Genomic DNA, 144,179 nt, shown 5'->3' on the forward strand with positions numbered 1-144,179 from the left:
AATCTCTACACCCAACGTGGGGCTCGAGTTCATGACCCTGGGATCAAGAATCACATGCTCTTCCAACTGATCCAGCCAGGCACCCCTAAGCTCTGGTTTCTAACTTGTCTTCCTCTTTGTTTTTTAAAAGATTTATTTATTTACTTGAAGGAGAGAGAGGGAATGTAAGTGGTAGAGGGGCAGGGGAGGAGACCGAGAATCCTGAGCAGACTTCCTGCTGAACATGGAGTCCCACATCGGGTTCGATCTCACCATGCCAAGTTCATTACCGGAGCTTGAGAGTCAGACACTTAACCAACTGAGCCACCCAGACGCACCTTCCTCTTCTCTATTTTTATGTCTTGGAGACAAACCCAGCCCCCACCTCCATCTCTTTGGCTATTGTTTTTAAATAAAATCTCTCAATGAAAATCTTAATCCCTTTCCTTCATGCAATGAGGTCATCATCATCAAAATTACTCTATTTTTAGTATATTCTTTACATTGAACCAGGGCAGAACTTGTCATCTTTCTAGACCCATTTTACTTCTGTCTAGGGTCTCTACTAACCCCATTCACTTAAGCTATTTTCTAAAAACACTACTCACAAAAATTGTTTTTAAAAGCACATTTTCAAAACTAAATAAATCAAATACAAAAGCACATTTTTCTTCTGCTTTCTGACTCAATCCAATTTTCTCCAAAGGATGAAGGGTCAGGGTGACCTACCCAGGGCATCACTTTCTCCTATACTAGAAGAATCTACATGTGAAACTGTTGAGTCTCATTGCTGAGAATGGCAGCAACTTTATTTGCCATTGACACAGAAAAAGAGACCTCTTTCCTGAAGAACCCTGACTTTTGAGTCCCGACAACAGGTGGCTTTCAATTATCAAATGGGTTGCTAAAACTCAGCTAAAGACTACCAAGAGACAAGCCTGTAGCCTGACAAAAATCAGATTTCTTGCCTTTCACGGAGGGAGGGCACTTCAGAGAAGTGCCACTAGACAAGTAGGAGGGGCAATGTCAATTGGCCTTTCACTGAAGGATTTTGAAGATGGTCTAACTGAAGCAGGCATCAGTTTTGTATTGGTTGTTGTTTTGAGGTGGGATTAGAAAAAGAGGGAATTAATTAGGAATTAGGCGCTGTCATGAGGTGGAGTTAGCTGAGCATTTGGGTATCCTTAGTAATAAATTAAAATAGCAAGTGGTCTGAGGCACCACTGGTCAGTAATTACCCAAAGAGGGGGTCATTATAGTAATTTATATCTGCCACGTGACCATTGGCAGAAGCAATGTTTGCTATTAACTTGGCAGCTGGCTTTACCTGTGTCTCTCCTCCCAGCCTGATTAGTGGGAGGGCTTCTTTTCTCTTTTCAGTCCAAGTTGATTTTCATTCTTTCAATTCCAAATACATTTTAAATCTTTCAAGTGTCATGGATTCTAAATTCACCTGAACATTCACTAGACCATGTTTTCTCACTGGCACGTAACTAACTGTAAGAATTTAGAGTTCATCTTGATTTAGCCTAATAGAAACCTCCAAAGCAAACATCAAGCAACCCTAAAAGTTGAGAGGAAGCCAATTTAGAATATATAGAACTTCTTAAAATGTTCTACTACTCTGCATTTTGATGACGCCATGGCACTCACTTTTGAAGTTATCTTACTCTGAAAGCTTAGTGGCTCCTTGCTGGAAATAGCATTGAATTTGAAGCTCACCATAATTCAACTCTGTTCTGTTTTCATTCTCTATTTTTCCATGTATTTTATGTTTGAGCCCCACCAGATGGGCCACTGTGTACTTTCATGTCTCCATGCCTTTGCATACACTTCCCTTGTTCTGAAGGGATCCTCTGTCCCAGCCAAAGTCCAATTCTTTTTTTTTTTTTTTTAGATTTTATTTATTCATGAGAGACACACAGAGAGAGGCAGAGACATAAGCAGAGGGAGAAGCAGCCTCCCTGCAGGGAGCCCAATGTGGGACTCAATCCCAGGACCCTTGGATCATGACCTGAGCTCAACCACTGAGTCACCCAGGAGCCCCTCAAAGTCCAGTTCTTATTTGCCTGATGCAAGAACCTTTCTCTGTGAAGCCACTCTTGAACCACCCTGTTGACACTACTGGCTGCTTCTACACTACTGGCTGCTTCTTTAGTTACATACTCCCATATGTAACTCTGCTTAGCATTACTTTTGTTCTATCTCCTAAGCACACAGTGGTTTTTAGAGTTATTTTCGGTATTTGGAGAAAAAAAAAGTTTATTTTACCTGCTCTCCATATCCTAAAGCAAATTCTTCACCTGGCGTTCATGATTCCATTATGGTCCTCTGGAGGTATGGGAAGGTGGCAAAGCTTCTGGAATTTTTTTTTTATTATAAATTAATTTTTATTGGTGTTCAATTTACCAACATACAGAATAACACCCAGTGCTCATCCCGTCAAGTGTCCCCCTCCGTGCCCGTCACCCATTCACCCCCACCCCCCGCCCTCCTCCCCTTCCACCACCCCTAGTTCATTTCCCAGAGTTAGAAGTCTTTATGTTCTGTGTCCCTTTCTGATTTCTTCCACACATTTCTTCTCAGCTTCTGGAATTTTATTTGTAAATATGTATGTACATGTTTATATAATTGTGTGTATACACACACACTTTGTTGGGAAGAGGGTCCGTAACTTTCATTAGATGCTCAAAGAGATGTGTGTAACCCAAAAAAGGTTAAGAACAACTATTAGAATATTAGACTGTTCTGGAATGGGCACTCTGCCACTCAAACAGATGGGGGAGATGACTATAAGCAACCAAGAAATCATGAATGTGCATCAAATGTGGGTGCTTAGGGCATGGTACCCAGCTGGGCAGGTGGAGAACGCCATCCACCCAAAGCTGCCAAGGGCTATTAGCCAGTGTTGATTAAACTCTGGACTGCGCTTGCTCTGACTTTTGGAAAGTGTAGTCAAATCCAGTTCTCCCCAGTCACGGCACGGGAGCACAGTAGTTGGCTGAGTTTATCCACATAAATGCCCTGACTGTGCCTTTGTTGAGAAGCTAAGTTGGCAGTGGCAGCAATGCTGCCTGTTCTTGTCTACTTTTTCAATTCCCAGATAAATATTAGTTTGATTAATAACCATGTTCCAGTTAGTCACAGGAAGGATGAAGTAGACCAGAATTCTGGAGGGAGAATATAATGTAGGACTTATATCTCCTCTCCATCCTTCCAGTAAACAGAAAAACTTCTCAAAAAGATTACATGATGCCCTATCTCCCTGACCCTCTCATTATGACACAGGAGTCAAGTATATAGGTTGCACTATGATACAGTCATGTTTATGACTTGACCTCCAGTGTAAGGGATAGACAGGCCTTTGATTAGACTTAAGTACCCATGCTAAAAAGATCATGATTCTGAGAATATTTTTCCTGCCACTTTCTCCTTTCATGTCTTATTTAGATAATTCTTTGTGTAGAGACAGGTTAACTCATGACAAAACACATGAAAAATAGGTATATTTTCAATTGTCACATGCATTCACATGGCACTGAACTAATAATCATTTTGGTACTTGTTGAAATCACATTAAATTATTCCTTCTCACTATAGTATACTAAAAAAAAAAAAAGAGCAAAGTAATATGCAATTCAGGTACTTGAATTGTGAAAGTAAAACTCCACATTTCCCCTTCCCCCAAAGTGACTAGTTGTGTTTACTTCCTTCCTTCCTTTCCCTCCCTTTCTTTTAAAGGTTTATTTATTTGAGAGAGAGAATGTCCATGAGTGGGGTGAGGGAGAGGAAATCTCAAGCAGACTCCGTGCTGAGCTGGATGTGGGGCTCCATCCCACAACCCAGAGATCATGACCAGAGCAGAAATCAAGAGTCCAACAACTTAACTGAGCCACCCAGGCACCCCTGTATTCCTTCTTTCTTTCCTGCTTTCTCTCTTTAAAGAATTGATTGATTGATTGATTGATTGATTGACAGTGAATGAGGGGAGAGAGAATCTGAATCTCCACAGTGAGCACAGAGCCCCAGGTGGGACTCAATCTCACACCCACCAGCTCATGACCTAGGCTGAAACCAAGAGTCGGAAGCTCAACGGGCTGAGCCACCCAGGCGCCCCTTTATTTTTTTTCAAACAAACCAAGTTACAAAAAATCCTACTACATAAAATGCATTATGAAAACCAAAGGCAATTCTTTCAAAAGCAATCGTCACAGCCTCTCAACCTAGCTATGCATAAATGGAGGAGCTGATTTCTTACTTTTAAAGGGAATAAAACTTGTATATAATCAAATCAATCCCTATCAGTGAGTTCCTTGGGGCGGGGGGAGGGGGGATAAAAGAAATTTTCCAGATCAGTAGTTGGAAAAGTTGAGTGTGCATCAGGATCACCTGGAAGGCTTGTTGAAACACCAATTACTGGGCTTCACCCCTAACGTTTCTAATACAGTAGATCTGGAATAGAGCTAGTTCCCAGGTGGTGTTGATGCTGCTGGTGTGAGGACCGCACTTGGATAACCACTGACCTAGGCCTCTAAGGTCCAAAGGTATTTGTAATTGATTCATAAACCAGAACACAACATGTTTAAAAAACCTAGCAGTACAAGGTACCATAAGGGTTCAAAAGAAGCTTCGGTGTCTGTGTGGTGGAAGAGTACGCTGGGCTGGCAGGATCTGAGCTGACTTCCAGGTCTGGATGAAGATCATCAGAGAGGAAGACAAAGGGCATCCTAAGAAGGATAAAGGAACCAGGTTCATTTGAGCTAAGACTGGAGAGGTACATGGAGACACGTTCGTGAAGGGCTTGCAATGCTATCCCGTGAGAAGTTCAGATTTTAGGCACCAAGTAATAATCCTCCACCCACACGCTCTCCTCTCGTGGCTTGCAGGCACAGAGGTTTAGCTCTATGTTACCACCAACATGGTAGTTCTGTATCATATCAGCTTAGGTGTCTGATAAGATCCCAACTTAGACCTGGAGGTGGGGTATTTGCAATGCCAACTCAACTTACTTTTCCCTAGGTTGCAGGGATGGGAAAGCTGGCAACTCTGGGCTGCCTCCTTAAGTGCCTAGTAAAGCTTGTCCGAGTACGGAGTGAGGTTGCCGACAGCAACAGGCAACACCCTAGGTGGCTGGGGCAACTCTGGCTCTCGCTCCTCCGAGGGTCAGAAATGGGCACGACCACGCTGGGATCCAGTGCGCTGCAACCTGGGGGGTGCGCGTGTGGGAATCACCCGGAGGGCCGGTGAGAACGCAGGTCCTGATTCGGCCGGTCTGGGGGGCGCACCTGTGCCCAGCCCGCGGAGGACGCCGCTGCGGCGGGCGCGCTCTGAGGCAAGGCACCGGGGGGCATCCAGGACGCCCTGGGGGGCAGGGGCCTGCGAGCCTCACGGGGAGGCGCCTCCGCCCTCCCCAGGTGGGGGGTGGGGGATGGGGGCGGGGACGGAGAGGAGGGCAGCCGGGGCGCGGCCGGGGCACGGCCGGGGCACGACCGGGAAGGTGCGGCGCGGAGGGCGGAGGGCGGAGGCGCCGAGGGGCGTCAGGTGCGAGCGTGCCGGGGACGGCGGGGCCGCGCCGCACGCGGCTGGGCCCGGGCGCCTCTCCTCCTGCCCGCGGCGCGATTTCGGCTCTTTCGGCCCTCGGCGGCTCCCATCGCGGCCCCCGGGAGCGGAGAGGCGGCGGCGGCGGCGGCGGCGGCGGCGGCGGCGGCGTGGTGCGGGCGGGCGGGCGCACCCCCACCCCGCCGGCCCCGGCGCTCCGGCTCCCGGAAGCGGAAGGGGAGCGCGCCCGGCTCGGGCGACGGCGACAGCGACGGCCGCGGCGCCGGAGGAGGAGGAGGAGGAGGAGGAGGCGGAGGAGGAGGAGGGGGAGGAGGGGGAAGAGCGGCTGGCGGCCGCGAGAGCAACGGCGGCGAGAGGCGAGCCCGCCGGCGCCGGTGAGTGTGTGCAGGCGCGGGGCCGACGCCCCCCCCCCCCCGCTCCGCCGCTCCCCTCCGCTCCCCTCCGCTCCCCTCCGCTCCCCTCCCCTCCCCGCCGGGCCCCGCCGCCCTCACCTGGCCGCGCTCGCGCCGCGCGCCCTGCCGCTCCCCGCACCTGCCCCCCCGCCCGGGACCGGCTCGCCCGGCTCGCCCCGGCGCTCTCGGAGCAGCTGCCCCCGGAGCCGCGCCCGCCAGCGCCCCCTCCTAGAACTGGGGGTGGGGATGGGTTCCTGCTCTAGTCCCAGCGATTTGGGGGCGGGTTGGGCTTATTTATTTATTTATTTATTTAGCCTTTTAATTTATTCAGCCTGTGCCCCGAGCTCCTCGCCTGTGAGCCTCGTCCCCCCGCCCGCAGACCCGCGCTGGGCCGTCTCAGCCTTTCATTCACTTGCAGACCCCTGGCGCGCGGCTGCAGAGGACCAGCAGCGGCACAAGTAGTTGGCTCCTTTAGTGACCTTCTGGTACCCCCACCCCCACCCCCACCCCCACCCCCACCCAAGGGGGATTTTGAGAAGACAGCTTCTGGAAGGCCGCAGTTTGCACTTGTTACCATTCACTATAATAAATAGGTCGCTGGATTTTAAGTGGAGAGTCCATTTAAAGTTGTGGTTTCTCGAGATATATTTGGGTCACATTTTAAAATCCCTTGTGAGTCAGAGGAGGATGTCTGTATCTCTAGGGCTGAGGGAACCTGACCGGTTATTACTCGAAGATATTGCAGTGTAGCAGTCCATAAAAGTACACGAGGGGGAAAAAAAAATCAAGGTCATTATGGGTGGGTCATAAATCATAGTGTAAAGTTACAGCCTAAAAGACGGCTAAGGATAATTAAGCGCAAGTTAAAAAAGATGATGTGTCAAATGGGTGCTCAGCCTAGGATGCTAATGTGTATGCATCCTGAAAAAAAAATTCACTACCTTCCTCGTGGTAAAAATAATAACAGCGATACTTACCATTTGATGACTGCTTGACTTGTGCCTCCTGTGGCTTTTTTTTTTTTATTATTTTTTATTTTTATTAGTTACACAGAGAGAGAGAGAGAGGCAGAGACATAGGCAGAGGGAGAAGCAGGCTCCATGCACCGGGAGCCCAACGTGGGATTCGATCCCGGGTCTCCAGGATCGCGCCCTGGGCCAAAGGCAGGCGCCAAACTGCTGCGCCACCCAGGGATCCCTCTCCTGTGGCTTTTTGTGTAACGTCTTGTTAAATCCTTTCATTGCTTTAGATTTTACTTATTTTACAGGTAAAACCCAGAGACGTGTTTTATTTTGCTTTAGTTGCACGACCTCTTAATGGCAAAAAGACTTGAAGAAGAGGTGAGGTGAGAAATCAATTGGAAGGAAAGAACCAAGTGAGATTTAGTGTAGTGGAAAGAAAAACTAGATTCTGTACCCGTTGCTGTCACAGTCTAGCTGTAGGGTCATGATAGGTCAGTGACCCATCCTGTATTCTCATCTATACAGCTAAGGAGTTAGGCTAAATTATTTAAGGCTTATTTTAGCTTTTCCATACTTAGCATATACAACATTTGTAATTAATTTAAAACCCTTTAACATGTTAAAGGCACATTTTAAACTAATACCTGAAGAAGTATTAGGAAAATTATATCACAATATAAAAAATGTATATTTCCATATTTTTGGGAAATTGGTGTAGTACTATTATAGAGTTCCTCATTTTGGATGTAAAACAGTGGGATCATATTAGGTCCCTTCAAACACTGGTGATTTCCGTTACATGTAACATATTTTAGCAGTTGTAGTTGGAATGAATGGTATAGAGTATATTTTAAATAATATGGTAACCATGTCACACTGCCTATCTCTGGGGTGTTTTACTTAATAAGAGAAAGGTAGGCATTTTTAAAGCACACATGTAACCATCAGCTTAACAGGTAGATCCTAAAGAAGAAGTGACCAATCATAAAATTTTTACTTATTTGCCCATTGCCGGATTTTTTTTTTTTTTTAATTCACAGGGACTAATAGCCTGTGGAAAAATGCATAGATAAAATAATGCCATGTATTAGTGAAGAAACTAATTAGAAGTCTAGTATTGTCTCCATGGAGTCTTTTTCTGGGATTGTAATTGAGTGTGAGTGAATATGAACTTTTTTTAGCATAGAAGGCTACATACAGATAATATCAGTATTAACAGGGATAACAGGGAAGGCAGAGGAAAAGCTATTTTTATTACCAGAGAGTTTTTCCCTAAGCTCAGTTTTACTTTTATACTAAGGCATGAAGGAATTTTATATTGCTTTAGTAAAACATTAGGACTCAGATTCAGTTTTTTTTTTAATTTTTATTTATTTATGATAGTCACAGAGAGAGAGAGAGAGAGAGAGAGAGAGAGAGAGACAGGCAGAGACATAGGCAGAGGGAGAAGCAGGCTCCATGCACCGGGAGCCCGACATGGGATTCGATCCGGGGTCTCCAGGATCATACCCTGGGCCAAAGGCAGGCGCTAAACCGCTGCGCCACCCAGGGATCCCTCAGATTCAGTTTTTCAAGTGCACTAAATATAAACAGCATTTTAATGTTATAAGTGCACTCACTATTCTACTACCTCCTGCAGAGTTGAAAATGTTTGAACTATTTTGTATCAGTGAAAAATACAGGTGAAAGATAAGAATAAATGGGGAAAAATCCCTTTTTGATGTTGTCAGCATAGTGATTTTTTTGGTTAAGACTCATTGGTGAATTGAATAAATCTAGTTATTCACGATGTGGAATAGCACTGCTCTCATGGGTAGCTACCTCACCAAAAATATCTTAGGGTGATAGTAGTTTTTTACTTATTTCCCTCTTTTAATGTACCCTAGGGAAAAGATGTGACATGCTCAGAGTTTGTCTTCTGCCTTTCAGACCGCCTCTTGCCCATGCTTTATTTACCCGCAGCTAGATTTAACTTCATCTCGTGTAAGCGGCAGGCTGGGTATCTGCTCTCTTCACCTACCTGTTGCCATTTCCCCAAAGGGCAGGTTAGGTAAAAATTAGTATTTTGCCACTCTCTGATTAATTTTATTTTAGTTCGCACTTTAACGTGTGCAGGTATGACCTTAACTGGGCTTCTGCTTTTAAGCCTTTTATCCGTCATTATGGAATGCATAACTTGACCTACTGCAGAAGTTTCAACTTCAAGCAAGTAAGGAGTGATTATTTGTTTTAGTATTATTGTTCTTAAACTGTGCCTGCTTTGGTAAGGCCTGCTTTGAAGGATATCTGATTTAGTTTTTGTTTTGTTTTCAGTCTGTCTTGGTGCTGTGGGTACTAGAGGTAGGCAGCTAGTTTCCCTTCTCCTTGGAAGAACATGTGAGGTTCATGTCTAGGAAACACCAGGGCCTCTTTATTTCTACTTTTACTTTATCTGAAGGTTTTTCCTTGTCCTGTGTTTGCAGCAAAGGTTATCTGTTGCCTTCTGTCCCTACCCTACACTTGAGTTCTTCGCTTACCTTTCCTGACCCTTTCCCACATCTCTACCTTCCTAAGTGAAGAGTCCCATGTAGACTTTTTTTTTTTTTTTTTTTAAAGATTTTATTTATTTGAGAGAGAGCAAGCACAACCAGGGGGAAGGGGAGAAGGACAGAGGCAGAGGGAGAACCAGGCTCCCGACTGAGCAGGGAGCCCAGTGCAGGGCTGGATCCCAGGACCCCAGGATCATGACCTGAGCTGAAGGCAGACACTTTACCAATGGAGCCATCTAGGCGCCCCTGTTTTTACTTTCTGTTAGGGAATTCTGATGAAGTATGTCATTGTAGTGCAATATTTTTAACAGAGGTATTAATTTACATTTATTTTTCACTCATGAAGGTACACAGAGGAGACAATGGCTTATGTTCACTTCTGCCTAGAAGGTAGTAATTTAAGGACTATTCTAGAAGTGGGTTCTTGAAGCCATTGATACTGCAAGTATGTTTTGCTTTGACACTTTGCCCACCCACATTTTCAAAGAGTCTTCTTGGAGAACTCAGCATTGAGTCAAAATTCTTCATTAGTTTCTGAAATCAGGTCCTGATTTGCTCTCATGGTTTTTTAGTCCTTAACTTACCAGCCCTTCTGCATTTCCTTGAAAGATTTTGGTTTACAGGTTTTAGTTCAGCCACTCTATTTTAGATCAAATCTCTATTTTAAGTTTTCTGCTTGAAGAGACCCCATGCCAACACGTAGAAATAAAACTTCCCTGTATGCTCATAGTACCATACCAGCTGAAAGACTGGGCTGTGGGAGGTTTCTTATCCCTGACAAGTGTCCTCAGGCTACTGTTGGAGGAGGTAGAGTTGGGGTATGGCTAAATTGTATCAGGACTTTAAAGATAGGGACCTGGAAACATTCATTTGATTCTGGAGTTTGTAGGACTAGAAGTAAAACTTACTTACCTTCCTCTCTCTTTCTCTCCTATTCCCCAAGCCCCTTTAAAGTTACTATTTTGAGAGTTGCTTTTCATTTGTCAGTTTCTCATTTAAGCATAACAACAATTCCATGAGTTATTTTTATCACCATTTTACAGATGGCTAAACGGAAGCTTGAAAAGAAACGGCAGCTTGGAGGCTGTGCCATAATTTGAATGTGGCTCTCTTTTTCATATACCACAAGATTAATTTCCTACTCTTGAAATAAACTGAATATCTATGTGATATTTTAAAAATTAAATTACCTCCTTGATTACAGCCTGATTTTTAAAAAATTAAAAATAATTATATATATATTTAAAGATTTTATTTTAGGGAGAGGGAGAGAGTCCACAAGCGCACGAGCAAGGGGAAGGATGGAGGTGAGAGAGAGAATCCTGGGGCAGACTCCCCACCTAGCAGAGTCTGACTCTGGTCCTGTCCCAGGACCCTGAGATCATGGTCTGAGCCAAAACCAAGAGTCAGCTGCCTAACCAACTGAGTGAGGCACCAGGCACCCCAGTAGCCTGATATTTTAGGTAGAATTATTTAACTTGGCCAGTTTTCAGGGTAGATAACATCAGAAGTTAAATATTTGTATAAATATGTTTAAAATTTTATAGTTGTAATTTCATTTTAAGCTACAACTATAAATTTAAATTTTATGTATTTCTATATTAACCATTTTGGAAACTGGTTTGCCATTTGGTTTGCCCCATGAATTGTTGATTGTATTTCTTCAGACAGAACAATGTTAAAAATACTTAATGACTTTTTATAGTTAGGAAACTTTGGGATGTTCTTTGTTATCCTAAAATTTCAAGGAATTTTAAGCCTAGCATTGTATATATACTACATAGGTGAGATTTGATTCCTTGGTGTTGGTGATGCTGTTGAATTAGATGAAATGGTCATCCCATTGTAAATGCTATGGTGCAGTGAAGCTCTAATAACTGTCAATGTAAAGTAGGCGTTTTCCTTCATTCTAAGCCATTAAGTGACCTGGGTTTGACTCATAGATGTTTGACTTGTGCTATTACCTAATAATACTGACAGGAAGAACTGTTTTGCTGAAACATTAGGAAGCCACCCTACGGTCATAGCCATAGCAGTATTATTGACTTTGGCCATGTTTCAGAACATTTTGTTGTACCACATTTAATTCTGCTTGTGATTTTTTTCTAGACGAAGATGAATTTGTTCATTTGCTCTTAGAGTAGCAGCCCCTCTACTTTGTCATTCCATATTTTGTCTCTAAAAAATCAAAAGTGCAGGCAAAGAAACCACTCTAAATTAGCTTAGAAAGTAAGAGTAGAAACAAATTATATTTGACAATCTAAAAATCATGGCTATAGAAAAATTGACACTGGGAGAAAATAGAGTTAAAAAAGTCTATGAAGGGAATGGAAATGCAGTGCTAATGATTTTGATGAATTTCTCACATCCTCAGTTAGTAATAGTTTCCTTTTGTTCTGCTAAGCTTAGGAAACTCCTCTAACTTGTCCTTCATTTCCTGTCTTGGAGAATGGGAGTCCCTAAGCCAAAAACCTGGGAGCTGTCCTACCATCTGCCCTTTGCTTCCAGTTGATCACCAAGTATGACCAGTTTTACTCATTCAATTCTTAATTTGCCCTTTTCCAGCATGTCTCCTGCCCTGTGTGCTTTCTTCACCTCTGTCCCACTGCACTCCCCTTATAAGTCTTTGTTTTTGGTCTTCCCAGATACCCTCATTTCTCACCAGGTTTAACCTGTAAGCCTAGCTTATTTTGTGTAGTCAGTTTGGGAGCTTTATCCATCCACCCAAGTCCATTCTTCACAGTGTTCCCGTTCTTTGCAAAATGCGAACTTCCTCATGGCATTCTTCTGCCTAAAATCCTTTGATGGTTTCCCACTGTTTTCAGTGCAAAGTCCAAACTCATTTGCATGGTTTAACAGTGTTTTTTGCTCTTAGATCACTCTTGTGAGTCATGAAATCTCTTTAGTGGTCTGTGACCCAACATTATATATTTTTATTAAAGTGAACTAGGATAAAATAGGATAGCAGTGTCTGAGTACATCACATGTAATAAGGGCAAATATTTCATTACATTTTTTCCATTATATATTTCATATAATGAATATAAAACATGTCATAAATTTCTGTGTATACTGGTGAGGTCGTAAAATATATTTCTTGGAGATGAGTGTGCTCAAAAGGTTAAACATGTTTTACTCCGTTCTACCATATGCAGTGACTCTAGTCATTTGTCTTTTTAGGTTTTCTCTGCCTGCTTCTATACTTTTGCTTATTTCTCTTCCTTGTTCAGAAGAGCCTCCATTCTTTGTAATTATTTATTTATTTATTTATTTATTTATTTATTTATTTATTTATTTATGATAGTCACACACACACAGAGAGAGAGAGAGAGAGAGAGAGAGAGAGGCAGAGACAGAGACATAGGCAGAGGGAGAAGCAGGCTCCATGCACCGGGAGCCCGACGTAGGATTCGATCCCGGGTCTCCAGGATCGTGCCCTGGGCTAAAGGCAGGCGCCAAACCGCTGCGCCACCCAGGGATCCCCGAGCCTCCATTCTTTGACTAGCTAACTTGCACTTTCCACTCTCTCCAGACATCTTTTACTCGCTGTAAGAAATACCTTTTGTACTACAACCTAGTATACACATAAATATTCCCATAACTGAAAAAAGTTCCCTGAACCAACATCCTTCCTAGATGAGGTGCATTCTTGTTCTTGCCCTCTTGCCCTCTATCTTACCTTGTCTTACATGGTATGGATCTTGTCTGTTTATTAGTCTGTCTCCACTGAGGATGAGGCCCATCTCTTTTTTGTCTGTATCCTGTGCAAAGGCATAGTATATAGTCAATAGATGTTAATTCCATTAATAAGTACTGAATTGGTGTATGTATGTTATCTAGAATGCTACAGTATGGTTGTTTAAGCTTGAACTGTAGAAACTAACTTTTATGGTTGATTCTCTTAATGTTTCATTATAGGAGGATAACTTTTTTCCTTAAAGCATTTTAAACTAAAACTTGCTTCTATTTTAAACTCTTTATGTTTATCAATTGTGATTGGATAGTTCCAGCCTCACATCTTGAGGGACATTACATTGCATTTTGTCTCATCAGTGATCTCAGAATCTGTTGTCATTTTGTGATTTGTGGTCAGGGAGTTTGATGAAGCCCAAATGTTGGACACACAATACTAATTTGATTTTATGGGCACTGGGTGGTTTCAAAAGAGAAAACTTTCCTGTATAATGGTAATCAAATGCAGATTTTGGGGGGATGGGTAGGATATGAAAACACAAAATCAGGTGGAGTTGAACCATCTTATTTCTGAATTTAAAACTTTTGTAATTGACATTTTCATGAAATATTGAGTGACTTACAATTTTTATCTTTGTAAGAGATTATTTGTCTAAACAATTAATAGATTCTCATGGAGAACTCTCATTGAGGAGAGATCCAGTTGTTGGGATGAATGAATTCTTAAAAAAAGAATGAATCAAGATAAAACCTCTAAATGCAAGTACCAGAAAAATTACAGCACATCTTGGTGAATTTGCAAGTGGTAAGTCTACATTTAATTTTACATGGGGATATGTTTCTGTATTATGTGGCATAGTATCATCAAAATCTTATTTTTAGATGCATGAAACAATTGTTCATTTGTAGAAAAAGATAATTGTAGTTGCATTATGTTTATTTAAAATTTTTCATATTAAATTTTAGCTAGACATTTTCTTAAATAAGAAATTTCTTTTTCCATAGAGAAAAGTAATCTAAGTAATATGAATTTCAGAAACATCCTCCTGAAATACAAATCTGATATGGATTTACAGCTGATGCTTCTATACTGCATTTTAAAAGATATTAATTATATTTTTATTCTTATTTTTAAAAAATATTTTAAAAGCATTTAATCTTAGGGTGATAAATTTAGTGGCAAAGAGAGGCTTAAAGTAAACATCTTGTGTAAAAGGTTGTAGTGTCTAATCAGAACCTCCTCAGCTACCTTTATTTTTCAGTTGGTTGAAAAGAATTTAGAAGTGCATATGTTTATTAATAAACTTAAAAGAACAAATAATCTATACATAAAATGTGAAAGCTTTTCTTCTCACTCTCTTTCCTTCCTCAGCTCAGTAATAACCACTAGTGTTAACAGTTTGGTGGATGTGTTTTCTTTTATATTTTTTTCTGTACATATTGAGAAATTATTTATACATATTTTTTTTAACAAAGAAAGAATCATGTTATATAAACTTTTCTGTAATTTGTTTTCCCCTCCAATGTTGAATTATGAAAAATTTTAAGCAGAAGAGTTGAAAAAAATTTGTGGTGTAATATCTGAATACCTATCACCTCGATTCTGCAACTCATATTTTATTAAACTTCATCACATGCTCATCCATCTCTCTGTCTACCCGTCAACCCACTTTATTTTTTTTTTTTGGATCCATTTCATACTTAATTGCAGACATCAGTACATTTCTGCCTTCCGCCCCCTCCCTGATATTTCAGCCTACATATCATTAACTAGAGTTCAATGTTGGTATATGGGGGTTTTTAAAGGGTAAATTTACATACCATGAAACGCACCATTCTTAAGTGTATGTTTGCAGACTTCTGACAAATTCACAACCTGTGTGCCTCAAATTCATACCGAGATGGAGATCTTCATGAGGGAACTGGAGTGTTCCCTTATGCCTTTTCCTAGTCTCTCCATTATTCCCCTCTCCTCTAGGAAACCGCTGTTAAGCTTTTTTCTCATAACTTCTTTCTTTCATTCAACACTATGTGTGGGTAGCCATATGCAGGTCTAGATATACCTCCTTTTTTTCCTTTCTTGTTTTCTTTTAAAATTATAGTAGCTTGGAAATAGCTTGACACTTTGGATGTCTTATAATTTATTTGACCATTCCTTCCCTCTTCATGAACTTTGATGTTGTGCCCAATTTTTGTGATTACAAAAAGCACCATGTGGAACACCTTGAATGGGTACATATCTCTACACTCTAATGAGTACTTTGGTAGCTGTTACTAGAGATAAAACTGCTGGGTGAAAGAGTTTGATTTTTTTTTTCCTTTTTTTTTAAAATTTTTATTTATTTATGATAGTCACAGAGAGAGAGAGAGAGAGAGAGAGAGAGAGAGAGGCAGAGACACAGGCAGAGGGAGAAGCAGGCTCCATGCACCAGGAGCCCGACGTGGGACTTGATCCCGGGTCTCCAGGATCGTGCCCTGGGCCAAAGGCAGGCGCTAAACCGCTGCGCCACCCAGGGATCCCCAGAGTTTGATTTTTTAATAGATCCTACTAACTTGGCCTATAAAGATGATTGTATCAGTTTACACGCATACCAGTAATGAATGAGCATGTCCTTTCCTCCATGCTGTCTCATCATTGGATAATCATCTGTCTTTCAAAAATTTTGTGAATACAAAGGATAAAAAACACACCTAGTTATTTCATATTTTCCTAATCAATAATGATTACCCATTATTTTTTTTCCTTTGTGAATTGCTTCTCTGTGTATTTACTTTGTATGCCTCTTACCTGTCATGTATTGTAATGTTTTTTTGAAAGGGATACTTTGTCTTTTAATTTTGCTTGCAGTAAGTTTTAGGTTTCAGAAATTTTAATATTTATGTGGTCTTGTTGGAGATGACTTCCTCATTTCAAGATTGTAAAACTACTTGCTATTTTCTTCTACTAGTTTTACTTTGTATTTGAAATTTAGAAGAGAAAAATCACTGTGAACTGAGGTGGCAGGAAAAATTTGATCTGGAGAGTGAGATTTAAATTGACCTTGAAGTATGAATTGAATTTAAATAGAGTAAGCAAAATTGTAGGGACATTTCAGATAGGAGGGATGAGAGAAGGAATACTTTTTTAATATTTATGAAACATTCATAAGGCTGATGTGGAGAATCACATAAAACTGAGTTTAAAGAGAACATTTGGCTAGATTTCTTGTAAATCATTTTGGCTAATTTCTATCCTTTCCTAAATTTTGCCTTTTGATGTTATCGTTTTCTGTCCTTTAATAGTTTTCCATCCCTTTCTTTTCATAGTGATTCTAGTATTCTTCCTGAGGAAAATGCGTAGTAAGATTTAGTGGCCTAAAAAGGCAAGAAAGGAAAGCTAGTTTCCTCCTAGAATAGTTTGGACACTGTAAATATTTATGTAGTCCAGTTTATTAGAGTTGAATTATAATATCTTAAAAAAAAAAACAGTTTGTGCTGTAGTAATTTACATCATTAATGAACTTAGTCACAGCACTCAAGTAGAGTCACCAGATAGCAATCTTAAAAAATGTTGAAGTACCAGTATGTCCACTAGTTACATCAAAGTTTGAGTTATGAACTCACCTTTTAATGTATAAATTAGCATGTTAGAATCTCCAGCTAATGAAAGTATTTTACAAATGCCATCCTTAAGACCCAGCAGCAGCACTGTGTTCAGTTTGATTGTTGCTCAGGATGTGTAATAGTTTCTGTTCTGCCATAAGCCACGCCTAGTAGATATTAACTGAGTGGAGTGATTCTGCAACTCTACCAGTTATGTGTTTCTGGTTGTAATCTGATTTGGAGCTCTTGGAAGACTACTGTTTGCTTCTCCGCAATCTAGCTGTAAAGCTTATGTGGCATTAATTTTCACTAATCAGGTATTTAAAAAAGAATTTAACATCTTATTTATTCTTTGTTCTATTTTTCTGTTCTTTACTTCTCCTTGGGGATGCTTGTTCTTTTAGGGCTTGCTGTCTACATATGCTTACATGCAGGAAAATCAGACACATTTGACTCTACCTTTCAGTATCTAGTATTTTCAGTTGTGAGGAATCTCATAAGAAAAATTTGTTATTCTTTGGTGGAGGAGAATACATATAGAGTTCAAAAAAATTAATGAGTATTTGCTAATTCTGCTACTTATTTTGCTGGCTTGTAGGCTTCTCTGTTTCTAATACTAATAAATTTAGAAATAAATAGTGAAATTATTCTCTAATTATTGGAATTCATAGTCTGTTTTTTTCAGTCCTGACTGGAACTGAAACATTACAAGAAAGAAGGTACATGAAGTTAATAATATTGAACATGTTGAGAGACAGAGCCTTCTGTCATTTCTTTTGGCACTTGATGGTTGGCAAGGCTGTAAAAATAAACATTCTTTTTAATGTTTCTCATTTTAGCTATGTAGACAGCTTATCATTTGTATTTGAGCTCCTTTAGTTTTTAAAACAATGATACCCAGTAAATTAAATAGCACACTTTATCCTCTATGACTTTCCTCACTTTAATGATACTGATAGGTATTTTAATTTTCTAATTAAAAGGTGATGAAGTTCAACTTTTACTTTTTTAAAGGCTTAGGCACTATTTCTATTTTAAAATTCATACATAAGTACTAATTTAGACCATATCTGATTTAAACAGTTGGGTGGTGTTGCATTTGGTTTCTTGTCTTTTTTTCCTGCTGCTCCAGTATTTGCATGTTCTAAGGATGATAGGATCAGGGTATTACTTTAAAATTAGCTAATCCTAAATCATTTTTCTTTGTTCTGGTATCTTTGTAGCTTTAAAGAACATTGGCAACGCCCCTAAGGGGTGAGATCCTGAGGCTCTCCCAACTGATGATAGTGAGGGATAGAAGATGAAAATCTGGAAGTCCTTCTTGCCTCATTCCTCTGTAACCCCTAATATCCAGTCAGTTAGTAAAACATACTATTGTTTTGTTAACTATTGTTAACAATTTCCTCAGTTGATCTCTTCTCCAAACCTAATTTTGGCTTTTGTCTTTCCTTAGTCTAACTGATCTTTAATTTTACCCTTGACACCAGAGTTTCAATAATTTATTGAAGTATAAATCTTATCATGTTCCTTTTTTAGTAGCTTTCCAATGCCTAAGAATGAAGTCTCAGCATTCTAACATGACATCTTTGTGTCTTTCATGTTGTAGCCCCTTCTCACCCTTCATGCTCCACTGTACACATTATGACTTATGATGGCAATTTGTAATACCTCCTACAATTTTTGCCCTTGTATGCTTCCTGATGTTCCTTCTGTTTGCAGTGTTGTTGCCACTTTTCTTTGCTTGGGTAACTTTTACTCATCTTTTAAAGCTGAACTCAGATTTCACCATCTATAGGGAGTCCTGCCCAAATTTAACTTGTCCCCATCCTCCATGCCTCTGGGGCCATCTTGTCCACATATCTGGACCTTAACATGTTCTATTAAACCCAGTTTATGACTCTTCCACACTAGACTGTTAGTTACTTTAAAAAAAGACCACATCTCATTCCTCATTGTATCTATAATAATTGGTATGTTGTGGCTCCATGAATAAATTTGTTGAACTGAGGTCAACTCATTGCCCTAACATTGAAGTCTTAGGGAAGCTTTTGGATCGGTGGTCTTTAGATATCAGTCAGCTCTATCAGAGACACATGGGGAACATTTTAAAACATTTTATTGGTTTATGAGCTTTACTCCATAAAGAATTATAATTCAGTAGATCTGGAATAGGACCCAAGAATAAGGTATTTTTAAAAAGCTCCTCAGTTGACTCTGATTTGCCTACAGATTTGAGAAACATTGTCCTACTTTATTATTGTATTATTCTATTGTATTTAATGGGAAAAGTGCCCCCTTGACCTTACAGAGTAATTTCTATCTACTAAGGTAGGCATATATTTTAAATCACTCTTTTGGTACCATGAAAATAGAATTATCCGGGAGATTGATTTTGTTAACACTCATATGGAAAAGTCCCATTTAAACAGGGGTCTTCTTGAATTGATAGTAGTAAGATTAGTAGGGCTTAGTTCTGTGAATTTAAATATTTTTTGGCAGTTTTGTGGTTACTTTCTGGTTATCATAACTTTTCAAAATGACTTTTTAAGGCATTGTATTGTGGTTTAAAATTGCACAAATCTTAAGTGTACAGAACAGTGAACTTTTACATATGTGTATACCCAGGTCAAGATACAGAACAATTCTAGCCTCTCAACGTTTTCCTTATGTCCTTTTGTAGTTAGTAACACCCCTCCCACCACAAGAGGGACGTGTATTACCAAGTATTTTGACTTGTATGACCATCAGTTAGTCTAATGATTAAAACTGCTAAACAATTTCGCACATATCTTCTAATATGTGTCTCCTTTCTCTTGGGTTTACACGTGGAATTGCTGGGTTAAGGACAGACTTGTGTTTAGCTTCAGAAGGTATTGCCAATTTGTCCTCTATGATAGCAATTCATAGTGAAGATTGGAATTAAATTAGTTGAAGCTCATGATGAAATTTGACTATCCTGAAACTTCTTTTTGTATTCCAATGTGTTTCCTTTTGTCAAAAACATACAAAGAAAATTCGGTGTCATTTTATAGTTGCCAGTAACATAGTTTTGTCTTAGTCAAGTACTTTTTTCTACAGAAGTAATTTTTTCCTTTGTTACCTCTCCTTAGGATCGTCATTCCTTGTGGGTTGGCAGGCAGTTGTGGGACTGCAAAAATGGGTCTCCGGATTCACTTTGTTGTTGATCCACATGGTTGGTGCTGCATGGGTTTGATTGTCTTTGTCTGGTTATACAATATTGTTTTAATTCCCAAAATTGTCCTCTTTCCTCACTATGAAGAAGGACATATTCCAGGCATATTAATAATAAGTAAGTTTCTGATCTTTATTTCTTTATATAATTAGTTTTCTCATTGTGAATATTTTTGGCGTATAGTATCACTGTGATAACCTTTCTTTTAATATTAGTGCTGTTAATATTAAGTTACTTACTAAATTGTGGAAGCTTTGAAAAAGACTGGATTTTATATACTTTGCAGGGTTGGATATGTGTGGGATCTCCACATCTAACTCTGCAAAAGATTTAAAGGTTGTTTCGTTTAAAATGAAACTGACACAATAGTGCTATTTTGTGTGTGTCTGTGTGTATTTTAAGTGTTTCTATTATGTACTTATTTCAAATGTGGAAGGAGTTTTAAGGATGAAGATGGTCCACATTACTGAGAAATGAGAATTTCATGATACAAAAATTATGGATTATGATGTGGATTATGGTGACACTGAACTCTTGGATAATTTTCTCCTATAGTTCATTTGGTGATGGCTTGCTTATGATTAAAAGAATAAGATTGAAATGAAATATTTTACATGTACATGGCATTTAGTTTCCTTGTACATTATGTCATTTTGGCCTCACAAGTGCTGTAGGAAATATAATCTCTGTTATACAAGTGGTAAAACTGACCAGTACCATGCAGTCCATTCTGGTGTTAGCATTCAAACTAAGTTTCCTATTACGGGTGCACTGCCTTCCTCCCTCTTCCCACCAAATGCCTATTTTTTTTTTTTTTCAGTTAAAATGTAGAATTATAAGGAATGAATCTATTTTTCCTTACTGTTATTTTTCTAACTATTCTTTTAAAAACTCAAAATTTCTAGGTTCTTTATTTTCACATTACATCAATATCTTAAGATCTATTGAAAGGAGCAATTGGATGTAACTAACTCAAAATAATTTTGAAGATAGCCTGTTAGAGGTGATGAAAACGTATAATTGTAGGATGGGTTTTAAAATGCTGCTTTGATTCTGTCAAATATAGTACTTTTAGTAATTAAAAGGGTGCTTATTCATTTATGCCATTATTGACAAGGAATCTCTGTTAATAAAAAATATGATTTATAGCAAATTTATCAGTTATGCAAAATAATATTTAACATTAATATGTATGAGACAGTCTATTGGCTGTATTATTTGATGAATGAAATGAATTAGTATTTAATTATTTTATTTAGTCATTTAATTTTTCCATTTTATTTTTTGAAAATTATTAATCCTGATGGCATTATTTAAAACATGCTTTTAAACTTTCAATATACTTTTTGATAAAATATTTTGAAGAATAAATGACTAATTTTATTTACTTAACTTTCTTATTTATTTCAAAGTATTCTATGGCATTGCCATATTTTGTCTGGTTGCATTAGTGAGGGCCTCATTTACTGATCCAGGAAGACTCCCTGAGAACCCTAAGATTCCACATGGAGGTATGGCACTCTTCAGATTGATCACTTTTGTTCTGCTGGCATTATTACCTTTGTGAATGTATTTTATTAGCCTTTAGCATGTATTCATTATAAAGTCCTCTAACACCATTCTCAAGTCTTTTCTCAAAAAATGTTTCCTTTCTAGACTTCTTTATTTAAAATTGCAAATCCCAGCTGACCCTGGTATCCCCCAATCCCTGCCTCCTTGTAGTTTACCTGTTTATTTGGTTTTCTCTTCTCCCACCCTAGACCTACATAATAGCCTCTGTGAGGGTGTAGAGTTTTTGTTTTGTTTTCTTCATTTGTTCTGTGCTCTATCCTTAGTGCCTATCTCTGTCACAAGTAAATGCTTGTTGAATGATATATAATTACCTGATATGTTTTTATTTAAAAGGATTCTTTTTGATGGTATCCCTCTCTTTGTGATATTATAAATTGAATATTGCTTAGAGTAAATATTTGTAGTATAATGACACAATTGCCTACATTTTTCCAAGTTTTAACAATTCAGTGAAAAAATTTGAAGGCTTTTTATTCTAGTGTCTGTTGAAGGTAATTTGGGGCCCCCTTATTGCATAATAACCATTTGAGCCACAGAAATGTGGTTCAATACATTGAAAATGTATTGCTTGTTTATTATTATATGCCAGGTATAGTAAACCTCAGGTACTCTCTTTCCTCAGTTGCACTTTTTGATCATTTGCTATATAAGCTTTGAGAACTCCTTGTGCTTTCTTCTAATGAGAAATTTCTGTGACTTTGTTGGACATTAGAGAACCAGAATATTCCCTATAGTACTTCAGTACTTTCCAGCCTTGCCGACATTAGAAGCACCAAGGGAGCTTTTAAAAATGTCAGTGTCCTGATCACAATCCTGTATTAATTAAATCCTAATGTATGGAGGTTGGAGCCAGATATCAGCACTCTTTAAAGATCCCAAGTGATTCCAGTGTGTAAAAAATTGGGGAACCTATTAATTCCTTCTGAAATTAGATTAGTGGCAAGTCACTTAAAGAGCCTCCCTTAAGTTGCTGAGAGCCATTGTTTAGGGACATACTTGGCCTTGCAAGTTTAATGATTAAATGGGAATGATATGACACTGATGGTTATATGACTAGCAATTTCTGAGAACTGTGTCAAATATTTTGCTTCTATTTACTTAGAGAAGCAGTATCACTGTCAGTTTTCGTGTGTGCGCACATGCACACGTTTTGGGGTAGGGAGGGTGGCAATCTGCAATTTGTACCAAATCTCTTTCTTCAAGTAGCCTAAATCAAGGGCTCTCTAACATGTTAATAAACATATTGCCTCCTTCGACTCTGAAACCCAGTGTTTCCAGGAAATTAGAGAAGCAAGCCTTTCCTAACTTAGGACCCATTTCTGACGAAATCTTTAGGTTGCAGCAGTCAGAAACTCAAATGCCTGCATGTATCAGATGCTACAAATCAGTAAGAGAGGCCAACGAAGAACAATGTCATACTGAAAGTCTCCCATCTAAAGGCAGCAGCTACAGTGAAATTGTCATGTAGGCCCAGTGTTCTTAGATCTCACAATTTTTAAAGAGAAAACAGAGAACTGCAGTTTTTAAGAGGAATTTTATGATTTTTTAAAAAATTAGCTAAACATTTAAAAAACATTGGTTTTAATGAATGCCAAATGAATTATGTCCTCAGGACTAATTGAATTGACATGAAAGCGCTGTGTTACCTTTAGCTAATGATGGGAGGGCTCCATGGCATGTTGCTGCTGTTTGGATGTCTGCATTCTTTCTGAACTCAGTTGACATTTGGCCAGTTATTCTTCACTGAGTCCCGAAGACTTACCTTTTGTCCAAATGAAAAAAAAATACATTCATTTATTGTTTTTTAATGTTTCCAAAGTATTTTACTATCTCCTGTCATTTGATCCTCATGGTAATTGCATGAGGTAGGTAGACTGAATAACCCAGTGTAGATTGTTCTGTATAGGTCACACAGCAGGTTGTCATAGAGTGCTGTGACACCCAAATACTTGTCTCCATCCTTTTTTTTTTTTTTTTTTTTTACCACGATCTATATAGAGATGAATAATTTTAGCCCTTTATTCACCTTTGCTTTGATTCTGGGGAAAACTGAAGTTATCATGTGTCTCATGATGTAGGTTTCCTGATTATTTTGCAAATATGGTTTTAACATAGTAAAAAATACAAAATTTTGACTGTGGAAAAAATCGCATGACTTGAGTTGGGGCTATAAAAACTGATATTTATTCATCGTTTTAAAGTTGAGCAGTTTTCATATAATTGAATTCTTTAGAAAAGTAAACTTAAGCCCTAATACTTTTGATTTTAACCATTTAAAAAGAAAGATTTTATTTATTTGAGATTGTGCTAGTGAAAAAGAGAGAGAGAGAAAGAAAGATGGAGAGAGAGCATGAGTGCAGGGAGAGGCTGAGAAGAGGGAGAAGTGGGCTCTCCATTAAGGAAGAAGCCCAACACGGGGCTCGATCCCAGCACCCTGGGATTACAACCTGAGCCGAAGGCAGACACTTAACTGAGTGACCCACCCAGGTGCCCCAGTTTTAAACATGTTTTAATTGAATTAACTCTGAAATATTTTACATGACTTTCTGTTTCTTTTCTTTTTTTTTTTTTTAAATAGAATGACTCACCAAATATATGAGGTCATTTGAATATAAGAGAATGTTTCATTGTCCCACACAAAGATCCCCAGAATTTGATTTTTATAAACTTTTGGGCATGTAGGTAAAATAGTCAAATGAAATCATTAAACATGGATTTATATGATTCAAATTCATCCCATGCATGCTTGAAATATAGAAATATTACTTTGTCATTTCCAAGTGTTATAAAATGATTTCATTCAGTCTCTTAACTTTAAAGAAAAAACAGCTTTATTGAGTATAATTCACATGCCATATGACTCACCCATTTTAGTGGCTTTTGGTATGTCCACAGAGTTGTGCAACCATTACCACAATCAATTTTATTTATTTATATTTTAAAGGAAGCTCTATATCCAATGTGGAGCTTGAATTCATAACCCAGAGATCAAGAGTCGTGTGCTCTATTGACTGGGCCAGCCCAGGCAGGTGCACCACCACAGTCAATTTTAGAACATTTTCATCATCAAGTTCTTAACTTACATATTTGACTTAACTGTTTTTGTCATCATTAGAGGCATTTTGAGTAGAGCAAAATTCAAAAATCTTGAATTTCAAGACTTTTACGTATCTGTTACTGAACAAAATCTTCCAAATTTTAAAAAATGTAGCACCTTTAAAATTTGTGTGATAATGTCCCTTGAAATTTTACCCCAAAATAGCACACATGTAGGGACACATATGCTATTAATGCTCAAAGTCATGTTTTCACTTGTAGTTTTGCTTCCCTCCCCATTTCTTTTATTTTTAATTTTTATTTATTTATTTGACTGAGTGTGTGAGTGCACAAGCAGGGGGAGTGGCAAAGGGAGAGGGAGGAGCAGACTCCCAGCTGAGCAGGGAGCCCAATGTGGGACTCGATCCCAGGACTCCAGGATCATTATGTGAGCTGAAGTCAGATGCTTAACTGACTGAGCCACCAGTCCCCTCCCTCTCCATTACTTATATTGCTTTTTAAAGGAGATCTGTTAAAGACTTACTGCCATTTATTTTCTACATTGTCAAGTGATTCTGTCAGGAAACCTCTGTAAAGAGCCAAACGTATTGATTTTCATAGTTTCAAGTTATATTTTCCTCCCTAAAACATTATTTAGTGTTTTTTAAATACAGTAATTGAGAAGGTCTAATATGCAAGTTTTTTAAAAGTCTGAAATAGAACGTGATTACTTTCTTTCTGAGGGATAAGTAAAACAAAACCAAATCTTGCTTTGTATTTATTCATGCATTTACAGCATTAAGAGGATCCATGCTACACAATGTGATACTGTGATACTATTTACTTAGGTCACTTAGGTTTACCGAGTCATTTGTGGAGTTTGTCTTTTATTTGCTTTATGTTTTGATTTTTCTTTTCGTTAAAAAAGTCACTTTTCAATTGTTCTTTTCTTTAAAATTTTTCTTTCCTTTAAAAAAAGCCAGTTGTCAATTTTTCTATAGCTATCATAAATTAGCAATTGATTTCCCTCTGCCATAGGCCTTTTTTTAAATTTAAAATCTTTATTTTAAAAATATATTTATTTTTAAATAAATAAATTAATTAATTAAAATCTTTATTTTCATCAGTTACAGATGGCATTTTGCCTTCTGATTTTTTCCCTATAGGCTTTTATTTTATATTAGATGGCTAGTACAGAAGTCTTCAGACATCAGAATATGTCAGTCACCAGGGCACATTTGAAATGAATAAACCCCAAAGAAGAAAAAGGAGAAGAGCAAGAAATGGTTTATAGATATGTAGGGTAGATTAAGATGGACGGATCTTTTTTCTTGCTATACAAGGCAAAAACATAGATGCTACTTTAAATTTCTAGATATTGGGATCCCTGGGTGGCGCAGCGGTTTGGCGCCTGCCTTTGGCCCAGGGTGCGATCCTGGAGACCCGGGATCAAATCCCACATCGGGCTCCTGGTGCATGGAGCCTGCTTCTCCCTCTGCCTGTGTCTCTGCCTCTCTCTCTCTCTCTCTGTGACTATCATAAATAAATAAATAAAAATTAAAAAAAAAATTTCTAGATATTTAAAACGGTGATTTTTTTTCTCCTCTAAACACATAGGTGTGTGTGTGTGTGTGTACGTGTGAGAAAATGTGAGTTTTCAAAGCCATTTTAGATACTTGTATAGTATCCTAAATTTAGCCAGTAGAATGGCTCAGGCTCTTTCTTTAAACAAATTTATGATCTAGACCATAGATTGGCAAACTCTTCTTTACTGTATGAGTCCAGATAGTAAATATTTTCAGCTTTATAGACCATACAATCTCTGTCACAGCCCCTCAGCTCTGCCATTGTAGCCCCAAAGCAGCCAGAAATAAAATGTAAATGAATGAGTATTCATTTGAACTGTGTTCAAATAAAACTTTATGTATGGCTGGAATTTGAATTTCAAGACTTTTACATATCACACATTCTTCTTATTGTCAATCATTGAAAATTGTAAAAACTATTCTTAGCTCATGAAAACAGGTGGTGGCCTGGATTTATTTGCCTGTGGATTGTAGTTTCTCACCCCGTGGTATAGACTACACAGTTCTAGGCTTTCTTGCACTATAGCCAAATGCTGGCTTGTTTTCTGAGGAGATAACATTTTTAAGTATGAAATAAAGATTTTTACTCTTTAGACTGTTGTATGCTGAAATGACTAATAATGAATACACCATATTTATATTTTAAGGCACTGGTTTAAAACCTAATGGTTTTATATTGTCTTTTAATGAAAATTGGCTTATCAGGGGGAGTCTGCTTCCTGACTATTTCTTGCAATATATGATTCAAAGTTTTAACATTGGGATGCTTGAGAGCATCTCTAGCTAAGTGGGGAAAGAGTAATCTGCTTGTGACATTGTATTGTGCTACATATGAAATGAGTTTTCATTTCACTTGCAGTTAAACAATATTAGTTTAGCTGTCTAAATTAAATAATGTTGCTCTTTCATGTAAGTTTTTATTAAAATAAGAACTGTGAATAAGAAATAAAGCAGGATCTTAACTCTAGAAAACAAACTGAGGTTGCTGGAGGGAAGGAGGGTGGGGAGGCTATGTTGAAATGTGTGATGGGTATAAAGAAGGGCACTTGATGTAATGAGCACTGGGTGTTATATGCAACTCATTAATCACTAAATCCTACCTGTGAAACTAATAATATAGTATATGTTAACTAAATTGAATATCAGTAATTAAAAAATGAAATTTTAAATGCAAATGATAATTTCTCAACATTCAGTATTATTGGATCAATGAATTTGATATTATTATTATTGATATCTTCTGTAGTAGAGTTTTTTCCTAATACTTCACTATATAAAATTCCAGTATATTAATTTTACTCTTGGCCATTAAACTAAAATAATGGAATTAAAATAGGGTATCTTTTTAGAAAATGGAATACTATCTACCATTATCTTCTTTTACTTATATTTAAAATCTGTCATTTTTTAAATTCAAACTTCTCATACTTTAGCAAGCATTTAGTGACTGCCTATTGTGTGCTAGGTTCATAGTTTGCATATACTAATATTTACTCAATATGGTAGCTAGGCTTTACTACTATTACTATTACTATGCCCATGCTTTTAACAAGATTAGAGTATAGTTTAAATATAAGTGATGGAGGGTTTAAGAATTTTGTAAAAGTAAAATTCCATTTCAACAAATATTAAAGAGATACATTCTGAATAATAAAGCAGTTGTCTTGGTAGATGACTTTCATATAGTTCTTAAAGATCTGATTAGAAAAAATTATAATGAAAATAAATGACTTTCTGTAAACTTAATATTTTTGGCACAAAACTTAAATGTGTGATTTTTAATTACAAGGTAGAGAAAATTGCTACTCGGTGGTAAGAAAGAGTTTTGTAAAGAACTCCCTTATTTTCATTAAATAATAATTCTCTCATAATCTTCTTCTGAAATCATTCTAATACCTCTGAAACCCTTTTCTAACCCTTTCCCACAAACACTCCCAAATGAATTCTCTGTTATTAAAAATATAAAACGGTTATGGGGTGGGAATGCTCTCTCTTTTCTAATGAGTTTATAGGACTGATTTTGACTTCTTAATGAAACTAGGATTCAGCATTATTTCTTCTTTAGAGTCTTTAGTTAATAAAATTTCTAGAAATGAATTTGTTTACATAAAATTCTTTTAATATAATTTGGTTATACTTTAGGGTTTTGTCATTAAATTTTACTTATAGCAATATACCCCAAACCCAAATACATTATTTTCTGTTCCTTAGTTTGACTATTAATAGTGTTTTACTATTAGTGTTTAAAATTAGAAATGTATAGAGTAAGACATGCATCGAAAAGCAATATTTGGGTGGGGGATGGAGTAACTGGGTGACAGGCATTAAGGAGGGCACATGATAAGATGTGTACTGGGTGTTATATGTTGGCAAATTGAATTTAAATAAAAAAAAAAGCAATATTTGTGGCAAACTCTTTTACGGTGAAGATGTAGAAGAAGAAAAGTCTCTTGGACATATATATCAATGACTTCTATAAAATCTAAACTGCTGTTGCTAAATTTCAACATTAGTCATTTGCCTTTATTAAATGGATTTTAATTTCCTTCTCTAGAAAGGGAGTTCTGGGAATTATGTAACAAATGTAATTTGATGAGACCAAAGCGTTCCCATCACTGTAGCCGCTGTGGCCACTGTGTTAGGAGAATGGATCATCACTGTCCATGGTAAGAAATTTATGATTTAATTTTAGTAAAAATATAGTAAAAAATAAATCACAGTACTTAGCAGATTAAAATAAAAGTTATATTAAAGTCATGCAGTTTTTAAAATTCCTTCAGTAAGGATACCTTTATTCTGTCAGGTTCTATCAGCTGCCAAAGTCATTTTTACACACAGATCCTGTCTTTTCTAATAAGGAGATATTCAAGCAGAAAACTGACACTTAGATGCATCCACATGTACAAAAGAACTAAGATGGTTGTATAAATGAGGCAGTGTATGTAAAGCATCTAGTGTAGCATCTTACACATAGAAAGTATTTAAATAGTAGCTGTTATTATTTCTAACTGTAATAAACTGTATACATTGCAAGTTTGTATTTCCCTTTCCAATTGTTTAATTAAATAATAACACATTTCAGAAATGCTGATAACCTCATTTCTCCCCCTGTAAACTTTTTTCAATAGTATGTATTGGACACAAGTATTAAGATTACATGCAAGCTGAGTGTGTATAAGTGGTAGTTAGCCGATTCTGCTGAACTGCCAACATTTTTGGCCAATAGGGGGCTCTCTTGTAATAGTTTTAAAAACAGTTCAGTTGAGGAATAGAATTTTAAAAACAAATGCTGTGAGAATTCTGCATTGTATCTCATTTCAAAGCTGTCACAAAAATCTGTGAACAAGATATTGTATTTAATTCTGTTTTCCTAGCATGGGATCTCTGTATAAATATTTAAACTAGTATAGTGTAGCACTTTGTAAATATATCTAAATACATATATATTTATGTTTGTACACACATACATGCATATATACAAAGTTAACTGCATAATGGGCTTCTTAAATTTATAACTGCATTTATCTATAGTTGACTCAAGGTTGGAGTTTAGTTTTGCCTGATGATGCTGGTCAATTTAGAGTTTCCCATATTTTTGGTAACTTACTCTGATAGCACAAGTTAATATTTGCAAGCTTTTAGTGAAAATTGATTTTTACCATAAGGTGATTATTTAAATAGAAGGTAATTTCCCGAGATTAGGAAAAATAAAAGCATTTTAGATAAAAGCACGTTGGTACTGTATAAAAAAGTTTAAAATTGTCTAAGTCCATCAATAGGATAGTATAGTGTATAATATATAGTTGATGTTTAAAAAAATATGCCTTGAAGTTAAACAGATTAATTCTCAAGTAATTATCTAAACCTGAGTGATCTGTTTATAATAGATTTTTTTTTAAAAAAAAGGCTAGGTGAAACATATATTATTAGGCAAGTGGTAACCACACTGAAAAACTCAATTGTGTAACCTTTTTTAGAATAATGTTTAGGATTTTGACATTAATTACTGTTCTTAGTTACTATTCACTATTTTCAAGGTGGAAGTGTAGCTCTAAGGATTTGTAAGTACTTGCGGATGTATATTTATTTTGAGAAACTAAGAATAGAATTTATTTTTTTAATTTATTTATTTAGAGACAGAGAGGAAGAGAGATAGAGAGAGACACAGAGAGATAGGCGGAGGGAGAAGCACGCTCCTGTGGGGAGCCCCATGTAGGACTCGATCCCAGGACTCTAGATCATGACCTGAGCCAAAGGCAGATGCTCAACCGCTGAGCTACCCAGGTGCCCTTCAGGATAGACTTTAAAAGTAATAAAAATCGGGAGTGCTTAACAGTAATGTCAGCGTGACAGGTTTCTGTCCTCCTACCTCAAATCATTCCGATTGCTCTCCACAGCTGGGTTGTTGTCATAGAAGAGCAATATATAGAAGGTTCTTGTTCTCTTGGCCACTATCACTTCCTCTGGCGAGTGTCTTCACTGCTTTGTTCCTGTTTCCATACCAAAGAAACAAGGAGACTGCCATCTGCTCTTCCTGCCACCCCGGGTGGCTGTGAGTGGAAGGCAGATCATATCCATGGACTTCTTTGTAAAGTAGAAAGTGCTTTCCAAATGTGAGGTGGCATATTTATAGTATGTCTGTTCCTGTGCACTGTTTGCTCATAGGTTTAAGCAGTGTTCCCCTATCTCCATGATGTCCAGCATACGTGAAGATGTTCGCGTTTGTTTTCAGTTTTACCACTCCTGAGGTTATGTCTTACTAAAGTTTAAAATACTGTTTCTGTTTTCCTTTTTTCTTCAGGATTAACAATTGTGTCGGTGAAGATAATCATTGGCTTTTTCTGCAGTTGTGTTTCTACACGGAACTTCTTACTTCTTATGCACTGATGTTTTCTTTCTGCCACTATTATTACTTTCTTCCAGTAAAAAAGCGTAACTTGGTAAGAAATATTTATATCTACTAATTTAGAGTGGCTGTAGGATACAGTTATTAACGTGCGGTTCCTTTAAGTGCAGAAGATTGAAAACAAAAAAAAACAACAAAAATAAACTCCAAACTTGGTGAATTTTAAAATGTATCGGGATAAAGAAACTGCCCTAATCTGACATTCCCTTTTAAACAAATCCATTTTTGATTATTTATTAGGGCTCAATGACTTTCTTTAAAAAGCAACATATTAGATCTTTCAGTGTATATGTTTTGGTTTAAAAATACCTACAATATGAGAGAGTAACTGAAAAATGTTAACTTCTTGTTTCCTTTCAGGAAGAAAAATAGACTTTAATTTTTTTTTAAAGGTTCTTGAAGGAACGTTTTTAAGAAAAAGGACCCCCCCCCCATCCTGGACTTTTAACAATGAAAAGAATTTGCAAGCTCCTTTAAAAAGTTGTTGTTATATATATCATTGGAAACTGTGCTTTTGTCATTTTGTACAGGGGTAACAATAGACCTTAGTAAGGCTTGCCCCAGATTGATGATGGTAGGAGTGATTGTGGTGGTAATAGCAGCAACATGTGTTAAGTACTTGACTATGTAAATGTTAACACCATGCTTGTGGGCATGTTTCAGTTCTCACTTTAATGCATACAACAACCACATGAGGTGGGTACACTTTCCTCCCATTTTTATAAATGAGCAAACAGACTAATAGAGGTTAAATAGGTAGATCATGAAGGCACAAAGCTAGATAGTAATTATTCATATGATTTTAGTTGTAGAGCTGGGATTTGAATCTGATCTTGTGTTGTTGAATCTTACCTTTTGTGTTTTGTGTGAACAGTTGATATTTCAGCCTAGTTTTGTGCATAACTTGGACTTGGATTGTGTTTTTGAGATACCCTGTGCGTGTATGTGTGTATAAGACAGAGAAGGAGGCAGACAGGCAGAACAGAAAGAAAGCATGCACAAGGATGCACTTGCGCATGTGAGGAAGGAAGGTAGGATGGGATAAAGGGACTAAAGACCAGAATCCTCCATGGAGAAGGGGAATTTTTCTTTCCTAGTTATATCATTTAAATCTTAAAAATAACAATTTCAGTGGTAGTACACATAGCTAAATTTTGGAATAGGTGAGAGAAGGGTCTTTCTAAAGAATAAGGTCTTTAAGTTCTGTGTCTTTAGGTCATTTCTGTATATATGATCTTTTTTTTAAATTTTTATTTATTTATGATAGTCACACAGTGAGAGAGAGAGGCAGAGACATAGGCAGAGGGAGAAGCAGGTTCCATGCACCGGGAGCCCGATGTGGGATTCGATCCCGGGTCTCCAGGATCGTGCCCTAGGCCAAAGGCAAGCGCCAAACCGCTGCACCACCCAGGGATCCCTATATATGATCTTTTTAAAAAAGATTTATTGATTTATTTTAGAGAGAGGGAGAATGAGTGAGGGGGAGGGGCAGGGAGGAGAGAGAGAGAGTCCCAAGCAGACTCCTTGCTGAGCATAGAGCCGAATGCAGGGCTTGATCTCAGAACCCTGAAATCATTTTAACAATCTGAATTTACTGACCTGTAGCCAAGACTCAGATGCTTAACTAACTGCACCACCCGTGTGCCCTTCTATATGATCATTTTGTATAATTAAAAGAGAGTATTTGCTATTGTTTGGCTGTGTATATTAGGTGGGGCCTTGTGGTGATTATGCTTATTAAATATAGATCGAGCAATTAATATTAGATACTAATAAGTGAAAAGAGTTCAAAAAGGAGAACTTTAAATATGGATGTTTGACATTTTCACACTGAGAATTTAGTGCATGCTAGTATTGTAGTTTTAGAAATGTTTTATCTCATTTATAGATTAATTTCTGATATAATTGGCATTATAGTTAGAATATGTAAAAGGTTGAACGTATCCCAAGAGTAACCTGTTTCAAGTAATTGAGCCTAATAAGAAAAGCATTAAAATATAGTTGCCCAGTAAGATTAAGGTCATAATTTTTTAAGGTGAGAGGGAGAGAGATAAAATTTGGTCATGTTAATGAAAACTTAGTAGAGGTTCCCTAGGAGGAAATGCATTATAGTATAGTGGAGGGATTGGCAATTTGACCTTCCACCTGTTTTTATTAATAAAGTTTTGCTGAAACGCAGCTACTCTGATTTGTTCCCATATTGTCTGCAGTTGTTTTTAGGCTACAACAACAGAGTTGAGTAGTTGTGACAGGGACATATGGCCCAGAAAACCCTGAAATATTAACTCTCTATATTGAGTTTGCCAACCGTGGTAATAGAATGATCTTGGCTTTGTAAACCGACACCTCTAGGATCAAAGCCTGGCTTTTGTTGTTATACGTATAATCTTTGACACCATGTTTAAGCATTCTGGATTGCAGTGTTCTCTTTTGGAAAATGTGAATAATAAGAGATTAAATGAGATAACACATGTAAAAGTATCGGATATAGAATAGACATTCATTTGAGTTTTTTTAAACATTTTTTTGAGAGAGAGAACACGCACACACGTGTGCAAGTGGTGAGGAGGGGTAGTGGGGGAGGGAGAGAAGCAGACTTCCCACTGAATGAATGTGGAGCCTGACATTATGACCTGAGCCAAAACCAAGAGTGGGATGCCCAACTGAATGAGCCACCCAGGAGTCCCTGGCCTATTAATTTTTATGAAAATTTTACAGATTATTGGATGGTATTGCTGGGAGACTGGTGACAGACTGAAGAAATTTCAGTACTCAAGACAAACTGATTTCCATCTCCAAATGAAAGATAGAAACTTTGGGAAAATTCTGCCAATTACAGGAAGGATCACTCTTTTTTGTTTGTTTGTTTTTTGGGTTTTTAAAAAATATTTTATTTATTCATGAGAGACACACAGAAAGAGGCAGGGATAGGCAGAAGGAGAAGCAGGCTTTCCACAAGGAACCCGATGTGGGACTCGACCCTGGACCCCGGGATCACGCACTGAGCCAAAGGCAGATGCTCAACCCCTGAGCCACTCAGGTGTCCCTGTTTTTGTTTTTGTTTTTTTTTTAACAGGAAAACTGATTATAGGTGATGGTATTTGAATCCTCAGAAATATATGTATTTATAAATATATATTTTATTAAGTATATATTTCATGCATACTGAATGTTGACAAAATGCCCTCAGAATAGTAAACAAACGTTTACTATTAAGAGATTAAAGATGTGGGATACCTGGGTGACTCAGCAGTTAAGCATCTGCCTTTGGCTCAGGGCATGATCCTGGAGTTCCAGGATTGAGTCCTGCATTGGGTTTCCTTCATGGAGCCTGCTTCTCCCTCTGCCTATGTCTTTGCCTCTCTCTCTCTGTGTCTCTCATTAATAAGTAAATAAAATCTAAAAAAAAAAAAAGGTTAAAAATGTAGGAGAAAAAGTGGATATAAAGTGGTTTTGCATGGTATTAGATAAAGGTATGTTTTCATTCTCTGCATGTGGCTGTCCCATTTTCCCAACACTATTTACTGAGGAGACTATCCTTTTTCCATTTTTCTTGATTCCTTGTCAAAATTAATTGATCATATATGCATGGGTTTATTTCTGGGCTCTCTATTTTGTTCCATTGATGTATGTGTCTGTTTTTATATCACTATCATACTGTTTTGATTACTAAAGCTTTTTAATATAGTTTGAAAGCAAAAACTCTGATGCCTCCAGCTTTGTCTTTCTCAAGGTTGATTATTCAGGTTTTTTTTTTTGTTACTCTATACAAATTTTAGGATTGCTCCGTTTCTGTGAGGAAAATGCCATTGGAATTTTGGTAGGGATTGCATTGAAATCTGCAGCTTGCTTGGGTAGTATGGACATTTTAAGCATGTTTCATTCTTACAAACCATGAGCATCGAATAGCTTTCTATTTAATAGTGTTTTCTTCAATTCTTTCATCAGTGGCATAGTTGTCACTGTATAGATCTTTCCCTTCAATAGTTAAATTTATTCTAAGGTATTTTTTTATGCAATTATAAACAGGTTTTGGTGGAGTCTTTAGGTTTTCTGTATATATCATGTTATCTGCAAAGAAAGATAGTTTTACTTTTTTTCTATTTTGGATGCCTTTTATTTTTTTTCTTGCCTTATTGCTCTGACATGCAGTACTAAGTTGAATAAAAGTGGTGAAAGTGGGCATCTTTGTCTTACTCCTGATCTTACAGGAAAAGCTTTCTGCTTTTTTATTACGGAGTATGATTCCTCTGGGCTTGTCATATATGGAATTTATTTTGAGATATGTTCCTTCTATGCCTAATTTTAAGACTTTTTATTATTATTATTATTTTTTTATTTATGATAGTCACACACACACAGAGAGAGAGAGGCAGAGACACAGGCAGAGGGACAAGCAGGCTCCATGCACTGGGAGCCCAACGTGGGATTCGATCCCGGGTCTCCAGGATCGCGCCCTGGGCCAAAGGCAGGCGCCAAACCACTGCGCCACCCAGGGATCCCAAGACTTTTTTTTTTAAATTGTGAATGGATGTTGAATTTTATAGATTGCTTTTTCTGCATTTATTGAGATGATCATGATTTCTTTTTTTCCTCTCCCCCCATTCTAATGTATCAACGTGTATCACGTTGATTGTTTTGCAGATGTCAAACCATTTTATATCCCTGGAATAAATCCTACTTTATCATGGTGTATGATTTTTTAAATGTATTGTTGAATTCAGTTTGCAAATATTTTGTGGAGGATTTTTGCATTTATGTTCATTAGGGATTTTATCCTGTGATTTTCCTTTCTTCTAATGTCTGATTTTGGTATCAGATTAATGCAGATCTTGTAAAATGATTTTGAAATAAGGGTTGGTATTAATTCTTTGAGTGAAGCTCTCTTGTTCTGGACTTTCTTTGTTGGGTGGTTTTTTATTACTGATTCAATTTCCTTCTTAGTAATTGGTCTGTTCAGACTTTCTATTTCTTTATGATTCAGTTCTGATAGGTTGTATGTCTTTAGGAATTTATTCATTTTCTTCTAGGTTGTCCCATTCGTTGCTATACAATTTTCTTATAGTAGTGTCATATGATCCTTTTGTTTGTGTGGTGTCAGTTGTAATGTCTCCTCTCTCGTTTCTGATTTTCCTTGTCTTCTTTTTTTTTTAGTGAGTCTAGCTAAAGTTTTGTCTGTTTTGTTTATCTTCTCAAAGAATCCCCTTTAAGTTTCCTTGATATTTTCTATTGTCTTTTTAGTCCCTATTTCATTTATTTTTTTCTCTTATCTTTGTTATTTCTTTCCTTCTACTAACTTTTGGCTTGGTTGATTCTTTTTTTTTTTTTTTCTAGTTCCTTACCGTATAAAGATAAGTGGTTTGAGACCTTTCTTTTTTCCTAAAGTAGGCATTTGTTGCTATGAACTTCTCTCAGAACCACTTTTGCTGCATCTCCTAAGTTGTAGTGTGTTCAGTTTCCATTTGCCTCAAGATATTTTTTTATTTGTTTTGACTTCTTCTCTGAACAAGAAGTTGGTTGTTCAGTAGAGATTGTTTCAGCTCCATGTATTTGTGAATTTTCCTTTTTTTTTTTCTTATAACTGATTTCTAGTCTCATACCATTGTGGTTGGAAAAGATGCTTGATATGATTTCAGTCATCTTAAATTTATTAAGACTTGTTTTGTGGCCTAAACATATGATCTGTCCTAGAGAGTGTTCTGTGTATGCTTGAGAAGAGTGTGCATTCTGCTACTGTTGGATTGGATGATCTAATGTGTACAGTTTAAGTCCAATGTTTCCATGTTAATTTTCTTCTGGATGATCTATCCATTGTTGAAACTCAAGTATTGAAGCCCCTGCCATTATTGTATTGTTCTTTGTTTCTCCCTTCAGGTCTGTTAATATTTGTGTTATGTTGTGTTTAAGTGGCTCTATATTGGGTGCATAAATATTTACAAATATTATGTCCTTTTGTTGGATTAATCCCTTTATCATTATGTCGATCTTCCTTGTCTCTTATTTACAGTCTTTGACTTAAATCTATTTTGTCCGTAAGGCACCTGGGTTGCTCAGTGGTTGAGCATCTGCCTTTGGCTCAGGTTGTGATCCCAGGTCCCTGAGATTGAGTCCCGCATCAGGCTTCCCACAGGGAGCCTGCTTATCCCTCTGCCTCTCATGTTTCTGTCTCTCATGAATAAATACATAAAAATCTTATTTAAAAAAGTCTATGTTGTCTGATATAAAAGTATATCTGCTTTCTTTTGGTTACCATTTACATGAAATATCATTTTCCATCTCTTTATTTGCAGTTTATGTCTCCTTAAAGCCAAAGTGAATCCCTTGTAGGCACTGTATTGTTGAGGATTTTTTTCTGTAATCCATTCAGCCATTCTTGTCTTTTGATTGGAGAATTTAGTCCAGTTTACATTTAAGGTAATTATTAATTACCTCTCTTCCTTTGTGATTTAATGATTTTCTACAGTTGTGATGTATATTGTTGAGTAGGAATTGCTCATCTAGTTTCTAGATTTCTTTCAAAGAGAATCTCTCCATGAGTAGCAGTAGATTCAGTGTGTCTGTGAAAAGAGTTGAATTCAGGAGCTTTGTATATCACCACTTTGGACTGGACACCTTTATGGGGGTGATAAGGGGGCAGTCTTTGTACTTAGCAGTTGTTCTGTGATGTGCTTCATTGTTTCTTTGCATTTTTCCTGTTTGAGAGAGTTTATGTAATTTCTTGAATCTCTGGCTTGATGACATTCTTAAGTTACAAACATTTATTTCTTTGCCTATACTATACCATTACTTCAAATACTGCTTTTGCCCAACTTTTCTTTTGCATTTCTGATACTCTGATTTTATGTACATGAGAGCTCACTGCACTGCACACCTTTCAGTCTTTTCTGTGTTTTTTTTTTTTTTTCCCCTCTGCTTCAGAGCACATGTTTTCTACTGACCTTTATTCTGGTTTATTTTGATCAGCTCTTCTGATCTGTCTAATCTACCGGTCAAACCCTTCTACTGAGTTATTAATTCAGTTATATTTTTCACTTTCAAAATTTTCATTGAAACCTTTTTCATAGATCATTTCTTTAGTGAAATTCTCAATTTGTCATCTATAGTTTTGAACATTTTAAAGTTATTTTAATGTCTATGTCTGACATTTCAGTTTTGAGATCTACTTATGGGTCTGTTTCTGTTGAATTTTTTTTTCTGTCTCCCTTAGTTTCCAGATATTTGGTCCTTTCTTCTGACAGATCTGATAAGTTTTGTGGGATACCAGGCATTTGACAAACTGTAGAAGAGCTGGCTGATTTTTTTTTTCTATATGATTTTTTTTTTCTTCTATATGATTTACTCCTTTTTTTGGATTGGCAATAAAGAGAAGGCTCATCTTGATCCAACCAAAGGTTTGTATGATGAATATTTCTAAGGCTGAGTAACAGAACATTGGTCTTAATATAGCAGTTCTTTTGAAGATGACATTTATTACATTTATTGAAGTTTTGTAAAGATTTATGATTACTCGGTTTTGTCTTTGTGAAGGACTACTTTCAGTTTTCCTTCTCTCTTATGAAGTAACCCTTCATTTTCTCAGCTGAAAAATTTTGGTGTTTACTATGGATCATGCCTTTTCCTTGTTCTTTCCCCAACTCTGTAAGGTTACAGACAGCTCTGAGCCTCTGCTTCTGATTAACCTTTCATACTGCTTATGAATTGGCAAGTACCTTAAGGTAAGAAGCAGTAGGACTCACCTTAGTGCATTTCTAGACTCTCAGATCTTGGGCCTTTAAGCCTTGACTACTTTGGCTACTTCCCAGTGTCTTCAGTCAGCTGTTTATTAATTAATTGGATTTTATGTGGCTTTTAGTAGTGTTCTTATTGAGATTAGTCTCAAAAAATGGTTTCCCTCACAGGTGTTGTTGGCAGTAGCATTTCATTTAAAAATTTCTTCCCACGTGACTCGTTTTCCTTTTTAAAGATTTATTTATTTATTTATTAGAGAAAGAGAGACAGTGCATTTGTGTGTGCATGCACAAAAGCTGGGAAAGAGCAGAGGGAGAGACTGTCCAAGCAGATTCCTGCTGAGCGCAGGGCTGCATGTGGCGCTAAGTCTTAGGAGCTATGAAATCAGGACCTGAGCCAAAACCAAGAGTCAGATGCCTAACCGACTGAGCCACCCAGGTGCTCAAGTGATTCTAATCTGTGTTGCCTAACTGTGCATCTCCAAGAGACAACACTCATGTCCTAGTCTAAGTAAAAGGTGTCCTGTGGAGTTGTGCAGAACAGTGCTGCTCTGGCTATAGGGTTTAAGAACTGTTATAGGAAATGAGGCTTGGGAAGGACTTTTAATATAGGTAAGAGATTAACAAGATGAGATGAAGGAAGTCATTGTTGGCAAAAGAACAACTAAAGGTTAGAGGCAATAATTGAAATAATTGATTTTAAGGTCAAATACATTCTAAAATACTAATATACTGTATAGCAAATATTTCTTTTTTTATAGCAAATATTTCTAAGGTGAAATAATAGAACCTTGTTTTTACCATAGCAATTCTTTTAATGACACTTTATTTTTTTTCTTGTAACAAGGTAGAAAAAAACCCCAGGAATTTCAGTACAAAAGTCCCCATTATTACCATTGACATTTTAAAAAGGTAACATTTTGTAGTGGAATAGTTTCCAAACAGCTCTGCTCATCAATTTTTTTTTCTAGGTTTTTGCCTGTTTCTTTTTTATTTTTCTCTAAAACAACCAAACAAAACTATATCCATCTCTTCACTCTGTGTGGAAAGCTGGCCAGATAGTGTCAGCATGTTAATTCACATTGTTACCTTTTCAATTATTTGAGATATGGAATAAACATCCCCAGATATCCCTAATTATCTTTGGAGATTAATGTATTAATGATTACTATGCATCTTTCTTGTGGAGATATTAGCACAATTAAGGGATGCCATGGATTTGACCCTGTATTCTCCTGTAAGTCAAAGGAAGTAAAAGCTTAGTCTGTGTTCTTTTTTATACCCTTTCAAGTTGGTAGATGGCAGCATAGTATTTTTTGTAGCCAAGTTTTAAAGCCAAGTACTAGTTTTCTGGTTGGGAAAAGAAAGTGTTAACAGCTCTTCCCTAGGTTTTTGTTTCTTTTGTTTATTTGTTTGTTTTTAAGGTAAGAGTGTTTATTCATTAAACAAAAGAAGAAATGGATTGCCATTTAAACTTTGTTGTAATGGCACTCAACCTGTATTCAGTAGAAAACTGGTACATTTTGGTTAAGCTCAAGGAAGAGAGAGAGTTGGGAGAGAAAGCAAGCTGTTTTGCAAATTCTGGGAAGTGAAGGGCTTAAGACCCTGATTCTTCCATTCCTCTTCTCTTAGCTTCCTCTTGTCAGGAAATTCTTTCTGTGCTGGGTTGTTTTAACTGCTTTGCAGTTGCCCAGGTGTTTTTTTTAGAGTAACTTAATACTTTTTAAATTTCTTCTCTTCCTTTACTTTTAAAATATCCACCTATCATGAACTTTCAAGGATTTATATGTTTTTACTATGTAAAGCTTTGAGGAAATATTTCAAATATCCTTTAATGAGGGAAGGAGGTATAGGAGATAAGGAATTTATTCATCAGGAATCAATTCCCCAAATAAGGATATATTTTAAGGCTGTAATTATTGATATATATTCTAAGTTTTATACTAATGAAAGCCTACAACCCTAAAATAAGTATTACTGTCTTCTTTGTAGACAGTCACTAAAATAATCTCAAAATTCTCCGTATTAAAACAAAAATACGTAAATGGAAAAACTGCAGAAACTTAAATAATAGGTATCTTTCTATATAGATAAGGATGACTTAAGCATTTTTTGTTAGAATTACAGAATCCAAGATCAATAAAAATCATAAGCTTTGAGATATTTGGATAAGTTTTTCAAATGTTAGATGTTAAATTAGTTTGAGCATCATTTGTATTTATCATGCCAATATAATGCTAAATTTTATTTTTTAAAACCCCTCTTGAGACTAATGTCTTACTTTAAGTAGTTAATTGGGATGAAGTCATTTTAAAGATTTCAAGACATGTAGATTGGCAATGATTTGGCATTTTAAATGAATAAAATGAATGAATATTAAAGAAACTGAATTTTCTTTGACCAAGGTCCATATTTGACTATTTCCCACATAGTTATTTTAAATATTTAAAAGTAAGTGCCTAGTCATTTGGTATATTATTAAATTATAATAATGTATTTCACTTTGTTGTATGCTAGCTTACCAAAAGCAATATTAGAAAATTATAGCTTTAGGGATCCCTGGGTGGCACAGCGGTTTGGCGCCTGCCTTTGGCCCAGGGCGCGATCCTGGAGATCCGGGATCGAATCCCACGTCGGGCTCCCGGTGCATGGAGCCTGCTTCTCCCTCTGCCTGTGTCTCTGCCTCTCTCTCTCTCTCTCTGTGACTATCATAAATAAATAAATTTAAAAAATTTAAAAAAAATACATTTAGAAAATTATAGCTTTATAATTAAATATGGAGGAAGGTATCATTTTACTTAGAATGCTTTTAGAAATTTATTATTCATGGATAATGAATATATCATTAGTCATATTTTTCATAAATTTTACGTTTGGTTATTTTTTTTTTAAGATTTTATTTATTTATTCATGAGAGACACACAGAGAGAGGCAGACACACAGGCAGAGTGAGAAGCAGGCTCCATGCAGGAAGCCCGATGTGGGACTCGATCCCGGGTCTCCAGGATCACACCCCGGGCTGAAGGTGTCGCTAAACCACTGAGCCACCCGGGCTGCCCTACGTTTGGTTATTTTGGATCTGTAAGCATTTGATTAGTGGAAAATGTCAAGTCATTTAAAGTATCTCTGAGAGGATAAGTATTATGGTTCTATTGTACAGAGAAGGTGACTAAGAATTGGAGAATTCCAAAAATAGTCTAGTCCAAGAGTTATCACTTGGCAGAGGTATGATTTTGGGCCATTTCTATCCATCTCTAAATCAGTGTTCTTTCCATAGTACCAAGATACTATTGCACTTTTTGTATTTTTCCCTAATGGTTTTTTTTTTAACAATATTATGATAACATTGTTAATTTTTAAAAAGTACAGATTTAAAAAACGCTGAAGCATCACAAAAGTCTATTCTTCAAAGAAAGCTCATCAAGTATCCTGATTGGTGAATTCATACTTTGCTGTTTTCACTTTTTACTGAGGCAATGCATTTGTAGTAACTTATCTAATATAAAGACTGTCAAAATAGACCTTGTAAAGGCATTATAATGGCTTAAATATTTTTAAAAAATATGTACCTGCTGTCAATCTCATAGGCAACACTGTCTAGGTGAGAAAATCTGAGGTGGTTTTCTTTTTGAAATAAATAATTTATAGCTGTTAGTGTAGAGATTTTGTAGCTAATCATTTGTGTCATAGCACATTAGTTCTAAAGTATCATCTTTTAAACTGTTTTTAGATGAAGTAGATTCAGATAATTTGTAATTGATTCTTTCATACCTATTTTTTTGTGAAGGCCCAAAACTAATATATTCACTGCATTTAAGGCTATGGGAAGAGTGACAGGAGGGGGATATCAGGGAGAGAATCACAAAAGGTACATGCCACCAACATTCAGAAGAGGAAGATAAATCATGTGTAGCAATTTGACCAGTCCTTGGCTAGGAAGATACATTATTATTATTCCAGTGAGCCCGTATCTAATACTGTTGCTAAGGATTTGATGTCAGATACAACAGTGCCACAGATTAGATGTGTAGCTTTTTGGCTAACCAGAAGATGGGATTGCAGGTAGCTTTGAATGTTGGTAAATCTCCTTATAATTTATTTTATTCTGTCTATATAATCAATTTTAATGTATCCTGAGTACTTCTATTATTTGTTGCTATTTAAGAAGTATTTTAGACTTAGTCAATAACTTTGTTTTTTGGTATCTGTAAAGTCATTCATTGATTTATCTTGATCACTTTAGAACAGATAAAATCACTGAAATATGCATTTAACTTTTTTGGATTTGGGGGAAAATAGTTGAGACTAGACAAGAATAGTGTGGAATTAAGAAAAAATGAAATGAAAATTCTTTTTAATGCTAATATGGTCATTTGGCATTTTTGTGCCTGCATCCTGAAGTGGTAGTAGAGATATCATCCCTTGGTAATTTTTTTTTTTTTTGCTTGAAAGTAATAGTGTCAGATACATAATTAGTTTATATTAATAGGGAAAAAACAGTTTAAGAATACCCTATTATTGGGGTGCCTGAGTGGTTCAATTGGTTAAGTGTCCAGACTCTTGATTTCAGCTCAGGTCTCCATCTCAGGGTTGAGAGTTTAAAAAAAAAAAAAAAAAAATAAGAATACCGTTATTCTAACAGTTGTCAGTTGTGTGTGTCAATATATCTCTTTGCTTTTAGTGATACATAGAACATGAAAACCTTATAATAAATCTTGACCTTGCCCTGCATACCAGGTCTATTGAGTATATATTCAGCAAATTTGTTTATATAGCTATTTGTGAATATTATAGCATTTAATATAAATGATTTAGCAGTTTTTATTTCTCTCTGAGAATGGTTCAGTCACTTTGAGTTTAAATGGTTATAGCCTGGCAGCAATTTCATTGTCTCATCTTTTTTTTTTTTGAGTATTTATGTCTTTGAGAGAGAGAATGTGTGGGGTTGGGGAGAAGCAGAGGGAGAGAGAGAGAGAGAATATCAATCAGGCTTCATGCGTGGGGCTCAATCCCATGAACCCCAGATCAGGATCTGAGCTGAAATCAAGAGTCGGACACTTAACCAACTGAGCCAACCAGGCACTCATCTTGCTCATCTTTGACCAAACATCATAAGTTAAATTGTGTATATGTAGCAAGAACATATGGTGTCTTTTTTTTTTAATTGAATTGCTCCAGTTTTTCTAGATTTTTTTTACTATTAAGATATGAGAAGGCAGACAAAATGGGTTTTCTAAATATTTTACCCTCAGCCATGAAACTGGCAGTGAGGTACCAGTATAGTTTGCTCTCTGAGAAAGCTGCAGTTATATCTGTATCAAAATTTAATGTGTAATCCTGAACACTCGATGGCCATTAAATGTGAATAATGATTTTGTTTAGATTTGAGTTTCCGTTAGGATTTAACAAAACTGAAAGAGTGCATTTTACTTGGGGGCTGGATGTCAGAGAGGGTGCAGAATGCTCCTATAACTTCTTTGGAATATTATGCTAAAACTTAAGCTATGGCTTATTCTAAGAAGTGCTGATAACATTAGAGATAAAATAGGATTATATCTTATGCAGTTATATCTAATTGCCACATGAATCTAACTTCAGCATGTAAAGTTGGTTATGAAGCCATTTTGAAAATTCAAAGTTGTATGTTTTACATATCTCAGTTATGACATAAGCTATTTTCATTTTTGAAAAATAGGGAAAACCAAATCCCTTCCAGCAGTGCAGTGGTGGGGGAGAGGGCTGGGGAAGAGGGAGGTTTTGTCCCCAAGAGTACATTGGTAATGTCAGGAGACATTTTTGGTTGTCACAGATCTTGGGAGTGCTTCAGGCATCTAGTGGGTAGGGGCCAGAGTTGCTGCTAAATATCCTACAAGGCATAGGATAGTCCCCCCAACAGAGAGTAATTCAGCCCAAAGCATCAACCATGCTAAAGTTGAGAAACTTTTTAGTAAGGGGAAAGATCACATATACCTAAAATCTTGTTAATTTTTGGGTTAGTCTCCTAGAAACACAGAAAACTACTTAAAATAATAGCTTATAAATAGAAATTGCTTTCTACTGATGCTATAAAAACTTACCATTTTATAGTAATATAAAATTTTATTTGTAAAACAAGTTTATTTTTAAAACTTATGAAAAATACTCATTTAGTCATTTAACAAATATTTGTTGAGTGTCTACTGTGTGCATTGGTCGCTGATCTAGGCTCTGAGGGCGCAGCAGTGAATAAAACCAAGTTCTTGCATTAAGGAGCTTATATTCTAATTGGAGGAGACAGGCAATAAACACATATATGACAGGCAAAGGAGTATTATTAAGTATGATTATAGTTGGGTAAGGGATAGAGGTTAATGATTGATAATGTAGTTGGAGAAGGCCTTACTAAAAGTGTCAACAGTGATACTTGAGCAGAGACCTGGAACTCAAGCAAGTCACTGATATTGGGAGAAAGAGCATTCCAGGGAGAGGAAAGAACCAAAGCCCAGTCCTCCTGAGGCGGGAGCACACTTGATATTTTCAAGAAATGGTAAGAAGGCCAGCCTACCTTGAGTAGAGCAAGTTGGGGAGAAAGTAGGAGGAGCTGAATTGAGAGTAGTGGTAGATGGAATTGGAGGTTGGAGATGTCTTTTTTAGGATGTTTGGTGGTCGGGACTTTGGAAACTATTGGAGGGGTCTTGAGCAGAGTTACACAAACTCATTTACATTTTAGGAAGAAAACTGATGGGAAGGATATGAAGAGTAAATTGGAGGAGGATAAGGATGGCAGCAGTAAGACTAGTTGTGAGACTACTAAAATGTCCAAACATGAAACGATTATGGGAGTGGTGGAAGTGTTGAGAAGTGGTCCATTATAGTTTAAAGAGCTAAAAGACTTGGTGATGATTTCGATGTGGGGTATGAGATCAAATATGACAAGTCGAAAAAAAATATGACAAGTCGAAGATGATCTCATGGCCTGAACAACTGGAGGAAAAAATATATCACTAAGGTGGAGAAGCCTGGAGGAAGAGTTGATTTTAGGAAGAAGTTAAAGACTTTGGTTTGATGAATTTACTATGAGATACCTGGATATTGAATATATCTAAGAAGAGATGTTAACTAGACAGATACAGGAATGTGGATTTCAGTGGAGTGGTGTGTACTATAAATTTATGAGCTTTCAGCATAAAGATGGTATTTAGAGTCATGGAATCTGATAGATTTTCTAGGAAGTGTATAGTCTTTTTGTCTTCGAGAGAAGAAAAGAGGTTTAAAGACCAAGCCCAGGGCAGTCTTAACTTTTAGAAGGCAGAAAGAGGAGGAGGAATCAGAAAGGTGACTAAGAAGGAGCAGCTAGTGAACCAGAAGGTGAAAGTGAGGGTCAAGAAAGTTGATGTGTCCTCAGGAGAGGTTATAGCAGTGTACGGTGGAGTGTAAACAAGCAGGGAGTCAAGTGAAAGTATTGGGGGAAGGTAGTAATAGTGAAATGGTATTTGGGTCGACAGATTGGAGGTGCCACGGATGTTGAGAATTTGTTAGCCTAAGATTTGTTCTTTTTGTTACATTGATAGAGTTCGTTTTCATTGCAATGAATATTGCTATAAATATTCATGGTACATTTGACCCTTGAATAGTGCAGGGGTTAGGGGAGCTCACCCCTGTGTAGTTGGAAATTCATGTGTAACTTTGACTCTCCCAAAACTTCGCTAATAGTCTACTATTGGCTGGCAGCCTTACCAATAACTTAAACAGTTGGTTAACACATATTTAAATACCTGTTATATACTGTATTCTTACAATGAAGTAAGCTAGAGAAAAAAATGTTATTAATAAGAGCATTAGGAAAAGAAAGTACATGTTTAATACAGTAAAAAAAATCTGGATATAAGTAGACTGTGGTGGTCAAGCTGGTGGTATTCAGAGGTCAACTGTGTTTCATTTAATATAAGACAATTTATCCAATCTACTGACGGACATTTGAATTGTTTCAGTTTGGGGCTGTTATAGTTAATGTTGCCAGAAAGCATCATTGTTCATGTCTCTTGCTGTATACGTGCATGAGTTTCACTGGGACTTAAAGCTAGAAGTTATAGTGTTCAAAGTATATATCTGTGTTCCTTTACATACTGTTCACAGTTTTCCAAAGTGGTCCTACAAATTTAAATCCTCCACTAGTAGAGGATATAGGTTCAGAGGATATACTTTACAAAGTTAGCCATTTTGCTGGAGATGAGCAGTACTTGACTTTGTTCTCATTTGCATTTCTCCAATGACTAATGGTATTGAACCCCTTTTCATATGTTTACTGACCAAATGAATAGCCTATTTCATATAGTGTGCCTATGTTAAGTATTTTGCCTATTTGGTGGTTAGAGAGGGGTTGACTTTTTTTTTTTTTTTGTAATTGTAGAGTGTTTTAGATTTGAGCTCTTTTTTGAGTACGTGTGTTGTAAATATCTTTTCTCTAGCTTACCTTTTCAGTGTTGATGATATTTTTTGATGAACAGAAGTTTTTGATTTTCATGTACTCCAACTTATCAATCTTTTCCTTTTCAGTTAGTGCTTTTTAGGTTCAACATAAGAAATCTTTTTCTGTCCCCAGATCATCAATATAATTCTCCCATATTGTCTTCCAAGTATTATATTTTTTACATTTCCACCTGGAATTGATTTTTATGTTTCTCATGAGGTATGAGTCAGGGTTTCATTTTTTTCATAGGTGGATAGCCAATTGATTTAGCACCATTTATTAAAAAGATAATTCTTTCCACTTTGCCCTGCAGTGCCATCTTTGTCATAAAACAAGTAGTGTATGTGTGTATCTGTTTCTGGTTCTTTGCTAGTCCATTGGTCTGTTTGTCTATCCTTGTGGTTGTACCATGCTGTCATAACCATAGTTAGATAACAAATCTTGTTATCCGGTGGAGACTTTTTTTTTTTTTTTTTCATTATTTTTTGCTCCTTCGGGAGCCTTTTTAGACATTTTCTCCGCTTCCTTCAATGAAATTAAATACTAAGTAATAGAATTTTGTCAGGTAGGATTAATTTGTGTTTGGGCACAAAACTGTTGAAATGGGTGATTCTCCCCCCACCACCTCCCCCCGAAGAACAAATTTTCTCCCTCTTAGGAGCCATATAACCTGTATTGAGAATGCATGTAGTAAACCAACCCTCTCACTTTTTTCTTTTTATGTAGGAGTGATATGATATTCGCTGTGGTTTTTCTGTTTGTTTCAATGAAATTTAGAAACAGCTTACTTAGTAATTTGTACAAATTGAAACAAAGTAAAAGTAAAAAAAAACCAAAACCAAAAAACCCTCTGCCACCAGTATACTATGCGCTCTCCTGGTTGGGGATTTTTATTGGGATTGTATTAATTTTATAATCAGTTTGGATAGTTGATATCTTTAACAGTACTGAGTTTCCTGATCATAAGCATAGTATAGCTCCAAGAAGAAAACTGCTTCAGGAAGAAATTGGAAACAGGAGTTCTATCACCCTAAGTGAGTAGTTAAAACTTTTGCAAAGAATATTCACAGATTTACCAGTAAGGTCTAGTCTAATCAAATATGAAAGGAAACAAGAAATCTAGTCTTATAAAACTCTTTTAAAAGAAAAAGAGGGAACTCTCCCCATATATGTACATATGTGTAGTATATGTTGAATACATTTTATCAAAGATAAAAGCAAATTATAGCCTAGACTGATTATGAACATAAACAACTTCTACACAAAATAGTAGCAAACTGAATATATATATTATATATACATAACCAGCTTGATCAGATTGAGTGTATCTTAGAAATGGAAGGTAGTTTTTCTATTACAAAATCAGTATTTTTATCACATTAACAGATTAGAATTAAAATCATGTATTCAGACAACCCTTTAGACAAATTAATAGCAAAACTTTTTTTTTAAATTTTTTTTTTTTTTTTATGATAGTCACAGAGAGAGAAAGAGAGAGAGGCAGAGACATAGGCAGAGGGAGAAGCAGGCTCCATCCACCGGGAGCCCGACGTGGGATTCGATCCCGGGTCTCCAGGATCGCTCCCTGGGCCAAAGGCAGGCGCCGAACCGCTGTGCCACCCAGGGATCCCCAATAGCAAAACTTTTTAAATAGAATCAAGAAACAGGAAGTTCCTGAATTAAATATGGTCAAAAAAGTACAAGATGTCTGGGGGGAAGATATGAAGCTGAATGGAGAGAGAGAGAGAGAGAGAGTCTTGATTATGTATTATAATTTGAAAAACTAATTTTAAAATTCTGATGGAAATACAGATTATCTAGAATGAGACATTCTTGAAAAAGAACAAGAGGGGTGACATGGTTCATTAGGTATGGAGATTTAGTAGAAAGACATAGTAACTAAAGTGTAAGTCACTGGTATAAGGATAAACAAATTCAGACCCCTATGTTTCAGTGTACAAAAAGAATAAACATCAATTTCAGGTGGATTAGTGACCTAAATATGAAAGGCAAAACTATAAAGCTTTTAAAGACTTTGAATGGCCCAGGGCGCGATCCTGGAGACCCGGGATCGAATCCCACATCGGGCTCCCGGTGCATGGAGCCTGCTTCTCCCTCTGCCTGTGTCTCTGCCTCTCTCTCTCTCTCTCTGTGACTATCATAAATAAAAAAAAAATTAAAAAAAAATTAAAAAAAAAATTAAAGGCTTTGAATGATAATAGATGAATAAATCATTATTACCTCAGGCTTCTTTTTTTTTTTTAAGATTTTATTTATTTATTCATGAGAGAGAGAGAGAGAGAAAGGCGGAGACACAGGCAGAGGGAGAAGCAGGCTCCATGCAGGGAACTTGACATGGGACTCATCCTGGATCTCCAGGATCACGCCCTAGGCTGAAGGTGGCGCTAAACCGCTGAGCCACCCAGGCTGCCCCTAAAGCATTGAAGGAAAAGATTGATAAATTGGTTTACATTAAATTGAAGCACTTGGAGTTATCAAAATATGCCATAAAGAAAGTGAAAAGGTAGATTCAGAGTAGAAGAAGGTATTTGCAATATACAAGTAAAACATGGTAGTATCCAAATGGTATGAAGAATGAATTAGTAATCTTTGCCTTCAGGGTAGAGGTGAGGGAGAGAATATGATAGCAAAGGAATGTATAGATGAAAGCTCTGTGTGGTTTCAGATGTTCTCATTCTTGAGCGAGTGGTGCTATTTTTCCCTAAAATGAACTTACATCCTATGCGGTTTCTGGATATAAAGACATTTCTTTTTTTTTTTTTAAGATTATTTATTTATTTATTTATTTATTTATTTATTTATTTATTTATTTATTTATGAGAGAGAGAGAGAGAGAGAGAGAGAGAGAGAGGGGCAGAGACACAGGCAGAGGAAGAAACAGGCTCCATGCCGGGAGCCTGACGTGGGACTCGATCCTGGGACTCCAGGATTGCGCCCTGGGCCAAAGGCAGGCACTAAACCGCTGAGCCACCCAGGGATCCCCATAAAGACATTTCTTAACAAAAAAAAAAAAAATGGGAAAATGAAAACGATAAAGATATATCTTTATTATAGCAGTTTGCTAGGGCTTCCATAACAAATTATTAGAGACTGGAAGGCTTAAACAACAAATTCATTTTCTCAAAGTTTTGGAGGCTGGAAGTTGAAGAGCAGGAAGTCAGCAGGTTGGGTTTCTTTGGATGCCTCTGTCCTTGGCTTGCAGATGGACCACCTTGTCGCTGTGTCCTCACATGAGGACATCTGTGCTTGAGCATCCCTGGTGTCTGTGTTTTTTTAATTTACTCTTACAGGGCTACCAGTCAGATTGAGTTAGTGCCCACCCTAAAGGACTTGTTTTAAACCCTTCACCTCTTTAAAGGCTCTGTCTCCAAATGTGATCACATTCTAGGGTCCTAGGAATTAAGTTTTTAACATCTGGATTTTGGGGGAGACACATTCAGCCACAACACTGATTATGTAGTAAAGATCTTGAATAGTAAACGGGTTCTTGTGATTTGGATAAAGTTTCCCAGGCCAATTTTTAGATCCCAGAATTGCTTCATGAAAAAAAATTAAAGCAAGGATGTTGTGCTCTGAAGAACTGTGCTAAATGACCAAGATAATGTGCTAAAAAAGGAATTTCTCAAGGTATTTTACTGTCTTATACAAATACTCTTAAATATAAGTATGAAACCAAGTGAATAAATGTAATATTAGAATTAGATCTTTTAGTCTCATCATCCCCAAGATTTATAAATCCTAGTTGACAAAATTTTTTAAAAAGCTTTTCATTGGGAGAAGAGAAGATGCTTTTTATTTGGTCAAATATGGTATTTTTATTACACTCCACTCTACTATAACACCATATGTGCATTTCTGAAATTCACCCTTCTATGCAAAATTATGCAGTGAAAACCACAGGGCTTATGGGAAGATGGAGGCACAACACTCAGAAACTTTGTCAGTGACTCTCAAAAGGATCAGAAGACTCTCAAAAGGATCAGAACCTAATAAAATCAACAGCTTGGTTTCACACGTTAAATAGTTAAGAAATGCATACATAATACTATACTGGACTTGACATTTTACCTTAAAAGAGACCTGCCATATAGTTGTGGAAGTGGGCATCAGACAGGTTGCAGTAAGTGACTTACTCGGAGGCAATGGAAGGAGAGCCATCTGAAATCTGAGGGAAAATTGTAATAGCAGTTGTGGCAGAGTGTGATTCATAATACAGACAATGAATTATGGTAGCCAGTAGGTGTTCAGATGTGTGCACGTGTTATGTGTAATCCCATGTACCTTCGTTTAGCAGTGTGTGGTTTTCCAAAATCATGTAGGGTTTCTTGCAGTTAAAAATCACACATAAGTAAATGGAATTCTTGCTACGCTCAAGCTGTTGTTTCACATACTGACCATGTTGGAACACATTCGTGTTTTCAAGCAGCATTATAGCAGAATTTACTGCACTTAATTTCTTATACATGGCTCCATTTTTTTATTTTAGCATGTTTTGTAAGGACTCTGCATTAGGCTCTTTTCACTGAGCTTTTGAACTGACTGCCAGAATTTGACTGCTAAACAGCATCATGAGTGTCTTGGTGAATTTTAAGTTTTTCTAGACTAACGAATTGAGTGGTTTGGGTGTAGACTCAGATTTCTGCTTGAGTCTGGTGGGTGGTCACTGTGATACACAGAAAGGCATCAGTTCTTTTGTTTCAAGCAAACTCATTATGTTCAGTGACCTCCCTATTTTTGATGTTGCCAGGAAGATATCTTTAAGCCTTAACCTGAATTAGTGTTTAAAAAGCATGTGGGTGGTTATATTTTGGGGGTCCTTCCCATTCATTTGTTGCTTCTGTTCACTGTGGAAGTATTATTCCAGAGCTTAGCAGCAGTAGGTTTCCAGAACTCTCTCTCACTCTTCTGGTCTCTCTGCTTGGTAACAGAGGAAATGAAATGCTTCTTGTTTTTGTTTTTACACCACTTTCTTGGGTTCACTTTCAAGAGACTCGTTTTTATGCCTTGAGCCAGGAAATCAGCTTTCCCTCAGCATTTACATTTCTCCTCCTTGCTTGGTGTTTCTTCAGTCCTCTGCATGCATCCCCGTTAGAGAGCATATATCATGTTGTTTTGAGTTTCAAAAAATTGGGTTCTCTCTTGAAATAAACTGCAGCTTTTTCAGGGCATAGATCATATCTTTCTCATTCTTACTTTTCTGTTACATAGCACAGTGCTTGGTGGTGATGGTTGAGTAGATGGATAGTTGAATGGGTGAAGAAGGCTTAAAGAGAGCTGGTCCACACGATCCTATCATTTATGTTTCCCCCTCATTTTGACTAAGTGACGTATCTCTAGGTGTCTTGATCACTTGATCCTTAATACTCTGAGTCAGGCTTGTACATTCAAACTCTCTAGAAGTATAATAATAAAATTTCCTTTTGTGTAACCAAAGATTGTGCACTGTATGTTTTCTTTTTGTTTTTTTTTTTTGTTTTGTTTTGTTTTTCTGGAAACAGTAAATAAGCTTGGCTAATTTGGAACTTTAGGATTGAGGCTTTTTGGTACAAGAGTAGTAAAAATCCTATTTTTTGGCTTGCTACTATGAATTAAAAACACTTATTTTTGAAATTTTCTAATATTTATGTATTAAGTGGAATAAACTTAAAAGGGGGAGAGTATTTTTTTAAGATAAGGGAGCAATGTTAATGGGTTAATTCTTGACTGTTTTGAAATTTTAAGTAACTTCTCAATTTGTTTTAAGTCTTTTTTCTCTCTTCTTATAGGACCTCTTTGTTGTTAGGCATGAATTGGCCATAATGAGACTAGCTGCCTTTATGGGCATCACTATGTTAGTTGGAATAACTGGACTTTTTTATACTCAGCTAATTGGCATCATCACAGTAAGTATGTTTTTTTTAATGTAATGTATTTATGAACATATTCCCTAATTATGAACTTAATTCTAAGAAGTGACAAAAAGTTTATAAATTAAAGGAGAAAGTTATCCATAGCTATTTATATATTTTCATTTTCATATGCCTGTGTAATTTTAAAGTAGTTACAATAGGTGTATAGAGTATATATACAATTATACAATTTTGTATCCTGCTTTTAAAAATTAGCATATTTTTATATGACTACAGACTCCATGTTTATAGTTTTTAATAGTTGAATATACTCTGTTTAGTGACTCGACTGTATTTTAATTAACACTTTTCCTGTTGATCAGCATCTAATGTGTAATATTTTTTCTATATTACAAATTACACTACTTTGAACATCTCGTTTTCCTCTTTAAACTATTTAAGATAAATTCCAAAAAGTGGAGTTGCTGGTAGAAACGTTTTATTAGTAATTAGGTCTTATTTATTTTTTGCATATATTTATTAGTCAAATGGGATTTATCAAACAGAGAAGTTCAAAAAGTGAGAAAAATTATATTGAGTAATGATTTAAAAGTTTGGTAATACACTGCATTGTAGAAGATGTAGGTTAAGGTTTTCTTATACATTGTTGATAGAGGATAAATTAGCATAACCTTTTGGAAAGGTGAATTGTCAGTGTGTATCAAACATTAAAATGCACAGTCCTTTTGATCAATCTCTACACATTTACTTTGCAGAAACTATTGACATATGTATAAATATGTATGTAAGAAATGATCTCCATTGTTATGTTATGTATAGCAAATGTATATTAAACTTAAGTGTTTACCAGAATATGTTCAGTGAAAACAATGTATAGTAAGAAAAAAAATGTATCAAAACTTTCTATAAAGTAACAGTAATCAAAAAAGCATGGTACTGGCAAAAGGTACACACACATATATATAAAAGACACAGAATTGAAACTCTAGAAGTATTTGTATATAAATATGGTCAACTGATTTTCAACAGGAGCGCCCAAACTATTCAATGGGGTAAAGAAAAGTCTTTAATAAATGCTGCTGGGATAACTAAATGTACACATGCAAAAGAATAAAGTTGACCCTTACCTCAAACCATAATACATAAATTAACTCAAAATGGATTATAGACCTACATGTAGGATCTAAGATTATAGAACTCCTAGAAGAAAACATAGTAGTAAATTTTGGAATAGGAAATAGTGTTTCAGATATGACTCCCAAAGTGCAAACAACCAAGAAAAAAATATAGTTAAATAAAAGTGTAGACTTTTGTGCTTCAAAGGACACTATCCAGAACGTGAAAAGGTGGCTCATGGAATGGGAGAAAATATTTGTAAATCATGTATGTGATAAGGGGCTTTTTATATCTAGGATAGAGAACTCCTGTAACTCAATAATAAAAGGACAGCTTAATTAAATCATGGTCAAAGAATCTGAATGGACATTTGTTCAAAGTGGTTATATCCATGGACAAAAAAATACATGAAAAGATGCTCTATAACACTGGTCATAAGAGAAATGAAAATCAAAACCATGATGAGGTACCACTTCACACACACTATGATGGCTGTATGAAAAAAAGATAATAGCAAAAGTTGGTAAGGATGTAGAGGAATCAGAATCCTCACACACTGTTAGGGGGCATGTTAAACAGTGCTGACAGCAGTTTGGCAGTTCTTTAAAAAGTTAAACACAGAATCATCATTTCATTCAGCAGTTCCACTCGTAGGTGTCTACTCCAGAGAAATGAAACGTGTGTTCACATGGAAAAATTTGTACATGAACATTTATAGCAATGTTGTTCATACGTAATAGCCCCAAACTGAGAGTAATCCAGATATGTTAGCTGATGAATGGATATACAAAATGTGGACTATCCATACGATGGACATTATTCTGCCCTAAAAAGAAGTGAAGTCCTGATGCATGCTACCACATGGATGAACCTTGAAAACATTATGCTAAGTGAAAGAGACCAGTCATAAGAAGTCTTGCCTTTGTGTAATTCCATCTATATGAAATGTCGAGAATAGGCAAGTCTGTAGAGACAGAAAGGAGATTAATGGTTAACTAGGAGTGGAGAGCTAGGGGGACTGGAGGTGATGGCTAAAGGGTATTGGGTTTCTTGTATGAGGTGCTGAACATATTTGGTAATGGTTGAATGACTGTGAACATACTAAAAAAAACATCAAAATGTGCACTTTAAATGTGTGAATTGTATAGTATATCAATTATGACAATATAGCTCTTAACAAAGTGACTATTTCTCTCATAAGTTAGGTGTTAATTTTACTCATTTTATTTTCATTCATTTTGCATATAATTTGTCAGTGTCCTATTTTCTTAATGTGTTCTTTCCTCTTATTGATCAGTAAGAAATGTTAATAACAATGTTAACTTTCAGAAAAAAAGAAATATGCAGGAAATAGCTGTGTGTCTCTCTCTGTCCTTCTATCTGTATTCAGACTACCCCTGGAAAGGCACATTAGATATAGGTAGTGGTAACCAGCCTCTGAATAGAACAGAAAGAATAGTCAGAAATGGAGGGAAAACATATTTCCTGTATAACCTGTGTTTGCATACTTTATAAGGTACTCATAACCTTTGCTCCCTAGGTTTTATAGGAAAAATACTAAACACACAGGAAATTTTGAAGAATTTTGCATGTGGGTGGGTGAATATCCAGCCACAATGGACATAGTAGAATAATTATCTCATGTCAAACTATCAGTCTATATTATCTTTTGATATACATATCAAAATAAATTGCATCAAATTGTTCACCATGCAAATCATTAACTAGAGCTTGATGCTTGTTTACATTTTTTTCCTTTGAGGCAAAATTTCCTACAGTGAAGAGCATACATTTAAGTATTCCTATTGGGTGTTCCTATTGGATGAGCAGTGCACCCCAAAACTTTTCATAACAGAATATTACCATCACCTCAGAAAGTTTCCTCATGCCTCATGGCAATAAATCTGCCTCCTCCGCAGAGGCACTACTGATCTGATTTTTCCCCACCATAGATTAGTACTGGTTGTAGAATTTCATGTGTGTCATTTATGTAAGTTTTTCACTCAATATAATCTTTTTTGATCTGTGTTGTTGCATGTATTGATGATTATTTATCATTGCTGAGTAGTATTGCACTGTATGACTGTGCCACAATTATTTACTTTGTTGATAGAAGGCTGGCTCGATTCCAGCTTGGACAATTGTGAATAAACCTACTATGAACATTTTTGTTCTGGTCTTTTTGTATTAACATGTTTTCATTTTCTTGGGGCAATATCTAGGACAAGAATTGCTTTGTCACTTAAGAAAAGTTTATCTTTTATTTCATAAGCAACTGCCAGATCTTTTTCCCAAGAGACCGTACCATTTGTACTCTCACCAACAATGATTGAGAATTCTAGTTGCTCCACATTCTTGTCAACATTTGTTGTTGTCAGCCTTTAATTGCAACTCCTGAGGTTGGTTTTTTTAGCATCTTGTTTTAGTTTCTGTTTCCCTGATGACTCGTGATACTGAACACTTCTTCATGTGCTTATTCGCTGTTCATCGATTGTATAATGTCTGTTTAAATTACTTTTATTGTTAATCAGCTTGAAATATTTTTTAATATCATGATTTCTCGAATGATGATGAATAACATGGTTTTAATAACAGTAGTGAAGATGAAAGTAGGTCTTTGCCTCTTTTCTCTACTCTTATACTAATTCATAATTGTTTTTATAGTCTGTCTTTAAGTTATGTCAGAATTGTTAGATTATACTCACATTTTTTTGAATTTTCACTTTTGCAGTTGCCAAGATCATTGGTAGAGGTTTATATCCTCTGAAATGATAATTCTCAGATTTTTTTTCTGTTTCAAATGATGAATGGCTGGAAATGGACATTTGGAATGTTGCTGCTAAGAGTGCAAGTTACTTATAAGGGTCATTGGGTTTATAGCTGGGGGCAACAGTTTCCTTCTTACCCAGCAGTCCCAGAAGCTTCAGAGAAGGAAGTTGGGCAGCAAAGTCTTCAAAAATCTTTCAAGAATCTCCACTCTAAAATTTTAGTGTTCACTTTTGAATTGGCCATAAAGTTATTTTTTGAATTTGTTGCTTTTTAAAGGATGAAGAATATCAGATTACTTATTGAATTTGTTGGTTTTTAAAGGATATATGATATCAGATTTTATTCTGACTCTCTTCTGTATTACCAACATGTTAATATTTTCCAAATTGCATGATTTTTTCTTTTGCTATAATACTGAACAGCACTTCATTGTCTTAAGATGGGGAGTTTGGGTTCTGATGTTGTGCTATTTCTAAAACTAAGTAGAAACCACATTTGTTATATAATGCTTTCTCCAAAAGTTTCATTTCTTTCTGTGTACATATAGTGCCCTCTCAGAATACTCTACTAAACAGTTCTGATATCTGTAGAAACTATACATTTGTGAAACATTCAAAAAAAGAATGCAAAAAAAAAGATTGCATTGTTAAGATATATATTTGTTAGTCCAGTGTTTACCCACTCTACCTCCTATTGAATCTAAGTACTTTGGACATTTACAGTAAATTTCAATTCCATTTTCTGGGCTTTCATAGTGAGCTTCTAGCATCATTCTTTTGGGATTAAAAACAAAATTTCTTTTATGGTTTCCAGAATGTACTCCTCCTCACATTGATTTAAGGCTCTTTAGGGTTTAATTATTTAAAGTTGTTAAACCTCACTATTAATTTTAAATCTAATGAACTATTAGTATTTAAATAAAAGAATTTAATATTTTAATTAAAATTAAAAATACAGAGATTTTGCTTTTTTAAAATACAGTATGCTTGCTGTTTCATTTTATGAAAAAATTAGTACTACCCACAGGAAATTTCACACCTGGGAGTGTTTTTGTCATAATTTGAATCCAAGCATCTCTCACAATGTGAAAGAAGTGATGAATTTGTTAGGCAGCTTATGAAAGAAAAGGAGAAGGAATCACAGTAAATTTAATCCTTCCACTGACGTCTTCCTCCTTCCCTTATTCCTGCATTCCAAAGACCAGGAGGCATTTTGGGAAAACACTGGTAGGAGTATTATTTCGTTATATAAACTGTATCATTACATAACTTGAATATAGGCTTATTAGACAACAAATAGGCAAAACAAATGCTGTCCTTTTTAGATTTAGAGTGAGGTTTTGAGGAAGCAGCACATCCGTTTTCAGTAATTTTTTCCTTATTCTTACTTGGAATAAATAAATAATTTCTGTCCATGTGAGAGAGAAGATCCTGTCTTCTTATTAATAGTAGAAGGTAATTACAGTAATGATTATCTGATGTCATTTTAGATTTAGCAAGAGCAGATTATCTGTGACCCAGATAAAATAACTAGAAATTAAATTTAAAAACAGTGGATTTCTAATCTCATTTCCAAGGTTAAAAGATCTCAACACAAACAGATGTTTCTGTGCAATAGACTATCTTAAACCCAATTTTAGAGGATTTACCTTTGATTATTTTTAGATTTAATTTTAGACATATGTTTAAAGATATGTTTGTGCATATTTACTAAAATTAATATTGAAGTTAAAATGTTTTCAGAGCAATCTGCTTTGAAGCATTCTTTATTTAGGGAGCAGATTATTCTAATTATTCCTTACTTAGTCTGCTTAGCCTTTTTGTTTCTATTTCCGAAATGGATAGTGATGTTGTTATTAATGTAATTGATGTTGTCAGAATTTCTTATTGAGCAGTAGTTCACACACAGCCAAGAATAATGTCCATTCTGATGAGCACCAGTACTCATAGTGCTGGATGATTGTATTAGTCATGTTTTCAGTCACTGGGCTTGGGGAGAGTTCATCAAGAAGTGCTCTAACAGCTGGTACAGCGCCTTCTGGTGAGGTTCTGACAGTGAGCTATTGTGTACCATGACACTGCTCTGACAGTTTATCTAAATTTTGTATACAAGCATTTTTGTTTCCTGGGCACCGTGGAGTTTATATAATAGCTTAAGCTTTTGATGGCGCCTCTGGAGCAGAGTGCTTTTCTCAGTTGTGGTGAGGTTGAGGGCAGGATGGGGAAGATGTATTTAGCTGTGGTTTTGAGCTTTAAATTCTCAAAGAAAAAAATGAACTTTTGCTCAGTTAGTCTCCCAGGTACTGTTGTTGGACTCTACTTGAATTACTAAAAAGATAGCTTACAGTAAAGCTTTTCAAATTAAAAGGGGGAAAATGCTCCCCCATCCCCACATCCTGATTCATGATTACTTAAATGCAGAAAGAATCACAAATGCAGGGGTGACTTAACTTTAACTTGGTTATTTTATACAATGAAAAGTATCTTATGTTCAAAATGTTCAGTTAGTTTAAATGAGATTATCCACTGAATGGCATTCTCATTAATCAATTAGTGGACTTACCTGCCTTTTAATATATACCCAGAAATGTAGCCCCGAGATTATTAATCCTTATAATTAAATTTTGCCAAGTATGCCACTGAATCCGTGTGGTGAATAGCACCATTCAGTATAGTCTCTGTACAAATTATGTTTGGTTTACTCAACTACAGATCAGCATTGCAAATATGGAAATCATGGCTAATTATGCTGAACTCAGCTTACTTAACATTTTTATAAAGGGCATTCCGTATAACATTTTGTTTTCTATTCTGAATTATATTTTTTGTTTAATAAAAACAAAATATTTCTAATAGAATCTTCTAGTTGTAATATCTGAAATATCTTCTTGGTGGGTTTTAAAAACCTAGAAAAATCATGAGAATTAAAAATGCCATTTCTTATATGCTTTTAATATTATACACAAGTATTGGCTAATTAATATTTCTTTGAACTTTGAATATATAGAGAACTTTATACAACCTAGGTTCTCCCTTGCCAAAGAATTGGTTTAAATACATACTAAGTTACATTGCATAATAGTAATACAAAAGCATTCTTTTAAAAAATGCCTCTAGCATCAAAGTTATTATGTGTGGAATTGTATTGCTCTTTAGCATAAACACGTTCCTCTGTGAAAAGTATATTTGTGTTGTGTCATCTCTCTGGCTCAGTGTCAGTCTTCTTGTATTTCTGATAAAATTGCAAGTAATTAACAACTATCTAAAACTATTTCTAGAAGTTCTTCCATAGGAATAGTGCATTTTAATTTTCTCAAAGCATTATTAATTACTTGAGTGATTAAATTGATGCGCTTTTTGGTAAAGAAGCTAAACATTTATGAGTTTTCATTTTACTTGAATTTTTACCCATTCATTTTCTCATGTTCTGAATCTACATGAATTTTTGATCTGACTTTAAAATATTACCGTAGGATTGGAGGAAGCACTGAATCCTATATTTATAGTTAACTTGTAGATCTTTCCCACAATGATTCCTGTGCTTCTCTCTGTCACATTTTGTTAATATTTTTGTTACTCCCTAAATCTCAGGCAGAGAAGCACATTAACCAATCTTACTTACCAGTATACTGATAACCAGAAATCTTATTGAAAGTATAATGTTATATTAAAAATGTAAGAGTTGTTGACCTGGAGTGTTGATTGTGAACATAGTTTCCAGCTGTTCCAAATATTTAGCCTAAGGCTTACTTAAACAATATGTTATTTTATGTAACTATTCTCTCTGTCATTCTCTGTGTATTACAAATTATCTTGTCTACTTGACTGCTTTCACTGACTATAAGCTCCTTGATTCTAAGGACTGTGGTATAATACGTCCTTAGTATATTTTTGATAGATGGATAAATGAGTAAATGAATCATGGTTTATGTACATAGTATTTATTTTTTCAACTGGATTGTAAGCCCCTTGTGGACATTGGATTATCTGTGTAGTCTCCCATAGTCCCTGTTATTTTATCTTTCATTATACAATCCACTTTTTAAAAATTATATTCTAATGTAATTGAGATATTATTATCTCTCAGCCCTCTCAAAAAGAGTATAGTATATCAATAAATATCAATAAAAAGTGTAATAGGCAATATCTAGTAAAAAGTAGTACTACCATTTATTGAGGGGTTATTAAGGGCTCTAACATATATTAACTCATTTAATGCCTACAAAAGCTAAGAGTAAGGAATTATTTGAAAATTGAGATACAGAGTTTTAGTAACTTTCCTAAGGTTTTAACACAGCCAGAAAGTGGCTTGATGAAGAGAAGTACAGGAATTATTTTGGAAAGAGATTTTCAGTGACTATACATGTAAGATCTGCTGCCTTCTCACTTTAATTCCATGACTGATTAAATGTTTATATGAACTTCAGATCTGTAATAAAAGATACAGCTTTAATAAAAGATATAGGTCCTCTGTTGGAGATAGATGCTTAAAGAACTGATTATTTCAAATGAGGAATATAGTGAGTTCTGGCTTCAAAGGAGGAGAGAGAGCTATGATTAACAGGAAATACTCTCTCTTTGGATTGCAATGAAAAAAATTAAGGAATCATGCTATTTTTGTCCATGTTCAGTGAGTTTAGTGCTGCAGGCATATATTGAGTATCCACTTGGAAAAGTTTTGCTTCTAGGTGCCATGGAAGATATAAAGCTGCTGTCCATACATGGATAAGAGGTGCTAGGAAGTCAAGCAAAAGTCTATTTTAGAATTGATAGACATTAGTGATAGATAAAACAGATATATAATCTCTCATGAATAAAGTTCCTGAGCAGTTTTTTAAACTCCAGATTAAATCAACAGAATCATTGAATTTGGTATGTGCAATAAAGTAAGAATAAAGAGTGTAGGCAATCATTGAGGTTAGAGTGAGCTGTCTTAATGTCTTTGTGATAGAATGCTCTTAAATTGCATCAAGTTTTCAGTTTGGGGATCCCTGGGTGGCGCAGCGGTTTAGCGCCTGCCTTTGGCCCAGGGCGCGATCCTGGAGACCTGGGATCGAATCCCACGTTGGGCTCCCGGTGCATGGAGCCTGCTTCTCCCTCTGCCTGTGTCTCTGCCTCTCTCTCTCTCTCACTGTGTGCCTATCATAAGTAAATAAAAATTAAAAAAAAAAAGTTTTCAGTTTGGCAGGTCTAGAAACTCCACTTTGAACACGTTTCCAGAGTTAGGCCCAGAGGCAATGATGTTTATTACTTCAAAAGTGATAGTCATATAAACCAGATTGACTGTTTATTCCCTGATATGCAGTTGTCAGGTGTGCCAAAGTACTCTCCAGCACATTCTTTCTCCTCTACAACAACATATATGGCAGTGTTGCTTGGTGAAAATGAACTCAAAACAGGATGAGTCAGTTGGATGGATTGTATCATCAAGCTGTCTATTCCAGGAGGGCCTGATTCTTAGGACTGTTAACCAGGAAATGTCTGGTGATAAATTCTTGCTCTTTGGCCCCCAATCCTCCTAATTTTTCTAACAAACAATAAATACTTCCCTCTCACTTTCTGTTAGGAACTACTACGCTCTCCTCCATTTCCAAATATAATCTTACCAGTTAGAATGTTTTAACTTACTTTCTTAGACTGAATCTAAGATTCAAAAAGATTTTTTTTTTTTGGTAAGATTTATTTATTTATTTATTTATTTATTTATTTATTTATTTATTTATTTATTTATTTATTTATTCATGAGAGACACACAGAGAGAGGCAGTGACATAGGCAGAGAGAAGCAGGCTCCTTGCAGGGAGCCCGATGTAGGACTTGATATCTAAACCCGGGACCATGCCCCAAGTCGAAGGCAGGCACTCAACCACTGAGCCACCCAGGTGCCCTGAAAGATCATTTCTTAGGGTAAGACCAACAAGCAGGAGAAGATAAAGTAACTGTTGATAAAATAGGCAAAGCCCCTATAGATCTTGTTGTTTCCAGTTTACTTTTTTAGAAAATAAACTTTCAGTTCTTAAAATAAGAAAACAGGCACCTGGGTGAGTCAGTTGGTTAAGCATCAAGCTCTTGAGTTTGGCTCAGGTCATGATCTCAGAGCTGTGAGATCAAGCCCCATATTGGGCTCTGTAGTGGGCGTGGAGTCTGCTTCAGATTCTCTCTCTCCCTTTTCTTCTGTCCCACCCCCTTCCCTTGCACATGCTCATTTTCTCTCCCCCCCCTCTAAAAATAAAATAGGAAGGGATTTTCATAGATCTCTTAGTTATGCAGATAGATGGAAGTCCTAGATATTTTAGTCACTAGACCCATCATCATGACATATTTTTCTGGAGGTAAGCTATCCCAATTGTAGACAACATACTATAAAAACCTGTTTCTAAAAACAAACAAACAACAACAAAAAAAACCTTTTTTCTTATCATTCTTTGAAGAAAAAGTTTTCTGAGTATCTTTCCTGACGGTACTAAAGGTATTGAATCTTTCATGCTGAATGAAATAATCTGCACCAACATCTATTTTATTTATTTTTATTTTTTTTCTAAAATATCCCACATTTCCCTGCTTTGCAGCACAAAACAAACAGTATATGAAGGCTCAGTTGGCACTTTTGGCACTAAGTTGTGGTTTTCAGTGTTCTCTGCCAGTAGAACCCTTTCTCCTCCTCTGGTTTGCAGTTCCTATCGTGTTTACAAATGTGGTAGCGTGATAACTTGTGTTGCTCTGAGCAACACAAGGACATGTTTGTGCCATGTTTGGCTATTCAAATACAAATTGTATTTTTTTTTCTTACAATAGTATTCTTGATAGCTGAGTTTCAGAGAAATAATCATTTGCTATTCATAGAGGGGAAAAACACCTTTTTTTGGCTAGCCTCACAAATCCTGTTCAAAACATCATGGTAAACATCACATTCTTTGATAGAATAACCATCTGTTTATGATGACTTAACAGGTACTATTCTACTTATTTCTTGAACCAGATCCTGGAAAGATGTCAAAAGCACTTGGAAATAAAAGCTTTCCGTAATGTCTGAATCCAAAGACTTTGAAGTTGATTCTTTTACTGCCACAAATAAGTTCCTCAAAGTTTCAATCAAATTGTAAATTTATGCATAGTAAAAATTTCCAATAATACTAGGTATAGTAGTGACTTTGTAGTCACCTTTCCTATCTCAAAATGGTTTGTAAGTATTCTCTGCAAGTGTGATTTAAGGCCATTTACTTACCTATCCTAGGAGCACTTACAGACCTCTGTCCTGTTTTTCTTTTGCCTGATTGCACAAGCTGCCTTCATTGTTTTGGGGCAACCTGTCACGCATCATTGCTAAGAACCCGTTAAAATTACTTCATTCACTTTCCATACAGATGTGGAAGCAGAGGCCCCACTTTCCGCTAAGCCCATAATCAACGTTCTCATGTATTTGCAGACTGTGTTGTCACAAAGTAAAATGTTATTTTGAGGAAATTATGCAACAGAGCTGAGAAAAGTTAATTATAAATAGACTTGTCATTGGATACCATGAATTTCAAAGCACGATAGGAAAACTAATGAATATGGAATATGTGGCTAATCTACAATCTTGTCACAAATTCCCAGGAAATATGGAAATGAAACACTGCTATTGGTGACTTTGTCATCTAAAAAAATAATTTTCTCATTTGTGGGCTAACTATAGTTATTCAGCTGTTCATACATTAAGAACTTAATATTGTGAGCCATTGATGTAACTTCTATAAAGAGATTTTTAAAGTCAGAGTGTTTTTTATTAGTATCATTGGAAGAGAGTTTTACAACCAAAGAAGTTCTTGGCATTGGAGTTGTCACCCCAGATATTTGCATGAATAGTACTGCTTAATAACAGCATAGTCTACCTGCCATATGTGAGCAAGCTATTAGAGGATGAGAGGAGGAAAACTTGCCTAACTTTTTTCATATATTTAAAAGAACATATTTTCTTTGTAGTGCTTTGAAGTATGCTTAAGATATAAATATATGTCTACAATAAGATTGTGTGATTTGTGTTTTGATTATTTGGATATTACGTACTGTCACAGTTTCTCAGTGGATTGAGGATGGATTTTTCTCTTAATGTAAATGAAACCAGCATGTCTGGAAACGGTCTTGTCTTCGTTAAATTGTTTTGCTCACATATTTGTGTTAGAGCTCTATAGAAAACACATAAAAATTGTATTATTATGAAGATACTGATTTTTTGTGTTAAAAAAAGTTTACTTTTCAGAATAATAGATGCTGTAATATGTGGCAAATGCATAGATTGTCTTGTTGGATTTGTATTTGTTTATAGAAATCCAGAACCAGTAGCAGTCTTTGGCCCTTGGCAGTTCTCTGTTCATGAGTGCCTTTAATTCATCATTTTGGTATTTAATTTTTAGTGCCTATTCACTGACAGTTGAATTAAAAATAAATCCTAGACTTTTAAAAGAATTATCAAAGAAAGCAAATATAATAAAGGGTTATGTTTTAATAAAGTGAGACTCCTACAATTTTTGTGAGGTTTTGTAATTGAATAATTTTTTTTAATTTGGCACAGTGTAATGTTCATTCTGTTTTTGTCAAGGGGATTTCAGCAATGTATGCAGTTAATTTAAAATTCTTAGTACCCATATGTAAACTGTTTAAATCTTTAGAATATTCTCTGAATATGATGAAAAGGCTCATAAAGTAGATATGGAAGAAAGCCTTGATAACTTTGTTACATATGAGTATAATTTTTCTTTAATTTTTAATAGGATACAACATCTATTGAAAAGATGTCAAACTGTTGTGAAGAAATGTAAGTATAAAAGCGAAGTCTGTGGTGCTCTTACTTAAAAATGGAAACAGCTGGCCACATTTGAAAAATGTGTGCATGTAGTGGAAAGATAACATAATGATGGCTTTTTCTTGGTGCCTTGTCTAAAGCCTGAGCTAGACAAGCATAATCCAGCCTTACAGTAGGGGTCTTCAAGCCATGATAGTTTTCAAACAAAATAAGTACTGATCATTCTTGTTACTTGTCTAACTAAAGTAAGTTAAATTATTTGTCCTGAAAGTACATCAAAAGAGATTTGCTACTGTGTTGTTGACATACATCCTGTTAATCCTGAGACTCTCCTCTGCTTCAAAAGTTGCCCTAGGTTGATTGACGACACAGATACAATATCTGCTAGCCAGAGTTAAAACTCAGCTGCATGCCATAATGAAAGAAAAGCTGTATTTGTGATGCTGGGACACAATTCATCAGAGTCCAGTAATGGATCCCCAGCCAACCTGTATTGTTTTAGCTGACTGAAGTGCACCATGGGAGTGCTGTCTTTCACTAATAATGCTGTCTTCTGTAGATCGAGGCCCCGAAAGCCATGGCAGCAGACCTTCTCAGAAGTTTTTGGCACTCGTTGGAAGATCCTGTGGTTTATTCCTTTCAGGCAGAGGCAACCACTGCGAGTTCCCTACCACTTTGCCAATCACGTCTAAACAGATGGATGGTGGGCACAGATGGGTCCTCCATGCTGGAAATGCGTTACAGGTTTTCTGATAATAGAACTATGACAGTCTTCAAGTCAATTAAAATCCACCCACCAATCTTAGGCATCATAATGTGCCCCAGGCTTTATTTTAATAGTGATCTTGATCCTGTTGTGGGACTAATACAAGATCTATATTTAAGTTTTAAAGCATGTTTACTTTCAAATTAGCTTTCCACAGGGATTTCTTTAAATGCTTTTATTATTAAACCCAAAAGGCGGTGATTGAGATAAAATAATTGTACATATTTTTTTTTAGTACTGACAGTGTTATAGATTTTAATTTATGGGAAATTTCAGATGTTTATTTAAATTTTTCACTCTTAAGCAGTACTAACCAAATCTGAATTTAATTCTTCGGGTTTACAAAAGTTGATACACCTTATATTCTATGTAAATTTTCTTTTTCAAATACATAATAGCTTAAATAGTAATAAATACTGCCTTTTACATGTGCTGCAGGATTCTTTTAATACAACATAGAATTGAACAACAAAAAACCAAAAACAACCGAAAAAGGGCAGTGTTTTCTTAGAAGTAGCTCTCTAATGTTTTCTGTTTTTCTCTTCACCAAAAACAAAATAAAAACACCACTAAAATAAAACACCCAACTACCTACCTTATTTTAAAGGAAAGATTCATTTTTTTCCCATATTAGCTTTTCCCGTTTCTTTTCCCGGTACTGATGTGATTATTGGTTGTTGTTAAAATGCTCCAAGATGGAACTTTTGACCACACAGGCATGTATTCTGTTTTACCCTAAGATTTTGGTGAGCAAAAAGGGTAGAGGATTTGCAATAATTCCACAGATACCTTTTCTAGTACACTTATATTAGAATGCATATGTTTTTAAAATACTAGTGTAACTAGATAATATATAATGTACAGTATAAAGAGGAATATTGTGCTTTTGAAAAACATGTACTTTTTTCTTTACCTATTAGTACATCTAAAATTACATACTGGACGTTTATATGTATAGATATTGGCCAACTCATAATGAAACTGTATAGGAAGTTGCAAGTAAAAATAAGTAACTCTTGTGTACCTATAATCACCCAAATTGAAATGAAATTTTAATCAGCCAACTATAAATTTGGATTGACATACCTTTTGTTAGTAGCTAACGTTAAGAAATGACCTTAAAAATAAGAAAACGTAATGATCTATATTTATCATTAGCTTATACAAATTTAAATTTCTAATGGTGATGGTCTCTTGGAAAGCATAGATGATTTGTGTGAAAAGACATTTAGCATGCTTTGAAAAGAAATTCAGCTTTTATATTTTTTTCCATTAGAATACTGCAAAATCCATATATCTTTTTAGAAAGTGTATGCCCTCACAGTCTTTGCCTGGAAGAGAAGATTGAAGAGGTCTGCTGTTCTTGGAGCGTATCAATATTTTCCTTTTAGTTCTGAGAGTAGGGAGTCATACCTGAGAAATCATGAAACAGATTTCCATTGTCAGCCAGTTAACTCTACTGTAGTTCTTTCAGGAATTGTAAATACCTTCTAAAATAATTGAATAAGCTGTTCTCAGAGATATAAATACCATGTCTTTCATGTTCTGACTGCAGTACTTTATTATTTAAAAATTTAGAAGTGGCAGATGAAAATATTTATTGGTGCTGATAAGATGCATAGTAAATTTAATATGAGAAGTATATTTATAGAGCTTAATGAATCACAAAATTAGTATGTTCGTGTCAGGCAACTGAGTTGGGTTTTGTGCAAGCTAACATATTGACCAAATTTGGTCTGGTGACAGAACTGTTAATAGGGAGGTAATGTGTAGATATATAGATAGATATCAGTCAAATGCCTTATGCTGTATACATTCCTGTCAAATGAGAACCTTGAGCAAAAGCAAAGCCAACTGTAGACCCCCTAAAGAGCTTTACGGACATATTTATACTTCATATAGTAGCAGTAACTACCTTAAAGTTATGTACCTGGGAGGTCCGCAGTGCCAACCTCTGCCTTAGCAATGAGAGCCAGAGGTGGTCCCTTTCCCGAAGATTGTTTTTGGTTTTCTCAGACATACCACTTCTAGGCACATTTTCTTCCCTCCTTTCTCTTTACCTCCTTGGTCTTGATCCTGCCACCTTACTCTTCTAAGTTACTGGGATACAAACTGATACACTAAGCAAGGCATATATTTATTTTGTTTGAATGGCAGAAATGCTCTATATCGATCTATTTATATAAGAATATATATTAAAGCATATCTATATATCTGTATGCTGTAACTTTCAGTATTCCGAAGTTAGCACACCTAACTGGGTTTGTAATTCTTGTGCCACTACTTGAAAGAAACCAACCAGCCGGTTCCCAGGGAGTGCAGGAAGTCTAGTTGTGTTCCGTCTGCGCCCTCTTTTGGCTAATTGGTATAATTATCCTGGCTCTAGAGATGTACTACCTTGCAATTCGTTGTATAGCCTAATTCTGAACATGTCAGAGCTTAGGGGGAGTGTATGTACAAAAATGTAAGAGTCTATGAAAATCAGTCTGTTCCAGTTTATGATGGCAATGTCTAGCTCATATAAATGTGATAACTACCTTGCTTCATTATGTATATTCTTATATTTTTTTATTCTCAATTAGAAATTTCTGTCAGATCAGGATAAACAAATGTAAACTGTTTCATGAATTTTATTTTAAATCTTACTTGGGCAGATTAAGTCCTTAGGATTGGGAAAGCCATTACCTAAAATGACCAATTTATTACAAAACACAGAAACTTACTGTAGTTACATTGGCAAGCAAATACCTAATGTGTTTTAATCAATATCGAAAAAAGATACATTTATTTTTTTTATTTCAGTTTTGGAATGACTTTTTTTATTGATTCTACTGCATTAAAAATGAGAGATTAATAATTCTTTCTATACCTTTCTGCATTCTTTTTTAATTATCTTATTCAGAGTTATAGCTCTAGCTTTGGTAATCATTGTGTTATGTGTTTTGGATGTAAATAAGTAATGATGTTGAGCATCAGAAAATAGTTATGATCAGTGGGATTACTGATATGGTCTGTTTCCTTATAAACATTCCCTTTCATTTTTAAGCAAAATATATGTTAAAGGATGCTTTATACCAGTGAAGTTTGTAGTTGGGCTTCTGGAAATGAAATATTTTTAGCTAGAGACTCTAAGTTACACCTCTTGAACGATTATATTTATTCTTTTCCGTGAACAAACATGCTTATGGGCCCAAGATTGCAGGCAAAAATTGACTTGAGTTCAGGATCCCCTAAACAGTAGGCATGCAATTAAAGAGCTTTTAGTACTTCATAACCAAGACATGGAGTTTTAAAATATGTGAAGGTGTTCCGTTATAAGAAAAATACTATTTTGCCTAAGAGTTGTATTAAAAATATCTGTGGTTAGTGTAAGAGATAGCTATATTTAACATTTTAGTTGATGGTACTCTTAACAGAAGAAAGTATAGTTGACTTTTAATAATAATGGAAGTAGAGCACATCACAATACATAATGTTTAGTTTAACAACTAAGTTAAAACTTCTGGTAGATTGAACATCAGTGAGTTTTTGCTGATGCTTAGAGGTACTTTTCTCTAAGGATGCTGGCTAATTATAACTATTCGTCATCAGGCCTTTTCAAGTCACTTGTATAAAAGTAATTACTTGAAGGTGTGTTTCACCCAAAAGGATATATTATTTCTGAAAGCGAATCATGAAGACTTTGGTTAGGATAACACTTCCAATCAGGAAATGTGAAGTAATTTAGATTTTGGCCACACAGTTTTCTATGTATTAGATGAGAGGGCAGTTCGATTGTTCTCACATGTGTTGCTATAAAATTGCAGTGTGTCCAGCCATGGTTTACAGCGGCATTAATGTTAACAGAGCTACTGGTCTGTCCCTGAACTTTTTTCTAGTCTCTAACTACTTCCCTTGTGCTTTATGTACGAATAGATTATCTAGCTCAAGTTTACTAAACTGTTGCTGCTTCATTAAATGAATTGTTGACATCATCTCTAACAAATGTAGATATACCTAGAATTTATTTGGGAAAGTTTATACTTACAAACATTAAATAATTTACTAATAAATACAAGTATTAGATTTTTTACCCAGCCTACTCTTGCTTTTGAAATATATTGGCAAATGTAGTTAGTCTGGTACATTTAGTATATTCTACTTACTCTACTTACTATTCTACTTACTAGTGTTGTTAACCATATAATTAACAATTGAATGAGTGTATTATTTAATGTCCACATTTGTTACCTTCTACTCTAAGAATTATCCTCAATTTATCTAGAAATCAAAAATTACATTATGCTCTGAATTTAGCCCTTCTCACTTGAATTCTAGAATATTCTACACTAGAATGTGAGAAAGTGATAAAAGCAACTTGCTTAAAGTATTTTGAACTCATGTTATTTTACATATCAACTAGTATTTAGCATTTCTGCTGCCTTTGGGATAATGATGGTTTAATTTCAGGAAAGTGTTTTCTCTGATGTTTCCTTTCATTTTCATTGTGGGATTTTTAGCAACAAAATTCATTACATTTTGGTCTGTTCTTCAGATGTCGTAATGCTTCCTGCTAGTGCTGATTTGAAACAGAAATAACAGTGTAACTTACAGTTCTTAAGTTCTTGATATTGCCCGTATTTTCCATTATTATTATATATATGTTTTTACCATCGTATGTCCTTTTCCCTTTGTCTACCATGGATGGCAGGTAGAAGTGAATAGAGGGCAGCCAGAACTGGATGGAGAGAGTAGGGGAATTTACAAAGATGGAGGGAGGGCCAGTGGGACATGGATGAGCAGCATCTGGGCAGCAGGGTTGACTGGGTGCAGTCTCTGGGACACCAGGAAACCCCTCCCCCCAGCTACAATCATTTGAGCCTCATCCTCATCTCTTGTTGATATCATTTTACTGTGAGAGTTGCTAATGCATGTAAGCGTTTCGAGTTATTTTATTTATATTGCTGATTTCATCAGTTGGCCAGATGCTTTTGATAAATTATTTTAAATTTTAAATATCACAATTATGTAGCATATACTCACCTGAAGTGTTATGAGTAATGTGAAAGGTAGAGCTGTTGAACACAGGGGAGAAATGAATAGGTTGCCCAAATTTGAAAAGACAGGTCCTTTTTTACAAGCCTCCCATTGCAGTGAAAGGATACTAAGTGTGTGAGTAAATTTTGCCACTGAGGGAAAATCAGCGATTTCTATGTAAAGGATGATTTTTCACTTTGAAGTTTGGGAGTTCTTGATCCCTGGAAGGCCACCCAACCTATTGGTATTATGAATAGCTGTAACATGCAATATAGTGCTTACCACAGTCGTTCAACACTTGAGTCTTTTTGGTATTGATAGCTTTACGTGTAAACAGATGTGGACGAAACAGCAACAACAAAGGGGGTCTCTTTTTCTGGTTTTGCTTGCCTGTTTGACTAAGCACAGGGTTTAATTGCATAGGCGGTTAACTAAAAGAAAAGATTGTCTGTGTATTGCAAGCTCTGTATTCTTGCCAGTATGCATCGGGTGATATTTTAACCTACTGGTGCCTGAAGTTAGTGTTTTACAACCTCAACAACTAAAACATCCTGGTGCTACTCACTTTAGCACTGAGTGACATTTGTAATTCCTGTACCAAAGAGTGAATTTTTTTTTTTTTTAAATTTTTGGTTGATGGAGACTTGTGAACAGTGTTCCTAACAACAATTTTGATCACATCTTAGATTTTGCACACTGCTGTGCCTCAGTTTAATTGGTTTTAAATGTCTCTCATTTGGAATTTTTTTTGTAGTTAGGCATATGACTATGGTTTTTCATTTCTGTATTTTAATATAGATTGGCTACTTTAAAAGATAGTTTAATAGGCTGAGGCTAGAAAAGATAATTGAACACTTTTCACAAGATTTTTTTATGTTGTTTTTATTTCTACAGGAGTAAGTGAAAAAATAATAAGAACTCTCCTTTTATTTCTATACATGAGCTATATAGTTTATTGAGCCCTTTAAATGAATGCTGAAACAATATGCTAAAATGAAAAGTGAAGGGCCCATTCTGATTATGAGAATCCTGCATCTGTGTCTGTGTGGGGGTGGAGGTGTACCTGACCCTTAGTGGCACTAAAGAATGTTATTGCCATTTATGTATTTTGCAAATAAAGATACAATTAAAGAACACCTTAAGAAATTTATGTGTACACACATTTGCGCGTGCGCGCGCATACACACACACTTTCCTAAGAGGAAATGCAGATTGATGTACCTTGATTTAAGCAAAATAATTAATAGAAAATTGAACTTCACCAAAACACACACAAAAAAGAGGTCTGGATGTTATTTATTGTACATAAAAAGAGTAAGATTATTTTGAAAACCAGTTCTGTTTAATGGTTCATTTTACAAAAAATGTGAGAAAATACCCTTAGAAATATTGGTAATTGTCCAAATGTTGTACTGCTATGTACACTAATCTGGTTCCTTATTTTTTTTCCACAAATTTTCAGGACACTTGTTTAGTGTCTTTAAAACTGCAACTGAAATGGTAAGATTTCTGGCAAGAAGACCATTGTTGGTGTATTGGAAAAGTAGACAATCACATTTGAGAATATTTTGCATTATTTTCAATCAATTGAAAATCTCTCCTTGAATGTAGATACAATATATGGTTTTGCAGTGATTTCTGAATGGAAAAAAAGGATCAAGTCTGAAACTGAAATGAAATATAACTTAGGATCATTCTAATATACATAGAAATACATATGTACATGTCATTAGAGGTTAAAGGAAAATTTGTAAGCAAAATGGGAAGAACCAATAGTCTCTCTCTAATTGTCAACAATATATTTCCTAGATTCTGTTGCTACAATATTGGTTCTGAGCTTTTTTTGACTTGTTTATGTATTATTTCAATTAATGTGCTTGAATGCAGTTACTTGTTCAAGTTTTTGTTAGTGGATAGTTCGCCATAATTTGTTGTTCAGAGATAAATATTAAAAAGAAGTTTTACTTTAGCACAGGTAGAATGGAGCAACTAAGATGTTATGATAGGAAGAATCTCCTGTACTATCAGAGATACTCAGATAAATGAGTTGCTAGGCTAATATGATGGGGGCAGGGTGGGGTGGGCAGATGGCAGTAGGCTTTGGGAGGCTTGAGCACTGATGACCATGTTTGTATGAGCTGTGTGTCCCCAGAGTAGGTTTTTAAAAAATCTGACTGGCAAGTTTAATGAATGGGCAAAATCTGTGATATTTGGGGACTTGTATCAACCTCTAATTGTCTGTAGTGTTCTATCCCTAAAATAAAACACCTTTTAATGGTGGTGTGTTCCAAGTGCCATAGAAAGATCCTGCTTTTAAAAATGGCAGGTATTTTTTTCATTCAGTGAATATGTTTAAATCTGAGGACTGTTCTGCTGCTGCATTGTCTGTTTTACCTTGTCTGATCCCTCAAGAGCATTTAAAGAAAATCTTCACTAACATTTCTAGTGCTATTGGTAAAAAAGAAAATAACAGTTGAAAGATTCAAGACTAGGTTGAAAATAGGGAAGATTATGACAAGCAGGAGCTGTGTATCTGAGATGTACTTTTTAAATGAAAAGTCTCCACTGGTTCTTAAAATGAAAAACCATGTATCTACCTTAAGAACACTGTCTTTTTTTAAAAATAATTTTAGCGATTTAGTTTTTATTCATGTAATATTTCTGTTTTTCTTTACAGATTGTTTTTAATTTAAATTGTGGAATTTTTACTTCTCTTGAAATGTATTATGTACTGTATTTTTAGAAATCTTATTTTTAAATAAATATTTTTTAAAAACATAGAACTGTTTTCCTCACCCACCTCTTTATTAAAATCAACCCAAATTCTAGATTCCAGCACCAAGTGTGTATGATAGGCCATTTTTTTTTAGTTTTATGCAATTTGGACAATTATTGATAATTAGTTGCCTTTTTAGGATATTGTTCTACCATAATCTCAAAATTCATTACACATCAAGAAGAGCTAGGTATGCATCCTAGGTTGAAATTGACAAACACAATATTCACAGTCATTTTTTGTGTTAGAGATGACCCAGATGGCTAGATTCAGTCACCCAATTTATTTACACTTGTTGTGCCGGACACTATTATAGAAATATTTTTTTCTTTGAGGAATAATTGACATATAATGCAGAAAACTTAAGTGTACATCTAGGCATTTTAGAGCCAGGGATATTGAATTACTTAACACCTTTGTTCCCATGGGGTTATAGTCTCATGGTTTCTAGATAGTTTTTTATTGAGAAATTTCCAAAGTCTCAACTAACTACTTCCACATAAAAGTCACAAAGGAGAAGTGAAGTGTATATTAATGAATATAGATTGGTCAAAAATACCATGTGAGACGACCAATCAGTTTGTCTTAGAAACAGTGAAGGAATATACGCTGCCCTGAGATGGAAAGATATAGGCTTAACTTTTTTAAAATTCTTACGTTTTTATTATCAGAAAGGTTATATTGATAAATATTCTGGATTTACACTTAAATGACACGGTGGAATTGCAGATAAAACTACAAACTTTGAAGGCAAATATTGTTGCATTCTGACAAACCAAAGATTCTAAACTGTAATCTTGTTTCTTTTTCAGTTTCTTTTGTTCTGATTCTAAGCAACATTTACAATACTTGTGCTTCCTTGGTGATGCTAAATTACAATGATTTTATATCTTTTTGGTCAAAGGACTCCTTTAAACTCATAAGACTTACTGCAGACCTCAAAGAGTTTTTGTTTTTGCAGGTCGTTTTAATCACTATTGACTATTATTAAAAATTAAAACTAAGAAGTATTTTAAATGCTTATTTATTGGAATAGCAATAATAAACTCATTGCATGTTAACATAAGTGATTATTATTTAGAGACTTGAATTTATATATTTTTTTCAAAGCTCTAGTATCTGCCTTTCTAAAAAATTTCACATCTCCTGTTTCTGCATTTAATCTGTTGTATTGTTACTTTGTTTGAAGTATCTAGAGAAATCTGGTCTCATGCAAATAGTGTAGTTGTGAAAAAGGTGAACATTTTAATAGTCTCTTCAAATGGCTATGCATATTCTTCTTTGATACTACACAAAAACTCATTAAGTGATGGTTTCTTAAAACTTTACTTGCAATGTGGAACCGGAAATAAAATGAAGAAACTTAAGTTTTTAATTCCATTTAGTAAACATACAGTGTTTTATTAGCTTCAGGTGTACAATACAGTGATTCAGCAATTCTGTACATCACCCAGTGTTCATCACAAGTGCACTCCTTAATTCCCATCACCTATTTCACCCACCTACCTCTCCTCTGGTAACCATTTGTTTGTTCTCTATAGTTGAGTCTGAGTCTGTTTCTTGGTTTCTCTCTTTTTTCTTTTTTTTTTTTTAATTTTTATTTATTTATGATAGTCACAGAGAGAGAGAGAGGCAGAGACACAGGCAGAGGGAGAAGCAGGCTCCATGCACCAGAAGCCCGATGTGGGATTCGATCCCGGTCTCCAGGATCGCGCCCTGGGCCAAAGGCAGGCGCCAAACCGCTGCACCACCCAGGGATCCCGGTTTCTCTCTTTTTTCATTTGCTCATTGGTTACTTAAATTCCACACATGAATGAAATCATATGATACTTGTCTTTTCTGACTTATTTCACATAGCATTCATTATACTGTCTAGCTCTATCCATGTCATCACAAATGGCAAGATTTCATTCTTTTTATAGCTGAATAATCCGTTGTATATATGCCACCTCTTCTTTATCCATTCATCAGTTGGTGAACACTTAGGCTTCCGTATCTTGGCTATTGCAGATAATGCTGCTATAAACATAGGGGTGCATTTATCCCTTTGAGTTGGTGTTTTCGTATTCTTTGAGTAAATACCCAGTAGTTTGATTATTGGATCACAGTGTAGTTCTATTTTTAACTGTTCCACAGTGCCTGCACCAGTTTACATTCCCACCAACAGTGCAAGATGATTCCTTTTTCTCCATATCCTCCCAACACCTGTTGTTTCTTGTGTTGTTGATTTTAGCCATTCTGACAGATATGAAGTGATATCTTATTGTAGTTTTGATTTGCATTTCCCTGATAATTGATGGTGAACATCTTTTCTCAACTGTTGGCCATCTGTATGTCGTTTTTGGAGAAATGTCTGTTCATGTCTTCTTCTCATTTCTTTTTTTTTTTTTAATTTTTTTTTTAATTTTTATTTATTTATGATAGTCACAGAGAGGGGGGGGGGCGCAGAGACATAGGCAGAGGGAGAAGCAGGCTCCATGCACCGGGAGCCCGACGTGGGATTCGATCCCGGGTCTCCAGGATCGCGCCCTGGGCCAAAGGCAGGCGCCAAATCGCTGCGCCACCCAGGGATCCCTTCTTCTCATTTCTTAAGTGGATTATTTGTTTCTTGAGTTTTGTAAGTTCTTTATATATTTTGGATACTAACCCTTTATCAGATACGTCATTAGCTAAAATCTTCTCCCATTCCATAGGCTGCCTTTTAGTTTTGTTGATTGTTTTCATCATTGTGCAGAAGCTTTTTATTTTGATGAAGTCTCAATAGTTCATTTTTGCCTGTGATTTCCTTGCTCAAGAGACATATCTAGAAAAATGTTGCATGGCCAGTGTTAGAGAAGTTACTGTCTATGTTCTTTTCCAAAGTTTTTGTGTTATCAGGGCTCACATTTAGGTCTTTAGTCCATTTTGAATTTATTTTTGTGTATAGTGTAAGCAAGTGGTCCAGTTTCATTATTTTGCATTTTGCTGTCCACTTTTCCCAACATCATTTGTTAAAGAGACTTCTTTTTCCCCATAGGATATTCTTTTCTGCTTTGTCAAAGATTAATTGACCATATAATTGTAGGCTTATTTCTGAGTTTTCTAATCTGGTCTATTGATCTATATGTCTATTTCTGTACCATTACCATACTGTTTTGATTACTACAGCTTTGAAATATAACTTGAAGTCTGGAATGGCGATGCCTACAGTTTTGCCTTTCTTTTTCAAGATTGCTTTGGCTATTTGGGGTCTTTTTTGGTTCCATGCAAATTGTAGGGTTGTTTGGTATAGTTCTGTAAAAAAAAAAAAAAAAGATATTATTTTGGTAGGAATTGCATTGTGAATGTGTAGATAGTATAGGCATTTTAACAATTGTTCTATCAATCCGTGAGCATGAAATGTCTTTCCATTTCTTTGTGTCATCTTCAGTTTCTTTCATCGGTGTTTTATAGTCTTCAGAGTACTAGTCTTCCATCTCTTTGCCCAGATTTGTTCCAAGGCATCTTACTATTTTTGGTGCAGTTGTAGGTGGGATTGTTTTCTTAATTTCTCTTTCTGCTGCTTTATTATTGGTGCATAGAAATGCAACAGATTTCTAGATATTGATTTTATATCCTGCAACTTTACTGAATTCATTTATTAATTCTAGCAGTTTTTTGGTGGAGTCTTTTGGCTTTTCTATATATAGTATCATGTCATCCACAAATAGTGAAAATTTTACTTCTTCCTTACTGATTTGGTTGCCTTTTATTTCTTTTTGTTGTCTGATTGCTGTGATTAGGACTTCCCATACTATGTTGAATAAAAGTGGTGGCCTTGGACATCCTTGTCTTATTCCTGACCTTAGGTGAAAAGCTCTTAGTTTTTTCCCATTAAGGATGATGTTGGCAGTGGGCTTTTCATATGTAGCCTTTATCACTTTGAGGTGTGTTCCCTCTAAACCTACTTTGTTGAGGGTTTTTATCATGAATGGGTGTTGCACTTGGTCAGATACTTTTTCTGCACCTGTGGAAATAATCATATGGTTCTTATCCTTTCTTTTATTGATGTGATATTTCACATTGATTGATTTGCATATATTGAACCACCTTTGCAACCCAGGAATAAATCCCACTTGATTACAGTGATTAATTTTAAAAATGAATTGTTAAATTCAGTTTGCTAGTATTTTGTGGAGGATTTTTGCATCTATGTTCATCAGAGATATTTGCCTGTAGTTCTTTTTTTCTTTTTCTTTCTTTTTTTTTTTTTAGTGAGATCTTTGGTTTTGCAATTAGGTAATGCTGGCTTCATAGAATGAATTTGGAAGTTTCCCTTCCTTTTCTATTTTTTGGAATAATTAGAGAAAAATAGATATTAGCTCTTCTTAAATGTTTGGTGGAATTTGCCTTTGAAGCCATCTGGTATTAGACTTTTGTTTGTTGGGAGTTTTTTGATTATTGAATCAATGTATTTGCCGGTTATCAGTGTGTTTAAATGTTCTAATTCTTCCTGTTTTAGTTTTGGTAGTTTTTGTGTTTCTAGGTATTTATCCATTTCTTCTAGGTTGTCCAAGTTTTGGCATATAGTTTTTCATAATAATCTTTTATAATAGTTTGTATTTCTATAGTGTCGGTTGCTACTCCTTCACTTATTTGTGATTTAATTTATTTTACTCTTTTCTCTTTTCAGTAAGTCTGCTGGCTCCCTTTTCCCCATTATTGGCAGTGTTTGCTCCCTGGCCTGAATGTGGCGTGTTTTAAATAGATGTGCTCTGGTCTGCTTAAGAAATAAAAACTGTTGCCATTTTGATGGAACCAAGGCTTCACAAAGCTCCCAAGCTGGGGAGATGTGGTATAGACGGAGGTTTGGGCAGGTCTTCTGAGGGAAGAGGCTCATCACACTGGGACTGAGCTAAGCTTAACTGGGAAGGGTGATTCTCCCAGAGCCTGTGTGTGGCGGGGGGCGGGGGGGGGGGGCTTGGTGTAAGTAAGGTAGCTAGTGTCTACACTGCACTGATTGCCACAGGTGTCTCTGTGCTTATGCTGAGGAGCAGGGGAAGGGAGTGGCCCCTGCCAGTTCTTTTCTTCCTAGGAAGTCTCTCAGTGAAGGCTACCTCTTTGAAACATGCTCCAAGATGAGCAAATAACCTCCCCACAGTGTGCCCAAGGCACTCTTCAGATGGCTGTTTCCATGATGTATGTCTGTGGGTTCTTTGCCCTGCTTCTTGGCTCTGTTGGAGCCAAGCTGGCTGATCTTCAAAACTCCAGGTTTGGGATGCCTGGGTGGCTCAGTGGTTGAGCATCTGCCTTTGGCTCAGGTCATGATCCCGGGGTCCTGGGATCAAGTCCCACATCGGCTCCCCCCACAGGAAGCCTGCTTCTCCCTCTGCCTCTGTCTTTGCCTCTCTCTCTCTGTCTCTCATGAATAAATAAATACAATCTTTAAAAAAATTAAAAAATAAAAAAACCCCTCCAGGCTTTAAGCCCCATTGGTTATAAGAACTCAGCAAAATTCAGGCCTTCTCACTTCCTAAGTGAATTGCTGTTTGGACTTATTTTCTCTGTGCACTCCCCTGTACGTCAGTCTGTCCCTTGACGTCCTCTGCAACTGCAGCTCTCCTCCCCCAAACCACAATGGCCAGGAGCTGATTTCCAAACCGGGTCTGTGCATTTCCTACCTTCTTCCATGTGGCCTCTTCTTTACTTTTTTGTGGAGTTTGTTCAGCTAGGCTTCAGGTTGGTTATCTGGGATATTTAGGATGATTCAATAGTTATCTAGTTGTATTCATGGGATGAAGCGAGCCTAGGGTCCTTCTACACCACCGTCTTCCAGACTCTCCCCAAAAAACTTTTCATATTTTGTTATATTAAAACCCATTGGTCTCTTTTTTCCCTTTGGAAAGCTCTCTTGACCCCTCCATGATTTTGTGACACCATTCATTGGTCACTTGGAAAATACTGGAATAATGCAGATCTTCCATGTGTTGCACTGTTCATTCTATAATATTAATTAGATTAAATTTAAAAAAATATTACCACTGACCTTATCAGAGAAGTAAATACTGGAAATCTGTTAAACTCCTAGTAATATGTTATGTTTTTCAAGATCCTAATTTTTTCTTAAAAAGTTGAATTTTATCACTGGTAACCACATACTGTCTCTAGTTTTCCTTGAAGTGACAGGAGTATTTTGCTTATTTTTGAAAAAAAAAGTTCTCATTTTTTTACATTTTTACATCTGAAAAAGCATAGTTTGTCAGTTACTCTTTCAAATAAAAAATAGTGTCCCATAAAAAACATGGCTAGTTCAGCTTGCAACTCAAACAGTTGCACCAGTGCTTTTCCTCAAGAATAACAATTGTACTTTGGAATACAGGTGAAATCCTCTATGTGTACTTCCCATGTTGTCAAACAGAATATTAGCAATGTGCTCCAAGATCAAGATTTAATAAAATTAATCATTTTTACTGATTCATCAAGGGCAGTACTAAGTGAAGCTGGCTTATTATCCTTTTTAAGCTAAATTTTGTTTGGATCTACTTAATTTGGCTATGTCTAGGGAAGAAGGAAAGGAAGATAGGGCAAAACATGCATTTGAGACTCAAGTTCATTTACTCTATTTGATAAGTGGAAAGGAACAGTAGCTGCTTAAATAGAACTTGCATTTGTATTCCTACTTTTGAAACAGCTAAATATAGCATCCTTAAAGATTTACATCTATTTAGTCTTGTTATAAAAAGACAAAAACTAAAAATGCATGATAGTATAATATTGCAAAACCATTTGAGAAGCTGCCAGATACTGTAGATGAACAAATCCATACAAATGCTGCTTTAGGCTGACCAATTACCCATACGAGCAGCAATTATATTAGCGTGCAAGGGCAATTGGAGGGAAAATTGGACCCTGTGGACATCCAGCTGAGCAAACAGGACTGAGGAAGGATACAGGATATGTTTGAAAGAAAAAAAAATACATCTAAGCTAACTTAAAAAAAATTGTATCAGTTGCAGCATATTCTTTGTATGTCCTCTTCTTGTTTAGTTTTTCTTTTTTTCAAATTAGCTATCTTCTTCTTCAAAAAAAAAATGCCTCTGCTTAGATCAAACGCTCAAATAGCAATGTGTTTTGCATGTAAAAAATGCCAGAATAATTCAGGAAATAGAGAACTTGGAATATACAAATCCAAACACTCAGATGCTGCCATACATATGCACTTAAGTATGTTGTTAGTTGTTTAATTGGGCATGGTCTGGATTATATTTATCCTTTTTAATACTGAAATTTACTATTTTTAAAAGATTTTATTTATTTTAGAGTGAGAGAGAGGGCATGAACAAGTAGAGCAGCAGAGGGGAAGGGAGAGGGAGAGGGAAAGAATCTCAAGCAGAACCTGTGCTCAGCACAGAGCCCGACACAGGTGTCAGTCTCATTACCCTGAGATCTTGACCTGAGCTGAAACCAAGAGTCGGAGCTTTACTGACTGAGCCACCTGGGCACCCCTGAAATTTACTTTTTTTTAATAACTAAAAATGTTCCCTACTTCTTATGATTCATGGCAAAAACTGATTAGGGGTCTAATATGACGTGGAGCTTTTATAGTTCCACACTGAAACTATGAATGACGAATCCTTGATGAGTAAGTAATGACCATCAAGTTAATGAAATGTGTTCTATAAATTATGTAACTATAGGCCAAATAGCCTCATTCCTTTGAGTAGGTTCATATTTTAATGGCAACTAGAAGTACCTGATATCAAGTTTTTTGGAGTGGTCTGTACTTCTTATAACTTATTTCTGATTTAGAGAATTCTTAAATGTTTGAAAGCATTTCATATATTCTCAGTATGGAAAAGTGCCCACAATATGGAAAATACCAATCTATCCAAAGTACTCTAATTTTTGCCATTCATTTGCCATGTGCATTTTTTTATTTTTGAAAAATAATATCAGTTATTTGGGTGATCACTGTGGTAGATAAGCTCTAAGAGGGCATCCAGTCAGCCCCATGTTCTGGTACCCAAGTCCTTGTAGAATCTTCTTTCTCCTTACTGAAGGTAAACAGTATTATAAATTTGAAACCTATTATCCCATTCATGTTTTTATACTTTGTGTAAACATGAAAAATATTGTATTGTTTGATCAGTTTCTTAAATTTACATAAACTTCCCCACAATAGTTCCTCTCATCTCTTCTGTTTCTTTCTCCATAGCAATTCCCACCATCAGGAACAAAATGTGAAAAATCCCCACTCTCACTCTTCCACCAAGGTAGCTACTGACCATAATTTGGTGTCTGTCCTTTCACAACCCTTCCTTCACATCTATCATATATATGTATATATATATACACATAGATCTATCACATGAGTGGTTGGTTTGTTTTTCAAGGGAGATTCTACTAACTCTTGTGTGGTTTGAATTTTTAACTTAATAATATGTCTTGTGATCATCCATATCAAGATATAATAGTCTATTGGATTCTTTTAACTTTTCTATAGATTTCCCTATAGCAGTTTCCTATAATTTATTAAATTTATTTATGTCTTCTATAATGGACGTCAAATGGATTCCTTTTAAAAAATTGTTTTTGCTATTAGTAACAATGCTACAGTAAATATTTCTGTACAATATCTTTCTGCTCTTTTGCTATTATTTCTTTAGGTAGATTTCTAGAAGTAAAACTGACAAGTCAGAGGATGTGCATATTTTTAATTTTGATAGGAAATACCAAATTATCTTCCAAAATTCTTGGAATTTTATATATTTCAAAAATATATAAAATATATAGATTACATATATGTATGGATATGGATATATGTACACATACACACAATAGCACAAAGGAAGTGAGGAGTTTCTATAAACTTTCATTTTTGTAATGTGTAATGGGAGACTAAGTTTATATTTTTTAGGTGTACAAAGTGTCACCAACACAACATTTTTGGGGATAGGTTATTTTTTCATATCTGATTTATAAGGTTACTTGTGTTTTTGGAGGTATTTTGCATGCATTTAATTCTTCTAATTATTGTTAAAAATTTCAGAAGCATTCACCAATATTTTTGAATTGTAGACTTCATGTAAGAAATTGTATTTTTAAATAACCCCCACCCATTTGAAACAAGAGCTGCTCATGTTTTTTTTTTTTTCAGAACTTCACATAAATGGAATTATACAGTATGTCCCATTTCTTTTTTAACAGGCTTCTGCTCAGCATAATGTTTTTGAGATTCATTCATGTTGTATCAGTTTGTTTTTTGTTGTTGCTGCTGAGTGTTATTCTTTTGTATGAATAATCCTCAGTGTATTATCTGTCCCACTTCCTGAAGCAGTTATGAAGGATTGGTTGTATTTCTTTAAATATTTGATGAGGTGTACCTGGATGAGTCAGTGGGTTAAGTGTCTGCCTTTGGCTCAGGTCATGGTCCCAGTGTCCTGGGATCAAGTCCTGTGTCAGGCTCCCTGCTCAGCGGAGAGTCTACTTCTCTCTCTCTTTCTGTCCCTCTGCCCCAAGCTCACCACCACCACCACCACCCTGCCACCAGCTCATGCTATCTCTCTCTTGCTCTTTCTCTTTTCTCTCAAAAAGATAAAATCTTTAAAACATAAGATAAATTGATAAATTTTAGTGAAGATAAATGGACCTGGGCTTTTCTTTGCTAGAAGATTTTTAATTAACTTATTCAGTTTGTTAACTTGTTATCAAAGGTCTATTCAAGTTTTTCCATTTCTTAAGTTTGTTTTGGGGATTTATGTCTTTCTAGGAATTTGTCTTTTTCATCCAAGTTGTCTAATTTGTTGCATAAACTTGTTCATAGTATTCCCTTAGAAGCCTTTTAATTTCTGTAGTGTCAGTAGTGATGCCCCCTTTTTCATTTCTAATTTTACTAATGTCTTCCTCTTCTTGTTTTGTTATTCTACTTTAAGGTTTGGCAGTATTGTGATCATTTTAATGATATACTTTTGTTTTCATTAGTTTTCTCTATTTTTGTTTTCTATGCAAACATTTAGAAATTTCTCAAGTTTATTTCTTCTGTAGATTTCTCCTTTAATTCTGCTGTGGTTGGAAAATGGTTTCTCAATTATTTTAATTTATTGAGGTTTTTTTGTTTGTTTTTGTCCTAGCATATGATGTCTTTTGAAGAATGTTACAAATATGTTTGAATAGAATGTATATTCTGGTTTGGGGTAGTGTTCTCTTGTTAGTTATGGCAAGTTAGTTAATATGTTTTTTTCAAGTCTTGTATCTGTAGTGGTTTTCTGTCAAGGTCTTATCTTAATTATTGAGATTAGAGTATTACTCTCTAAATATTGTTGAATTGTATATTTCTTCTTTTAATTCTTCAAGTTTTTGCTTCATGTATTTTAGGACTCTGTTGTTAGATGAGTATAGATTTATAATTGCTAGAGCTTTCTGGTTATATACCATACTGTTTGGTTTATAACAGATTTTATGTATATAAAATATATAGATTACATATATGTATGGATATGGATATATATACACATACACACACAATAGCACAAAGGAAGAGAGGAGATGGACTTCTATTAGAACAAAGTTTCTTTATTTTGCTGGAATTAAGTTAGTGTTAATTCATAGTAGATGGTAGTGAGTTGCAGTGGAGATTCTAATCACTGAAATAGCCACTAAGAAAATAATCCAATAAAATATAATTTAAAATTAGTAGAGAAATTAAGACGGTACCCTAAAAATATATATTTAAGACAAAAGAAGGCAGTGGGAGAGGAATAGAAGGGAAAAAAAAGATGTAAGATATACAAAACAAGTAGTAAATTTGTATATAAATCCAATTATGTCAATAATCACTTAAGTGTAAATAGAATAAAAACTCCAATCGAAATGTACAGATGGTCAGACTGGATAAAAAAAGCAAGATCCAACTATACACTATCTACAAGAGATAAAAGACATAAGTAGCCTGAAAATAAAAGGATTACAAAAGATAGATCATGCAAGCAGTAATCATAAGAGAGCTAGAATAGCTGTAATGATATTGGATAAAAAGAGATTTTTATACCAAGAGATGTTATTAGAGACAAAGAGGGATTTTTTTTAATATAAAGAGGTGTACTGAAGGATCATGATTTAATAATATCAGTAATTTTTACTGCTTCATGAAGGTTTTCTTAAGTGGGACTGACTTTTTTTCCTGCAGATTTAATGAGGATAAACAATACAATGATTACCAATACAGTGTGATGTTTTGTCTTGATTTCTGCCAAGGGGCCATAACCCATGGATTTAGAACTCCTGATTTAGACCATTTACACTTAACATAATTACCGTTATGGTCGTTTTGAAGTCTAACATCTCACTACTTTTTAAAAAATTATTTGTCCTGTTTTCTGTTTCCTGCCTTTTTGGGATTAACTTAGTATTTCTTTAATACTTCATTTTCTCCCTACTATTGGTTTATTTACTGTACCCCTTTGAATTTTTTAATGGTTTCTCTCAGAACTATAATATACCTCTTTCACTTGCCAGTCTATTTTCAGATATTATTCTGCTTCATGTATAATGCAAAAATCATACAACATTTTGTTTCCATTTCCTTCTTTCCTTTTGAATGTTGATGTCATATATTTACTGGTACATGTGTTACAAAGCTCACAATAACATTGTTATTACTTTTCTCTTACCAGTCAATTATCTTTGAAAGAAATTTAAAAGTAGGAAAAATATTTTTAAAATTTGCCCATCTGCTTACCATTTCTAGTGCTTTTCAATCCTTTTTTTAGATCTTGGTTTTATGTATATCTTTTTCCTTCTGTCTGAGAATTTCCTTTTACATTTCTTGTGATTCAGGCCTGCTGGTAATGAATTCATTCAACTTTTGTTTGTCTGGAAAAGTTTTATTTCACCTTCATTTTTGAAGGACATTTTGTTGAATATAGAATTCTAGGTTAGAGGGGTTTCTTACCCCACTTTTAGCCCTTCCATTCCATTGTTTTCTGGCATGCATATTTATTGGCATGCGTATTTTCTGGTGAGAAGTTTGTTAAGTCCTTTATTTTTTCCCCCCTCTGCCCAAAGTACCATTTTTTCTTTTGCCCTGTCTCATTTAATAATCTCTCTATATGTGGTTTCAGCAGTTTAATTATGATATGTCTTGGTCTGGTTTTCCGTGTGGTTATCCTGTGTGGGCTTATTGAACATCTTAAATCTATGAGTTTATTCTTTTTATAACATTTTTTAAACTTGGCCGTTATATCTTCAAATATTTTGTCTACCCCATCACTTTTAAATATATGTTATAACACTTGGTTTTGTTCCATAGGCTATTGAGGCTCTGTTTTATTTGCTTGTTTTAATATTCTCTCTCTCTGTCCTGTTCAAAAAGTTTCAATTTTGATGTTGCAAGTTCATGGTCTTCTGTAGTCTCTAAGCTACTGTTAATTCTATATAGTGAATTTTTCATTTTAGATTTATTTTTTATTTCTAAAATTTACATTTAGTTCCTTGTATCATCCATTTATCTTTTTATGAGGTGCATGTTTTCCTTTAAACACTTAAACATGATTATGACAGCTGTGTTTTAAACAATCTGTGTTTAGACTTGTCTGTTAATTCCATCATTTCTGACATTTTTGCATCTGTTTTTATTGACTGACTTTTCTCCTCATTATGAGTTACATGTTCTTGCTTTGTCATGCATCTAGTAATGTTCAGTTAGATGTTGAATTTTCTGAATTTGACACTTTTGTACAGTAGGTATTATTGCGTTCCTTTACGACTGTTAGACTTTGTTGTCATGGGCAGTTAAATTACCCGCTGACCAGTTTGATCCTTTCAAGGCCCAGCTCACCATCTTTTCCTACTCACTTCCCAGAGCCCAAAGAACACATTAGATACTCAGCTAGCCCAATGCCTTGCCAGCTTTCAGTGGAAAGATTACTAATCTGTTGGTTAATAAAAAAAAAAAGGGGGGGGGTTGGAAACCCCCAAAGTTAGTTAGAATTTCTTTTAGGGTCTCCCTTCCTTAGTTTCAAGGAGAACAAATGTCAGTTACCCTCCCCTTTGGGGAAGGGAGGCTGAGTATATCCCCTTTCTCTAAAAAGATTCACCGAGAGGCCACATTTCCCTGCCAGTTCTTCCTTTATTAATTGAAGGACTAGAGATAGAAGTGGGGAAGACCGAAATGGGCACCTCTCAGTAAACCTAGGGCATTTTCTGCCATTACTTTCTTCATTTGTTATGATTCTAGGACAATGGGGAAAATTCTGTTTTACAGTGACAACAATAACAGCCATGAAATTCTGCTACTAGAAGCTAATGATTGTGGGATACTTACTTTGTGCCACACATGGTGCTGAGAGCTTTACAGAGGTTATCTTCTCTAATCCTTAGAACAAGCATATGAAATTGTCCCCATGATCTCATCTTTCCAGGCAGGAATATAAAGGCCACTCAGCTGGCCAGGGCTAAAATTCAGGTAGGGCCAAAATTCAGATCTAGAGTCTGCATTTCCTAACCACTAGTGCTGTCTTTCCCCCAGATTGTGCATTTGGCTGTTTGTCTCAGGGATGCACTTGCAAGTTTCCATCTTTGGTCGTATATTCATAGGTAACATCTAGACAAATTTCAGGGAAGCACTGGTGCTGTTAGCAGCCATTTTCAACCAAAAAGTCTCATTCTCCTTTTAGAGTCTTTTTAACTTTAGGATTCTGTGATTTAGACATAAATAATAAATATGGTTTATAGAGGGTAATAAAACACTCATTGACTTACTGCCAACTTTACTCTGGGTCCTCGTTTCTTTGATTCTCTAAGGGAATAACTACCTCTTTGGGAATTAATTTCCCCATGTGGATTTGAATTAATTCCCTCAGGCCACAGAATTGTAATCTGGAAGAGTTCATTTAGCAAATGGCACCCAGCTTTTCTCACCCTGGTTTGCCAAAGACAGTGTGAGGCTTTGTTTGAACACAGGCAACAGTTCTGGACAGCAGATGTTTGCAAATACCATTTGTTTAATTGCTTAGGCACTTGATAATATATTTTTCTCCTAAGCTGTGGGAAACACATCCTTTATCAGCTTTAAAACAGAGTGCAACTTTGGAGGGCCATTCTGTCTGTCTTTTTTCCTTGTGCATTGGTCCAGACAGATTGAGTGAACAAAAAGAAGAGAAAGGGGAAGCTGTTGGCAGTTACCCTCAACTTTGCCTCCTATTGCCAGCAGCAGCGATATAGAAATGAGTACCCTTTCCCATCCCACTCCCCACCCCCTGAGATAAACCCAACGACCAGAAAGGCACTGACAGCTAACAAGCTGAAAAGACAATCAAGGAGGAGAAGGCTCACATGGCAGCAGCCCTCCCGAGGAGCACATCTTGCCACATCTACAGTTAGTGGGTGTCTGGGGTCTGAGAATGTTCCAGGGACCTGGCTGGCATCACCCTATGGCTGGCTTAAGTTCTAATGGGACATGTACGTGGGCACAATAAGAATGCCAGGTATGGCCTTCCGTACTGTGCACAGTGGCTTCAGAACCTTACCCAGGCTGTGGAATCTTTGATACTTCCGCCTCAGAGAACATGGCCTGTGGTCAATTGGGGTGGGCTTCAGATGTATTGCTGGTCCCAGATGAGGCCCACAATAGGAAATGAGGCTCTCCAGAGCCTTCTTCCATGATTTCTTGGAACAACAGACCCTTCCCGCCCTCGAATCAGGATGTCAACCCTTAGCACTCTTCTGTTCCACCCTTAAAGAATTCCCAGTGGTGCCTCCAAAACCACATACAGCCAGATATCACTTGGAGAGTTTGATTCAGTCTGTCTTGATCTGGACTTGGGAATCTGAATCCGTGTATCAATCCATAGGTGATTCAGTTATATAGCTAGGCTTGAGAATCTCTACCTTAGTGCTTTCTAAAATGGAGCACTAAATGTATCATTTGTGTGTAATAGTTACAAGGAAGATCTCTAGAGCCAAGTTTCTTAATCCTAGCTCTGGCTCTTATTAGCTGTGTGATCTTGAACAGTTAACCCTCCTGTGCCTTATTTTCATAATCTCTGACATGAGAATGATAATTGTACTTTACCACATGTGGCGGTTTGAGGATCAGATAAATTAGCACATGTAAAACCCTTAGAATGCAGAAGCCCCTTAATAGGTTATCGTAAGTGTAAACTTATTTTGAAGAAAAAAATTGGCCATATATTTGCTTTGAGGCTTGTTTTGTTTGAATCCTGTAGGAAAACAGGGAAGATCTTTGTTCTACATGTGCCTGACCATTACAGTATCTGGGCATAGAGAGAGCTGTGGAGCTACCTTGTGCCAGATTTTCCCTATAATTCTTGCTGTAATTTTTGTCTTTATTAAAACCTTTTCATAGAATTCAGTTTTAATAAAGAATTAATTATATATTTTTAAACCTCTGAAGAGATTATTTCTGGCTTCTCCAGGAGTCAGCTGTTATAAGACACTAATGCCCTGTGGAAAGTACATATATTCTAAGTACATCCTCAGTATTTTTTTTTAATTTTTAAATATTTTTATTTGTTTATTTGAGAGACAGAGCATGAGTCCAGGGGAGGGGCAGAGGGACAAGCAGACTCCCCACTGAGTGCAGAGCCCTATGTGGGGCTTGATCCCAGGATCCTGAGATCATGACCTGAGCCAAAGGCAGAGGTTTAACTAACTGAGCCACCCAGGTGCCCCAAATGCTCAGTATTTTTAAGTTCAGTTAATTTCAAATATTTAATAAGTATATACTAGATGTGAGGCACTTTTGGGAAAAGGAGGAAATAAGAGAAAGGAATCTGACATTTATTGAGCAGCTGTTTTATGGCAAATACTGTACTAAGTTTTATAATTTACCTTATTTAATGTCTGTGGCTGATACAGTTAGCTGTATTTTACAGATAAGGAAACAGAGACTCATAGAATTCTTTGTCCTGGTATTTGAGAAAGTCCAAGGCTCTACCATTAATACTTTGTCATACCACCTCAGAAGGTTAAAAGATGAAGACAGAATAGGATCATACCTTATTTATATAGCTTGTTATTGTTTATAATTATATGCACACCAAATTATGCACAGGGACTTAGATCCCAGAGCTGCTAGCTATTCTGTATTCCACGTTACTTTTACGGAGTTGATAATAACTTGCCTTTGAGGGGGGCTTTTGTTTTACCCCACAGAATTGGTGCAACAACCCATGAAGGAATTAATTACAATCATAATAATAGACAATATTTAGCAGGAACTTATCATCCAGGTCAGCCTGCTTCTGAAGCCCAAGGTCTTAATCATCATTACACTATATCATCATCTGCATTTTATGAACGAGGATACCAAGGCTCAAAGGAGCTATGTAACAGTTAGACTGCTAACCAAGTCCCTCTCTTCTGATGACATGTTTCTGACCAGTCTAATAAAGAGAGCTAAACAAGTATACAAACAACTATACTACAAAGCAGAATAGGAAAGGAAAAAGGAAAAAGACAGGTGTGTGGTCTGGTAGGATAAGGAGAGGCTTATGAAGAATATGAACTGAGTCTACTCGATGAATAAGATTTCTAGAAACAGAAATAACCAGGAAGGATATTTGAGATGGATGCAAGAGAGTGAGTAAAAGTATAAAACATGGAATGTCCAGAAGACAACAGATACACAGGTGTAAATTCACCACAGTATGAGGTACACATAGGGGTGTGGGGAGACTAGATTAGAAAGCTGTGTGTGCTTGAATGCAAGAAGAGTTTGCTCTTACATTGTTGGAGAATAGAGAGCCATTGAATGTTCTTGAGCATGGAATATGTCATGATCAAAGCCACACTTTGGAGAAGATCATTGTGGTGGAGAACACAGAGACCAGGAAGAGGCCATTGTAATAGTTCTTTGTATAGAAGAAGGATATGAACCAGAAGTGCAGGAAAGGAGAATTCAGGAAACCATTGCTGCATGGAGAGTTGGCAACACCTCCTGACTGTCTGGATGCTGAGGGCCACAAAGAGGGAGGTAGCAAATACAGTTCTATGTTGCAGCCTAGGTCCCTCAAAGAACTGTGTTGCCATATAGGAAAATAGGGAATTAAGAAAGAGCTAATTTAGGGGGAGGAGGATAATTATCTCAGTTGGAAATAAGGCAACTTTGAAGTGCGGGCAGGTTATTAAAGTTTAAGTTCATCAACTTGGGTGGAAAGTGATGCAACCAAATACTCAGCTTAAGGAGGCATTCAAATGAGGGTGATGGTGGGTGAGGTCATGGAGCAGACACAAAAAGAGAGACAAGACATAAACTCTGGAGGCTCCTACATGTAGAAGGCAGACAGGTGCTGAGGAGCTCTTAAAGGAGGTAAAGAAGTAAGCAGAAAGGCAGATGGAGGACCAAGAATGTCCAAGGCCATAGACACCAAAGAAGGAACTGTCCAGAAAAAAGAGATGACCAACGGTAAGGAATTGGGATGGTCAAGGAAGCTGAAATCAGAGAAGAGAATCCTAAGAACAAGTTTGATTCCAAAGTGGTGGTTGGTGGCAGGGGAGCGTAGACAACAGGGTTAAGGAGTGAGTGTGCTGAGGGTGCCCAGGTGGCTCAGGCAGTTAAATGTTGGCCTTCCACTCAGGTCATGACCCAAGTCCTGGGATGGAGCCCTGTGCAGGGCTTCCTGCCCAGCAGGGAGTGTACTTCTCCTTCTCCCCTGTTGTGCTCTCTCTGTCTCTGTCAAGTGAATAAATTAAATCTTAAAAAGAAAATAGAAATGAGTGTGCAGGGTCAGGTAGAATGAATGGGCCTCTAAGTCTCCCAAGACATTCGTCAACAGAAGTCAGGAGACAAGATCCATTCACTATTTTGGAATGACACATGGCATAAGGCATGCCGGTCAATGAGGGGTGGTGGGTAGTAGCACTTTTTATATATGAATCTGCATTTTTAGGGGATTTGGAGAGAATCTTTTAAAAAGTGTTGGGAACCAACGTGAGAGAGACTTCTAAGGCAGTTATTCTAAAGAGGATGAATAAAAAAATAGTATCACAGGATGGAAATTAACTTGCAACCTAAGAAGAGATCACCACTTTGGCTTTTATACGACATTCCACTAATAATTAGGGAGAAAACTTACAGCCTCCAGGAGAAAAAAAAAAAGTATTTAAATCATTTCCAACCCAGACACCAAGTTTCTGAAAACAGCTAGTAATGCACCTGGCTACACATGGTCCTTATCTTGTAGATAAACAAGACAGCTTCCTCAGAGACACACACTATTCCATGTTCTCTGCATAAATGCTTCATTTCAAAGCATTCATCTCATATCTTCCCACAGATTACAACAAAAGACAACATTCTCTTGTTTCCTCTTATTATTTTTTGCAAGTTATTTTTTGTATGTTACAGTGATGGTCAGATTAAAATGGGCCATTTTAAAAAACAGTCAATATTGGAGTACTTGAAGAGGATGCACAAACTTCCAGTTCATGGGTGTATGGATGTAATAACTCTATCAGACGCTCTGGAATAAAACCATGTTATGCAAAGAAGAGACTATGATTCTAGATGGTTCGTACTTGCTTCTGGCCTCAATAGACAGACACACACATGAATAGTCCACTTGGTGAATCATTCCCAGTTTTCTAATTGAGGTACCAAGACCTACTCTTCTTGGGGAAAGTTGAAGTCTCGTTTTCAGGACAATTTTGGCACATGGCTGCCTTTACATGGGTTTGTCTCTCTCCCCATACGTAACTAAGAAGCAGGAAACCAATAAAATACTCATTGCTTATTTGCTCTCTATTTCAGGGCCCTTACCACCTGGAGACCCCATTTTCCCTTTCTTAAATGTTCCTTCTATTTAGAAATTGAAAACACTCACTTGATTAATCTTAATGTTATTTTTAATAAAACTGCATGATAGAAGACCCCCCCAAAATAAAAACATCACGTCTAATTGTATTCTAAAACCACAATCTTTATTTTGATGGATGTCCATCAGTCTTTTTTGCTGTGCATATTTATTACATATTTTTATCACAATTCCATTTTGTATTTTCTTCGTGTAATTTTGTCTAAAGACCCATTCAGTGTCCTTGCATCATTCCAGAGACTAACTTAGACATTCCCTACCTTGTTAAGTAAAACTACCAGGAGACTAGGATTTACCGATTCCTTTCTCTTGGGGGAAATATACTAGTTGGTTACATCTTAATCTGGCTGTATGCTCTTTACACTTCTTCTAGTTCTTACAAACGAAGAGATAACACCACTGTCCAGAAGACCTACTTGCCTGTCTTTCACCTTTGGGAGATCTGGAAAAAGTATGTTCTCACTTTCCTATACCATTGATTGCCTGCGTACCCAGACTCATTATCCTGTACTTGCTAAAAACTGCTTTTGAACTGGAATTATCACTCACTTCAACATTAGCCTAGAATCATGCCGGGGATGCATGGTTTCTATTGAGGATGACAAATAAGGTGTACATTTCCATTTCACATCAGTTGGTAGTGGCTGGACAAGAACGTGCAGTATATTTTATCTTAGTAGGAAAGTGCCGTGATTATGTAGTAATGTATGCCTCAGATGGTGGGGAGGAGGCTATAGCACCACACCTAAGTTTGCCATCCCTTCAGATAAAGATTTATTTCAAGCCTACTATATGCCATGTACTCTGCATCCACCATATGATATATTCCTCATAGCAACACTAGGAAATATATCATTCTCCCATGTGGGCAATAGAACAAAAGCAAGGTGTTCACTCGAAATAGAAAATCAGGGAAATAAAATTACCTCAGAGGGTTAGGCTGTGAAATCAACACAAAGACAAATGCAGAGAAGGAGCTTAAAACTTTCTGCATACGAAACTTGTCGGATTGGCTCCTAGGATAGCAATATGGTGTTTGCCAATAACCGTATCTAATGGTGAAGCATATTTTAAAGAAAGGTTGCCAGTTAGGAGAGGATTTGATTAATAATGGATGTTTTAGCTCAGTGGATGTCACTGAGTCAAATATAGGCTGTACATTCCCAGGCAGGACCATTCAGTTAATTACATTAAGCAAACATTTATTGAATGTTTTCTGTGTGCCATGCATTATATTGGATGCTGGACATATAAAGATAAGTAACAGTACTTGCCCTCAAGAAGCTTAGTTTATTGCATGTAAAGGAATAAACAGGTGATTAAAACAAGTGTCCAAGGTTAGAGATTTGCAGGCATATTTAAAAGCATGGAGGAAAAGTATGCATTCCATCTGGGAGGAAATGGTGAGGTTTCCTGGAGGAAGGGATATTCAAAGATGAGTCTTCAGGCAGCTTCTCAAACTATCCATAATAAAGGACTAATTTTTTTTCTCTTTTTAATTTCCAGTTTCCTAGGTAATATACAATAAAAAAAATCGGTGACTAGACCAGTAAAATGAAAAAGTGCAAGCCCAATTTTGTGGTTAGAGTACAACAATACATAATGACTCTAACATATTACTATAAAAATTCCTAAATGGTTACTTTTAACTTCCAGCCTTACCTCATTTCACTGGTTAAAACAAACAACAAAACACAACAAAACAACAAAACAGAGCCTGGCACAGATTCCTAGAGCACATTTTGAATGGCTTGGTGTCAAAGGATAAGTAGGTATCATCTACCAGTGGGGAGGGGTTTGGGTGGTGGGGAGGACAGCCTGAGCAAGGCCAGGGCCACGAGACTTCCAGAGTGTGTGTGGGGGGGAGGGCCGGGTGCCGTGGAAGCACTGGGCAAATTCTCTGAGCCACCTGAGTGGCTCTTCCTTACTCCTGGCCCGTGCAGGCTCTGCTTGCAAACTCCCTCCAGTCCCGTGTCTTCTGTCTCTTTCTTTCTCTCAGATAAATTTTCTCCTTCAGGCTCTTCATTCTCCTCATCTCCTTCCAAACTTGGAATGTTGACTTTTCTGGGAGTGGGAGCTGAAAGGAAGGAGGGGGAAGGCGTGATCCGGGAAACTGCTCCATTTTCCTGCTTCTTAGTTCTGCTCGGAGAACACTTCGAATTCTTACTGTTAACATTCCCAAGGTTGCAAAGCTCATAGGATTTTATGTTGAAATGGAATCCATGAATTTGAATCTGTTAAATTCAAAGGTTAAACGAGTCAAGGGTCAGTCTCACATTTTAATATCCTGAACCTAAAATGTGCAAAGGGAATGGAATTTTTTAAAAGGTGAAGGAACTTAAAAAGGCAATTTTGTAACATGTAATTTTTTATTGCCCCAGCATCACTCATGCTCATTATGAAATTTTGTCATAGCTTCAATTAGAGTAATTTCTAGCTCAGAACTTTAGAATTGGCTTCTGGGTGTTGTTTGGATGAACTGGCTTCCCTAGTTTCAGAAGGCTGTTTATTTGAATGATAAACTGAATATGATTGGCATTAAGCTCAGTTATAAACAAAGCAAATGATGCTTGTGTTGAATTCTCCAGGGACTCAAAGCAACAAATGGATGGGCAGAAGAAATCATGAGGGAAAATCTACAGATTCAACTCCATTTTTTTCAACTCTATTTTTAAAATGAAAATTTTCAGGATGCCTGGGTGGTTCAGTGGTTGAGTGTCTGCCTTTGGCTGAGGTCGTGATCCCAGGGTCCTGGGATCGAGTCCCACATCAGGCTCCCCACAGGGAGCCTGCTTCTCCCTCTGCATATGTCTCTGCCTCAATCTGTTTCTCATGAATAAAAATTAAAAATGAAATAAATGAAATGAAAACTTTTATTATATTAAAAACATCAAAGCCAAAATGAAATGGAAAACCAATGGGAAAAATATTTATTATTACATTGACAAAAGACTAATATCTATGTTATATAAATCACATATACGTTAAGGAGAAAGACACCAAGAATACAACAGATAAATGAGTAGAGGGTATGAGAACCTAGAACTGACATAAGATAAAAATGGAAGTTGTAAGATAAAAATGTTTTTAAATGTTAATAAATTAGAAATTCTCATCTCTAATAGTGATTCTGAACAGCACACTGTTGCACTGCTCTTAGCAGTGTAAGAATTTGAGGGAGTTTAAAGCCATTCATTCACCGGTTCCAGACCCTATAATACAGGCCTGTACAACTATCTATGGTGAATAGATAGCTTATCTACAGGAAATCTTTTTTTCAAAAGGAAAAATATATCCAATATGTACAAGATACCATTGTAACACCAATTAAAACAGCAAAATATTCAATAACAAGAGAATGAGTTATTAAATTATGGCACATTGACAGGATGAGATGTAGGTATAACCTCCTAAAAATAATTATGAAGATCATAATTCACCAGCTTACTACTCTCATCAGAGAAAATGATTTGTGGCTTAAAATATCACAGAATAAATCAATATAAATGTTTATTGTGCTATGATTAAATCATATTAAATGGGCATGCCTAAGAATAACAACTGGTAGAGAGAACAGAAGGCTGGAATAAGTAGCTGTTTCACTGCAGTGCAACGCTGTTTGAATCCTCTTCCTTTCTTCCGTTCGCCCCCCACCCCCACATGCTTTCTTTCACAGTTTAAATAATATGTTCATGTGACTTCTCAAAAGCAGGCTTCCATTTGTCCTGATTTCTACACTTATTTCTTTTATAACTGGATATGTTTTTACAGGTCAAGTTAAATTGTTTTGAGGACCAAGGCTAATTATAAACTGACAAATGAAAAAGTGAAAAGGATAGTGAGTAAAACAAGAAGAGTTTGGACCTATAATGACCACCCCCCACCTCCTGCCCACACGTAGGATCATCCTCTGAGGGTACCGCACTGCTGTACTGACCTCAGAAAACAGAAAGCCTAATAGAAAGGAGGATAGACAGCTAAACAGATACATTTCAGATGAAATATAGTTAAAGGCATGAATGTGTTCTCATCTTATATTTATTCACCAATATTTCAATAAACCAATCCTGTGTGGAAACATGTAAAGTAGAGCCATGAACTTGCTTGTGAGATGGAGAAGTTTGGAAGAAGAGAAGACATTTAAGTAGGTTTTGTATACTTAATAAATTTTTATTCTCACAACATCTAGTAGTTTTGGGGTGCCGGGGCAGGCACAGTAAGTTGAGCTTCTGACTCTTGTTTTTGGATCAGATTGTGATCTCAGGGTCATGAGATCGAGCTCCCTTTTGGGTTCCACGCTCAGCACAGCTTCTGCTTAAGACTCTTTCCCTCTGCCCCTCCTCACCATGCTCTCTCTCTAAATAAATAAATAAATGAATGATAAATCTTAAAAAAGATATCTAGTAGTTTTACAAAGTTTCTTGTGAAATCAGACAAGCTCTGCTCTCTTCTCCCTAGAGTCCCATTCCTAAGAGATAATAATTTCTAGCACTCTTCCATTTTAGTTTGGCTACCGATATATTTCTAAATGTTTGTGATGATATTTCTTAATTTTTTCCAAGTGGGTGTCATATGCTGACTTTCATCTATGAAAATGTGGATGTGGCTTTCTTATCATGCGACCTCCATGCCCACCTCCCGTCTCATTAATTGGTTGCTGGTTTTGTTGCTGTCTGTCATGGTAGAGACTTCATTCAGAGGTCTCTGGGCCTCGGCCGATGGTTCCCGTATAAAGTTGCCAGGAACAATCTGTATGGAAGATTTAGGCCCTGGCTGGAGGCTTCCTTATGGAGAAATCAAACAGATATCTTGTCATTTTCTGAGCAGCTCACAAAGGTCATTATTTTTATGATGTCTCGTTTGGGTTGATCAATTTCCCTGGAGAGTGGAGAGGATTCCTACAATCTCTTGTTTGGTATGCATAAATCTGGTTGCCAGTTTTCTCAAAGCCAAGTTGGACAAGCAGCTGGAAGCCTCACCTTCTAGCTTGAGAGTCTCATCTTCTAGTGTGTAGACTTTCCCTTAACCCTGTTTTCAGAATGGCACCCCAAACTCTGGAATCCAGGTTGGCCTTGTGGTGGCTTTGGTTAATAGAATGTGGCAGCAGTGATGATGCTGTAGTTCACACTAGGCCACAAGGGGCTTGGCATCTTCCACTCACCATCTTGGAACCTGCCCAGGTGCCAAGAGAACAGACTCAGCCTGTGAGAGGATGACAATCATGTGACCCACCTCACTTCACCCCAGCTAACAGCCAGCCAGTCCTCAGCCACCTACCTGACTTGTAGCTGACCACATGGACAAGGGAGCCCATCTGAGACCAGAAAAAGCACCCAAATGGGACATGTCTAAGTGTCCAACAACTTAGTTGTTTAGCATTCTGAGCTAAATTGTGGTGGTTTTCAGTGATGTTTTGGGGGGTTATGACTCAGAGCTAACTGATATGCCCAAATAGAAATTTGAAGAGGCATTGCGAGGCCAAGGAGATACTACCAGTTAGAATTACAGGATCAGATTCTAGTTCGTCTGTTGCTACTAACTGATTCTGTGTCCTTGGGTCAGTCACTTAACCTTAGCCCTGCCCTCTAATTAAAGACACTGGAGGGTAGACCAGATAAGTGGTTGTCAAGCTTTGCAAAGTAAGCCCCCCAAGAGCTTGTTAAAAATAGCCATTCTGTCCTCAGTCTTGTAAGATTGAAAAAAAAATGATGATTTTATTTAGTTCCCTGGTGACTCAGATGAAGCCAGGCCAGCAGGCGTCTCACACACCAGTGGTCGAGAACCACCGTACTGTGAGATGGTCAGGGTGTCTTCCAGGCTGATAATGTGGCGAGCATCCCTCCCTTCAGTGGGTTTTGCTGCGGCTTTAGATGCTTGTGCACCAGGATGCCTGCATTTCTTCCTCCCACGGGACAGCGTTTCTCGTTGCCCGCCCTCCCTCCAGTCCACTCCACTCCCACGGGCTCCGGCGGCTGTTCCCAGCAACCCGTCTCACCACCTCTGGGCCGTACAGTTCAGAGCCCTCTAAAAACTCTTCATTCTTCAAGAAAACGGTCATTCCACCACCTGGGCTGTCTTTATCCTTCAGTCTTTTTTTTTGTTTTGTTTTATTTATTCATGAGAAACACAGAGAAAGAGAGAGAGAGAGGCAGAGACACAGGCAGAGGGAGAAGCAGCCTCCATGCAGGGAGCCCCATGTGGGACTTGAGCCCAAGTCTCCAGGATCAGGCCCTGGGCTGAAGGTGGCACTAAACCGCTGAGCCACCCAGGCTGGCCCTATCCTTCAGTCTTAAAGGGGAAACCCATTCAGCTCTTTCGGGTTCTTCAAACTACCAGATCCATGGTCCTTTGGATTCTCTGATAGAAATGCAGGTGTCCCGTGTTCTTTGACTGATTTCCAGTGTTCGGTGACTGGTGGCCCAGGTCGTGTCACACCTTGTTCCATCATCTGTTGTCTGAGGCTCTGTGAACCAGTGTTTTAAAAAGACCTCGGTCTCCTGCCCCTTGACATCACTCATTTCCCATCTGGAATGCTCTTCCTGCAGGCCCACGTCTCCCAAACTAGGGTGTCTCCTGGGTAACAGTTTTACCATGGATACCAGTGGTTCTAGCTCTCAAATCGAATAACAAGCCTTAGTCTAAGCCTTCCTGTCATTTATTCTCAAATCACATTTTGCATGTGTGGCCAGGGGAGGGGGAAGGAGAAGGAAGACTTTCCATAAACTGCATCCATATTGTATACTCCCCCTCCTATCCCAGAAAAAAATAAAATAAAATAAATGATCTCAGGACAGGAGACAAAAGCTGTAAGGCAGATGGCAAAACCAAAGTCGTTCCCAGCCTTAGGACAGCAAGTGGGGTTTGCAAGAGGTGGGCGTCCTGGGATCTCAGGGAGAAGAGACACCCTTGATCATCCTGGGTGACCCTACACAGTCTGACCACATCTGGTACTAAATGTTCCCTTCTTTCTGGTTCCCCTCTGCAGTGGGAGTCAGCTCCTCTGGGGGACAGTGATTAGCAGAGCTGAACAATTTGGAGATAGATCCTACATCCTGTTTAGGATTTAAAAACTAGTAGGGGTCAGGGGCACCTGGATGGCTCAGTGGTTGAGCGTCTGTCTTCGGCTCAGGTCATAATCTTGGGGTCCCGGGATCAAGTCCCACACTGGGCTCCCCGCAGAGAGCCTGCTTATGTCTCTGCCCCTCTCTCTGTGTGTCTCTCATTAATAAATAAATAATCTTTTGTAAAAAAAAAAAATAAAAGCTAGTAGGGGTCAGTACTTTAACTCTTTTTTATTGTGAAGCTAGGGCAATTTATTAGATAACGCCCATGTGGCATGATGCAGTACTTACTGTGTATTCAGCTGGCAGGGATAAAATAAGTAACCTGTTAACTTCATGCCTTTTTTTTTTTTTTAAGATTTTATTTATTTATTCATGAGAGACACAGAGAGAGGCAGAGACACAGGCAGAGGGAGAAGCAGGCTCCTCGCAGGGAGCCTGATATGGGACTTGATCCCAGACTGGGATCACACCCTGAGCCAAAGGCAGATGCTCAACCACTGAGCCACCCAGGCGTCCCAACTTCATGTCTTTGAAATGCAATGTTCTATCGATAAAATTGGCTTTTGTTGATACTTTAAAATAAAAAACTTAGTTTCTTCATTGTTTGGCCATGAGTTAAGGTTCCATCTCACCCATGGCTGGTCCCCAGAGCTCTTACAGCACTGACGTTGTGAACACATTTGTGATGACTATTTCAGTCCTCCAGTGGCTCAAGGAGAGTAGACTCCGAGTGATGGTCCAGAGTTCCTGCTGGCCTGATGGAGTTGGGTCAGTGTCGGGTTCCCTCACCCTCCCATCCACCCTGGGTACCGTTTCTTAACTTCGGAGGGAAACATTGAGACCTTTTGTTTTTGATTCAAAAGAATCTCAGCACTAAATAGCATTCATCGTCCATACTCCAAATGCCAGCATGAGCTTTGGGGTTCATTCTTTCTCATCTGATCTTTGCCCTATGAAGAAATCAGAGCAATGGTTAGTTAGCATTTTTGTTTGACAGAAAAGGTAAATCAGGTCTTGCCGCTCTAAGTCACTCACCTAGAGTCATGTGCCTGGTGATGGTGAAATGGTCTCAAATTCAGGCTGTACACTTTTCACCAGGGCCCTCTACACCATAAGGAAAATCCTTACAAAATGGAGGGATCCCAGCCATACGCCTTTCTCAGACAGACATAGGGGCCTCTCTGTGCCAGGCTGGGTGCTGGGAACACAGTGTGACCCAGGTATGAGGGGCCTGGGGGCAAGGACGGGAGCGGGATGGATCTGTGCCATGTGAATCAGCTGCCTCGAGGTAGGGGTTCCGGCCTAAGGACCATGAGTGAGTTCTTCTCTGGGTTTTCTCCTCCATCTTAGTCTGTCCTTAATCCAATATTGAAAGAAAATTAGCTGAGAATGGCACTGCACCTCTGAGTGTGTCCTCCAGGGCAGCAAGGCCCAAAGAGAACAAACTGCGAGCCATGTGTATGATTTACAATTTTCCAGCAGACACATATTTAAAAAGTAGAAAGGGGCAGGTGGAATCAATGATGGGTTTTATTTGAGCCAACATATCCCAAATGTTATCCTTTCTGCATACAGTCAATACAAGACTTATTGAGACATTTTACATTCGTTTCTGTGACAGAGAGGGTATCTCCACAGCACACCTCAGTAGGGACCCATTCCTTTTCCAGGCCTCAGCCAGCGCCATGTTGGACGGTGTGCTGCACACGGTCTGCCCCAGAGAACTGACTCATAAGGCAGGAGGCTCTCCTCCCCTGCCTCCCTCTGCTGGGCACTCCTCTCCAAGGAGTCCTGGCCAGGGGCCTCTCGGACTCCTGCTCTGATGATGCTTTGGGGGAGAAGCTGCCCATCCCTCCCATTGCTGGTCGATGGGCCACAGGGAGCCCTCGGCCTCCCCCAGCTCCCAGCTCCCCTCAGGCCTCCTCTCCTTACGTGAAACATGACCGCCGGCCGAGCCTGGCCTGCGGGCGCCCCTCAGAGCAAGCCCCCATTTGCAGACCTCATGAATTGCTCTTTCTTTTCCACGGCACACAGAAGCCATTTCCCTGACTCCCTTTACCCCTGTGGCCGCACCACAGCACCCGGCCGAGGGAGCTACACAAGGCCCCCTTTGTCTCTCGGCTTGAGCTCGACAATGTACCTGCTTTCAATAAAAGCCTTACCCTGAAAAGCCACATTTTTGTCTCTTTTCATCCTTTCCCATTTTTACAGAACCCGCAATCAAACCTTCACTTTCAACATTTAACCTTGTAAAACAGGAGCAGGTTTCGACTTTGGAAGTGGGTTTGAGAGCTCCCCTGCTCCCTGCCCAGGGTTGGCTTTCTGGGAAGAGAGCTAGGAGGTGGGCGGCGGTTCTGAAGGCTCCAGAAATCCCCCTGTGATGCCTTGTGGTAGTATGGTGACCCTCTGTTATCCTCCATTTCTTACTAAAGTCTTTTCCTAATCACAGGGAGGGGGGTGGTGTCCTTTGAAGAAATGGATTTTGATAAAACTGTGCGGTTAGGTAGTTCAAAGAAAATCAGGAAGCCCAGGCGTGAGTAGGGAGCCATACACGGCACCCCTGAGGATGAGAGCTGCCCATGTCTATGCGCTAGAGACTGGAGCCACCCCCCTCACCTCACCTTACCTGCCCCACCTCAGTTTACCGCTCCCAAGACGATGCATATACCTCGTGGGCTCTCTAGTCATCGGTGACTTGTTTTCTTATCTTAAATCTAGAAACCTTGCATTTGCTGCACAATAGGACAGCTGGAAACCACATCAAAAGGTTGTCTGAAACAAACAAACAAACAAACAAACAAATTGTCTGACACTGTTCTAGGTACAGGTTAAACAACACTGAAGACAAAGCGGCCCTGTGGAGGCTATGGCCACGCTGGCTCTTCAGAGGCTTATTACAGGGCCTCTGCACATAGGATGCGTTTAATATAGGCGACTGGAACTTTGACTTTTGGGTAAGAGCCTTGGTGTTACTGAAACCAGTTTTCCTCTGGAGGAAATAATGTTTTTTACTCCTTTCCTTCTCCCCCACCCCATGTGATTGACTCCAGACACTACCCCCGTCTGGGACTTGGCCACAGAGAAACTGCAGTTCCGTTCAGTGACTATGTATGAATCGTCTATGCCTTGCCCCCATAAGACTAAATAGAAGAGGGGCAGAGAGGCCCAGGAGAGGCTTGACCTTTACAGCACTCACCCCCTGTGAAGGGGAAATTTTTATTTCCACTCTGTAATAATCATTCCCTCAGGCTCTCTAGATCAGGGGCCGGCAAATGATGGCCTGATGGATGAGTTTGGCCATTTATCTGTTTGCTTTTTTTAAAAGATGTTATTTGTTTATATGACAGAGATAGAGCCAGAGAGCACAACTGGGGGGAGGGGCAGAGGGAGAGGGAGAAGCAGACTCCCCACTGAGCAGGGAGCCCAATGTGGGGCTTGATCTCAGGACCTTGGGATCATGACCTGAGCCAAAGGCAGATACCTAACTGACTGAGCCACCCAGAAACTCCTCTTTGTTTGCTTTTTATAAAATTGTGGTAAAATATACCCAACACAAAATCTACCATCCTTCCTTCCTTCCTTCCTTCCTTCCTTCCTTCCTTCCTTCCTTCTTTCTTTCTTTCTTTCTTTCTTTCTTTCTTTCTTTCTTTCTTTCTTTCTTTCTTTCTTTCTTTCCTCTTTTTTCTTTTTTCTTTCTCTTTCTTTCTCCAGAGAGAGGGAGATGTGGGGCTCAATCTCACAACCCTGAGATCATGACCTAAGCCAGAATCAAGAGGTGGACCCTTAACTGACTGAGCCACCCAGGCACCCCCATCTTACCCATTTCTAAGTGTACAGTTCAGCAGTGTTAAGTACTTTCTCGGTGTTGCACAACCAGTCTCCAGAAATCCTTTTATCTTGTAGAACGGACACTCTATAACCCACTGAAACCCCCCCATCCCCCCTTCCCCAGTTCCTGGAAACCACCATGCTACTTTCTGTTTCTACAAACTTGACTACTCTGGGTACCTGATATAAGTGGAATCATACAGTATTTGTCTTTTTGTGACTAGCCGATTTCACTTAGCATAATGTCCTCAAAGTTTCATCCATGTTGTACCATGCTCTGAATATGGGTGTACAAATATTCCTTGAAGACACTGTGTTCTATTCTTTTGGCTATATACCCAGAAGTGGGATTGCTGGATCATATGTTAATTCTATGTGTAAATTTTTGAGGACCTGCTCTACTGGTTTACAACCTCACTAACAGTGCACAAGGGGTATAATTTCTTTTTTTTTTTTAAAGATTTTATTTACTTTTTAGAGAGACAGAGAGCGAGCAAAAGCATGAGTTTGGGGTGGGGAGCGGGAAGCAGAGGGAGAAGTAGATTCCCTGCTGAGTAGGGAGCCTCACGTGGGGCTGGATCCTAGGACCCCAAGATCATGACCTAAGCTGAAGGCAGACGCTTAACCAACTGAGCCACCCAGGCTCCCCTTGGGTTACAATTTCTCCACATCCTTGCCAACAACTTGTTTTCTGGATTTTTGATGGTAGCCATCCTAATGAGTGTGAGGTGGTATCTCATTGTGGTTTTGATTTTCATTTCATTTCCCTAATGATTAGTGATACTAAGCTTTCATGTGCTTATTGGCCATTTGTATGCTTTTTTTTTTTTTTTTTTAGCCTTGTCTATTTAAGTCCCTTGCCTATTTTTTAATCAGGTTGTGCCAGTAGCCTGGTTTTGGATATGAAGTTTTATTGGAACTCACCCATTCATTTGCATTTTGTCTGTGGCTGTTTTCTGAGCTACAACCACAAAGACCATATGGCCCATAAAGTCTAAAATATTTACTCTCTGGTTCTTTACAGAAAAAGTTTGCCAACCCCAGCTTTAGATAATTAATTGACTGTGTAAGTGTCCTTCATCTTGTTGAAAATGAAGAGACGGGATATACATAGCAACTCACACATAATTCCACAAATGATAACTTTCACAAACACCAATACATGGTGTCACATAAATGTTAAAGAAGAGGAAAATAAGACTTAGATTTTTGTTCCTAGACAACTCTTATTCTCATGGCCCTTGGCAGTGGCTTGAAGCTATTTTTACTTTCCTCAGAAACCCTTACCCTGAAACCTTCACTCCTTTTCAGAAATGACCTTGTCTCCCAGGACAGGAGGAAGAATAATGTAGCAGAGGGATGAGGTTCTTTAATGCTTCTGTCCTTGGTTTCTGTCTCAGAGGGATGGCTGTCTCCACCCGGGCTCACAATCCCACCTCCTCCTGCTTTCTCAGGAAGGTCCATCAGGCATGCTCTCTAGGTGTATGTTTAGCCTTTCTATTTTCTAGCTCATTCCCTTGTGCTTTCAAACAATTCTTACTTCCCTGAATCAATCAATCAATCAATCAATCAATATCTATCTATCCACCTCTCTATCATCTATCAATCATCTCTCCAATCTTTCTTTCCTTCAAGTTACCACTCTCTAGTGGAACTTTTGTTTTTGGTAGTAAATGATAGGCAAAGCAATCTGAGTTTGAGCAAACTGAAGGGTTGATTGAAGGACTTGGAATGGCTCAGAAAACTGAAGGGAAAGCCACAAGAGCTAAGCAACCAGGCTTCAGGAAGACAGACCAGGGCGGCTCAGGTGCCTTGAGGTCTAGAACTTAGGAAACTCCCAAGGCTATTCCATAGGACTCCCTATCTTACTATTGCTTATCTCAGCTTTTGTTCGTGGGGCTTCAACCACTCAGACTGTTTTTCTCTACCAAGCTGGAAACATGGCTTTGGGCATTTCTCAGGGGCATCTCTTTTCAGCATTGCCACCAGAGAGAATCAACCAACCTTTCTTAGTTCCAGTTTAATAATTCCCAGAGAAGGTCTCCACTCAGCCTTTCTTGAGCCACGTGTCACCCTATAGTGGATACCATGACTGCAACATTCTCTGCCCCATGTGGATATAGCAGATATCCAAATGAAGGTTTGGATACGCAGGTGTGCTTAACTAGAAGAAAGGAAGGGCACTGGACAGTGAAAATAGATTTTCATGATCCACTCTATTTTCCTATTTCTTTTTTCTACCAAATTTCTTGAAAGCATTGCCATGATTTCTGTATCTACTTAATCAACTGTCATTTATTCGATCCTGTCTATACTGTTCCATCACTACATATGCCTTGTTAAAGTCACTGATATCTTCATTGTGGTCCTTGACTTGTCTCTGGAAATTTTGACTTGGTGAAACCCTCCTTGCTCTTCAAAACCCTCATCTGTTGTGATTTCAGTGCTGCCACCCTCACTTAGGTCTTCTACTTTCCTTTTTAGATTTTACTATCTTTGTTGGCCTTTGCCCAGCTGATTATTTCTTCAAAATTTTTATTTTCCAGGACAGTTCTTTGCCCTGATTTATACCATACACTTTCTTTGGGGATTGGAATGGCCTCCTGACACTCTGCTTACCACACATAAACCAGGAACTCCCAAATCCCTATCTTCTGTTTCTTTCTCCATCCTGACCTCCTGATGGGCATTTACAAGTTCTTCCTCTAGATGTCCCTTTGACATTTCAGATGTGTACAGAAACAGATGGACCATTTTTTTTTTCTCCCTGGACTTCCCTCTAGAGACTTGTCTCTCCTTCTGAAGGTCCATTTTGGTTAATGGTACCACCATCTCCCAATCTGCTAAGCCAGGAACCTGGGTTCTTCACTTTGTCCTCTTCGTTTCCCATAGAGGTGAGAGAAGTCCACCTCATACATATCACTTGGATCCATGTTCTCTCAATGCCCACATTCCCTGGTTTGGTTCTGAAAGTCATCATTGCTTACTAGGAGTATTGCAAAAGTTTGCAAATTGGCTTCCCTGTTCTTAAACTTTTCCTAATCCCTGTGGGGTTATTGTTTATTGTGTGTAAATAAAAATATGTAATTCAATTATATAGTTAATATATATTTAATTATAATGTTTAATATATATAAAATATAATAGATTTAATTATACTATATAATTTGATATTTTATATACATATATTTATGACTAGTTTTTCCAGAATACAACTTGATCAAGCTACTCCTTTGCTTAAAAACTTGCACGTTTTTCTTGCTTTCTGAAGCCCTGAACAATGGACTCACCCAAAACTCATCCCTCCTTGCAGCCCTTGATTCAAACACTTCAAACTGAACCCCATTTTCATCATGCCTTTAAATATATTTTATATTTATTTAATACATGTTCATAGTTTTTATAGTGAAAAAATCCTGCTTTACAAGATTTATTGTGAAAAACAGTAACCTCTGCTTGTGCTCCTTCCCAGGGCAGCCATTTTCAGCTCTTTCAGCTGTTTCTTTTGGATTGCCTCCATATTACTAAGTAATGTGATGATCTGTTTTGACTTTTGAGATTTAATGTTCTTATCTTTATTTTTGACCTGTCCTGCTTCCACAACTCACACACACACACTTTTCCTTCTATATCCTCTTACTATGGTTATATCATACACTTGATAGATACATATTCAGACTCTACCTTAACATAACTACATGAATATTTCTCACAGCTGAGCCATATTTGCCATATTTGAATTTTTTAAATGAAAGTATGAAGACTATATTACATACAGCATCATTTTATGTAATGACAATATAAGTTACTATACTTGTCTATTCCAGTGTGTAAATCATGTTGTCATTTATCTCATCCCCTGCAATGACTTGCTTGGAGGGAAGTAGGCATTTTACTCAGCATCTAGTCTTATTCACATTTTTTGTGGACAGTCTGAAAGACCTAACACCCATCCATCATCCTACGTATTGGTTTGTGTGGAAGCATCTGTGTGAGAAGTACGCTTTCTTTATCATGATACAAAGATTTAAGGTAGAAGGTGGAATGTCATATGATGTAAATGTTATCATGTAGATAATGATGTAAATTAATAGGACCACATTTACTTTCTTGAACAACTCTCTATTTTCCCTGGAGTTAACAATTGCCATGAATTTTGAATTTTTTACTTTTCTATATACCAATCAGTGGTTCAGTCCTAAGCTCATTGTCAAAAGGTAAAATATATCCTCAGTATATTCACAGGTGCCAGTCATCCTGTTGTTTTATTTATATTTTTGGACTTGATCTTCTTGAACCCTTCTGTCTCCTCATCTGATTTTTTCAATTTGGGGTGAGTAGAAATGAGGTTAGAGGCACTGAGGCACTGAGGCACTGAGAAAGGCACTGAGAAACAAAATATATACATCGCTCTGGCATTTTGAGGGAAGAGAAAACACTTCCCCAGATGTAATCCCATTTACTTTATTTTTTAAAAAATCATCAGTTTATTTCCTATGCTACAGTAATGCATGTCCCTTTGGGCTATATGGGCTAGGGTTTGCTCTCTGACTGGTTCATGTTCACTTACACACATTCTCCATCAATATATGATGGGATGATAACAATGCTAGTGATAGTGACAGTGGTTCTACAGAGGATGGTGACCAAACATCTCCAAATGATATCCGTTTCATCTTGCAAAGGAAGGAGACCAGTCACAGAACAGAAGCAATCTGCAGTGGTGGCTTCTTCCCTAGGGAGCTGCAGATGATGCTCTGAGAAGCCACACAGTTCTTCACTGGAACACAGATGCCCATATAACAGGTCTGTAGGAACAGCCTACATATCTACAGTGTTCACAGCTTGCCAGGTGCTGTGCCTGCATTTTCTCACTTGATCCACGTGGCATCCCTATGAATTTGGACAGTTAGACTCCCTTTTGATGGAGGAGGAGATGCTGCCCATTGTCAAGCAACTAGTGTTTGTGGGACTTGGGAGTCGAGCCTGACTCTAGAAGGAAATCTGACACTAGAGCCCCACTCCTTCCTCTATGGCTTACTACTCTTGATCTTAGAAGTGATGTATGCGGGGGATGGTACCAACAAATGGAGTAACAAATGATTGAAGTGAATACTAAAGGTGTGTGGAAGAACAGTATACTAACTACACTGTGAGCATTGGACCATTGGGATCTTTTTATTTTCTTCTCAATGTCCTCAGGATTTCCCTGGGTACTTCTGCTGAATTTCAATGAGTAGAATACATCATTCCCACAAATGTGCCAGTATATGTTCTATGAAAAAGGAAGAAAGGGCACATGTTTTTAGCAATACCTACAAGGTTCTGCAAAATCAGAGCTAGCTTTTTGCTTGGTCTCACCTTTAGACTTAGCATTATGTGTTCCAGGTTATTAAACCTTGTCATTCCCTCACCTCCCATGTATTTCACACTTCTATGTTTTGTTAATGCTGTTCCACTGCGGTGAAATCTCTTTCTCTCCATCTCCACCTAGCAAGCACCTAATCACCCGTAGGATAGTATAGATATCATCTCCTCGAGAGACACTTTCTATGACTTTGCCAGAGATTTCCTTCTCCATGTTCTACAAAGATGCATTTATCTTGCCTCCAGTATAGCATGGCCCCATGCTGTCTATACCAGTATTTAACACAGTGGTTGGCTTTCTGATGGCATTTATGAACGTTTATTGAATTAATAAACAAATGTTGAACAGGTAAATATATTCTGATATAAACTTTCTTTCAAATTCTTCAGAACCACATTTCCTGGATAAGAAATTTTTCCATAACTGTTCCCTCCATGGTTTACTTTATCCTATCTTTCATTTTTTTTTATTTATTAAAAATATTGTATAATGGAAAGTGGCTGACACTTAATTTCTGACTATTTTTATTATACCCAACTGAGTGCAAATATTCCATTCCACTACTTTGTTATTTTTTTCAATGTTCAACATACATATTATTACTCATAAAAAATGTGACTTCCTGCTTTATTTCCAGCATAACACATGAGGGTTCCATAAAATTTACTGGAGAAAATGAAATGTAGTGCAGACAGGAGATTTTATCTATTCATGTGGCTCCCCACTGTCGACTCATATCATGTAATTCCACTTAGCACTTCTGGGCCCATTTCTTTCAAAGTACTTTCCAAGCATTACCTAAGTGATGTTGTATAGGCGAGCGGATGGGACGCCAGGAACTCAAGCCGTAAATGCAGAACTGTTAAACACAGTTCTGAGGAAATTAGATTTTAGACTTGGAAAGAAATATGGTCCTGATGCTAATACCCTGTCTCAATTCAAATGACCAAACCTCCACCTCCCCTCTGACATCTCCTGTATGAGGACAAGGGGGATATTATATTAAATGGAAGGGCGACTGAACAGTGGTGTTTTGAAGATGTGAAAAGCTGTTATCTTCCAAGATCAGCCACATTAAAAAACGTGGTTTTTTTCCCCCCAAGATTGTCGAGAAAAGAACTGCCATCACTTCATAATCAAGACATAGTATACCACACCTGGAAAAGCCAGTAACAATTCAAGAACAACCATTATTTTAATGTAAGAATCGATATTTTGTAAGTGCCTACTATGTGCTGGGTGTTTTGTATATGGCATCATTAATCCTTTTTTTAAAGATTTTATTTATTTATTTATTTATGAGAGACACATGGAGAGAGGCAGAGACACACAGGCAGAAGGAGAAGCAGAATCCTCACAGGGAGCCTAACGCGGGACTTGATCCCAGGACCCCGGGATCACGCCCTGAGCCAAAAATTCAGATGCTCATCCACTGAGCCACACAGGTGCCCCTTGTTAATCTTTTTCATAAAACTTAAAACAAGGTTGCGATTCTCCAAAATTGAAGTCTTGCCCAGTGCAGTCTCTATGAGACTTCCACCTCGGAGGATTCTCCTCTGTAAAAAGGACACCTTTTTAGAAAATGCCACCATGTAGAGAAAAAAGGGGCTAAAAACTGTGCTCGCAGGGTGAAGTTTTCCAGAACTGGTTTTTCAAACTCATGGAAATAACTGGAAAGTTCAAACTAATACAGTTATGACTCCTGGCGAGTGAGACCATGGGGTTTGAGAGAGGGGTAGCTTTCAGTTATTAGTTTATAGACTTCTGTATCACTTGCAATTTTTTTTTACAATAAGCACGTAGTGATTTAGGAATTGCAACATACCATAATAGGGAAAATGTATACACTTTTTAAAAATAATCCAGGTCCTGTTTTCGCATATTGCTTCTCCTTCCAGTCCGGTGTCATCTGTAAATCTGAGGAGTACTTAATTCTTCAGTTCTTCCTGCAGGCAGGAATGTGCTCTGTCTAGTTTTGACCTGTGTCTGTAGCATCTAGCAGCCGCCCGGTGCCTAGGGAGAGCTCAGTCATTGGTTGAATGAATGAGCTCTGTAAAGGAATCAGAAATTTCCTGTTTTCCTTTCAATGATCATATAATCCGTAAAAAATTCCAGTTGTCTTGAGACTGCCATGGTGTTTGGGTACATGTATTCGCATTAGCGGTTAAGATGGTACTTGCAACAAATGATCTAGGCTACCGAGAAAAGGAAACTAGGCAACTGGATGAGTAAATGACATGCATGTGCTGAGCTAAGACCAACAACACTGTGTCAGGCTGTGGGGTAATGGCTACGCAGATATCACGAGACCCTTCCTGGTATTGCCCGGCTGTGCACAAAGCACCTCCCCATTGCCATGAGGACCGTGCAAGGTAGACCAGTGATCTCATGTCACAGTGATGTTGTTAATTTGATTTTCACGGGGTTTGCATTTTAGTTCTAACTTTTAGCTTCATAGTGATATAAAAGCCATGAGCAATATTTAATCTTCCTTGTGCCTATATTTAAGTAACGTTATGATAAAAATAATTTAAGGCCAACACTGAGGGTCTATCTTTTTTTTAAAGAAAAGGAATTACATTGAAGAAATACAAGTTGAAACTGTTATTAAAACTATTAAACCAGACAAAATCAAGGACAGAGTCCTATAATTCATATCTTGAACTATCAATCCACAGTTTGGGTATATTTGGTCCATCAAGCAAAAATACACATAATAACTATTACCCACACTGGGAAATGGCCTTATCCTTAGGATATAATCACAGATTTCATTTCATCAAAATCAAGACACACCATGTCTTGGGGCACCTCTTCACCTATCAGTCCAGTGATCCTGTTAGTTGTTCATGTAACAGGTATTTGCCAAGAGCCCACTGGACACCAGATCCTGTTCTGGTGACTCAGGCTCTCAGCCATTGGGGCTGACAAATGACACAGCCATTCTGGACTCCTCCTCAGATCTCCACCTGGTGTGGTTCTACTATTTACTCAAGTGCATGCAGCTTTTGTCATTATATATCAATTATCACAACTAGGAAACCAGAAGCAAGGCATGTGCAGTTTCTGCCTGTTTTAAGGCTTGAATTTCACTACCCTAAGCTCCCGCTGTGTTCTTTTGACTTCACTCCTGAGGCCAAGTGAGATGCCAAGCATTACTCTCCTCACTGGGCTTCCTCCCCCTGCTCCGCTCAGCTTTTTTCTCCCCTGGGCCCAGGGGACTGGTGATTTTGCTTGAATTCACCTATGTAATTAATATTACTTCTATTACCAACCTCTTCTGCCCGTTCAATAGATCAGCCTTCTGAATAGCCCTGACCCTGGGACACAGGGCAGTTGAGCACCTGCTTTTGGCTCAGGGTGTGATCCTGGAGACCCGGGATCCAGCCCTGCATTGGGCTCCCTGCAGGGAACCTGCTTCTCCCTCTGCCTGTGTCTCTGCCTCTCTCTCCCTCTATCTCTCATGAATAAATAAATAAAATCTTTAAAAAGAAATGAATAGCCCTCACCCCAGCAAAAGTTATCTGATGTTTGTAGATAAGGGAAAATATGCTGTAAAAATGATACCAAGTTGAAAGAGTAGGAAATAAAATTGTATATGAATGCTGATTACTGCCACGAGACATAATGGATATATTCTTAAAATATTTCAGAAGAAAATTATGTTATTGGTATATTATTATTAATAAACTATATTGAGGGGGATCCCTGGGTGGCTCAGCGGTTTAGCGCCTTTGGCCCAGGGCATGATCCTGGAGTCCCGGGATCGAGTCCCATGTCAGGCTCCGGGCATGGAGTCTGCTTCTCCCTCCTCCTGTGTCTCTGCCTCTTTCTCTCTCTGCGTGTCTATCATGAATAAATAAATCTTAAAAAAATAAACAATATTGAGTTCAATGTTTATTTTTTTCTGTTGAACTTGAGAAAAATTAAAATTAACAAATAAAAATAACTGCATTTGGGGGCTCCTGAGTGCTTCACCAAGGTTAAGCGTCTGACTCTTGATTTCATCTTAGGTCATGATTTCAGGGTCGGGAGACAGAGCCCCATGTCAGGCACTGAGCCTGGAGCAGGCTTAAGATTCTTTCTCCCTCTGCCCCTCCGCTCCTAAAAAAATACCAAACTAGTAACTGGATTTAGTCAACATGACGTTTTTGGTGAACATATGATGGCTCTAAGTTTTCACAACTTTTTTTAAAAAGGTTTTATTTATTTATTCATGAGACAGAGAGAGGCGGAGGCACACAGGCAGAGGGAGAAGCAGCCTCCCTGCAGGGAGCCCAATGCAGGACTCGATCCCAGGACCCCGGAACCACACCCTAAGCTGAAGGCAGACGCTCAACCACTGAGCCATCCAGGTGCCCAACCAGTTTTTCTAAGTCCTCACAAGAAAATGAGCGTGATCAGCCTCAAACTTACAACAGAGTCACCCTTAAAGTTATCATTTTCCTCCCTTTTTAAAAAAATGGTGAGGGGGGCGCATATGCTTCACCCAGGATTCTGTGAATTCTAGCATTCTCTACTCTTTTCCATGACTTCTCAAAAAAAAAAAAAGTCTGATGGGAATTTCATATTCTCTACCTCTTTCAGTACTTTGAAATATTTGTTAGAATAATTCCTTGGGCTTCACCTTCTTTTTTAGAATGTTTGCCCTACCTTCTTTGGGAAATGGTATTTGCATCTAGAAAAGAAAAAGAGGGTTGGACAAGATTATCACTAATTTACCTTCCAGGTCTAAAATATTACATTAGGAGCAACCATGTATTATTTTTTTTGCAACTATGATTATATACAAATACGAAAAGGTCTATCAGATACAAATAAAGTATAAAATAATTGAAGTTGGAATGACATATAAATTTAGCTGAGTGGTATAATAGTTATTTTTGTTGTGTATAACCAAGTTGACTTTAATGTTTAACATATCAAAATAATTTGACTTCTGAAACAATAAACACTGGAAAATATACTTTAAAAAAAGAAAATATACTTAAAAAAACTAAGAAATAATGAGTATTAATTTTATTGGCAGCATTTATTTCCAGTGTTTCTGTGTTCCACTAAAAGACTATGGACTAGCCAGTCACAAAAGAACAAATATTGAATGATTCCACTTACATGAGTCCTGGAGTCTTTGCCTCATTGACAGCAAGTAGAGGGGGCAGAGGGAGTTACTGTTTAATGGGTACAGAGTTTTAGTTTTGCAACATTAAAGATGATTGTGGATGATGGTGACAGTTGCATAAAAATGAGAATACACTTAACATCACTGAACTGTACCCTTGAAAATTACTAAGACAGTGAATTTTGTGTTATGTGTATTTTACCCCAAATAAGAGACAATATACTTATTATTCAAAGGCAGAGAAGTCTGTTTCACTCCTATATATTGACAACATTTTTAAAAAATAAAATGCTTAGAAAAGTACTAAGAACTTATGGAATCTAAATGAAAGAAAACTTAAAATTTTACACAAGATATAAAATTGGTTTGAATAATTGGAGAGATGTGTGTAGTTCTAGGTAGGAAGATACTGCTGACTGTATCAAAAATCTAGAAATCTAACATACTCTTTTCGTGAAAGACAAATTGAAACCAAAGTGCATATCAAAGATACATATTTAAGAATGCTCGAAAAGATCTTTAAAAAGAGGAAAGGGAAAAAAAAAGTAGTAAAAGTGAATCAGGACCTCTAGATAGTAAGATGTATTCTAAAAACTAAAGTAAGTTTAAAAGTTTGGCAAGATTGGAATAGAAAGCTGAATGGAACAAAATAAAATTCAATAATAGAGCCAAATGCCTGCATACATTTACTATTTGATAAACATACAGTCCCAACCATTGGAAGGAATGGATACATTTATTATATTATTAGTAGTATATGAGAAAGGGCATTGGTTAGTCCTTTGGAAAAAAGTACTGTTTGCTTCTCATGCAAAATAAGTTCCTGAGAGCCCAACAATTTAAACAAGCTAGTAAGGGGGCACCTGGATGGCTCAGTGGGTTAAGCATCCGCCTTTGGCTCAGGTCATGATCCCAAGGTATTGAGATCGAGCCCCAGATTGGGCTCCTTACGCAGTCTATTTCTCCCCCTCTTTTTTCCCTCCCTCCCCCTACTCATGGTCTCTCTCTCTCAAACAAGTTAGTAAGAAAAAAATACTAAAAGAAAATTTGGGAAACATTTTTTTGTAAGAGAGGAGTGAAAGGATTTTAGAATAAATACTTGAGATCCAGGCACAACAAATACATACTTAATAAATAGGACCATATAAAAATTACACACTTTTGTGGAGAAGAACCAGGAATAAAGCAAATACAAAATGTTAAGTCTATTTTCCTTATGATACAAGGAGCTCTTAGAATTAAGGAAAGAGCAACAACAAAATCAATCCTTGTCCAAAAAATCTGAATCTGTTCAGACACACACAAAAATGTGAACAGCTTATAAACTTTAAAAAAGAAATGTTCATTATCATTCAAATAGGAATATAATTTTTAAAAAGTGACATATGTCATTCTTCACATAGATTGGCAAAAACTAATATGTTGTGTAAGTGAGCGTTTGGGGAAACTGCAAATTTACCCACTGATTGGAAAAGTGGGAATCACTACAACTTCTTTGGAAAGCATTTATGCAATAAATATCAATATTTTAAATGAACATGCTATTTTATCCAGTAATTCTCATTCCAAAGCTATACTCTCACTTGAGAGCAAAAACATAAGTGTAGAGGATACTTGTTTAAACCCTGTCCTTAGGGGCACCTGGGTGGCCCAGTGGTTGAGAATCTGCCTTTAGCTCAGGTCGTGATCCCGGCATTCTGGGATCGAGTACCTCATCGAGCTCCTCATGGGAGTCAGCTTCTCCCTCTGCCTATGTCTCTACCTCTATCTCTGTGTCCCTCACGAATAAATAAATATTTTTTAAAAAACGAACCCTGTCTTTACTATCAAAAGACTAGGAACACATCTATCTATAAGGAAATGAACACTTAAGGAAATTGTGGTACTTCCAGGCAATGGAGTATTATGCAGGCATGAATTAGATATGACAGTATTAAGTGCCAGAGCTTAGGAATAGACAAATTGACAGTGGAATAAAATAGAGAGCCCAGAAATAGACCTGTCCATATGGGCTCAAGTAGCATATGGTTATTAGTAATTTTTAAAGTATAAATTAAATAATAGGGTTCTATTAATGCTTACTCCACTGGCAAATATTTAAAGAATGGTAACTTCAGTATTGTTAGGCTATTGATCTACTCATCTTTTTGTTGATTTATTTATTTAGTTTTATTTGTCCATTCATTCATTCCATTATTTAATTGATATTTATTGCACGATGTACATATACTGCCAGGCGCTGAGCTCTTATTGCTACAAGTCTAGTTGATTAGAGACACTGCAATTGTGGCAGGATGAATCTACAGCCTAAAATGTTCCTTGACTGAACAAGTTACTTTCTAGAAGTTTATCCCACATCAATAACCAGGTACACGTGCACAGAAGTAGTTAAAAGTATATTTAGTATAGCACTTCTGGAGGATTGTGAAATGGCAAGAACCCCTCCATCCTTATACATGCATCACCTGAAATGTGACATTGCAGATTCTCCCACCAAGCCAGGGGGGTCATTTATACATCCCTTGACTCTGGGTTGGATGTGTGACTTGGGATAGCCAGCAAGATTTTAGCAAATGTGTCAGAAGCAGAGGCTTGAAAAGCACTTGCACTTCGGGACTTACCATCTGAGACCATGAGGCCACCGTGTGGAGAAGCCAAGGCTAGCCCACTGGAAGATGAGAGACCGTGTAGAGAGAGGCCCTGCCATTTCAGCTGTACCAGATCTCCCAGTTTCCTCAAAGAATTGTGAACTTAAGAAAAAGGGTTGTTGGGGTGCCTGCATGGCTTAGTTGGTTAAGCATCAGACTCTTGATTTTGGCTCAGGTCCTGACCTCAGGGACATGAGATGGAGCCCCATGTCAATCTTTGCACTGGGCATGGGGCCTGCTTAAAATTCTCTCTTTCCGTCTGCCTCCCCTCCGCCACAATCTCTCTCTCTTCTCTTGTACCCTCCCACCCTTAAATAAAAAGGAAAAGGGTTGTTATTTTAGGCTCTGAAATTTTGAGGTGGCTCATTATACAATGGAAACCAGTTGATAAGGCATTCTTTGTAATCGCTAAAAAACAGTCTACTTATATGTCCAACAGAAGACTGGTTAAGTGAAATTTCATTCATTCAGACAATGCAATATGAGACTGCCGTTAAGAATGATGTGGTTTATGTTAACTGACATGGGAAGCTATTCTTGATGTGTTGTTAAGTGAAAAAAGAAAATCACAAAATAGTATATGGAATATGATCATTTATGTATAAAAAAAGCCTAAACATATGAGTGCATCTGGCACATTATACTCTAATGTTAACAGTGGTTATTTCTGATTTTTGAAATTAATTCTTTGCGTAGCTGTACTGTTTCGTTTGTCTACTTAGATTAAAAGAAATACTAATGAGAGGCTGGGGGCGCGTTATAGAAGAGATACTGAATGCAGTCTGATTTCTATACGTAAAATTTGAATTAACTAACTTTTTAAAAAGTCATGTCTATGTATACGCCTTGGTCCCAATGCTGGGCTCTCGCTTTTCTCTCCTCACCTCAGCTTCGGGAACAGTCCCGTGGGCCTCCGCTCCTGGGCTCCCCTTCCTGTCTTTCCCCTTTTCTGCTTTCCTGCTAGGGCTGGTTGGCCCCCATGAAACATTCATTACAATTTTATTCTTCGCTTCTATTACAGCGCCTTTCTCTCTCTGCTCGGGTTCCCATGCAGGATCTGTGTTTGTGGATGAAACCCGAGAGCACTTGGCTACAGACACACTTTTGTCTTCTTGGTAAGCAAAGTAACGTGAGAGGCCCAGGAACCTAATGAGTGCTACCAAGTGCACCAGGAGGGCGCCTGTTCAGAAGGTGGGAGATGCTGCATTAGCAGTGGGGAAAAGGATGCACTGAGAATCCGCTGGCCCACTCTTCCAGATACCCACTTAGTATTTACATTTTGGCTTCTATTGTAGAGCTGAATATTCCTTCCAGAGTGCTTTAAAAAAAAAGATTTTATTTATTTATTTGAGAGTGAGAACAAATGAGAGAGATCATGAGCAGGGAGAGGGAGAGAGTGAAACAGACTCCCCTGCTCAGCAGGGAGCCGAATGTGGGGCTGGATCCCAGGAGCCCAGGATCATGACCTGAGCCAAAGGCAGGCACTTAACTGACTGAGCCACCCAGGTACCCCTCCAGAGTGCTTTTTAAATTCTGACTAATCTTGTGGTAGGTGACAACCTCTTTTCACCCATGGAAATATTGAGTACCCAAATGAGTAAGTGATCTCTCCCAGCGTAGAGGAAAATCTAGTATCAAACTCCATCATCTGATCACTACCAGTGGTCCATAAACAGTCACTCAGAAAGGAGTGATATGGCAATGCTGCTGGCCTTTCTATAAGTAAAATGATAATTTGCTATTAAAAATTATAAAATGATGAATAAAAATCATAAAACAATGAATAAAAAAGTAACAATTAATGGACTTGGATCAAGGAAATTAATGATAGTATTTGTCTACATTTTTATCCATCTGCCTCTCTCTCCATCCATCTTTCCCTGTGTCTATACATCTTGGGAACACATTTTTTAAATTTAAAAACATATATTTTTTTAAAGATTCATTTTGGAGAGAGAGAGCATGGGGACAAGTTGGGGGAGGAGCAAAGGGAGAGAGAATCTCAAGCAGACTCCCCCTGGGGACTGGATCCCAGGACCCTGAGATCATGACCTGAGCTGAAATCAAAAGCTGAATGCTTAACTGACTGAGCCATCCTGGCCTCCCAAAACACATTTTTTTAAAAAGTGAGTTTATGTAAGTAAAGGCATTGTGTCTGTAGGCCTTTTGGGGCAGTTTCTCAGCCTTTGTATCAAGTTTTCCAAAAACTCAAATCAAAATGCTAAGTGATGCAGTATAATTATGTGGTTTTGTGAGCTTCAGGATAGTTTTTATTTTTTTAATTGGTTCAGCCTCATGTTTTCCCTAATGGTTACAAATGATTTGAGGCTTGGCGCTATGAAAATCTACTTAGTGGAAAGTAATCCTGCCCTGGTAGTCATTCACTGTGCCTGGGGTGGGGAGAAAGAGTATTTCACATATTACCAGTGTGAGTGGTTGCACTGAATCTAAACTGTAGCAACTATTAACTGTGGGTGTGTGCTAATCCATAATTACCATTGAACTACTTTCTTGGAATAACCAAAGATTTATCTACTTTGGGTTCTTTAATACCATGCAGTAAGTAGGTAAGTATGGAAATAAATTCCTCAAGCTATATAAAATCAGACTAAGGCAATTTCTCTTAATTGTGCCCCCTAAAATCTGTGCACAACTCATTTATTAAGCATTCCTATTTATTGGGCTATGCGTTTTCCTGGCTGTTTTTTTTTTTAAATATAATTTATCAATTTTAAGTCCCAGTATATTGAAGGATCAGATAGCAGTGATACTAAAATAATAAGGTTTAGGTTGAACTAAACCTTCCCTTTTTAACCACATAGAAATTGTCTGGAAGCTCTGGTGAACTCCACTTATTCCTCACTCCCAGGTCCCCTCCATAGGAGATAAGATTGGAGGCTGAATTCCCACCATGAAGGGATGGTGGCTGGTAGTACTTAAACTCAAAGAGAGAATGGTGTGCCAGTTTACTAAATCAAATTCATACTTTCATATAGGATATGCAGAAACCACTTGCTTATCCATCAAATGTTTATTATCTATTATGTACCAAGAACTCTTCTAGGTGCACCTGGGTGGCTCAGTCTTTAAGCATCCAACTCTTAGTTTCAGCTCAGGTCATGATCTCACAGCCTCGAGATTGAGCCCCACATCAAACTCTGTGCTCAGTGCAGAGTCTGCGTCAGATTCTCTCTCCGTCTCCCTCCAACTCATGTTCTCTCTCTCTCTCTCTCTCTCTCTCTCTCTCGACTCTGTCAAATAAATAAATAAAATCTTTAAACAAACAAACAAAAAAAGAACTGTTCCAGGTTCTCTGGCTATGTCTCCCATGCTGACATGGGTCAGCAAACATCTCTGCATTGCAGTGTGACAATTATTTAGTCAACTTTGACCAAAGAAGTTGAAAGAAGTCTTCAGAGAAGAAATAACAATTGTAGACACAGAGGCTTCCAACACAGGCATTGGGGCAGACATACCTGTAAGTAAATTGTACTTCTCCAGAGAAACCCACTCCACGACCTTGGGAAGGTTTATTCATCTGCACTCAGTGCAGTTTTTTTGTCAGTAGAAATATGAGAAATAATATCAGGAAGGAAAACATGTAAAAAGCTTAGCACAATCCCTGGTACATAGTTATGTTCTCATTAAATGTTAGTTATCAGCATTATTGTTACTACTCGCCACCCTCACTGTGTGGATGAGGATTAGACCCAGACCTATTGAGGAGTGAGTTACCCCAGTTCACATAGCCGTTAGGAGAAGCCATAGGAGCAGAAGCAGGGTCTTCAGACCGTCAGTGCTGGTTGCTTCCATTATGCAGTGGTACCTGGGAGGCTGACACCACTGAGAAGCCAACCTTCTTCTGGCATCTTTAAGGCTTTGCCTGGACTATGCCCCCTCTATGATAACAAACCAATGTCCACATTCCCTTTTTACTTGTAGAAATGACATTTCCCTGATGGGGCAGGAGGTTATTCTTTCTCTGTGAACTTGATCTGAAATGGACTAAGTGGAAGAATTAGAGAAGGAAGAAGGATGACATGTAGAAAGGTAGTAGTACCAGAGAGAAAGCTCTTTGTCTTGATCCATGGACATTAAGACCTAGTTCAGAATTGGTCTGTTGTCCCTGAAGCACCTGAAACAAAGCAGTATTGGGTCATTTTTTTCCTCCACCATGTGTTTGCTTTAGAATGAGAATGTGCAGAGCAAATGAGCCCCCTTCTAAAACACAGACCTTAACAGTTCATGGAGGAGGGGGTTCTGTCTGTGTCCAGGGGCCCAGATGGGTCTTATGAATGGATTTGTTCTAGGGGGACAGTAAAGAAAGGGAGGGAAGGGGATTCCCAACCCACCCCCAAGTGCTGCTCCATTATCAGATTAGAGTAAAATGCATAAATCAAACGCAATATGGACCTCTCTTGGTCCAAACATGTGTGGAGTTCTTCGATAAGAGACCTTACACCTGTCCAAAGCTCCAGAATCCCTGGGGAGGAGGTAGCAGAAAGGAGTGTGGTTGGGTTGAGTATCCTGGTGATCTAAGGAGAAGGAGCCAAAAGAGGACCTTGTCCTCCTAAATCATGTTGGAACACTGGAGAGCTGCATTGCCACAGGTAACACCCTTGCCCTCCTGGCAGAGACAGGCCACATTGACCTCATTCAAATGCCATCCTCCCAGGAAGTTTATATTTGTGTAGCAATCTGCAGCTTCCTTATCTAGACCTCCTGATAGATACTTCATGCATCTAGCCAGCAAGGCATAGTACCACTCTCCTACAGGTGAGGGCCTTGCAGTCCAGAAAGGTTGAATGACATACATGGTTGACAAGCTGAGCCAGGGTTTGATTTAAGGTTCTTCTGATTCTATGCCCAAATCATTATTCCCCTATGGTCTGCCCTGCTATAATGCACGTTTCCGTTCATTCATGCTCAGTTTGCCAAAGGAAATGATGTTGGCACCCCTCACCTACATGGCCTCCAGCTCACATAAGTTGTACTTCTTCTGAGCGCATTTTCATGGTGGCCCCATTGGCTCATGAGTCCACTTCTTTTTTTTTTTTTAATTTATTCATGAGAGGCACAGAGAGACAGACAGACAGACAGACAGACACAGGCAGAGGGAGAAGCAGGCTCCATTCCATGCAGGGAGCCTGACATGGGACTCAATCCCAGGTCTCCAGGACCACACCCTGGGCTGAAGGCAGCGCTAAACCACTGAGCACCCCGGCTGCCCACATGACTCCACTTCTTTTTTTTTTAATTTTTATTTTATTTTATTTTATTTTATTTTATTTATGATAGGCACACTGTGAGAGAGAGAGAGAGAGAGATGCAGAGACATAGGCAGAGGGAGAAGCAGGCTCCATGCACCGGGAGCCTGATGTGGGATTCGATCCCGGGTCTCCAGGATCGCCATGACTCCACTTCTGATTGCACTGTTCTGTCATTTGTCAACTTTAATCTCCACTATTTCCACTCTATTACTTTTGGGCATTTTTAAATATGTAAGGTGACAGCCTCCAGCCATGTTGAGCTGCATACAGGGCACTCCAAATGACTTCCTTAGCTACTACTATGATCTCTGCTTTGGTACATGCTCTGCCCCAACCTTATGTTTCTCAATGGCCCTGTTACTTGATCTCTCAGCTTCTGATAAGGTATATGTATTCACTGTACTAAACACTTTGTACACAGTATCATGAGTTGATTACAATAATAAGTAACATAAGATGAGTTCTAATTATTGAGTTCTGTTATTATGCTCATTTTATGGAAGAGAAACCAACAATCTGAGAGGTAAGTAACATTTCCAAGTGGTAGACCTGGAGTGAAAGCCAAGGTCTACCTGACTCCAGTCAGATGTGTGGCTAGTGGCTACCATATTAGCACAGCTTTAGACCATTGGGTTCTGCTCCCTTGTGTCAATTCCCTGAGTTTAATGGCAATATGAACCTGTAATCTGTGAAATTTTCATACATGAGTTTCCATTTGAGAAACAGAATTTTTCCCTTACAACCTGATAAACTGTATTTTAAACAGATATTTGGGGAGGTGAACACAACCTACACTCTCGAGATATTATTACAACGCTCTCTTCTCCCTTGTGATGATTTCTTTCAGAGACCATTCTAGATGTAAATCACTGGGGAAAATGTTAAGGAGTTTATTATTATTCTTAGTCCACATATTCTTCCATGACATTTTATTTTATTTTTTAAAGATTTTATTTATTCTGTGAGAGACACAGAAAGAGGACAGAGACCTAGGCAAAGGGAAAAGCAGGCTCCCTACAGGAAGCCCGATGCAGGACTCAATCCCAGGACCCCAGGATCATGACCTGAGCTGAAGGCAGATGCTCAACCACTGAGTCACCCAGGTTCCCTCCCTTCCCATGATATTTTAGAAACATAAACTTATCTCCAGATTCCCATTTCCTTAGAAGTTTGGGAAATATTCCTAGAAGCTATCTTTTAGAGAGCCAGGCTGCTTGCAAGTCTTTAAGGAACTTTAAGGTCTGGTTCACATAAAAGAAAAAGAAGTTCGTAAGGAAGACAAGGGTTTGAAAAGTCTGGGATCTGACAAGTGTCCCAGCAAGATAAGAAACTTAGAAACCAGAGGAGGGAAAAGGTGAAACATAAAAGGATGGACAAGAGGTCCAGAGTACCACTGTTGTTCTTCTTCTTTTTTTTTTTTTTTTAAGTGGGCTCACCCCCAGGTGGAGCCCAATGTGGGTCTTGAACTCATGAACTTGAGATGAAGACCTTAGCTGATATCAAGAGTCAGATGCTAACTGACTGAGCCATCCAGGCACCCCCAGAATACCACTTTTTAAAGGCTTCTTCCTAAAAAGCAAGGAATAACAGTATCCTCGTCTAGACCACAAAACAAATATCAATAAACTTAAAAGAATGAAATTATATACAGACTGTTCTCTGATCACACTGTACTAAATTAAAAATGAACAAAAGTAAGCTTTCTATAAAATATCAAAGTATTCATAAAGTTGAAATGCACTAGTACATAATATAGGAACTAAAAACATTACAAGAGACATTAGAAAATATTTTGAAATAAGCAAAAGACAATATATCAAATTTTGTTGGATGCAGCTACAGCAGTGCTTTGAGGGAAATTTGTAGGTTTGGGTAACTGCATGAGAAAATAATAAATGTATAAAATAAATGGTCTATTGTTAACCTTAAGTGATGAAGAAGAGAAAATTAATCTCAAAATTAATTTTTTAAAAAAATTCTAAAATAAGAGTGGAAGTAAATGAAATAGAAAACATATGAGTAATAAAGGAGACCAATAAAGTCAGAGTTGGTTCTTTGAAAAGATTAATAAAATTGATAAAACCTTGGTTACACTGATCAAGGGGAAAAAAGAGAGAAAAGGAATTATCGTTCTCAGGAATGAAAGAAGAATTTTCATGGCAGATCCCACTGACATTAAAGTAATAATAAGAGACTGTTATAAATAATTTATGTCAATTTGACAATTCAGATAAAATGGATACTTTTCTTTAGAACATATTTTATCAAAACTGATACAATAAGATAGAAAATCTGAATAGCCTGTAACTACTAAAGACATTGAATTCGTAATTTAAAACTTTTCCAGAAAGAAAACTCCAGGATCAGATGGCTTCACTGGTGAATTCTATCAAACATTTAAGGAAAAAATAATACCATCACACAATGTCTTTCAAAAGATAGGAAGGAGGAGAACACATCTCAGCTCATTTAATGAGTGGAGCATGACACTGATATCCAAAACAGACAAGGTGATTCCAAGAAAAGAAAATTACAGAAAATATCCCTTAAGAACACAGACACAAAAATCCTTAATAAAATATAAGTAAATCAAATTTAGCAATGTATGAAAAGAATATTTCACCAATAGAGGTTGATTACAAGAATGTGATTCTGGTTTAACATTCCAAAATTATTAATTCACAACATTAGGAGATAAAAGGAGAAGAATTCTATGATCACCTCAATAGATGCAGAAAAAGTTTGACAAGATACCACTCCTCATGATTAAAAAAAAAAAAAACTTTCAGTAAACTAAGCATCAAAAGGAATTTCTTCAATCTAGGTCATTATGAAAAACCTGGAACTAACAACCTGTTTAGTAATGAAATATGGAAACCTTTCCATCTAAGAATGAGAACGAGGCAAGAATGTGTTTTCTCACCACTATCATTCAACATTGTACAGGGAGTCCACTGAAGTAGCAAAAGAAAAAGTTTGCAAAGGAAGAAATAGAACTCTTTTTTCACAGATGTCATGATTGCGTACAAAGAAAATACTAAACACTAGACCAACCTTCCCACTCCCACAACACCACAAACAAAAAACCTCACCAACTACAAGAACTTTTGAGCATATTTAGCAAGGTTTCTGGAAATTGGAAGTTAATAAAAATCAATTGTATTTCTACAGTCTGGCAATGAACAAATGGAAAATAAAATGTGAAATTTCATCTGCAATCGCATTCAAAAATATAAGCTACCTCGAGAAAAATTCAAATAAAGATATGCAAAACCTTTACATAGAAAACTATAAAATAGGGGATCCCTGGGTGGCTCAGCGGTTTGGCTCCTGCCTTTGGCCCAAGGCGTGATCCTGGCGTCCCCGATCGAGTCCCACGTCGGGCTCCCGGCATGGAGCCTGCTTCTCCTCCTGTGTCTCTGCCTCTCTCTCTCTCTCTCTCTCTCTCTCTGTGTGTGTGTGTCTATCATAAAAATAAATCTTTTTTAAAAAAGAAAACTATAAAATATTGCCGAGAAAAATTAAAAATTAAAGAAAATCTAAATAAATGGAAATATATTACATATAATATTAATATATATATTAAGATAGGAAGATTAAAAATTGTAAAAATGTCAGTTCTGCCCAAAGTGACATGTAGAATTGATTGCAATTTGATTTTACTGCAATCCCAATAAAAATCTAAGCAGAAACTGACAAGCCAATTATAAATTTCATATGAAAATACAAAGGACCTGCAATGGCTAAAATATTCTTGAAAAGGGAAAAATGGATAGACTTGTACTTCTTAAAAGTGATAATACTCAGGATGCTGTTGTATTTGTAAAAGGATAGACAAATCTAGCAATGGAGCAGAAAAATAGACAGAGGGTCCAGATATTGGTTCACATGAATTAGACCAAATAATTGCTGCCAAAGGTATAAAAGTAATGCAGCAGAGAATGGAAAGTCATTTCAACAAATGGTTCTGGAACAATAGTATTTCAAAATGAAAAACAAAAACAAAAACACTGATCCTTACTTCAAATCATACACAAAAATTAATTTGAGATGGATCATACATCTAAACATAAAAGCTCATATTATAATGCTTCTTGAAGAAAGCAGAATTCCTGTGCTGCCCCTGGGTCAATAAAAGTTTCTTAGATGTAAAATAGAAAGCAATAATTGTGCGAAGAAAAATTGATATTTAGGACTTTATCAAAATTAAAGACATTATAATCAAAATGAATAAGGAAGCTACAGACTGAGAGAAATATTCATAGTACAGGTATCTAACAAAGAAATTGTATCCAAAATTTACAAAGCATTTTTACTTCTCAATAATGAAAAGAAAAAATCAATTTAGAAATCGAGATTAGACTTAAATAGACAATTCACAAAGGAGGACATATAAATAGCCACATGAAAAAGGGCTCAAAATCATTTGCCATTAATCATGCATATTATACCAAATGAGATATCTTTGCACATTCACCCAAAAGGCTAAAGTTAAGAAGTCTGACAACACCAAGAGTTGACGAGAATATGGACAACCAGAACTTCTGTATATTACTTGTAGGTGTGTGAAATGGTAAAACCACTCTGGAAAACTGTATGGAAGTTTATTATAGGTTAATTATATATCTATCTATGGCCAAACAATTCCATCACTTGTTTACCCAAGAGAAATAAGAATATGCCCACAGAAATATTTGTCCATGAATGCTCATAGCTTTTTTTTCCCAAATAGTCAATACCTGGAAGCAATCCTAATGTCCATCAACAGGAGGATAAACAAATTGTGGTATATTCATACAATAGAATGCTATTCAGCAATAAACAGTAACAATAACATGGATAAATCTCAAAAAGATTATGTTGAATGAAAGAAGCTAGGCACAAAAGAAGAGATACTATATGATTCCATGCATATGATTTTCTAGAAGGGACACATGTAAATGGTGATCGAAATCGGAACAGTGTTTGCTTGTGGCCTGGGAAGAAGTAAGTATACTTTGGAGAGAGTAATGGGGAAGTTTTCAGGGCATTGAAAATATTCTATATCTTAATAGGAATGGGAATTGTACAGGTGGATACAGTTGTAAAATCTCATCACATAAGATTTCTACAGGACACTGTATGTGAATTCTACCCCAGTGAGACTTTTATTAAGCGGTTACAGTCCTCCTGAATGCACTGTAAAAGAGGGAGTTTGAGAGGGCCCTCAGCAGAACTTTTTCTGTCCTGAATCCTAATCTTCACTTCTTAAGATAGAACTGGGTATTTTGTTTTGTTTTGTTTTGTTTTGTTTTGTTTTGTTAAGTAACTCCACGCCCAGTGTGAACCCAATTTGGGGCTTGAACTCATGACCCTGAAATCAAGACCTACACTAAGATTAAGAGTAAGATGCTTAACTCACTGAGCCACCCAGGTGCCCTAGAGTAGAACTGTCTTAAGAAAATTAAAAGCAAGGTCCTTTCATCCTTCCTGCTTCCAGTTCCAGGAAGTGATCACCTGTCAGCTGGTTCTAAGGGAGACCAGAACCTAAGAAATAATACCAGCTTCTGAGACAAAAGCAGGGTGACTTAAGGAACAGTTATTGGTTTAGAGTATGACAGACCTGATTTTGCCTCCAGGCACCAACACTTACTCTGGCACAAATGGTTCTGGTCTTTGACTTGTGATTCTGCAAAATGAAGAGGGTTGTCCTTGCCTTGAATGTTACTGTGAGGAATAGGTGTCCAGCTCTCTTTGGTTACTCCTCTGAAGCCTTTCCCAGTTTTCCCAGTTCTGGCAAAACAACTGTGTCCCCAGGTACACACATTCATGATAATTCTCCTTTAAAGCACCCATCATAGATATAATTTTGTATTTACCTGAGTGTACATGTGATTAATGTCATTCCCCAGTCCTATAGAGGTATGTATTTTCGCTTGCCAGCATCTAGTACGGGGACTGGCACCTGACAGGTAAGCAATAAATATTTGCTGGAGAACTGAGGCCTAGCCAAAGCAGGCGAAACCATGAAACTCTAACCACCCTCCTAATCCAAATACACACTGCTCACCCCCAGACTGTCTTTGGGGGTCTCTTTTTCCCTTTGTCAGCTCCCTGAGTTCATTAGTATCACTTTTACTTGTCTTAACAATGTGTGTGTGTCGGGGATCCCTGGGTGGCTCAGTGGTTTAGCGCCTGCCTTCAGCCCAGGGCATCATCCTGGAGACCTGGGATCGAGTCCCACATCAGGCTCCTGGCATGGAGCCTGCTTCTCCCTCTGCCTGTGTTTCTCTCTCTCTCTGTGTCTGTGTCTCTCATGAATAAATAAATAAAATCTTTAAAACAACAACAAAACCAATGTGTGTGTGGCAAAAAGTAGAGCATGGTAGTGGGGTAGTGGAGGGGGAAGGTGTGAGGGTACAGGGAGATTTGTCTCTTAATGGCAGCCTCAGAAAGATAACCCTATCCTGAAGGAGCCCTGCAGTAGGAGACTTTGACACAGCACTTAAGAAACCTGCACATGTCTTTGTTTCTTTCTAAGACCTTGTACACTGGAAGGCACTCCAGGCCACCTATCGCCACTTCCCATCAAGGTTTGGGGGTTTCATGTTTATCTGTGTTATTCATATGTTGAACTTGCACCAGCCTGAGCAGTCTTAGGAGGCTTAGTTGTGAAACTCGCGTATCTTTTGGCAAGGCTTGCCTTGTTAGAAAGGGGCAACACAACAATATATTGTTACTTTGCCTTCACCGCCACTTTCTTAAAAAAAAAATCTTATTCTCTGCCTTTTCTGAAAGCACAAGGAGAGCATACTATTATGATCCCATGGCCTAGGAATGCTTCTAGCACCCAGCAGTCTCCTATAGAGGATCTATCCCCGGCATCAGTGTTCAAAAGCTCAAACATTTAGATGAGAATGTATTTCTTTCCTTTTTTTTTTTTTTTTTCAATTCCTCACTTTGAAATAATTGTATATTCACGGTAAGTTGCAAAAAAAAAAAAAAAAAAGTTCAGGGAGGTCCCATGCAGCCTTTACCTGACTTTTTGTTTATAAATGCAATGTCTGAACATTATAAAATTTCTAAGAGTACGAAAGTATAAAAAGTGCAAGTTCCTCCCTATTGATAAGTGAATATCATTCTAATATGTTTTCTATGTATAAGTGAATATATAGGCACAGTTGAGTTGTTTATCAGGAATGAGAACATGCTATCCAAGCAACCGCCTTTTCCTTACCCAGAATCTAAGTCAAAACTCTTCCCATGTCAATGTGGCCAGAGACACCATGCATTCTTAAAAATAGCTACATAAAAAAGAAAATATTTCAAACACTTATGTTTGGAAGACGTGGCAAGTTTCTTTAGAAACTTGCTGGAGAAAAGTTTAAAAGAAAAAGTCATGTTGTAAGGGGAGCTCAGCCTCTGTTCCTGGTTTCAATCAAATTACTCTTCTCCGGGAAAAGCTGCAGGTAGATCATTTGGATATGACTCCAAATTTAATAACCAGTTGTTTCCATTCTTTAGAGGGCCCAATCTCCTTGTTTGGGAGGTCTGCTATTTGTCTCAGAAACTGTCTTTTGGTGAGTGTGCTGGACAGAGGTGTCTTTTGGAAGCCACTGAGGATGGATGAGATCAGTTAAGGTCAGGGCACACAGGCTGTGGTGGAAGGCGGCCAGAAGCTGTTGCTGCAGGTGGGGAGGAGGGGCTGGTTCTCTCTGAGTGTGCGTGCACCCCCATGGCATGGGCTTCCTCCCAAAGGAGATACCAAGTGGCCACCAACGCCCTTCAGACAACGTCACCAAAGGGAGACAGGGAAGGTGGAGCCCTGCGGAGGGGAGCTGGCTGTTTGGATCATCTCAGGTACCAGAGATGTGGCCCGAGGTGCAGGAAACCCTCATGGTCCACATTTTGGATCTATCTTTTTTCTGCTGAGCTCAGATCAGGCAGGAGATTGTTGTGTATGCTGACAGCGCCTGGGGGTGAGTGGACGCAGCTCCAAAAACAGCCACAGGTCTCTCCCTGAATCCTCAGAGACGGAGGAAAGCTGGGACTGCTTCACTCAGAAGAGAATCAGGCTGTTTTAATGCTTCTTTGCCCCCTTCCACCTCAGAGTGCTTGCACATTCTCCTCCCTGTTGCTCTCATGCTTGCCAGGGGCCCAGTGACCGGCTCCCCGAAACCTCCCTGACCTGAACCTGGCCTTTTTCTGCTGAGTCTTGGTAAATGATGGATAACATGCCTGGCCATCCCAAACAGGTTCTTTTTTTTTTTTTTTTTTTTTTAAGATTTTATTTATTTATGAGAGAGAGAGAGGCAGAGACACAGGCAGAGGGAGAAGCAGGCTCCACGCAGGGAGCCCAACGTGGGACTCGATCCCGGATCTCCAGGATCGTGCCCTGGGCTAAAGGCAACGCTAAACCGCTGAGCCACCCGGGCTGCCCCCCAAACAGGTTCTTAAGGCTAATATTCTCTTCTTAATATTAGCTGGACTTGCATTCTCTCATTTGCTCTCTGTATTGGATCCACCAGGCATCCCTGCAGGGCTCTCTGGTCATCAGCCCGCATGCCCAAGGCCTGCTATTCTGTTTTCCCTATCACCTCTCTGTCCATCACCAGTGTCTGAGTTCAGTTGTTCATTTGACGAAGCTCTATGTGTTTGTGTGCCAGCCTCTGGATGTGGGGGATGAGCAAACCCAGACCACATGATCCCTGCCCTTCTAGAGTACATGGTTTAAGAAAAACAAAAGTCTTCCTCAGTTTCTCCAAGGCCTGCTCCCTGGAGACCCATTCATCAGGCCTCAGTCTCTGGCACATTAGCAAAACAAAACAAGACAACAAACCATCAAGACCCTCAGCTCTCAGGTGAATCCTCTTTTGGTTGCTGGTGGGAGGAGGGGAAGAAGCACTAGATGAAGAGGGGAGAGAGCAAAGGTTGAGTTCTAGCACTTCCACCGAGCATCTGTGTGTCTCGCGGGGAGTCTCAGTTCCCTAATCTTGAAGAGGAAGGGGGAGCAGGTTACACCAACTCTGAAATTCATACTGATTTTAATAATAACTGCAGCTTGGGATGGAGCTTTATGCAGTCTTATTTAATCCTTGTGTCAAGGGTAAAACAACTGCGAGGTTCACAAAGTTCAGTAACTAGTTCCAGACCGTACAGCTAACAAATGGCAGAGGAGGCCCAGGGACTGACTCCTTCCCAGGGGGGCTCTTCTCTCCACTACTTTGTGGTTACTGCGGTCGCCACAAAGGGCTCGCACGCTCAGCTTGGCACTCAGTAGAATGGAGCATCAGGGCCAAGCAGCTAAAAATTGAGTAAGTCACAATGAAATAGCTTCATCGAGTAATCCCCCAAATTATATCTAAATTTGTAGGCTTCCATGAGTAGGGAGCATCCACGGATCCCAGCCATGGATCCTAATGGCAGTTGGGTCAACCCTCGAACCCCAGGGGGGATGGACAAGAAGCTGGGGAGAGCTCTGGGGGGGTCAGTGTGGGCAGAGTGGGCTTAGGGCCCTAAAAAGGGCTCTGGAGACCAGAAAGGCTTCATGTTTGCTTTCTCATTCTGTCCTTTCCTCTCTCTCCCCACCTCTCCTCATTTCTTTACTGATTTCTCACTGTTTTCTCTAGTTATCTTTATAGCTTTCTCTTTTTTTATGTTTTTCTTTCCCTCTCTTTTAAAAATTTATTTCTTCCTTCCCTGCTCTCATTCCCCATTAATTATTAGCTGTATGATTTGGGTCAAATTATGGGCTTTGATTTCCTTATCTGTAAATAAGGCATAATGGACATACATAGCTCTTATCCATCAGGTACTGTGTTAAGCACTTTCTTATAGTAACTGCTGGAATCTTCGTATCAGTTATAAGGTACTTCATCAGTACTAATTCCATTTTCCAGGTGAGAACACTGAGGCGCAGTGGTTAACCACCTACCTCTGGCCCCACGACTAGTAGGTCAAAACACTGTGATTTGAATCCTGGCCACAAACTTTTGTGTCAAACCTGATGACCATGTCCGTGCTGCTTCTCAATGAGGGCAGGACTCTGAATCCTCGAAATTGGCATGGGGAGCATGGTAAACTGCAAATATCAGCATCCTCTCGCTGAGCTCTAGGCTGATGCCTAGTTGATTTGCCAATGAGGGAGAAACGAAGCCCTCGGAGAACTTAACTGAGCAACAGTTGGAGGTTACTTTGGGCCAAGGAGCTGGCTTGTTCCAAGCTTTTGTTCTGCTGGGTGAGGTGTGGGACTTGCGGGAGGCGGCTAGGTGGCTGAAAACACAGGAGGGGAGACCCTGGGAATCAGAGGGAGAACACCGGGCAAGGGCAGATGCTATAGAGAGAGGAATTTGCGGGGGAAACCACCTGAGATTAAACGTGCATTAAGTGGGCTGTAACAGTTACCAAACTCCCCACGAAGCTTCCTCATTAGTGTTTTGGAGTTTCATCCATATTTTTTTAAAGATTTTATTTCTTTATCCATGAGAGACACAGAGACAGGTAGAGACATAGGCAGAGGGAGAAGCAGGCTCCATGCAGGGAGCCCGACGTGGAACTCGATCCCGGGTCTCCAGGATCACGCCCCGGGCTGCAGGTGGCGCTAGACGGCTGAGCAACCCGGACTGCCCTCATTCATATTTTTAAACATCTAGTGAGCCCTTAGCCTGGCCCCATGTGCAACTAGTTCAGCCAATGGATCCAGTCACACTGGCTTGTGAGCCCCGTTTGCCCGATCTCTCCCATTTATAAACTGGGTCTGCTCACCCAGAAGTTCTCGCTCCCAGTGAAAGATATTCTCCAGGACCCCAAGTGGTGAGTGGTCAGCCCGCAGGCATGCATCTTATGACTACGACCACCGCCCGGGATTCCTTTCCTTCCCAGCTCTGCCAGGGGTTCCCCATCACCAGTCCTCTGGTGCCCCCCCTCCAGGCCAGTGAAGTGCACAGATTTGTCCATTCTATGTCAGTCTCTTTGTTCCCCACGGTTCACACATTGGTGTATAAATGCTGCAGCCTCTCTCCCACAGGCTTCTCCTTCTCCTTGCATCCCTCCTTATCTTTCATCATTTCCCACTAATCAGAGGAGGTGTCTTGACAATGATGACGGACACTCTTCAGCAGATACACCTGCCTATGAAGTGTGCAGTGTGCCAAGCGTTTTAAAAGGATTCTGAGGCAGGCATAAAGTGTTGGTGTCCTGAGCAGTGTTCTCAAACCAGTGCCCAGTCGGACTCCGCCCTGAAAGGGCCCGTGGGCGGCAGCGCAGCAGAGAAAGGTAGCAGGCTGTCCTCCTTCCATCTAGAGCCACTGAGAGAGGTGGGTCACGGGTACTGATTGCAGGGAGAGGGAGGAAACATGGAAGCCTTACTGGCCTCATCTCCAAGCCCACACAATACCCCAAAAGAGTGCTCTGGAAATGCGTATGAGGTCCTAGGCTCCAGAGGGCTGCTGGCCCATCCCTTCCCCTTACCCCTGCCACCGAAGCTGGACTTCCTTCTGCCTGTCACAGCTCTGGATGAAGGCATTTGAGTCACGAATGAAACGAACTACATCTCATTATTCTCTGCAGCCCCAATGTGTACAGTGGGCTGCCCAGCACACAGTAGGAACTCAGCAGTGCTGCTGCTACCTGAGCCAATCCAAAGGGGGAAACTGTGATTCCATAGTGGGCTTATTATCTGATCATTACTCAAAAGAAAAAAAAATAATAATAAATAAGTATTGAAGAATGGGGCGGAGAGAGAGGAGAAAGGAAGTGTTGGGACCTTGGGGTGCTTCAAAGGCAGAGGCCAGGGTGGGGCAGCCGGTCCCTTCCACCACCACCCCAACCCCGACTCCCGACTGAGAATAAATCAAACAAACGTGAGGTGAAACCAGATTCCCAGGCCACAAGAGGATCAGCTGCTTCTGTGAAGGACAGGTTATTTTGCTGCCAGCCCAGAGTCAGGCCACCGTAAGCTCCTGTCCTGTCTGAGGCTGTGGCTGACAGGCCTCCCCAGTGAATAAAAAATATCCGAAGGACGGAGCTCTCCAAGCAGTTGCTTTTCATCTTTGGAGTTCACAGGCCGAAAGGAGTTGCCTTTGCAGCCTCACACAAACTGCATGCAGAGAAAAGAAATTGCCGGTAATACAGCAATTTTTTTCCCCTTCACTTTGACTGAATCAAATAGGAGTTCGTCCTTTGAAATGGTCTGCAGCACATTTAAATTCTAAGCCTAAAAGCCATTTGGGGGATACTAGCAGTGCACAGGGACGGAAAGTGACAAAATGCCCTCAGAGGGGTGGCTGGGTTTGGGGGCTGTGCTCCAGGGGTCTGGAAAATCGAGAACCTGCCCCTTGCCTTTTTGTATTTCAGCAAAAGAAAGGGCAGGACTCCCTCTGCTCGCCAGGGCCTGGATTTCTGATTGTCGTGGCGGGACTGTAAGACTCCTCCTGCTGCACTCAGATCTTTACTCTCCAGAAGAGAAGAAAGGCCAGCGGAGCATTTGTTTGATTGGCAAACGGGAGCTCCTGCGTCGCCTGCCTGCGCAATTGCAAGAAGTAGTTGAGAGAGTTCCGGAGGAGGCAGCAATGCTCAGGGCTGAGAACAGGAATTCCCTTCCAAGGGCAGGACAGAGAGGGGTTCCGAGGGGTTCCGAGGAATTCAGGGTAGAGTGGGGATTGCGGGGCAAACGCTGCCCTTCCCTCCTCCTCGTTTTGATCAGGTCTTCCCCAGATGAAGGAAACAGCATTCCTAGGCCGTCTCCAGCGGGCGGGGAGCACCAGGCCTGACGTCTCCTGATGGAGAAGCTGTTCTCAGGGTTGATTTATCCTTGCAGATTGCACAGCGCTTCTTGAACAGTGATTTCAAAGAGTTAAACTGCTTCCATATGTCCAGCATGGGAGTGGAGTTTGTAGCCTTTGGCAACCTCGGCTGAATCCAGCTGCAGCTGCTACCTGTGTGTTCCACAATGTGTGCGCGGGCGCGCGGGCGCGCACACTACACACACACACACACACACACACACACACACACACCCGCACGCCCGTGTGCACTGACATCTGAACCATGTTCTGACCGTGTCAATGAAACTGTTATGTCTTTGTTGGGGAAGATATTAATTCTGAGCAATTACAGCTCCCTCTTTCCTCACTCCCTCCCGCCCCCCTCCCCTCCCTTCATCTGCTCAGCAAGGACCATGGACCATGTCAAACAATATACAACAGAGAAGAATGCAAATAAACTTTAGTCTGCATAGCCCAGCAAAGCAGTTAGCCGCCCACTTGCAAGATACTTAACTCTTGTGCACATGATACACAAAGAACGCTAGCTACTTTCACCAATCCCTTTAGACCAAAAAAAAAAAAAAAAAAAAAAAAGGCAAAAGAACTGATCCTTGTCTTTCTATCTGTGAGGTTGCAGTTCCTCCTGCTAATAAAGAAGCTTTTCCCATGATGCAGTGTGATAAGGATTGGCCTACATGTAGTCCAGAAAGCCACCGCCGATGTGTCCTTGATTAGGTGTCTTATCTTCCATTGAGCTGCATCTGATGAAGATTGCTGACAGCATAATGGCTGGGAAAGCATCGGACAGCTCCATAAAATGGCAGCTATGTTATGACATGTCAGCCAGGACCTGGTGGATGGTAAGTTTGGCGTGTTAACATTTTTTTTTCTCCCACCCCCAAAACCTCCCCCCTCCTTTCTATTTGAGCTCCTCCTTTATTGTCTCATGCACGTGTTATAAAGTTCCCTGCCTGCGGAAAGTTCAAGCTCAAGTTGTGGGAGCCTGGGGTGCCTTCGCACACCAGCGCGCTAGATAGGATTTCCCCGCTATTGTGGCCAGGGACATAGGCCTTTTTTTTTTTTTTCCTTTAAGAAGAAAAAAAAAAAGGCAGTGTGAAGTTTTGTTCACTTTTTTCTTTTTTTCAAAAAAAGAAAAATGTAAATGGTCCACTCGGGCCCCAGGCTGGCTGGTGTGAATTGTATGGAGGTGGGGCAGTCACTGGGGGATTGGAGCCTTCTCGGCTAATTGTTCTTGCATTAGTCTTAAAACAGAGTAATGTACTTCTTTCTTGGGCTTCTCTGAATAATGATTTAGAGAGTGTATTGTATCATGTTGTGTGCAGTTGCCTCATCAGTATGCGACTGTCCCCCACGCTTCGCCTTAATTTGGAATCCACCTCCCTTTCAATGAATACTGTAACTGGAGCAACCACTGATTACTATGCCACTCAGCGTAATTAAATTTAGTTAATGAGGATATGCATATTCAGTTCATTATTTTTCTTTGCTCGGGCAAATGTGTGTGGGTTTGTTGTTGCTGGGTAGTTGTTTTTTTTTTTTTTTTTTTTTATCCCCATATTTGTCCAGCTGCAAATTTGGGAAGAGGGGAAAAAAAAAAGGCATAAAAATTCAGGACTCTGATGAGTTCTAGGATTCAACTTGCAAAATAATATCGAGGGGAGAGAGGCTGTAACTTTCTTCACTCAGGATGCTGGATTAGAGGCCATAGTTTTGGGAAAGGAAACCTTTCACGTCGAAAAAGTGCTATGTGAAAATTTTCAATCTACTGATTTCTGTTGTGTGGACAATGGTCTCTTGTAGGCAAAAGTCGTGACATGAATGGGTAAACCTTCTGCAGGCAAACATTCCAGGATGAATATTAAATTCATCCTTGGCTTAATTCAGCTGAGCAGTTATTTATTTTTCTTTCTTTCCTTTTCTCTTCTTTCTTTCCTTTCTGCCCCCTTCATTGAAGTCTTGACTGCTTTTGCTTGCTGGCTTTGATAATTATTATGCTTCCTACAAGGGCTGTTTTCTCACAATTAGTACAGTGTGAGACAATGGGCACTTTATTCTAGGTGGGGAGGGGTGCGGCCAGCCCTGGTGGTCAGCCCATCGCCAGTGCCCAGACAGAAGGGAGCGCCTGCCCAGTGGTCCTGGCTTCTGGCTCTGCTAGGCAAGGGGGTTCTTATGAATGTGTGCATTTCCCAAAAGGTAGAAATTATGCTGTTTCTTCGAGGCTCTTCCTGGGCGCCCAAGGTGCAGAGAGGCTTCACCGAGCGCTGCAGTTGTCCTCGTGAGCGGTCTCATTAATGCGAGGTGTGGGAGCCTGCAGGAAAACTTTGCTGCCGCTACTTGTTGCTGCTCTGAGTGCTCAGTTCCTCCAGAACAGACAGAAAGCCTGCCTCCCTTCCCTTCTCTCTGGCTCTCAACCACTTTCTTCCAGTTGGAGTACATTTTATAAGTGATATAAACTCTACAGTGGCTGAGTTTTGTTTCTGATTCCATCTCTTATTAGATTTGAGCACTGTGCGGGTACGTGGGTGCAATGACCTCCTAAAACACTGGCGGATATTTGGAGAAAGAGATGGCAAAGTGCTTATATAAAAGATGTGCTTGATGCGACTGTACCAAGACTTGGAAGTGGGGTTTTGATGCTTACTATGACTCTTAATGATCATTTTAGGATGTTCCCAGAAATATGGTTGAAAATCAATATTTAAAATGAGAGATTTTTTTTTTCTGTTGGAAAATAGTAAAAAAAAAAAAAGAAAGAAATTCACTCTGATTTTTTTTTTACTTAAAAACTGGGATTGATATGGGTATAAGAGACCATCCCTGTAAATATTTCGCCATTAAATGTCGTCAACCTAGCTCTGTACAGAGAGACCATAGCTTCCCAAGAGAAGCATGGTTGTAAATACTATTGTTAAAGGTTTGTGTAAGCTGTTATTCATTTTTAAAGATTATCTTCTTTTATTGCCTGAGAAGATGCAGAATATATATAAGCACAGGTTCAGAGGTAAAATATTAAGTAAAAAATACTTGGTGTAAATTATTTTCATATTAAATCTTCATTAGGTTTACATGAGTGGCATGCATGTTTCTTATTAAGGAAAATTTAATTTGAATAAACTTTGTTAATTTGGGAAAAATGTCTAAGAGCTTAATACTTAGCGTGTCATTGAAAACTTGGAATGACAGATGCTTTGTAGAAAGTTTAATCAAAATAATTATTGCAGCTCGTTAGTAATATACTGGAAGAGAGAAGAAAGTGTATTGTGGCGACATTACCACGATTCTGCTGTGTGGGATTTCAGGAATATTTTTGAAAGGTGTTTTCAGGTTATAAACTAGTTTATTGTGATTCTGCTCTCACTATGACATTGCTCCTTTTATTTTTACAATTATTCTGGGGTTTCTGTGTAAGAAAGGATATTGTATCCTTATTTGGCTTAATCAAATGAAGTTTTAAGTAACCAAATCCTGAATGTGAAAGCTTCAGCGCTAAAGGATCCCGGCAATTGCTTCCTGACTTATTGTCTGTTTCACTTAGATTCTCTTATTGTGTGACAATGATCATAAATTCTACTTGACAGGGAAAAAACCCAAACAAGACGTAGTTGTCCAATTCTACATCTGTTTTCCTTCCTAGATAGGCATGTTTTAGTAAAACAGAGAGGAGGAAAAACATTTTATTGAGACAGCTAAAAATAAACAAGCACAAAAAGAGTAAACTCACTGTATGTATGTGTGTAGATGTTAAATATCATCTACATACAGGCAGTTTTTTAAATGGTGCATCTTAGATGTTTTACTTCTTCAGATTATTTTGCATGTAACTCCTTCAAGGAGGAAAATCATGTGAGCAGTTTAAGTCACAGTTGGTTGGCTATATTTAGAGTTCTGTTGATGACCTTTCACAATATTTAAAAATACCACTTGGAATGTATGCAAGCCGCATCTCATAAATAGCACTATTTCATTATTGGTTATCGATGAGGCTCTATGTTTCCTTTTGAACTACTGAAAAATAAAAGCAACAAAAGCAATTCTGGGACTTTCCATTCTGTTTTGCACTCCTTATTTAAAGCTCTCTGTAGGACTTATTAGAACTTCTTTGTTAGCTATTTGAAACTTCAGAGTAACGGGTATTCACCAGACATTTTTTTTTCCCTGAATTTCCCAAGTCTAATCCTTTGATCCCATCAGAACCAGGCCAGAACATTTGTAAATTTACCTAATCACGAAGGGCAATTATTTAAATATGAATCCACAAAATTTATTTGAAAACTAATTGCTGGTCTATGAGACTTGAAATCCTCAGTCTTATAAATATTAAAATAAACAAGCAGATAAACACAAAAATTAAGCAAGATCTCATATCATCAAAGGCACAAAGATGACTCTTGGTTAAAGATTAATTAATCTACTCGGTTGCAATGTACTTTTTATTTTTCTTGAAAGGAAATTTATTTTTTGAGAAGTTGATGTGTTAAAATATGGTACTTTTATATACCTTATTGTTTGTTTTTAGACAATATTAATAAGGTGGACAAATGCATCACTTGTTTTAAAAATAAAGTTCTGTTCTCAATACAAAGTTGAATTCAATACTTTGATGACAAATGTCAGTACAGGTAGGACAAAATTGAAGAGATTGTTTTCACAGCAGATGTTTCTTTAAAAGGCTTTGAGAAGTTGAGGTGAACTTAGGTTTACAATGGACTATTTTTAACTGAAAACCTGAAAATTAATCTATCTTCTTACAAATGCTGGCACTAGTATATCTTCTGGTCTGTATGTTATTTTACTTTACTATAAACAATAGAATTCCTGAAGAGCCTAATTAATAGGCTAAAAATAGATTTGAGAAAACTCCTGTGTAGCCTAATGACCACATTTAGAACCCTGTGGTAATCTCCCAGCCATGCAAAGATATATCTGAAAATCAAAATTCAATACTTATTTAATTTCAAATTTTGTCTTATTTCCTTCAGAGCTATAATTGAATGTAGAAATGTAATCAAAACTAATAGACACCATACAGATAATAACTGTATCAACTAGTAGCCTGAAGATATTATGTCTATCCATTAAATATATTTCCAGAATTAGAAGCTATAAAATTTGTGCCTCACTCAACAAAGTTTTGTTAAGAACTTACCATAGCCAGTCAGTGTTGTTGGTACAGAGATGACCAATGCTGTCTCTGTTCTGGAATCAAACCCGTGTCCCAGTGTTATAGGCGGGGGATAGTCATCATACTAACAAACGCTTCTAAATGATTTCTGTTTTCTCTATAATGTTGGTAAATGCATAGCTATTACATTTGCAGATTTGCTGCTCGTTGTCTGAGTTAGTTAATACATCTTTTCATTCCTCGCTCATCTTGAGAGGTAGTTAACACTCTTTCTTAGTCTTATAGGTGTATGTTAACGTTGCCATTACCTAAGCCAGTTTCTGTACAATTAATGGCATTGGCAAAAACTAATAGATGATTACATGAGTTACTGAGTAAAAAAACAACAGTGACGATGATGATATCTGAGTGAAAAACATGATTTCGACATCTGTAAATAAAGTTACCACATTGTTAATATTTCAAACTTTGTCACAAAGTTTTTTGTCTATGTCTTTTTTCATCATGCATCTTCCATACTTATATTCTTTAGTGATGAGTTTTCATTCCTAATACCATTCTAGCATATGTAAATAAAAATGAACTGTACGGCAGATGTCATTAAATATATTAATGTTCTTCCAAGATACTTTGTTATCTGGGAGTGATATTTATCTTATTTTCTGAGATTTATTTTCACTTGTGTGCTTGCCTAACAAACACAATGTACAAACTTTGGATAAGGAAAATATCCTTCGGATCCCATCTTGATAAATAGTGATTATATGGTTATTAATTTAATCGGAGAGTAAGGAAACACAAGTGCCTGTCCATCCTCTTTTCCCAGGTCTTTTTTGGAAGCAAAGGGTCATGTTCTCAAGGAGAGTTATCTCTTCTATCTATGGGAAAGCTGGTGTTCATTTTCCAGTATAGGGACTGGTCAACAAAGAGAGATATCCGATGCTTGCAACATCATTGAAACTATAGCGTATTTTCTGGAATGGAGCTAAATGATGTCAATCACTACCTTTGGATATTTTAAAATTCTCTGAGATTGTTATTTTGTGACATTTGACAATTTGTAATCTATACTTTGGGGGGCTGAGAAAGTGAACTTGGATATAGGAAAATGTACTAGTGAAGATGTACCAGGCCAGTGAAAAAGAATTACATTCCTCTGTTGTATTGCAAGGCACCTTCAGTGGAGAGGTTGTTTTCACAAAAAGTTCTGTTAAGGGAGATGTGTAGGTATACTCTGTATTTCACTAGCTTTAAGTGTTTAAAATCTTATTGCATTTTAAGTGCTTAAGCAAAGAATCAGGAGACTAGAAAGTTATCAGTCAGTGTTTGTTATGATAATTATTATTTCAACTAACTTAGCATGCTTTGTAATGGGGCAGCTTTAGCATATCATGTAACGGACAGCTTTAATAGCAATTTTCATTTCTCACTGTTCTAACGTAAATTTATCCCAGTACTTCTCTGAAAAATGACTTTATTCAGAAAGCAATTATTTTTTAACTTCCCACTACTATGTTCATTTTCTGAGGTTATAACATAATGGATATGTTTATGAGCATAGGGCTGAATCCTGGGAAATGTAGATTTGGTGACCTCTGGCAAATGAATCTGCTCCTCTCGTGGCTGGTAGAGCCAGCTGTAAAGTACAGATAATCGTACTCATTACTTGTCATTCCAACCTGTCGTGAGGATGAATGAGATGGAGTCAGTGAGGCACCTGGTGAATGCAGTGTAAATACCAAGTTCATGACACATACCCAGGGGGGCCAGTATAAGCCAGGACTATTATAGAGTTTCGAGTCTGAGCACTTAGTAGGTGCTCAAAAAACACACAGGGCAGATTAAGTGAATGTAATTGTAGCATTTTCTATGGGACTTTCATACTCATGTTGACTTTTTGAATTCATATAAATTTCATCTGTGGGAACTTCATAGACTAAAGCAATCCTAAAAATTCAGTATTTTCTGTCTCAAATTGTAGCAGATTTCTTGGGGCCCCTGGGTGGCTCAGTTGGTTAAGCTTCTGCCTTCTGCTCAGGTCATGATCCCAGGGCCCTGGATCAAGTCCTGCATGGGGCTGGAGGTGAGTGGAGAGTCTGCTTCTGGCCCTTCCCCCTGTTTGTGTGCATGCACTCTCTTTCAAATAAATAAAGTCTTAAAAAAATTTTTTAGCAGATTTCTTAAAAGCAGAGCATCCTTGTAGTGAGATTCAATAGCTACTGTTAAACATTAAATGTTATGATTAAAAAAAGTTATTATTTTAAAGGTTAAAAAAAAATCAATGATTGTAGAGGGCCTCCAATTTGCCAGGCACTTCCCAGGTTCCTTGGGAGGCAACTTAACACCAATCAGTCTTCAGCACAGGACGACGCAATTGCCATTACCGGCCTCACCATATAGATGAAGCCACAGGACTCTGAGGGTAACCACTGTGCTGAAGCGCGGTCCCCAACTAGGGGGGAAAGGGGCAGGGAACACTAAAATCCACCCCGTCTGAGTGTGCCCGCCTCTCCCCCACAATCCAGCCGTCAACCGCGCCGGCAAATGACTCATGATTTGTGGCCGAGGTCAAGGTTCTGCAGCCGCCTGCCCTGCACCTGCCTGCCCCCCTCGATTCAAGCCTGACCTCTTTCTGGGGCTCAGCTCGCTCTCGCTCCGTGAGCTACTTCACTCACTCCCAAGCTGCGCCCGAGGTTGTACAGCCTAGGACTGGAGGTGGCTGAAATTCCTTGGAAATGTGATTCCATTCATCTTTCCTCGAGACAATTAGATTCGCTATAGGCATAAGCCATCTGGGGGAAATTTTTTGGAAAGAAATTGGCAAGCAAAGCATTTCCATTTTCAGGTTTTGATAATATCTGTTTACCTCATGGGGCTGTTGTGAGGCTCCAACGAGATAAAACATAATAAACGACTTGAGATCTGTAACATGCAAAACCTGATCGAAGGTACACGTATTATTATCTAGTGGTGTTAAACATAAGTAGGTGAAGAAAAGCTTTCCAGAATTTTGCCAGTCTTCTGGAGCATGAGATAATGCTAAATTTCCACCAGGCAACACGGAAAATGCTGGCTGTCTAAAATGTTGTAGGGTGCTCTTTGCAAATTCTACTGCTGAACTCAGAGGGATTAATCCTTCACATAACAATGCACGACTAGTTCACCAACGTCCCAGGCAACAACAATGCTAGCGGTGACCACGTTTTATACATTTAATGGGAAGGCATGGAATAAGCAACATTTCCCAAATGCCATTTGTACCATCATGCAGTTCAAACCTTCATTTTTTTTTAAATTGATGTAAGTTTGCTCTTTCACTTGGACCACAGAAGACTCATGTTGTAACAATTCTTTGATGAGGTTATTATTATAGCCCACACTTAGTGTGTACTATAAGGAAAGATTTAGTTTATCATATAATGGACAGCATATTATGCTATAAATGGGATATTTTTCTCTCTTATTTTCAGGATTGTTAGAATTGCAACTGTTTGAATTGCAACACCGTAGCATTTTTGATACGTTTTTATACTGTATGAATTAGGCTGTATGAATGTTCCAATACAAATGAACCCACTTTATTATATGACATTTATTTATTTTGAATATAAGATTTGTTTAATGTTATTTAGTTGCTCAACTAAAATGACAAACCCCAAGAGGATGGGGACTGTGTCTTACCGGCTCTAGATGATATTTTGCACATAAAAGGCCCTTAATAAATAATTGTCAAATTGCACCAAGACTATGGCTTTCCCATAGTGACTAATGGGGATAGTGATCTCAGTGGGTACCCAGGATACGCATTGATCAATGATGATAGGCTTCCAATCTGTGACCTGTTATGAATCAGCACCTGCCCTTTCCAAGATAAAACTTAAATGTGTTAGAAGCATGTAGGAATTACCATGAGATTAGTAGCAAAGTTTTAAGGCTGAGGGCAGA

General features: G+C 37.9%; 1 protein-coding gene across 2 annotated transcripts; it reads left to right on the forward strand.

The window, feature by feature from the left end:
* Window positions 1–5,850: 5,850 nt before the first annotated feature.
* Window positions 5,851–69,333, forward strand: ZDHHC21 (zinc finger DHHC-type palmitoyltransferase 21). Of its 2 annotated transcripts, XM_055301939.1 has the most exons (9): window positions 5,851–5,912; window positions 13,781–13,918; window positions 19,806–20,005; window positions 21,301–21,399; window positions 28,637–28,748; window positions 30,884–31,022; window positions 52,951–53,067; window positions 65,668–65,711; window positions 66,259–69,333. In XM_055301939.1, exons 3-9 carry the CDS (start codon window positions 19,852–19,854, stop codon window positions 66,389–66,391), a joined length of 798 nt encoding a protein of 265 aa, XP_055157914.1. In that variant the 5' UTR covers window positions 5,851–5,912; window positions 13,781–13,918; window positions 19,806–19,851; the 3' UTR covers window positions 66,392–69,333. The 2 variants fall into 2 exon arrangements, with proteins under 2 accessions (XP_055157914.1, XP_055157912.1); XM_055301937.1 differs by lacking the exons at window positions 5,851–5,912; window positions 13,781–13,918 and adding an exon at window positions 16,838–17,012.
* Window positions 69,334–144,179: the final 74,846 nt, after the last annotated feature.

Source organism: Nyctereutes procyonoides, unplaced genomic scaffold, assembly GCF_905146905.1.
Source record: "Nyctereutes procyonoides isolate TBG_1078 unplaced genomic scaffold, NYPRO_anot_genome, whole genome shotgun sequence".
NCBI lineage: Eukaryota > Metazoa > Chordata > Mammalia > Carnivora > Canidae > Nyctereutes > Nyctereutes procyonoides.

Excerpts from the sequence above, each read along its gene's own strand:
- ZDHHC21 (XM_055301939.1), top strand. The coding sequence starts at position 19,852 with ATGGGTCTCCGGATTCACTTTGTTGTTGATCCACATGGTTGGTGCTGC. Across the intron at positions 28,749-30,883 it reads ATGGATCATCACTGTCCATG|GATTAACAATTGTGTCGGTG; the intron begins GTAAGAAATTTA and ends TTTTTTCTTCAG. Across the intron at positions 53,068-65,667 it reads AGCTAATTGGCATCATCACA|GATACAACATCTATTGAAAA; the intron begins GTAAGTATGTTT and ends AATTTTTAATAG.